Here is a 144,179-nt window from a genome sequence, read left to right on the forward strand (position 1 = left end):
CTGTGGTTGTAACTTTTCAGTAACAAAATTAATAATTATCTATTAGTTTTAATAACTAGATAGGTACGTACATCGATCATGAGTTGTATATATTTCTATAGGTATTGGCTATATGTATTTGTAGCTGAAAAATAGAGCTTACAAGTATTTTATATGAGTGATTGTTTGTAGGTAGTATTTTTTTCATTAATATCTACACGGGTAAATTCAAACGTTTCTATTGAATGGAAAATACTATAAAACGATCATACCTACTAGGACTGCACAAAATCCACATCACAATTCATTGTCATATACCTACCTACTTGACCACTGCACTAAACCAACCGCTAACATTGACTTAAAAAAATATTTTACCTGCCTCCAACAATACATACCTGCATACAATTCAAATAGTAAAAAAAATCATAAATAAATAAAGGTCATTGTACGTACGTGACAATACAGCGCTTCAAGGCTTTTGTTCAATAGTGGAGCGCTGTAAAAATTGTCAGATTTAATTATGAACTCATTTATGTAGTTATCTCACTGATGATGAAAATATAACAAACATGTTCCCAACGTACATGATCACATAGCCGCTGCAGCGCTGTTTCATGTACTGTACAATATAATAATAATAATTGATACGTACCATTGCGCATTGTGTGATAATTAAAACTAAGCCGCTACATCGCTGAGTTAGAAAAAAAATTATAAACAAATAAAGGTCATTGTACGTAAGTGTCAAGTCAGCGGCTTCAGCGCTGTAACACAAATCTCAGCTGAGTTGCAAGTCGGACACCTGACGTCGGCCCCCCGCCCCCCCGCAGCCATCAGCTGTTAATGTCACCCCACCCGCCTTTCCCCTTCGTTTGTGTAATGCGAGGAACTGCGGCAAGAATGGATATGACTACGTAATTTAATTATTTTTTGCATTTTTACTAGATTAAAATCCGAAAAAAATATTTTTTTTGTATCTTATGCTTTATAAATACGATCAGAAATGAATATTAACTTATTAATTAAGTTATTCAAACAATATAAACACGTTACACGTTCTTGGCGTGACCATGTAATGAGTGATTGCGTAACAATATTTTTATTATTTCCTTTTTTCATTATAATTTCATTTTATAAATAAACTCACTCTATGAACCATCAAGAATTCCTTGTTATATACTCACACCGTTTCATGTTGTTCTTATCATAAATGATGAAAGCTGATATAGCGAGTAACGATAGAAAATACCAACTTTTTAATAATATATGACACATTATGGCTGTCAAATGAATAATTTATTGCATTGTCGATCCGGGGCGTACATCCCCCAGGGGGAGGCGCGGCGGGGGAATTCGGCGCGGGGAACGGAGGCACGTCAGTCCGCGCTGGGCGGCCGAGCGAGCGCCATGTCTACGTGTGCGCCGCGCGCGTGCTGCCGGCCGCGCGCCCCGCCGACCCTACTCGACATCACCGCAAAGATAGTCGCCGCCGCGATCCCGTTCCAACGCATCGAGGAGCGCTACGAACGCATCCCCGAGCCGGTGCAGCGGCGCGTCGTCTACTGGTCGTTCCCCAGAGACGAGCGCGACATATGCATGTACTCGTCGCTGGCGCGAGCGCCGCCCGACGACCACAGGAACATCGCCTTCTGCCGCGGCCTCAAGCTGCTCGAAGCCGGCTGTGTTGAGAACGTCCTCCAAGTCGGTGAGTGTCCGCTGATCGCGCCTGCGCCTGTTTACTAATACGCGCCTCGCCCACCCCGCCGTATAAATAAAAACCTCGACGTGTGCGATCGATAGCTCTCGGAAATTATTCATGCGTCGAGAGATTAGGGCTTCAGAAAAGGCCCTCGAATCCAGTCATTCGGACAAACCAGCGAAACAACTTTAAAACTCGTTAGTGCGGTGAGGTCGATACGAGAAATCACGGCCGGTATCGGTAATTAATCCGCGTAGGTACATTTACATCAGTATAGCTCACGCTGCATTCTGCATCCACTTCCTCGGTTTATTGCGATCAGAATTACTACTTTCGAAACTACGTCGTGAAATTCGGCTGACATTACCATAACTGGATGTCCCGTTATATAGGGAATTACAACCGGATTTTAGTTTGCGGTTCACGTAGGCTCATGAGAGGCGAGCCGTGGCTTTTAATGTCCCTGTAGACGGATGCGAATAAAACATATTAATTGCCTGCTTTAAATCAAGGGGTCGGGCGAGTTGGCCGGTTAATATTTCGGTCGTGGGAGTGATATATTCATTTACGCTTATCTTGCATCGAGGCGTTACACATTGTGGTTGTGAGTCGGCTGGGCCGCGCTGGGTTATGCCCCGAAGGAATGATGATAATATTTATGGTGCATGCGACCTAAAATGTTGGAAGCCATTGTGATTTCGACACGACTGTTTCGACCTAAATTGGTAATCTATAATATGTCGATAAACACACGTTCCCCGGCGTATCTATTATTCCCACAATCCTATCTCTTTCGATCTAAGACGCGCCCACTTTATACCAAATGCTGAAACTTGAATGTATTCTTAGAAATAAGTAAATAACACTCGCCTACAACAAATATTAATAGTACGATAAGCGTAAAGTTAATTTGTGTTCTGAGAAATTGTAATGGATAAATAAAATATGTTATAATTACTTGAACATTAGAGAATTTTGAGGTTCTCCAGTTAGGTATGACTTGATATTTTGTTGTAGTTTTTATGGATATAGATAATACCTAATTGCTTGCAAAAAAGCTATGCTTCTAGTTCTGATGCTACATTTTCGCGTCTTAATTTAAAAGTCACACACTATATGTACTACATATTATTCTGTATTATTTAATAGTTGAATTATACAATTTTGTCACAAGCAGCCGCCCGCCCTAGCTTCGATCGGAATAAAAAACTAATTTTTTAGATACCTACCTACCTACATTAAATTTTTGAATACCTAGATAATGTACTTGTATACCTATATGTTTATGTGAAAATCGTGATTGAGTAAGAAGCATATAAACAAACAAACTATCACTTTTAAAAATGAACCTATTAGAATACATTTTATCTAAAATCCTAAAATAGAACTGTATGTTATGGCTGGTTCACACTTTGATTAGTGCGAGTGCAGGTGATGAGTAGTACTACGTGTGGACAGCGACTGTTTAGTGCGAGTGTTTAGTAGGCTGTGTAGTAAAGTGAATAGAAGCGTGTTCTATTTTTTTGCGAGTGGACTGCGAGTAGCCACGTCCCGCGCGCCCTCCCTTCCCCCTCACTCGCAGTGTGCCTGCCTAAACACGTCTGGACAGGAGTGTTTAGTGTTTAGCGTAGTGTGTAGCGTCGCGAATTTCACCATTGTCCTGCACTCGCACTAATCACCTGCACTCGCAGTTGAATTGGACACTACTCGCACTACACACCTGCACTCGCACTAATCACCTGCACTCGCACTAATCAAAGTGTGAACCAGCCATAAGTAACGAAAGATGTACATGCTTAATGCTTATGCAATAGATTATAGGTAGTATGACTATCTACCTATTGTGAAAAACCGGGCAAGTGCGAGTCGGACTCGCGCACGAAGGGTTCCGTACTATCATCTATAATAGAAAATCACGTTTATTATATCTAGATCTACCCCCCTTAATATATATTTTATTTTTAGTAGGTAGGTATTTGTTGTCATGCCGCAACGGAAATACCTACATCATTTGTGATGTCAAATTTCAGCTTTCTAGCTATCACGGTTAATGAGATACAGACTGGAGACAGATAGTCAGACAACGAAGTCTCAGTATAGGGTCCCGTTTTACCCTTTCGGCGTGGAACCCAAAACTTCGTAGGTAGGTATAGATATTTCAAAAATAGCGAAAGGGTAAATTAGCATTCATAAAGCTATAACATCGAAGCCACGAATACGCATGATTTCGGAACACAAGTATCTATAAGTACAAAGACATAACTTATCTTTATCAAACAAAACGAGAATAAACTAGTTAATAATAAATTGGCTCCTTTCGATACAAGCCCTGTTCGATACATCAGATAGATTTAAAACTTGCTGGCATCATTAGGAGACTGGTTACGGACACAGATTCTTGAATAAAAGAACAAATTCAATGCATATGTCATGCTTGCATGTATCATGCTCATGTATGCAACTATGTTACATTTGACCATCAACTAATGTAAAGAAGTTTAGATATTAAAATGCATTAATTGATTTCATGTGAAATCACACAATATCATATAAATTACAGTTGATACATTTCAATATTTTGAAAAATTATAGAATTGCTGAATTTGGAATAGGTCATAGGCTAGCTATTCGAGTTCGCTCGCGTGCAGGGCTTTGCCTTATCACTCGCTGTACCCTAACAAGTTTTCATTTCCTGTTGCATCCATCAAAAATTTTCTTTGCTACATAAAAGATAAAAGTGTCATTCTTAAATGTTTCATCTCTTTCTTATATTTAATTTAAACTCAGAAGGTAAAAAAATTCTATGAGCGATTGAGTTTTTCCAATGGAACATATGAACATACACATACAATACTAATATATTTTATTCTCTTCATTAGCTAGCATCTGTTACAAAAAAAACAAAAAACTTAAAAACCTTGTCAAACAAAGTGTCATGCTTGATGAACTTGTATATATTTTATATTTATATGCATGTGCATATTTGAAACGTTGTGATGCAAATTTCATCGAGAGAAATGCAGTCCATAATTTAAATGTATGCAAATTCATATTGTATGAACGAATCTATCGAAACCGGTTTAAATTGAGATTGTTATACTTCTGATATTATTTATTGCCAATGTTGGTACCTGCTTTATATTCAAAAGGATTATAGTCCCCATTGAATATCTATTTACTAAATAATTTGAATAACATGTCTGTATAATAATTTAATTTTTAGACGGAACCAATAGCCAATCATTATTATTTTTTATGGGAATGTATTGATTCTTCTCTATTTTTGATACGTATTTTGCCTTCTCAAAATAACCATAGTTCGCGGCAAATCAGACCGCTCTGAAGTAAGTCACAAGAAGAAGCAAATGCAATTTTGAATGCGATAGAGAAGGATAGAAAATCCAACTTCAGAGCGGAGTTTATATTCTGTCATGACACATGAAAAAACGGGTTTTCAAATATTCCAAAGCATAATCTATCTTTGTTCCATATTTCAGGAAATATATTCTTGCATGAAAGCAACAAAGATTTCCATCTTAACTTGTATGATCAATAGAATGGTATTAAATATATATGACCACAGGAACTACGTGTTCATAAACTTATGATACTAAATTATAAATACTATAAATGAATCATTAGCAATGCCATGCAGGCATGGACACGGGGAAACGTGTAGTTAAAAATGTAGGAGCCATTACAGTTGGCTAGTGAATAATCTACAGCTGATATTGTTAAATATTCTATGCTTATTATAATTGTATGGTTCTATTCCACTGCATGATGCCGTAGGGAGGATTACGGAAATATTGTGAAATAAAGGTATATAGAAAGGGACTGTTTTGTGCATGGTGGTAGAAGTAATGTTTCTTGTTTGTGCTTGAACTAATTAGAATTATTCTAGACTGAGTATCGTAACAAAATCAATACACATATCTATACATTCAACAACCATATTGCTTTTTGAGCACAGTCTTTGTGAAGAACTAAGAATAACAAAGACAGTGAATACGATTATCAGATGAAAACAGAACTATGAAAATGTAAAGGGCTAATAAGCACGTAGAGTGAGAGCTTGAAAAAATGATAACTTGTAATTCTCACAAACCGCGGTTCTGAGAAGGTTTGAGGTTTATTGCTCAAGCTGCCATGATTCATCCGATGATCTTTGATATCATTACGTTCCTGAGAACTTGGCTTTTTGTTGGCGTGTGCTTGGAATAGTTAAGCGTTTATTTTTGACTTATGTCTGCTATAAATGAGAATTTTTAAGGGATAAGAGAGAAATCATGTTTGTTACGAAAGATGAGATTAAAAGTGAAATCGTTGTTGAATTTCTTTGCAAGGATTTTCTTTCCAATCTTCCATTATTATTAGCGATGTGACTCATTTTTTGGTTTGTGACCAATTTGGTACGCCACGCCGATAGATTTAAGTGTATCACGACGAGCAATGATATTTTAAACTGACTAGCATCAAGTGGAAGTATATCGTCTATAATATGAGTCAACGATAAACTATACATATTTATCAACGCATAGCCAAGATCTCGGTAAGAAAAATGTCTAAACCCCAACAAATCTTATAATAGTTTAGACTCTAGTATATTTTGGACACAAACCTTATATGAAACTGGACATCAACAAAAGACAGCGCTTGGAGCAAAACCAGAAACGCAGTTATATAAAGCATGACGTCACAACTAGATGCTCTAACGCTCAAACAATATCTCCTTGACCCCCGATTACGATTCGCTCATGAATCACCAATTCACGACAATACTATTTGACAGACGAAATTATTAAAAATTACACTCAATAATTTTTCGTCACTGCTGTGCGTCATTCACAATTGAAAGGTCAAATTCTTACCTCCCGCAATCTATTCATTGTAACTATCCCTTATTTAGAAAAACTTAATGCAAGGAATGACGTATAAAGTGGCAATAATATAAACAATGAAAGAATATATGCCAATTTATAGTTCGCTCACGATAATATTATAAGAATTACAAATAAGTTGTATCAGAACGACTTTTATAGTAATGATGCTGGTTTTTCACGCAACCATTGTGGTTTCAATTTCATAAAATAATATAAAATTTGTAACGCTAGAAACGTTACAATCAAACCACGTAAGAGATCATCCTAATTTGGTTTTAATAGCTTTAAATACCGGTCAAGATAAGCCGGAATATCTATAGTTAAACTAGACTATTTATTATAAAACAATTACCACAGAACTCGTTTCGAATAATATCTGTCTGTACTATAAATTCGAATAATATCTGACTATACAATAAATACATTATGGAATTCTTACTATCTAAGCACAGCCTTGGAAGAAATTCCATAAGTCAATAGTCCTAAAACAACAAATGCAAAAGTGAAGAAGTTTGAATGGCCCTTTTTTCCTCAAATGAAAAAGATTGTAACAAATCAACATTGACAGTCATTCAGCCAACAGTGTGGTTATTCTACGGTACCGTGAAAAGCTACCATCTGTTAGCACAATCGCGATTCATAGCAACAAAGATGTACTAAGCAAACGGACATACGAACGTGTCCGCTGAAAGGAGCCTTGTCCACCAACAGTTTCACAGTGCCGGTACAAGAGCCGCTCTGTCGTGTGACCTCGTCCCGTAAACCAGCCTAACTTGACCTCTATATTTATTCCGACAACCCCATTCTTGTCTGACGCTCTATGCGATCCGCGGGGAGGAGAAGCTCTCCATTATTGGTCAGCTTACAAAGACACGTTGTAAGCACCTCCGCGCTCAACCAATTGGCAGTTCCACAAAGGACCCTTTGAAATGGGAATAGAGTACGATTTGGGTTATACGGTAGTTTTGTATAGCTTGAGTTGTTGAAGGCAAACGAGGTTCTGAAGAGGTAATCGCAGTCTATTCGATGGAACCATTGTTTGGGACGGTATATGGATTGTAAAACATAAATAGTACGGAGTTTAAACAGATGCGCAATAAGCATAAAGCCTTTGAAATCTATTTAACTGATATTTGCGTTTAAATTTTATGATTTGTGGGGAGCTCAATTGGAAATATTTTATTGCTCTTGCTTGTAGAAAGACTGATGTTCTTGACAAATTGCTTTAAAGTGTGTTGTCGCTTTACCTTAAAATTTTCTTTTTGTTCTCGAGCACCAAATAGCAATGAAAACAATGATTTCCACACATTTCCTACCAACAACTACTTTTTTGTTTTGTGTGTAAATATGCATCAAATGTCGAAAAACGTCCCTTCACTATAAATTCGTTTAACAGTGGTCAGCTAATTTGATTTATTTTATGACTGACAAAAATAACCGAAGCGAAGATATAAAAGTTACTAATTAAATAAGACCTCTGGTAGATCTGTAGTTTGCTGTATAAATTAGTAAGTGATGATTTGTCGTGGGAAGGAAAAACAAATGGTAAATGCTGACACATACATGTAGTATCTACAGCCCACTCATCCAATCTTAATGGTAAGGCATTTTTGTAACTATAGGTTTAATTTGTCGTCTTCAGGGTTTAAACTTCCGTGAAGCGATTATTTTAATATCGATTGCCAATCGACATGGTTTGTTTAAATTGCATGACGAGCATTGAGCCAAATTATTTGTCGAATGTGTACTTAAGATTTTGTTTGATGATTACGATGATTTTATTGATAGGTATGCCATATTGTAATGGCCTTATTTATGATATCATACTCAACATTCTTGTTTTAGCTATATAAAACCTATAATAAATCTCTTGAGAAGTTAATAAATTTTCTGTCAGCTTTAGTGGAACAAATATGGTATGTAATAAATTTCCTGGTTTATTTAATATTTAATAAGAAAATAGTTTCTGGTTTATGTTACGGACAATGTGCATAAAATAAAAGTAAGGAATTTTATGAATTGCCAAGAACTAAAAATAAAGTTTGGAAAATCCAAAAGTGCACGACTCATAATGCTCATTTAATTATGAAATATAAAAAAAAAACTTATTGTAGTTTTCGTTTTTTATTAATTGCAATTAGGTAAACGACACTGAATTAATTAATCATTCGCATTCAGTGACCTACAATCGTCGATTAGAATATTTAAAAAAAAATTTAACTCAAATGATGGATTTTTTCACATGTTATAGTGTTTTCAGGTTTCACACATGACGGACAGGAAAATTTTTTGATCTATTTCGGTGTTTTTTCCAATTCTATTGAAGTAAATCAATTTTTAAAAAGTATGGGATTAATCTCCATTAAATTATCTCGACAATAGTATGCAAAATATCTTGATTCCGTGAACTAACAAGGCTATAATAATAAGAATAGCTGCAAAAATGAGGCGAAAAAAATTTTTTGATCGTAAAGCACTCTCTGATGCTTCGCATCATGAGCCGTGCAATATGTATATTATTAAATTCACAGAAAGTGCTTCTTTAAACTTTATTATATATCAGACACATTTTTCAATCTTAGAGAGAAAACTATAGCTACCAGTTGATATATTATCTTTCGAAGTGAATATTTTTATCTAGCATAGTGTTTGGCTACGAATTGTTTGGAAATCGATAAAGTACAAAACTAAATAAATACACCACAGCATTATAAAACAAATGTTACATACCGTTCGTAACCTCTGTTCCTAGTTCCAACGTCACAATATTTCTTATAAATGAATTTCCATGAATATTTTTCCCACAATTTATCTATATTGTCTTGAACTGTGCTGAGAATATTAAAATTAAAATAGACACTGCAGCTTGGTAGTTAAAATTACTTAATTCGAATAGAGTCAAAGGTTCAACGAATGGAGCTATAAGTAGGAATAGCGAGGTTATCTTGGGTCAGGCATCAATTATTGGCGCAGAGGGTGAGGGGGTCAACAATTAGCACCAATCAGACACAGGAAGACAGAATTAACTCGTCACTATATTTGACACTGACCCTTGCATTGCTCTGTTTGTTAGATATTACGTAGACCAGATAGACATTAATATAGTCTGGACTCTGGAATAATCTAGAACATTTAGATGAATCAGACAGTTAGGAAATCGTTATCGTAATAAGTCTCGTTCCGCTTTTGATAGAAATTTCGATGATGATGCATATTAAAAACACTGCCAATACAACTGCGTTGAATAAACTCAAACATTATTTGATTTATGTAGCGCTTTTGTCGTTTAATCGTCGTGTTCTACTGTCATTTAACAATTAGGCAGTATGCACCACCGATTCGGGTTACACTTTGAGACAATTACTACTCGTAATTATTGCAATAGACATCAAAATCGATCTTGGATTATTGCCTTTGTTTAGATAAGTTTTCTCAAGTGATTTGTACGTACTACGTAGTATTAAACTATGTACTTCAGTGTTAATTTATACTTCGGCTTATAAGTATATCGCATCATCTTAATTAGTAAATGGAAATAAATGTCCCCCATTGTTTTAATACACCAAAGTTTATGTAAATTTATAAACAATAGGATTAGGATTTTGATGCGGTTTTTTTTAATAGATAGAGTGATTCAAGAGGAAGGTTTATATGTATAATAACATCCAGTAAATAGTGGAGAAGTACTGTTATTTTTGAGGTTTCTAATGTGATGTCGTAAAAAATTACATTTTTTCCGCTTACATTGCAAACGCAGGCTGAACCCTACGAGTTTTATCAAAATAATGTACTAAGTATTATACACATTGAAAAGGTCTACAGAAAAGTCCGCGATGGTATATGTCTATCTCTTATGGATAACCCACAATAACTTTTTTTTGTCATTTACTTTTTACGACAAATAATGGCTAATTTTCGATGCGATTTTAACCAATACAGCATTAATCCTTAACCAATTAAATACCTTGAATACATTGTTCATTTAATATAGATCTATATGGCCCTTTACACCGTATGATTTAAGTGAATATTTTCGAAGATATTACAGATTTAAAAATTGCGGGACGTAGCGTTTGCGGCGGTACCGGCCGGCCGCCCGGCTATCTATTTTATACCCGTGCGAAGCTGGAGCGGGCCGCTATGTTTTTATATACAACGTTCACAGTTTTTCTGTAGTGTATTTAGTATCAGCATTGCACCCGTGCGAAGCCGTGGCGGGTCGCTAGTAAATATTATAAAGCATTTGAATCCCATAAAACCAAAAATAACAAATTCAACACCAAGATTTGATGAAACACTGGTCAAAATTTTCTTCATAACCTTCTAGGTTCTAGCAAAAAGGTTTAAATTTGATTTTAGACGCATCAATTAAAACCTGAATCATTAACTCTAAATACATGTTACAATGGAAATGGATATCCATCACACCGAAGATGGAGCGGTTTTGTAATATAGATCCGTATCATTAGTTATTGTCATTTATAATGATAGTGCCGGTTTGACGGGCGGTCCATTGTCGACCATTTAGTTTGTACGCTTCACATCACTAGATGTGGGAATATTTAATTATTGATTGGAATATAACGAAAAAATTTGAATTCCATATCCCACGGCATCGGTAAAGAATCAAAGAAAAGAAATATACAATATTCATTTTTCTCAAGGATGAGTACCTTAATTACACAGTACTGATTGATGCAAAACTAGTTTTCCTAATGTAGTGGCACTCGAATATTCTTTAACATTCCATCTCCTATTTCTTCTTCTTCATGTTTTATTATTTGGTCAAAATTACTCCTAATTTAAATAACAGTAATATCTTTCCTTATGAACTACAATAATTGGCTATACGATGCTTGATTAGAAAACATTTTTTTAACTTTAAACTCTAAAGTAAATTACTTCTAATGAAATTGTGTCTAACGATAAATAGAAATAAAATCTATCTCTAGTTTATGTAAACGTGACATTCCCAACAACTTGACATTGAAAAACATGTCATATCGGCTTTGATTAATGGTGTATGGACATTCAGTGTTCTCTATCAATCAATGTGATATCTGATTCCATTGGTGTCCACTGTCCATATATGAATCATATTCGCGACGTTTTATAATTTTTCAATGCAAATGCTTCCCTTGCTTTATAAAGAGACATTAAACATGGTTGACATGGTCGTGTACTAGTAACAGAAACTAAAAGATCCCGCCCTTTTTAATTCAGATCAAATTATCTTCATCATAATCATCATGGCACTGAAATTGATGATGATGGTGATGATGAACAAATTTGTATTCGAAATAATAGAATAATTAAAGTTCGCTATATTGATATATATTTACACAATATATCGAGTAGTAGATAAAAAACGTCCAAATCCTAATGCTCCAAAATGAACAGTATTCCTAGAATTAATCTTCATTAAAAAGGATTTTTTTTAAAACACACGGGTACAATTGACACTAGCGTAACCTCTCCGCATTTGAAACCATCACGACCCTTCCCTGATCTTTGATTCTATGAAACAACAAATACACAGGACTAAATACGAGTATACAATGTATATTATTCTTCTAAATTCTGCTAGCATCTATATCACGATATTTTTTTCTTCCCAATAAATGCAAAGCTTTAGAAAATAACATCAGCTCATTCTTGCCTGACAGTAGAACAAATGGTTAAATACCATATTATGCTACATTGTATTAAATAGAACTTTCAAAACCATGTACCCGCTTCCCAGGACGAAATTATTGCCTTCGACACGTAATACGAACTTCCGTTTTCATACAAATAGGCGATTGCATCTATTTCTAAACCCTAATAATATGTGGTACGTTGTTTACTTTTGGAGGAATTTGGAATACTTCATAGTTCAAATAATCTATGGTTTAATCCACTATCATATAGCAACAGTCACGCTGACTATCAAAATTGTGTCGAGCCGAACTGGGCCGTGTCTATCAGTTTTGATAATGGTTATTTGCGTAACTTTAACGTTGTATATTTAAGTGCTGGGCTAAAGTAGTATTGTGTCGTCTTAATTCCATTAATCTTTTTGGCCTAGAAGTTCCTAACAACAGAGTTTTTGTAAGGTTCCTTACAATTTTGTCGCGGAAGAATTCTAACAAATACCCGCGGCTCCATCATTAAAGCGGCTCGACGGAACACAGTGGGGTTTTAGTCGGTAAGAATCTGACATAACCCACGGCTCCTTCCCCGGGGGCCGTGGGTATCTTTGGAAGATTTCCCCACTATAAAAAAAAAAAAAGGTTCCTTACAATTTTGGACAAAATACAAAACGCTGGGATAACTATGTAGGATGTTTTAGATGTGAAAAGATGGATTTTAAGAATCAATTTAAAAGACATTTTAAAACCTTCCATATTGTTGAATGCCATTTTTATTAAAGGTTCTCTGAAGGGTTCAATACAATCCAGTCCTCATCATTTTCATGACAATTCAATTTCGGATTGTGAGGATTATAAAATTCACATTAAATTATCTTTCGACGTTGTACTTCTAAATTATCATGATATTACACGAACAATACGTACTCAAAAATTTAAACAGTCACGTTTACCAACCACGTACATTCAAATTCTTAACCACGCAGAGCTTACCACAAAACGCACTCGTTGCATTACATTGCTCCATATATTAGGGCATTGGACTATAACATTCATACATAGCAGGTAATGTACGCTGTAACTGTGTAATTTCCACCGGATACAGAGCCTGTTAAGGTTTTAAATTGGTCATATTTCGTGTATTTTAAGACAATGGCCCATCTGGATGGTTGGGTCAGTGGTATCATTAAATTGATGGCTTTAAAGGAAGATACAAGGTCGGAATTGTGGATTTGCTTTATACAGTACTATATTATTATGTTTGACTAGCTTTCCGCCTTCGGTTTCCCTTCCATGTCCTTCATTTTATCGAGTTACTCATACAAAGTGTTGATTTAATGCGAAAAGACAATTTAGTCGTGGGTTTTAAATAATTGAAATTGTAAATTTATTTTGAGAATTGCGAATTAACTTCATTACGAAATAGGCTTTTGGTATCCTGGAATAATAATTTGCTAGATATCTTTAATAATGACGATTATTGTTAACGTTTTTAAATATTTAATTTATTTTATAAATTTTGGCCATTAATTTTCATTTATTATTCATATGCGATCGTTGAATCCAAGATAAATGTATACAATTTTATCTTACATCTTTATAAGGGGTATGATGTTTAGCAAGCAGGTACGTAAATTGCTAATTAAATTAAGTTCTTATTTAAATTGTGCACATACCAAATACATGTTTTGTTTAAAAGATTTTATGACAAAAACTTTTAACTAATTCATTTAATTATCTGTTTAGTATTTTTATAATACATTTTACCAAAATACTGCTGGGTTAGTAGAAAAATGTATTTATTTGTTAATTATTTAGTGCAGCCGCGATTTTGCTTATGTAATTTGTACTACCTACATTAGTATAATATCTGTAATCAAACATATTTTTTTATGTGTCAGTTCAGTATTTTTTATTTGAATATGCTCCTAGACATAATATGAATTATTTTGTTTGGATTCCATGTATTTTTCGCTGCCCAAAACTGTTTCTTTAATAAAGTGAAGCCTGTATGTCATTGTTCTCTAAATATTATATTGATTTGAAATATTTCATGTAATAAGCACTTAGGTACCATAGTCTATTTTAAAGTTTTAAAACTTTATAGGAATGATCAACTAAACTACAGTAGCAGTAATTAAGCCCGGTCGGAACGGCAGGAAGTGAATTGTTAACACCTACACTATTTTTGTGTTGTGCTAATTTGGGAACAGTAGTTTCGGAGTAATTGAAGTGCAAATTCGAGATCTACTGATATAAAGTTAATGTCCGTTAAATTAAGCGAAAAATAACAACCATAACGCGTTTTTGCTGTGAACCTTGTATTTTTTTGGATTACCCAAATGTACTGTCGGCAAAGTAAAACAAGAAAAATAATTTATGAGTTACTTTCTGATATTCCACAATGTAGTGATGTACTTTCCAATTAAAATTAAATAAAAAGAAACTTATGAAGCGGCATATCTTCTAGCATCGTTGAAATAATGAACAAAAAAGGTAAGACAAAAAAAATATATACACCTTTCACAACATAATATACAATAGTCATAAAATATAAGCGAATGATAATTCGATTGCAAGGAGAAGTTTACCCAAAGAATTATTAATTTTCGATACTATTCCCTCTATAAATAACCATCCGATAGCGCGATCAAATCGACCCAAAACACACCGCAACCATCAACTGTAATTTTGGGCAATAAATTGTACCAATAATCAAATAAATTGGCCCGTTACCTTCCCTTTGATGCCGACGCATTTTTCAATCAACGCTTCGCACTACGGATATAATCATAACTATACCCTGTACTAAGTACTAACTAGTCTACAGTAAAAACGCTATTTAGTTTATATACTGATAGGGTATTTAAAATGCTTCAGTAGGAATGAAGAAGCAGTCTTGTTTGAAAATAACAACAATGTTGCAAACAGACAGTATGGCTTCATGGCTTCCCATCAGCACTGCACTTATGAAGCCTTACGTCATCCACTGCTCTAATTCCGAAGATGACACGCTTTCATTCATGTAATCGTAGAATGAATCGAAAATGAAGTCCCTTCACCCTCACCCAAAACTCTCGAGCCTATAAACTATGAAATTTAAAGTCAAGCGTCTCGAATCGCGTTTCAACCGCAGCAAAGACCTGTAGACAATATTATGGTCGAATGAAAAACGATTTAGACCGTCCGCAGTGTACAATGACAGAGGTATTATGGACGGAGTTTTGCGGTTTTGTTCATAACGTTTTATTTATAAGACCACTTGTATAAGATCGTGTCGCAATTTGCAGGTATAAATAAAATACATAATGAGTTTAGTAAAAACTGGAATTGGTAAAGGAAATTTGATATGATAAAACTTTAAAAGTAGGTCACATTTGCTTTCCCACGAAATTGTGTATGACCTCTTCAAAATTCTTCAAATATTTAATTACAGACCAGTCGCATTTGAGACTAGTTTGACAGATTCGTACATCCTATGCGGTCTAAAATTAATATTCTCGAAACGAGACGTTAAAAATAAAAGAGCTGCATATTCTTAATCCGAACATATGTGAAAATCATTCAGCCTAATATTAACCATGACGCAGGTGGCGGCCCCCACCCCACGGAGCGGTGGGTTATCAAGAAACTTTATACGAGGGGGAAGATAAAACTTGATATTTAACCTGATTCCTTCAGTATTAGGCGTTGTTCCAATATTTTTTATACATAATTTGATGTCTTTGTTATTGGAACTGATGTTTTTGAGTAGGTGGATGAGAAACTTACCTACTGTGAATTTAAAATTATGCAGTATTCTTGATAGTTCTCTTTGGATTTATGAATTAATATGATGTCATTGCCAGAAGAACACCATATACGTACCTATAACCAAATAACGCGATATTACTTAAAGATCGTGAAGAAAGGACAAAACAACAAAGAGATTATCACATATACAATATTGGTATCGATTTTCACATTGATAATTTAGACATTCATATAATACGATATTAATTAAGAGAAAGGAGGGCCATTAAAAATTATAAATTACACCAGAACACAGCTCGTTCAACCGGCCAGAAACGTTTATCATAATAAAAATGATATTAGGTCACAGTGGCGCCGGTAACTTAATAACACTTGGCACTAGAGCTTGGCAAGAAAATTATAGGCTCTTAAATATGATATCAGTATTCCTTTGACGTCATCGGACTTCTTTTTCCCGTGTCTTCTTGGTCTTTGTGGGAATCTCATCGCTTGAGCGTTAACACTAAAACGTAGCATGCAAACTGCATAGTGGTGACATTTTCAATATTTTGTCCTTTTGGTTAATGAGACTTTTGGCCAGGGATCTCCAGTGTACCTATTTGGGAATCAAATCACAAATAGGGGATCTTGTAGTACAAAAACTCATTACAAATTCTGATAATTCTATTCTCTCCGAACGTTAAAATTCTACGAAAAAGAATTGGCAAGCTACATAGTTACTCTTAAACTCAGTTTTTCAATACCTTACTGAGCTGGTTCATCCCAAGGATTTTATACAAAGTGTTGGCTTCACACTCTCTGTTTAATCAACGTTAGCTCCGCTTCATTTTTTCTGCTCTGTATTAGCAGTTTAACGACCGTCAATTATTTAAATGACGTTACAATGTAAAAAAGATCATGCGAAACGTAAATTTATCATTGAACGTGATGGAAAAATTGAAGTCGTGGCAATAAAGCAATTGAAGTAAATTGAATTATTATCAGCACACTATGTAATATGTATATCTAATTATCTAATACATAGTCTAGGACTTCTCTTTAATGGATATTTCTGAAACACTACAATTTTATGAATAATATGTCATGACTGAGAATGTTTTGTATTGAAGTAATTAAAAGGAAACAATTATTACATCTAAATGAATTCTATTCTCCAATCATATCTCTTGCATTGATTATAAAGCTAGTTTTTGTAAATACACACCAATTATAATAGATTGCTTACGCCCTATCCGCTCTGTAATCATGACCTTACTAAATCTCAAATTTGTTGATTATGTTCCCGCCTCACCAAGATAATAAACTAAAACTAAAATTTTGAGTTCAAATTTGTGCCTCATTCTATTAAGAATTGGTAGAATATGGTATTTTGTAATTCATACAAACATTTTCGAACAAAACTTTGACCATAGACAACGATGCAACGGATTGAAGCGAAATCACTAATTAACTGCGACTAAAAAAAGAATCATAAAAACCCCTCACGTGTCATTAGACCCCACGGAGCTGTAGACCCACATTCCAATAGCACCCTTATGAATGGTGGAATAGGGTTGAAAAACACTTGCAGCTAACCGACCCCCATAGAGAAAGGATTTTTTGTATAGCTTTTTGTAAATCTACCTGCGAACAAAACGCCAGCGTGTTTACTCGTTCTAGGAACTTGCAAATGCGTTCGTGCGATGGATTTCGAAGCGTGGTTTTGATAATTACGATTTATTTGTGAATGTCATTGCAGTTTCAGAAAATTGAATTCTAAAGAGATCGTATACAATAAGCTAGAGGTAGCAAGCATTCCTTACAGATGTAAAAATTTGTATGTTTTAGGTACGATGTATTCTCATGGACTTGTGATTAATTACTATTTTGGTGTAGCTCAATAATGTTATAATTTCTTTAGATTCTCCTTGTTTTAATTTCTAGATCAATGTCTGATTGTATTAACATTGTTGCTATTCATTACAATGTACTTACAAGTTTTTCAACTTTCCAAGATGTCCTTTTTGTGACAAATGTACTAAACAAACATTTTTGTCCAAAACATAGGTCAGGACTCAAGAGCATTTCAATTAGTGTCCGGGTCGACCCGGATCCCGGATAGAAAGAACACAATGGGAACCGGTTGTAACATTACGGATGCAACAAACCGGTTATTTATATTGCCTTATTTACTGACCTCATAATGTTTTCACTATTATCTATCAATCTTTTTTTTTCTATTGTTTGATGTGATTGAATATTTTTGTTTTGTTTTACCCCTACAATTGTGACTACAATCTACTAGTTTAATTTGTTTATCAAATTAATACATCCTATACCACTGACATTCTATCTACGCGTTTATTTGAAAATCCTTTCAATCTAGAGGCCATAACCATCTACAAACCTACCTAAAGCCCAGACCTCCGGTACAGATCACGCCTGATAAGCCCGATCCTGAAGATTAAAGTATACACGACGTAGAATACGTGCTCAGTAAGGAACTATTCACTTACAGCTACATTAGCAGGACGAAACCGATATCGATCTGCATTTAATCCCCTAATCCCAGGCTTACAGAACCCAATTTTGAACGACTCACTGAATGGATTCAATTTGAATTCGGTGCTTCGTTTCTGGATAGTCATTGGGCACCAATCATGACTCATAAATTTGTTATATGTCCAATTAAAGTATTTGTTTTCGGGCGCTCGCAGTTATTAGAGTTTTTTAGTTTTTAAATTTCATTTTTATTTTCGTTACGATAAGATATACATAATTGGTATTACAAGTACATATAGGTAATATTTTCGTTTCGTAAAAAATACCCATCAATTTCAACAATCCAGGTGGGGAAAAGTTTGGTAAATTTAAGCTATAATATGAACAAATTATCTGTGTTTACACGATGGTGGTGTAATATTCCATATTTTTACCAGATAATATACCCAATTTAAGTCTCAATTTTGATATCATTATCTTGTATGTAGGAATAGGTGTAGCATTTGTAATAAATGTCTTGTACAATGTAAATGCTAATGTAATAAATGGCTTATTACCAGGATTCAAAATGGTATATAATACCTGAAAGATAAACTAGATATCCAGGTCTCTACGCTCAGTAGAGCCTAACACGTGTCGTTGAATGTCAAACAAGAACTCACCAAAGGAAACTAAGACTTCAAGACTATCAACCCTTATTCTAATCGTGTTAATTTATCTTAGAAACATGATTATAATACTATTCTAGGAGCACACGGTGTTAAAAAATTAAACCTTCTTAGGACTCATCTGCCTTCCACTAAACATATCGCAATGAACGATATCCTTATATTGTATTATTTATCTATCTGTATCGTAATAATCACCACAATACGTGATTGGAACAATTTTAAATACGAGTGCAAGACCTATCAAGAATATTTGTACACTGTATCTTTTTGTAAGGTTTACCTTTACCTGAACTAAAGCATCTCATTTTCATCATCTTATAAGTTTCCCGCTACTACAAGATGTACTTTCTACAAAAGTCGATTTGTACCAAGTATTCCGTTATCAGTACTGCTTTTATCTCATTCTCACACATCTGGTGAGATCAAACGCATCGGCCACACTTCACTTGAAGAGGAGGAAGTACTTGATGGTACTGATGTAGCTTCTTTGGGTATATATTGTTATGAAGTATGTACGTTTGTTAATTGATGTTGTTGATGAACGGAACTGCGATCAGTTATTCGATTCATAATGGTTAGAAATAGTTTAATTTTTAGTATGAAAATATACTGTAAAATAAAATTTAAGAATTTATAAGCATTTAGATTTAACACACAATTGTTAATTTTTATATTATATCTAATTGTTAATTTTATATTATAATATTATCTTGGACCTATATTAATCAACCAATTTATCCGCATTAGTGATTTTTTTTTCATTTCTCTTTCAAGTTGATTTTTGTCCATATTGTTTACTATGACTATGACTTCAATTAATTATTTTTTATTCTTCTTTCAGGTATGTCTCGTATGGTGCTTTAAAAACATTTACGGAGTAAGTTCATTCTTATCAATAAATCAAGTTGTTTTCAAAATAATTTAAATAAAATAAAAACACGCGTTAAAAAGGAAGGAATATAAATAGTGCACAAGGGAAAACGATATGACGTAAATCACGTTTATTTAAGGTGATGAATTAATTTTTCTAACATTTACGGCCCTTTTCAAACCTTCGTAATTTTTATATTATTAAAGTTGTCGTGATGAAAATTCTTGACAAGAAAGTTCAATAGTAACACAATACGTCTACCGTTTTAGAAACATGATTCCATGATATTTTCTCGATAGAAAAAAAATACAAAGTTCTCATTGTTATTTTTTTATAATCTCTGGCATCTTCAAAATAACAAACGTAAAGTTACGACTTTTTTGATATTAACTATAAAATATACAACCTATACGTCTACCGATTTAGAATTTTGAAATATGCGATGGTTTTGAAATAAACAAGAAATACTTGAAATTAGCGCGCGACCAGCCAATATAGCGAGAGCCGCCCTGTACCTTCCTACCCCGATCGCTGCACGAGTCATTCCCGCTACGGCCGTCACACGGGGAACTTGTGTCGCTCGCGCAATCGTAAAAAAGGGTGACAACACGATAAGACAAAATGAGACAAATGGGGACAATAAAGAAAACAAGAAGAAGAAACATAAAGGTTGGAGAAAAAAGAATGCTTACAATTGGAACAAATTAATGAAGAAGTTGGTTTTATTTTAAATTTGATGATAATTGTATTATAGACGATGTTTGATATGTACCCCTGTTTTAAGTACATAACGAATGTGTAAGATTTTTTTCATTTATAGCATAGATAATCTTTTCAGAAATCCGGAATCCAGAAGGAAAATAAACCCACTGATTGTTCACAATGTGAACCCACTCCTTCGTAAGTACCTTTATTCAGTCAAAAATGTATGTTATCAACGTTCTACTGGTTTTATCGCATGATTCCATTTTTAGCAAAAAGCAACAAAGTGCAAAGAAATAAAAAATCATGGTGAACTTAGTGGAAGTATGGCGGACGTGATATGGAACAGGAGCTCATTGGAGTAGTATTATATTTAAAAAAAATACGAAAAAAATTCAAGAATTACATTTCTTAGTAGGTGGTAGATAAGTATGTTGTATAAAGAATTTGATGTTGATATTTATTTCATTTATACTTACTACACCTGTGCGGGAAATTGCTTAGTACTAAAACAGGTTTATATTCATATTTACATAGTAATGTGAGTTTTAATTTCGAAAAATTTTGTGTAAGTATATTAAATTGAGTTCCTGGGTGATCTGGAAACACAATTGGGCCCGGAAGATGGCGCTGCAGTCACTCCTCCTAATCACATGAACCGATTTGGATGAATATTTGTGTGCACATTTCATTGTTGTGGGATGATTGGTTGATTCGTTTTCACATTAGCTAATATTATGTATTTTTGTTGTAAACTTAATTTAATGTTTATAATACATTATTATTGGTATAAATAAGCCAGTGTTCGTCTCACATTGCTGTACCTGCCTACCTACCCTACCAGGGCCTAACTTTGTTCTGGCTATTTTATTTTGATTACTTGTAATGAATAATTACAATTATAATAGAGTGCAAAAAATAAATACATGCGTCAATATATTTTGTGTTTTTTTTAAAACAATTTTTCTATTTAAAAAAATATCATTCCGACCGCGGCTTTGCCCGCTTGGAATTAGGTTATATCGTGAATCCTGTTTTATCCCACAGAAGTGTTCAGTTCGGATAAAAAGTATCCTATGTGTAAATCCAGGCAATTAGCTATATTTTATCAAAATTGGTAATGTAGTCTTGACGTGATTAAGTAACAACTAACAAAAAAATATACAAATTAACATCCAAAGTTTCGCATCAGTTTTACTGTATTAGCGATATCTTCCACTCTTGACTTTGACTGAGAAGAATTAGGGTTTATAACTTCTTTCAGAAATAGTACCTTTCATTTCTGGGCATGATGTAATATCTACGTCAGCATCAAATTCTATCTAAATCAATTCAGTAGTCCGCGTTATTGATTACCATTTCATTTTTTCAGAGTAACAATATTTTATGTTATTTTAAAGATTATTTATAACCTGTATTATTTTGTAATAAAGTAAACATTACGAAATAATAATAATTATTAATAATGTCTAAGTAGTTGTTGGAAAGAAGATTATTTGTTTATAAGCAAGAAAATAAAACCAATAAATCAACAATTGAATAAATGTATAACAATATTATAACTGTATGACGACTCCATACATGTTTGTCCCGAGTCGGCCAGCGGCAGCGCGGCGAGTTTGCAAGAATGACTTCGCGCACACCCGCGTTCGCGATAGCGAGCTATTAGACTCCGCCCGCCAAGCAGTGGATTTTATTTTGTGTATCGTCTTAAATATAACTGAGAATTATGTAATATGATAAATAAATATCTGTTTTGTAATACTTTATCAGCCGTACAAATAAAAACTTGCTTATTCAAACCTTATGCAATGCATAGATATGATAAGAATAAATAAAGAATAAGGATGTCATAATTTCTTACAAATAAATTTGGAATAACGTCGATGTATCTATGCTCACGCTATGCAATAGGCGCGAAGCGGCAACGTCGCAATTCATTCACAAAATTATGAAAAACATTGAAATTGTCTACGGTTAAGCCTTGGTGCTGTCATTTTGCTGACGTTTGACTTCGTCGAATTTGTTGTGAAGTTTCATCATACGATGTTCTGTTTATTTATTTTTTAAATATTTATTGGAAATAATTTAAATATATCATTAAATATGCAAGCAAATGATAGATAACGCGATCCGCTATACGAAGATAAACCCACCTTGAGATAGAGAGTTGCCAAATAACTGGTACTCAAAACATACAACTCCAGGCTTAGAAGATTTATATTTTCAACGAAAGTGTATATATTATTGTGATAAGTTTAGAAATAAGTTTTATGTATGTATGGTTTGGCGCATGTTGTAAATAAATAAATCATTATAAATATCAAAAGGGTTTTTCATAATTTCGTATATTTTGACATTTCATACAAAATTTTCCATTTCAATAGGTACGTAATGAAATTATTAATTTGCTCAACTTTTTCTACTTCTCGTATTACTCTCATTGCTATTATCTCAAATTTAGATTGAAAATTGCTTCTAAAACTTGTAAAACACAGCACAATGTACTAAAAGATATGTTATAACTCGGTTATGTCAGACTTATACTAGGGTGGTAGCCGTAATAAGGACGGAATAGCATTAGTATGAATACTTATTACGAAGTTATACTAGGTTACATTTATTTCGTGTTTATTTGTATGATTTTTCCTTATTCTTAGTTTATTCTTTGCATAAAATTTTATAACTCGTTTATTTGTACGGCTGTATGAGTTTACCTGTTATTGATCTCAATCATCTGATATGCAAGGTTAAAATGTAATTTCCTTATAGCGTTTTAGAGCATTTGATTCACATGCGAATGGGCTCGTTAAAAAAATGCTGTTTATAACTTGTATTTGTAAAAACTATAGGAATCTAGGCAAAAAGAGCGTGTGTGCCGAGCATACGTGTCAGGAGTGAAACTTGATACGATTCAAAGCTACCAAAATTGTCGCCTTACTCCATGACGTAACGGTATTCGCATGATGCGACTGAAATTTTACTCTCAACGCGCCTAAAGAAGTTTCACTTCAAATATATCTAAAAGGAAAATAATTTTGTTGAAATAATAGTTACTTGCATTCTTGGTGTTATACCTTGGACTAGCCTTTAAAAATGTCTGAGCATTATCTAAAAAATTGCTGTGTATATTTTACTAAATTGGCTTGAATTTCAAACGCATGGGTTTCTCTAAATTTAACTCAAATACTTTAAACCAATTCCTTACATTCTAGACACTTTTGAAGATTAATGGTGTCTTTGTCAGGATTCCGTCAGCCAATTTTTTGTTAGACGCACAAATAATTAGTGAGGTTCAAGTTAAAATGGACGTTGACTATGCTGGAATAGAACATATTTTGAGATGTGTTGTTAATTCGAAGTTTTATATAATTACGTAATATACGTTTGGTTCTTGTTCATATGGAATTTCTTCGGAGTGAAAAATAATAAATTAATTCATTAAAAATCTCATAAAGCACTTTGATAATGTTCAGATAACCCTTTATAAAATTAGTTTTGGTCCAAGTTCCTATAATTTATATGTAATTGCATATAAGTAGTTTAATTTTTTATCAAACTAAACTAAATTTAATAAACATAAAAAAGTGAAATATCGTTGGCACAACAAAAGGCAGCCGTCAATGTTGCACTTGCAAGCCCACCCCCCACGAAATTACACATTTAAATGTAAAAAGCACAGATGCGTTGCGCTCTGTCGTTACAAACGAGAGCGACCAATGTAAGCTGACCTCTTGGCACCTCCCCGTGTACTAAATCTGCAGTTATTGAGTAATACGCTTTAAATGGCAGAGGTCTGGGATATTGGACGAGGGGAGCTCACATTGGCGCGTTCTTGATATCGATCTTTGGTAGGGAGTCCCTTGAGTCTCGACTCCTTTGAATTGGAGCGAATTTATGTGGATGGACGGACTATGCATTTTGTATATTGCGACGGGCTAATGTTTTGGTCGGGCCTTAAGGAGATTAATCGGACCGGATTCTCAGCTCGATTAGAATTTTGCGATGTTTGCGCACGTTCACTGCGAAGTTGTTTGCAATGTTGCTGTAGGCTCTCTAAATTAAGTTCTCTACATTCAACTGTTTTAAGATGTAAATTGTGTAAATATGTTAATTAAAAAGTAATAATGCAATTTAAAATGTAGGCACTGGAACGTTGAAATACCACGACTTACAATGTAATTTTATAGCACTATCTGTTCTAACATAAAAAATACAATGTAACGAGTTATATCCATACAACATAGAAACAATCATAAAAAAAACCATCAAACCCAAGCGATTTAGACGCCACCCAGAGCAGACAATAGCAAGTTATCGCACCAAACAAGTTCTGAGTGGGGATGGCATTGCTTATCTGGCCATCCACGAGCATGCCTCAGGGCGGCCGGCACAGCGCTCCCCCTCGCCCCCCTCACCCGCTAATAAAACGGGCCATTGCGGGGAAATGGTGATACTAAACGAGGGCTCTACTTATACTGGCCGATAAAGCTTCACCCGATTACTCCGCTCGCGTGCGTTCTATTTTAAACGTGATAATGATAACTGGATTGTTGAACGCACCGTTCGATATTCGACCAGCTGTAACACGATTTTTATATATGGAAATTTTGCGCGTATTATAGCAGCGTTGGAAGAAATTTCTCTGATGCCATGCATATGTGATAGAATTACAAGCGGTTCTTAAAGCGCTAAAATTTTCATCAAAATAAAGCCTAAATCATGTTAAGTCTCCTCTGACGTCTTTATTCAGTCTGGATGCCGTCTTGCTTACAATTATACAAAAACTCAGTTTAAAACTTAAATTTGAATGTCCAAACGTGTTCAGAATGTTATATGAGCTGTTATTTCTTTAAAACTAAAACGAAATCCTGCAGAATGAAGAAGCTTAGAAAGCTAAAATCATGCCAATTTTTATGCATATCTTTATTTCGTATAAACACATTACATAAAAGCGCATTGTTGAAATCTGACCACATCAAATACATAAAAATAAAATAGTTCAGTAGACGCCAGAACATATCCGCAAATTGGTAGGCATGTTTCCTTTTATTCGAGAAACTAATAGCGTGGAAAATTCGAACCAATTCAGGCTAGTTCTATTTAGGTTTGGGGTAAAATTACATTGGCATTACAACGCTACAAGACGAGCCATATAGGATAGAGAACAATCGAATATAAAACCTATCATGAATATATAAGGTGCAATTTCGAAGTAAGTATAGTACATTGGGCCGACTATAGAGAACATCTGATGCGATACAAGATGAAGGAGTAGGTATGACATTTTCAAAAACTGTTATCATAGTCCCATGTAAAAAAATTTTTATACACTGGTTCTGAAGATTACAAAATCAAAGGAACTAAAACAAGCCTAAAAAGGATATTTAGTGTGCACATTTCCTTTTGACCCCAAGACACACGGAATCCTAATCCAGCCAACCCACAACCCTTGTTTGTGGTACAGATTAAGTAAGCGTGTACTTTGTATAATATGGAATATGGACACGTAATGTCATTTACTTTGCTTTAGGCACGTATGGCTTAAAAGTGCCCGTTTAGGAGAGTTACACAATGGACTGTGTGTGACTGTTTTCTAATTCTGTGAAGCAGATAAGGAATAACTCTTTTATATACTTTGACTAAATATTCAGTTTCTCTTTTATTACATGCTTTTTGAAGTCAGTAATATTAAACAGCTTGTTCCACTTCATTATCTGTCCTGTGTGTGGTATAATTTAGTATCATGTGAAAGAATGTGCTTAAATTGTTCCACTGCAATCAATTCAACCTGAAAAATATATAGATAAATAATATTTCTACCTATAGGTATGAGGCATTTAGTAACTATCACTTTGATCATAATCGAATGCTATTAAATAATCTAAAATGTACATCCAAAGTTATTCCTAATTAAGAATATTATTCTTCGGAATGCAATGGTGCCTTAACCCAGAAGAATCATAAAAATAAACTTATAGATCCTCTATCCCATTACAAACAGAACTATATAGATTAGTTCCATCGACCATTATCTTCCCCCCTTTACGCACAAGTCTCTCGAAATACGTTAGCAAAAGTCGTTACAGAGGTCACTTATCTTGCTGGGAATCGAACCAGGAAGCCTTATCAGCGACAGGTGATGAAACAGACGTGTTTAACATACGGTAGGGGTTTTGTTTAAAATTATTGTCATTATGTATTGTGAACCTTGGACTCTATAGATATGGATAAAGCAACGAAAACGAACGAACGAACAACAAGCAGATGTTAGCAAGGGCCATGGAGATAAAAAACGTGGAAATAGGAAAAGAGTATATTGATAAAGAAAATCTAATGTAAAGAGCATTATTGCACAATATTATTAAATTATAGAAAAGAAGAGGTAAGAATAATATATAAGGAATAAAAGGGCAGCACTTGCTCGCATCGAAAACATAGCAGACGAGTCGTGAAATGCATCTATTAACCCCACAAAGGCATACAGGATTATACAACTTCATATGTCGCTGAAAATGTTAAATATTTCCATATTTCCATATAAATTTTAACGAAACACTAACTCAATTTTCCACGTCCATGGGTGAAAAAATCTCATTTGAATCCATTATCCATTAATAAAGAATAATTATCTTATCCGGTGAGATCCATACGTTCTGATTAGGTTACGAGCGGCGCAAATGGCTTCCAACTAGTGCGTTACCATGGAAACTCGAAGGCAACTCGATGGTAAGTAACTGTGATCGAGTTTATTTCCCATCTAGTTTGAGTTTCTGTTTGCTGTACATAGCTGCATTAACGCTTACATTGTCAGCTTTGTTATGTAAAACCAGCCTAGTCAAAACTTAAATTAAATAATAGTATCAGTCCAAAAAAAGAATCCAATATTGGACCTTATTTTCAAGTATCTTTTGTTTTATTAATTTCCGATACAGAACTTTAAAAGAACACATATTCAAAAATATGTTAATTTCGTATCAACAGTATTAACTAGAAACCTATTTGCAGCTCATGACTTTTTGTTAAGGCCTTGCAATTTATCACAGGGGTAATTTATCATATCGGGAGCTTACTTTTTGCAAAGTGAGTTTCCATAGTAACGATGCATAGTTGCAAATCACCTAGCTCTTACGTATGATACATGACTTGCTTTTATTAATATACTTCTTCATAGAAAAATCTGAAGCATTTTCAAAGTTGGAAATTTGGACTTTGTTCTTTTAGTTTTCATAATGATCACAATTTACTACTATGTAGGCTAGCTATTTTCAATTTGATATTAAAACTATTTGAAGTACATACATAATTTGTTTCATGTTTCATGCATGAAATTAGTATTGTGCCTTTAAATATTAAAAAAAAAAATATTTTAACAGTAGCAGTTTTTTATAACTATCAAAGTTCAACATTGCGATTAAAAACGAAAAATAAACACTTCCTTTAGATTGCAACACACAAAAATTTGCTTATCAAATTTCTTAATAACGCAACCATGTTGCGACGCCATGTGCACCGCACACGCAGTTATAATTTAAAATAAACAGCGCGAAACGAATCGTCCTTAGTCCTTAGTCCTTACTACCCTCACCCCAAACGCGGATTTCAATGTTTTACAACGATCTCCCTGGAGCCCCCCGTGCTAACAAACTTGATGGGACGCGTGGAATGTCACAGCTCAACGTATAATGGTCGCCTCCCTGCGTATAAAACGCGTAATAGAATTTCAGTGATGACTCCCACCCAGGGTTGTTAGTTCTTCCGCTCTGCGAGCCTCACCTCGTGATGTCTATGGAATATTGAATGTCACATTTAATATTGGAAAAGCTGTCGAATATTGGTACTTTTTTACGGATTATAGTCTGTGCCTAAAATAATTAATCTGGCAAGCTTTCGATAATATTTTACTTTTCTAGTACATTAGTAAATGGGGGATAAAGGGGAATTTACTATAACTGCCCAGATTTCCCCAAAAATTAGGGTTGTCAGAGAGCGATGTCCCTTGTCGATCTTATTGATGGCAACCCTGCCACCCTTGGCGCCCATCTAATATTGTTAGTAGCACGCATGCGCAATGCCATCAACCTAAATGCGCCAAGTATCAAATCCCACAGAGCTTACTCCCCCCAGCGCTTTAGATACCATAAAAATGAAAATATGCACCGGCATAGTGCTATATACCACAGTATATACTAAACTCAGAACGTAAACTTTTATGAAATTGTACGTATTTCGGTATAATGGGAACGCTTAAAACGCAAATCGCTTTAATTTTATTACAAATCGATAGTAATGTTACCGATTGTAACGTTAAAAGTAATGTCGGTACAATATTTTTGCAATTAACCGGGTCGGCCATGGAAATAAATACACATAATTTGAAAGTTAATTTTAATAAAAGCATTTTATAATTTTGCGCTGTGTTAATTTAATGTTACTTCGGAAACTTAATTGTTATGATTTTGCCTATAGCTTTTGGGCAACTATAATTTTTTGAAACAATATATTACATTAAATTACCATTCACGATTACGTACCATTTTTCATCATCAATAGAAAAAACAATTGGTACGAATTCAAATATGGAATTGGTTTAACTGGCAATCACAGATAACAAAAAAAAAAAGAAAACAAAATTCAAATATCGTATTGACTCAGATAATCCTTGTACGTAGGGGAGGCGCCAGCGCTCATTGTTATCCAATTAGGGCCGCCCGCGATAATATGCCGCGAATTCAAATTATGCGCGGGGAGAGCGGTCAGTGACCCCGCTGATCAATCGCTGGACCGCACCCGAATACGTAACAAGCTTGTGTGGAGGAAATGTGTGCTTTCTTTTTGGGAACACAGAACGATAAGAGGCGTTCTTGAAACAAGTGGGGTTGCTAGAAATTAAGGTAGGTATGAAATACATAGTTAGGTAATTACTATAGTTGTACATGTTTAAATATGAAAAGTAAGCTATAATAAAAAAATAAAAAAAATGTGTGCGTGTACTAGAGTACACACGTAAGAAGTGAAACTTCTTTATGACCTTATTTTTCAAAAAATAATTTACTATCTACAGTAATATTATAAAGAGGAAAACTTTGTTTGTTTGTTTGTTTGATTGATTGTAATGAATAGGCTCATAAACTACTGGACCGATTTTAAAAATTCTTTCACCATTCGAAAGCTACATTATCCACGAGTAATATAGGCTATATATTATCACGCTAAGACCAACAGGAGCATAGCCACGCGGGTGAAACCGCGCGGCACAGCTTGTATACAATATTACAGAAATACGTTAGTCTAACACGCTCGTCGTTTCGCTCCTTGCTACCTATTTAAATATTTACACCAGCCGCTGCTGCAACTCGCTCGCTTCGCTCGCTCGGCTCGTGCGGTAGTTCAAAAATCAAAAGTTAACCTAAGATGCTCGTCGCTTTGCTCCTCGCTACCTATTTAAATATTTACACCGGCCGCTACTGCAACTCGCTCGCTTCGCTCGCTCGGCTCGTGCGGTAGTTCAAAAGTTAACCTAAGATGCTCGTCGCTTCGCTCCTCGCTACCTATTTGAATATTTACGCCGGCCACTGCCGCGACTCGCTCGCTTCGCTCGCTCAGCTCGTGCGGTAGTTCAAAAGACCAAGGGAGACGCCAAAAAATTCGAGTTATATAGAGTTTTCAACTTATAAAGGATTTCGACTTAGGCGGATTTTGATTGGACATAAAGAGTTTGAGGTTTATTCTTATAAATTATATTGAATTCACAAAATCATAATTGAACACCAATCAAGCAAACACGTGTTAACGTGAGTCATAGATTTATTATCGTATACTCCTAAAATGTTTTCTAAGAAACAATACTGTACTTACATTGTCGGCAAGTTCTTAAAGGCGGTAACTTATTTTTGTTCGAACAATAGAGGTAATAAATATAAATTCCTAATGTCGAAATCTCGAAACAGTCAGAAATTAATGACGCACATAGTATATACATATTATGACAGAGGTTAAGCTTAAATAACTTGAAAAATAAATAACATGATCTCGCCCACGTGTTGGTGTTTTAAAAAATTCAATCAAAAACTGAGGTTAACTTTAAATACAATTTTAGAAAAATAAATACCACAATCAACATTCAAGTATTAGAAAAAATTGATACCATAATTCCACCCACGTGTTAGTGTATTGAAAAATACAATCAAAAAGTGAGGTTAATCATAAATAACTTAGAAAAATAAATACCATTATTACACCTAAGTATTAGAAAAATAGATGTAATTACTTATTTACTTTTTTTAGAAATTCACTGGAATTAGAATTAAAACAAACCCTTTGATTTTGCTGATCACTTTAATATAACATGTATAATGTATATAGTCACGAGTACGGCGTAACGCAAAAATGTCACGAGTACGGCGTAACGCAAAAATGTCACGCGCGCGGCGTAACGCAAAAATGTTACACAAAATTTTTGTCCACCCCCGATAAAGAAGTTTCACTTCAAAAAAATCCTATAAAAGTAGGTATGTAATGCGAAAAATAAAGTACGCTTTTTAGCATAATGTTCGAAGAACCTGGCACACTGACATACAATAAAACTAAGCATTAAAAGATAAATTTATATTATCCTCTAGCGTGCCTAGTCTGATAATATTGTCATTATGTTTCGCGAAAATAGAGCCGCGATTTTATGGCACGGGTAATGTGAACACACCCTTAGCTTGATGGACACATCGCATGTTAGTTGGAAACGGAAATACAAAGTAATTTGTAGTCTTTCAAATCGGCCAATTGAGAATTTTTTATTAAAATTGTAAACTGTTTTATGCCGTTTTCCTGTGATTTGATTTATAAAGTGGTGAATTTTGAAATAAGGAAAGTAAGTTTTTTTTTGTCGTCACAGAATTTTGAGTTTAAATTATACGTATGCATCTTGATCATAAAAATAAATTGATTTATGATGAACCCTCTCGGTTTGCACATTTGACGCAGCCGCCATGACAACGACAGTACTTTACATCCGCTCCGCGTGACTGTTGTCCGCCGAGCACTGAACAAATACATTAGAACCAAGCACCGTCCGCCCGCGGACATCCGCGGCGCGGAGGAGCGGCGCGGAGCGATTTAGACCGCGCGCGGATAGCTCTCCGCGACGCGGACAGCTCCGCGTCGCTCTGAACGCGCTGTAAAGCTTTGGTCTGGTGATCATGACGCACAACGCTGAGGTAGGTATACGGTTTGCGACGCCGGACACTCAATCATATGAAAAACGTCGACAATGTTCTCTTGTTCCGTCGCAGTATGCGTCAGCGGCGAAGGGCAAGCGCGGTGAGTGGGGAGGTGTACTCCCGCACAGCGCGGCGTCATTCTCGATTGAACGCTGCGGTGTGCGGGTATGCGTTACGGCATATATGAATGCGACAATATGAATTTTTTCGAAGACAATTTAATAGAATTAGTTCGCAGCTATCCTTCTTTATATAAAAATAAAGACAAAAAACATAAAAGTTTGATAATTACAGCTAAATTGTTCATGTTCACGTCTACCTTGGTAGCTGCGGCAAAATTAACTGACCACCTCTCCGCAGGGAAGGTAAATGCTGCGTCGTGACGCTGCGTTGGGGCGCATACCTCAGCGTTGTGCGTCATGATCACCAGACCAAAGCTTTAGGTTTCATACATTTGACCGTCCGTCGCGGACGTCCGCGTAGGTCATCCGCGTCGCACTGAACAGGCCCTAAGTTTTTCTTTTTTGACACTAACCAGTTAATATTACTTCGGTATACTTCGAGGAAATATTTTGAGTTTTTAAATTATTTAAGCTTCTCCTATTTGGGCAATAGTGCCCATATAAAACCTCATTAAAGCGGACAAAGTCCCACGACTCGTTCTTAAACAACATGGAAGAATGTTAAACCTGTGTCAAAACAAAGAGCATTCGTATCAGTAAGTCAATGTTTACGAAGTGTTCGTGGAATACCGGTGTGTACCATAACGGTATTTGACTATTGATAAATCGTTGTATTCATAACGTGCTAAAGTTTATAATGAGGAAAGACATAAATGTTAAAAGTATGCGGGTATTTGGATGTTTGTGTCGAGAATTTTTAATCGCGGATCGCTCGCGATTCGTGGAACACGTCAGTCGAATTTGTACCGCCCAACGGGAAGCACGTCTTGTTGTAGAGAAAGTAAAGCGTGTCACACACGGTGAAGATACTATAATATTTTATGTTAAGATTCTCTAATATAAAATATTATAGTATCTTAAGGGATCCGGTATCAGCGTCCTGACCATCATTTTTCTTTTTATCATTGCGTACTAAGACCCCTGTAGAACCGCCATCCTGTTACAAATGACCCGAAATACTACAAAAAATTTGTATCTTATTTTCACTTAAGCCACCAATATCTAAATACTAAATAGTATACGTTTATATAAGCTTTCGGTTGGCGCAGTGGTAAAATAACTGCCTACTGAGCCGACGGTCCCGGGTTCGATCCCCGGTCAGGGCAAATATTTGTGTGTGATGAACTCAATTATTTGTTCTTGGGTCTGGGTGTTATTATCTATATATGTATTTATTAAATATTATATTTATCGTCGCCTAGTACCCACAACACAAGCCTTAATTGAGCTTACTGTGGGACTAGGTCGATTTGTGTAATAATGTCCTATAATAATATTTATTTATTTATTATTTATTTCGAGCTTTGCAGATTAAACATGATAATTGATAAGTAAATCTATAAGTGTGAACACAATACGATACGCACCATTTTTCACATCGGTTAAGACAAAAATAAAGTCATTGTGTTCGCACAATAGCTTCTCGTGGACTCAATTGGTTATTTTCTATACAAAAGATACAATCGATGATAAAAAGGACTTCAATCAGTATGTGCTAGATGTTCTACACTAGCTTGCACCCGCGACATCGTTTGTTTTATGTTAACATACTTATAGATCTAGAAATTTTAAAGTTAAGATAAAAGAATGAACTGAATAATTATCTGGTCGCTTTAGTTCTTAGATAATAATAATTTTAGTACTCGATTAAGTAGAAAATGGCCTATTAAAAGAGGTTTTAGAATTTAGGTACTATTAGTTATAACTTATAATGAAAATAATTATTAAGTAGTGTAGGTAGTGTATAGTATTATTAAAAGTACAATAAATAACTCCACAGACACTAAGGTATTAATTGAAATAAAAATAACGTTTTACATTCATTTTTTATGGTAATGGTTTTACATTCATTTAAATTAATCGCGTTTACATGTAAATATATTTTATTGTGTTTGTTCACTTGCCATTTGAAACCATCGGATCGACAGTAAAATTAAATATTCATCATTATATTTCATTTGTATCGTACAAAATAATGAAATATAATGATGTCAACAATCAACATGTAGTAATTAATTGATAGGAAATTTTAATTTATTTACTAGTACAGAACTGGCTGATATTTTTGTTTTAACTTTTAACACCATAAAAAAAGTATTTTTATGCGGGTTCACCCAAGGAAGTTCGTTAAAGTTAAATAACTATACACATATATAACAATAGTTTAAAAAATGTATGTCTACAGACTACAAATATTATAATGTGTTGAAAACACAATATTTTATGAACACAATGTCAAACAGAGTATAAAACAACGGTAATAACTTCTCTTTGTAAATTGTAATGTACGATCACTGAGCGGCACATTTGTATTTTTTAACTGGCAATTAAGGAAGTTAACGACATAATCAGCTTCAGACAATGGACGTTTTGAAACGTAACCGAATATATTAGCCTCCCATCTGTCCCGCATACATGTAAATGCACTCGGCTCGACTTCCAGCTACCTATGTACATTGTACATGCAAAGCAACGTCCGGATATTTAAATGTGGATGAGGGTTCGTTTACACCGTTCTTTTTCCCGCCATTTTGCATACCTGGCTGTACGTTGACAGCTGTCATAATAATGATACGGTATAGACTATAGACTATGGAGTAAAGACATTCCATTTTCAAATGTTTTCCGCTTTTTATAAGAAAACAAGTGTGCCAGAAACGTGAGAATTATAGAAATGAAAAAACTCATTGTATCAGTCCTGACTTGCGATATTTTATATGCCTTTAATTAAATATCTGCATATAAACGCAGTCATTCCTTTGCATAATAATTGAATTAATAAATTAAATTATGTAACTATGAAATAATGCTTATTCTATACAGACGTAATAAGTAATAACTTCCATAAAAGATAATGATTTTAAATTAATAAATACATACCTATATATCTACATTCAGTTTATAGTTTGCAATCTGTTCTTATAGTATTTCTTATTGAATATTTTGCGATGTCCTTGTATTCATGCATTTCTTATAAAAGAAAAAGATATTTCACCCTAAGGGTGGCAACACCGAGGGTCCAAGCGGGGGCCGGGGGCATATTTTGTAGTGTTAATAGATTTGAGACACCTGTGAAACTGGCAGGTGCGCTTTTCGTGTCATCACTATAAAATATAAATATAATGTAGGTACCTACTGTGTGTGATTATACTTTTACACTATGTTATATGTATGTATATTTAATATTTATGTATGATATCAAGGTTTTGCATATGGTTATAGCCTTTATTAAATTAATAGATAATTATCACTACATAGTATAAAACAAAGTCGCTTTCCCTGTCCCTATGTCCCTATGTCCCTATGTCCCTATGTCCCTTTGTACGCTTAAATCTTTGAAACTACGCAACGGATTTTGATGCGGTTTTTTTTAATAGATAGAGTGATTCAAGAGGAAGGTTTATATGTATAATAAGATCCATTAAGTAGTGGAGAAGTACTGTTATTTTTGAGGTTTCTAATGTGATGTCGTAAAAAATTACATTTATTCCGCTTACATTGCAAACGCAGGCTGAACCCTACGAGTTTTATCAAAATAATGTACTAAGTATTATACACATTGAAAAGGTCTACAGAAAAGTCCGCGATGGTATATGTCTATCTCTTATGGATAACCCACAATAACTTTTTTTTGTCATTTACTTTTTACGACAAATAATGGCTAATTTTCGAAGCGATTTTAACCAATACAGCATTAATCCTTAACCAATTAAATACCATGGATACATTGTTCATGTAATATAGATCTATATGGCCCTTTACACCGTATGATTTAAGTGAATATTTTCGAAGATATTACAGATTTAAAAATTGCAGGACGTAGCGTTTGCGGCCGCCCGGCTATGTAGGTATTTTATACCCGTGCGATGCCGGAGGCCGGAGCGGGCCGCTATATTTTTATACCTATACAACGTTCACAATTTTTCTGTAGTGTATTTAGTATCAGCATTGCACCCGTGCGAAGCCGGGGCGGGTCGCTAGTTAATATAATAAAGAAGGGATTAAATTTTTATCACTTTCTATTATAGCAAATCGAAGAACTTTAATGATTAAGAATTTAGATCTTTTATTACAATCTACTCATTGTCTCTAGACAATAAGCCTAGTCGATTTATTTGAATTTTGAATACCTACTTACTTGCATGTTAAAGCATAATGAGCGTGTAAAACCTAATTAAGTAATGTCACCTATAATAGGAACACGATAATAATTACGTAAAGGACAAGTCTTGCACTACGACGGTTAAGGTCACAAAAATGTAACATTGACTTGACGGGCTTCAACGCACACAGTCGCGGAGGTAAATCGCCCCGCGCACACCACGACACGCGTGACGAAACGCTCCGTGACGTCACGCCGCACGCGAACACACCTACACGCGCACGTGCGCGCGTGACGTACTCCCGCCCACACTCGCAGTGCCGTAACTACACAAGATTCCACGCACACTAGCCCCGATGTAAACAAAGTGACGTAAAGATATGACTCACACATCGATCACGGCGGTGCACACAGCGCCCGGTGATTAATGTAAACAAACCGGTTTGCCCGCGCTAGACCCACTCACACAGACGCGCTGCGAGCGTAACCCGAAAGTAGGACATCTGATTCGTACACTAGAATATATTAGATAGTAAATAATATCATGTGCTCGCATCTAATTCATTTTGCTTTCATGCTACGCGCTAATTTAGACTTCGTTTATTGAAACGAAATTATAAACGCGAAGCTCGCATTTAATCCCTTTAGGAATCACGTTAAATAAAAATTACAATGTAACCAGCTGGCAATCTCGAGCCTGTGTATGACAGACGCAATAAAATACCGCCATACGAGGCCAAAATCACCAATTTCTATAACAAAGAACAATAAAAACCGACAATACAGATAGCACAGCGAGGGAACGAAAAAATTAAAATTCACTATACAGTCGCGCACAAAAGTAATGTGACTTGATGCGAGTATAATCGTAAATAAAAAGCGAATAGCGCTTCAGCCCACGCCAACTGCTATTGCCTGCTGAATTTATGGCGTTTGCCCAAAAATTACTGGTTTAAAGCAGTTCTGGGACGTTGAATTTTGTAAGATTGTCTAATTAATGGGTGTGCAATATTTAACTGTAAGTATGCGTTCGCCTAAACTTTATGCTTAACTGTATTTTATAAAACTGACTTTGTAATGGGTTTACAACGATAATTAATTAAGTTTATTAATGATATCATTATGAATATTAAAGTGGTCAGACCATAACTAATTGCGTAAGTATGTTATTTGGATATTCCAAAGAAACAAGTACAAATATATTCATTTAATTAAATTAATATTATATGCAATATATTTACATGAAAATGACGATGAATTTATATTCGAAATTCGAATGAGCTTTTCTTTTTTTTTATAAATATCCAATCCTTAATACTGCTTAATACCCCCAAAAAAGCCTAATGAGATACTCTTACACTTATATTATTATCATTTCTAAAATAAAAATATTAGACGTTAATAACCTATACATTTATAAATAACCGTTTAGTGTGCGTCCACACTGAATGCGCGGTGGCGGCGGCCTAGGCGGGCGCGACGAGCGGGCGCTCGCGGTGGCCACACCGACGCGCGAGCTCAAGTAGCGGTTCGACGTTTTTCGGGTGTTGCAAACTTTGGACGATTTGCTATTTTTACTGGACAGTCCGATTTTGAGATGAGATCATTATAGAAGTTGTACACGAAATAAATAAAACAGAGGAATAACGGGTGAATCTTATATGAAGAATTGAGATTATACCCTACAAAATTACTGTGGTGTATATAAGTGTTTTAGATTGAATCGCACTTATAAATAAAGAAGTTTCACTTCAACAATTAAGTATTTTCCGCTATTTTACGAAAATCAATAATATAATATAAGAAGTCGAGCGACAAGACCGAACTGGTTTGATACCCCCGCCGTCCGCGCATTGGGTCGCTTGCTGACTAGGCCCGTAGTGTGGCCAGAACGCGCGGATAGGAGAGTTTGAAAACTACGCGCGCTGGCTCGCTCATTACCGTCGCACTAGGCTTCCGCCATAGTCATTTCAATGTGGACGCAATGGCGCGTTTCATACGTTTGATATTTCGCGCCCGCCGTCGCAACCGCGCTAGGCTCGCAGTGTGGACCTGCACTAAGCTTTAAAAATAACTTGGCCTTTTCCTTATTTGGATTCCGAAATATACATTCAGGCGTAGCGTATTTGGCCAATGAATTTCTCCAAACTAGCATTTAACAGTGAGATATGACAATATATTGACAGGTTTGAAAGCCGTCCTTATAAAATCGTTTGGACAACTTTCTAAAGACCCGAATGTACGAGTTAATTTTAATAAATTTCGTATTTATAGCTCTATTTTAAATGTCGTTAATTGGTCGAGTAATAACTTAACTTCCAGTTCGTGGCATTATTATACGGGATGTTTAATTATTTGGAAATATGGTAATTTCATCGTTTTATAGAGGCCTTCATTTATTTTGCTACAATCGTGAAAAGCTTGAATATCTTATTCAAGGAAGTTATTAAAAAGCTGCTAAGAATGTTGTCAATTACATACCTTAGTTGCGGAATTGAAACCCATTTTATGTTGTTTTTAACCCATTCAGCTCTTGTACAGTGTACTGTTATATTATTTTGTCCCAAAAGAAACAAGTCACAATCCTGGGAGATTAACCCACATACCCAAAAAAGAACGAGGTCTTCATTTGGTGCTTTAATATTTTTTTTGTTTGTTTTTCATGAATTTATATAAAATAGCTCCGCAGATATTCACTGTCATTTACATGCACATAAATTTATTTCGTAAATTGTTATAATCAGCTTCAATTTAATAGTTATAATACACCACTAACCTAAATTAATAAATGAATATTAGACCTAACCAGCCATACAATTAATAATTGAGTAATAACCTCAATTACGAATAATATTTGATCGTTATTAAAATATAATGACCATCTATTTATAACCTATTCATTGAGCCTATTCCAATTAAATAAAACACGATACCTCTTAATAAATTAATGAGGAATTAGACGATTGAGGCTACGGATATAGTTGAGAGAACTGATTAAGATTGTTCTTAAGATACATTTGAAGTAAAAGATGTACTTAAGAACATACAGGATAATGAAATTACAATCAAGTAAAAAAGAGCTGATGATACAACGGTTAAACAGTTTTTTTTACAGTAGATAGTGAAGCGCTTGACCACACGCCGCCTGATATAAAGCTACGATGTGGTCTAAGACGGTTCCCTAGTAGGTACCCGTTCACTCTACGCTTGAAGTAAGTTTTATAAGCAATTTTCGGAAGTTACAATCTCAAACAAATGCATTAACATCAATGTGTGAGACACCACCACACAAGATACACGGATATTTTAAAATATCTCTAAATATCAACGATGAAAAATAACAAATCCTAATTATGCCCAAAAGTCCACTCAATTCACAGATCTCTGTATTCCCATACAGTTACTATGTAAGAAACAAATGTAATTAAGGTATGTGTATAGTTTATACAATGCCGCCTTGACCTAGCCACTGACCTGAATAGTAAACAAGGTCGCTAGAAGAAAAACACGCTGCGCCAACGTTACGAAACATGTACAATTGTACAATATTATCTTAAACTTACTTGACAGCTGATCTATAGTTTTAATTGGGAAACGATTGATGATGTGGAACAACTGTCATCAGGGGAATGTTCCGATCGGATCTCATCAATGTGAACAATTTGCCGAGTTTGATTTTGACCAATTTAATCTTATTTCTGGTGTAGAAGAAATATTTAATTATCAAACAGTTTAATTTTGGGAAGGTAATGTAGAAGTAGAATGTTGAAAATATATTCTTCTTGTTCTCTTCTAGTTAACGACATTCAGGTAGAATCCAGTGATATCCACTTATTTCTATTTACAGTTCCTGTCTTACTTCTTTGATTCTCTATATTCTGATTTTTTGTTTATCTTTCCTTTTCTATTGCATTTATATTCTCATCTGTGCTTTTATATTTACTACAGAGCAGCAGAAAACTGCACTATTACCAATTTCTTCTGAAAACAACAGATCCTCTCATATTTCCCTCATATAAAAGCAGCTCAATCCTATATACATTGTATAAACTAAATTAATTAATAGTACGTACACTTCCTTATCAATCGCCAATAAAAATTCTGAACTATATCAAACTATACGAGTTGTTAAATTCCACATTTTGAAATTACCACGCTCACATTCACGTAACTATAAACAAAACATCTGATAAACCTTACAAAAAATTATCTCATCCCAGACATGCATAATATCAGTGAAATGATTTGTAAGCCGTACTTTACTTTTATGAATACGATGTAATTCATGTTGATTAGTTTAACAGAACGTGCTCTTCCAAGATGGCCGCTATATTCCTTCTCACGTACGCTTTAAGAGGACACGAAGCATAGAATTCTTTAAACGTAGCAATTAGTAGCTCGTTCATTTTTTGAAGATTATCATGATAAAATTTAAATGGTGCATGCCTGTATTTTGGTTATTATGCTTGATTGTTCCTAAGCATTAGAATATTCGTGAACAATCAATTTAATGTTCAATGAACAATCAAAGTAATTGATCGAGCTTTTTAGTTATCGTTAACATGGACTTATGCGTTCAACACATTATTAATGTTGGTAAAATAAAGGTAAATCCAGATCAAATTTCACGAACAATTTCGGCAAACAAAATTTAAATTGGAAACTTCAATTTCTACGTTTCACACGAAAACGCAGCTGTAAAAATAAGTAATTTCAATCAGAACCTTATCGAAGCGTACGTACCGATTACCGAACGTACCCCGTGGCGTCGGTGAAAATCAATATATTCCGTAATCCCCAGAGAATAGAGTTGAATTTGTGCCAACAGCATTTGTGTACTCAGCTGTATTGAACGGCTATACGATAACAAATCAACATTCGTCGCAACGCAATATTAAAGCAGCTGCACTATCGCCGCTATTTTTTACAACTTTTTCTTACAAACCTGCCTTTTTCTCAAGTACCAGTTTGCTTCCGTCTCGATTGCCAAATTTGTTTTTTATGTCGTGCAAAAATAGTCTTTATTACCTTTATTCCGATCAATAGATTCTTCAGCTCGATTTTGTTCGTTCACGATTTCACATCGATCAACTTATCGCTACGTAATTGAACGCGCAATGCGATATCGATTAAAAAACAGTCATAATTCGATTATTCCTTACATTATAAAGCAATAAATGTATATTTTGTTATCTAGAACAAAATATTTATAATTTTTAAACCGGACATATCTTTAAAAATACACAAAGATAATAAATTGCAATTCATTGATTAAATATATAAATAGAATGTACGTATAAATAATAAGGAATAAATTCAAGTAATGTAAACAGACTTGTGTTGAAAAAATAATACATAATGTAATTGTCATAATAAATTAATTTGTGGTTTTGAAATCAAAACAAGAACAGCCGGTATTCAAGAAACCATTATGGCTGATAGAGTTATCAATAAAATATCAATAACCAATTGACATAGCAATTGGTCAAGTTATTTAAGAGCTACTCCTAAAATATTCACACCTACCCTTTTATAAAAAGAAACGTTACTTGATCTAAATTAGTTTTATTAACGGATATTTATTAACATAATCTACGGAAATAGTTAACAGATTCCGCAAATTTCTAGTACGATTGACATAGTTACATTAACATGTATTAAATTGGTATAAAATAGATAAAATTGTCAAATCCGGTGCAAATAACTGAGAGACGCTGTTATTTTTATGTTCCACACATAAATTATATTGATTTAATTATAATTTCATCTATATTGGATTAATAGTTTGTGACTTTATAAGTATGAATATTAGAAGCATCTTATTCCACATCTAGTTAAATCTATAATCGTCTCGAAAACATTAAATACAATTATAGATTCAACCATTCAGAAGTTACCGATTCGGAAAAATATTTACAAATCAAGATTTTAGTGCTTATAGCAAAGCACAATATTTACAAGTCGATCGAAACAGGATGAAGTCATAAAACCGTATGCATCACAAAAATTTCAAACTATAGCTCATATTTTGTAAACTTTAACAATACTACAATGTAGCATGGAACTTATTTACTAAATATGCGTGTTAGTCGACGTAAAGTAAATACATAATTGACTGATAAATGTTTAAGTACTTATATTTGGTTGGTAAATAAGAAAATAAACTGGATTTCCGTTACCTGTGAAATTATAAAAAATTGGTGCCAATATAAATCAACCGTTTAATCTGGTTATTCAAATTCACTTTTTAAAGGTTATATAAAATCACTCTGTTGAAAATGTCAACCGAGAGAGCGGCGTTCTAATTTCTTTAAAAAAAGTCAACACAATGCGATTTTTGTACCGAAAATTCCTTTAAGTCAGCACCATAAATACGTGAAGTAATTACCACGTTTTGCCACGAAGGTAATGCTTCATTGCCTATTTGGGGCTACGGTAACAAAGGCGCCCTATCCTTGGGCAATGACTTGTTCAATCCAAATTATACAGCTGACATTTGGTTAAGAGCAATTATTCTTACACAAGAACACCGATCTGGGAACTGACTTAATCGTGAAAAGTGAAACTCTGACCTTTAAATTACACCGCTTGATATAATCTGTTCCAAATCCGGCCAAATATATTATCTAACAGAAAGTCGCATTTGTCGGATTTAGCAAGTTGAATTAGTTGGAAGGCCTTGCTATCCTATAAATTATTACTTTATCAACTAAACTATTATTACTAGCTTATGTAGCTTTACATTTTATTGATATTAACCCATTGAGCCTCGAACGGCCCGATCGGTCCACGACACAATAGATTTTCTATTGTGTCTGTGATTCCGGGGCCTGAGTTATTAACAGTGTTTACAACACTGTCATAAGAAAACACATAAAATGAATACACGCATAGACACAATCTAATAATTACAAATAACACATACGTACATTGTAAAAATTGTATACAAATATTGTAGTTGTTTAAATAAAGCATTTATTTAAACGTTAATATTTATTCTGAGGACATTATGTGTAAATAGGTAAAATAAAAGTACTCTCATAAACATTATAATTTTTGGGACCATATACACAGCCCTGAGGTACACCCATTTGTTTTAATTGGGACAAATGATCCACTCGCCAACTCTTTTGTTTACAGGTTTCCATTTAAGTGGGGTGGTGAGGGCGCCGGCTGCCGTGCCTCCCTGCTCGGAACCTGAAAGGCTATACAGGGTCACAGTTTCATTCGACAGGTATGTGTAACTTTCTCTATTGCTTTCATAAAAACAAAAACAGAAAGAATCGTACCTACACAATCGAGGTTAATTACAAGTTGTAATCTTTATTTTCAAAACTCATCTTACCGCGGTAATTGTTTTAAAAATAGTTGCTTTTTTACAATGGAGAATTTGCGATTCATTGATCGAACGTTTAATTGATTTTAATTAACATTTAACTAAAGTTCAAATATTTTTTACCAATTAAGAGTTAAACATACAATTACTATTACACATGCACGTACCTTATTTATTTTCACTTCACTTTCGTTTCTAAAGAATATATGTATAAAAATAAACGTTCAGCGTAATAAAATACACCAGAAGAAAGCACTAAGATATTTACACAAAAGCCTGGATCTATTGTTAGAACCAGGACGCTGGCTAAAAAACTTCTTTTATTATCACAAGGGATTGTACCAGAATAATATCTTTTGTCAGTAACCCGAAACTTTGTCACCTTGGAGATTGTAAATGCTTGTCCAATTTTATTGAACCCAGCCCCAAACAAAGAATACGGCATTATAGAAACTAATTTCATGCTTCTATAACACTGAAAGCTGTTTTCTACTGGTTGTTTTAAATAAACTAAACTGGTATCAAAACGTTACGACCTTGTCACATCTTTTTAAATCAGATGATATATTTAAATATGTATACGTTTTAGGGTACTAGTTTCCCTTTATTAAGAAGAATAATCTGTTTTGATTTTATACACCTTGTCAACATCGAAAAATTCCAAAACACTTTCTTTTTTTCTACTGTCTTGGCGCTTGACTCCTTACGAATTTGGAATTAGAATAAAATATCCCACCAAAAACATTTTCATGTAAAATGTTGCCAAGACGAGCCCATATGACTCGCACTGTCAAAAAGTTATCAGATCTCATGTAGAGCCAAGCTTCTAACACTACACGCCCTAACTCTACAAGGCCTAACTTCACAAACTCTACACCTTAGTCAAAATATGTGGCTTGGCCATTTCGCTACATTCACAACGGCGTAAGATGAAAAATTAATTCACTGTTCATTACTTTTGTGTTATACAATAGTTCTTGTAGTAACGAACGGCCAAGCCACATATTTTGACTAAGGTGTAGAGTTTGTGAAGTTAGGCCTTGTAGAGTTAGGGCGTGTAGTGTTAGAAGCTTGGCTCTACATGAGATCTGATAACTTTTTGACAGTGCGAGTCATATGGGCTCGTCTTGGCAACATTTTACATGAAAATGTTTTTGGTGGGATTTCATTTATTTTTGTAAGTTGTTTGTAACAATTTTTTTTTTAGCTACTGTGTGGAAGTAAGAGGCAGGAGACGTTCGCAACACTTCTATTCATTCATATTTATATGATCTGATCTGAAGTATATGTCTCAATATATGTCGATTAAATTTTTAATTTTTTTTTTAACAAGGAGTACCTATACATATATATATATCTAGGGGAACCAAGTTTTAGATTATTAGATTAGACCTCTAGCGTCATCAAAATTTAATTTAAAATTACAGGTCTCATACAAACTCCCATCCCCTAGTTTAAGAGGTTGGGGGATGAAAGTTACAAGTTTTATAATTTTTTTGTTGTTTGTGTGCTAATACTAGCTTACATACAAAATTTCAGCTTTCTAGGACATTAGGAAATACCTTAAGAATTTTGATGATCATCAGTGAGTCAGTGACGAAATTAGCGTTTTTTAGATATAAATAAAATCTGAAGTATAAAAGCTAATGTAATTAAAACTTAATATGTTCAATAAGTCCGCTATTGACAATATATCCCGAAAATTTTGTTGATCTAGCATAATCCAAACCCAAGTTATGAGGGTTCAAAAAAACGTCGAAGCGCTTCGAGAAAAGGTAGGTAGTGCCCGTGCGCGTAGTCGCTTGGCTCGTCTTGGCGGGGGCACTACCGTGCCCCCAGATATTTCAAACTATTTAAAAAAAATGTTATCTTCTTTGATAGGTAACAATATGTTGTGTTAACAATTACTTTTATCAACTGCTTCTCAGTTAATATGTTACGCATAGTATCGATTTAATCATTCGCTAAGCTATTTTCGACACGTGCTGATCATGGTCATGGATATGTTATTTAAAAGATAAATCATAAACTACGCAATCTTTAATAATAGCAGACAATTTATCAATTGTAAACTAGATAAAGGTAAAAATATCTAGTTGAATGTTTAATGATATTTTGCAATATACACTGAAGTCTGTTCAATGTAGAAACGAAACCAATTCTTACAATGTTACTAGAAAACAGTTCCTGCTAAACATAATTTAGGCAAAAATATTTTCGTATGTGTCCTGTTTATTCTGCAAACTAGCCAAAATCAATCACTCATTATCTACAAGTGCAACATTGTTGGTGCGACACGCAACATAAATTCTTCTTTTATTTTAACGTATGTATATTTTAGGTAAAGCCAGTATTTAGTTTGATAGATCAGTTAGTCTGAGTCATCTCCAATCCCCTTAGTATTCCTAAAACAAGTAATCTTGTCAATATACAGGATTACTCATGAAAGGCATCATAACTTCTTCTGTAATCTGAACAACGTGAACAACGTATACCATCAACTTTATGGTATGTGTATGTCTATCCTTTATGGCATAAAAGAAAGACATACAGCCACTTCTACAGCCACGTCTTTACTTTATTACGTTAGTTAGTCTACTCCACTTTTATTACCTACAGATACAATATCACTGCTGTGATATTCATCACTTGTCTTAAAGCAGTATTCCAGTGTGGAAAACGGTACAGGTCTTAATAATGATTTTATACCATCACTCATCTCTAAACCTTCATTTGCAGATGCAAAATCACCGGTGTAACATGCAGCTGCGAGGCGCGCGACATATTCTGGTGCCAACATGTCGTCGCCCTAGCGCTGTACCGCATCAGGAATGCGGATTCTGTAAGACTGCGGGTACCTATATCAGGTCAGTTTATGGCTTCATGAAGTAGCTTTATTAGAAAGCAAAAGATTTGACTTGAAGGATATCTATCGACTGTTAATAAAAGAGCCATGTAATCATAATAAACAAGGTACTAATGTATCCTAAGTGGTAATGGATCACAATGAAAGGAATTGCAAATAGTTCTAAATTTACCACAGAGCATAAAATATGACTTCAAGGATGAGATAATTGGCTATTTAAAAATGAGCCATGTGCTATAATAAACAAGGTACATGGATCATAAGAAAAGGAAGAGAAATATTGTTTAAGAGTAAAGATTCATTATTTGCAAGATCCTGAAATAATATAGAGACATATTGATTTAATTGTATCACTACCAGTTTTAAATATTATTGTTACATGTTTGTACATATTCTGAATGCATCGTTTGTACTAATAATATAACAGAACAAACAAACAAGATCTTAATGTAGATCAATAATATCAATACAGACCTGTTATAGATTCTTAAAGATACAAAGAAACAAACTATAGAAGCGTCATATAATGTTGTTGAGATAGCTATTAAATATAAAAGAAACCAACTTCCCAAGCAACGAATTTTGTTAACAAAAATTTCCCTTCCAGAAACCCTTCTCCAAATGGACAGGCAGCAGCTCCAAAAGTTCGTCCAGTATTTAATAGCGGAACACCACACAGAGGTTCTGCCGACAGCACAGCGGCTGGCTGACGAGGTGCTGCAGGCGAGGTCCGCGATCAACAGGATATGTGGAGCGCCGGACCCCACGGCGGGGCCGCCGCCCGACGCGCACCATGCGTGGCATTTGGATGAGCAACAGGTAAGCATTTATAACTAGCTTTCTGCCAATTTCTTTACCCACGTTGTCTAAAATTTAACAATTTATATGCTAAAACTGTTTTGATAATCACACTGTGTATTGTTCTCCGAGAACCACGTTATCAATTGTGAAAACAGAATGCAGAATGAAAAGTCGGTGCAGTAGTTATTAAATTAAGCGCAAACAGACAGGCTAAGAATTTGTCAATATGAATCGAGTCGCGTTTTAAGTTGTCAGACTCAAAACTGAAACATTTCCACACTTTGGTTTAATAATATTCAGAAATCTAACTGCAATTAAATAATTAATCTTCTTCATTGTAATAAATTGCAAGTAATAAAATTTTCACGTAGTTTTTGTTTTTGTTACAGGTTTGCGAACAAGTGCGAGCGTATTTATTACAGGGAACTTATTACAATGCAAATAAACAATTAAATTCACTATTTTCTAAGGTAAGTCATATTATATTAATACATGTTTTTTTTTTATCAAAATTATTATTTAAAACTTCTTTGGAGTATACTTATAATGTAATTTTCAGTAAAATATTTCTCCAAACATACTTTAATTTTAAAATTTTTAATTTCTTTTCTTTGATTTCAAATCCCTAAGTCCTGTTTTAATTAAAGTCACTTTCCAGGTACGAGAAATGCTAAGAGCCCAAGACTCAAACGGTCCCAGAATGCTCATGTTGATGACAGAACAGTTCCTATCAGACCCTCGGCTGCTTTTATGGAGGAACCAGAACACCCCCATGACGGAGAAGTGCAGACAACTGTGGGAACAATTAGGTGCCTTGTGGGTCAGCATTGTGCTGGACCCTGGAAGCAATAAGTGCCATAGGATGCAGTGGAGGCATCTGCTGGAAAAATGGTCTGCCGTGGAAGTCTGTCCGACAGAAGACCCGGATTATAGATCGTTTCCACTGGTAAGTTATTTGATTAGGTCACTTTTTGTTTTGTACTTGTGTTATACTTTCCCAAACAGAATTATTAAGACAGCTAGATTTCGTTAGATACGCTTTGAAATTGACAAAATACAGAAAAATTGTTACCTCTGGTACCTACGGAAAACAATTCCTACCAACAATGGACATTTGATTTGCCTTTGTATATGTAATGAAGATTCTTAATAAATAAATGTACAATAATTGTAATAAATGTAATTGTTTGTTTTTACTTCGTTGTAACATTTTCTGAACATAAATTGAATGTAAATGTTATATAAAGAATGGTAGATTAAATGTTAAACGTTAAACTAACTTTTATTTGCATCTATATAAATTTTTGATACCATATTAAAACCTTGAAATAATCTGGTGTAGGTTTTTAAATACATAAAGACATTTAAAGTTTGGAAAATCAGATGTTTTGCGCAAAGTGACAGTAGTACCCACCTCAACGCTTCGCTTATGAGGCGTGCAATACATACAAAGATTATATGTTACAAATATATTTTTTCCTTTTAATTATTTGTCCGTAATAATAATATAGATTAAAATTTTCAGTATGCGCGGGAAAGGGAAAGAAATGAAAGGGACCGCGACAGAGACCACCGTGACAGAGACAGAGAGCGGCATCGCGATAGGGAAGAGAGGGACAGAGAGAGGCTTAGGGAAAGGGAGGAAAGGGACAGGTATACATTGTTCTTCTATTTGTGAATTTTATGTTACACTAGCTGTTATCAGCTGTTGGTCTTAGCGAGATGATATATAACATATAGCCTTCCTCGATAAATGGGCTATCTAACACCGAAAGAATTTTTCAAATCGGACCAGTAGTTCCTGAGATTAGCGCGTACAAACAAACAAACTCTTTAGCTTTTCAAATTCAAATTGCCTTTATTTGCTAAATGTTGTCCAAATGTACAAAGCTGAGGTACTAATTTACAATATAGTATAGATTATAAATTTTAATTATTATTTTTAAATGAACTAAATAATATTTATAGAGCAAAATATTCATCTGCTGCCTAATAATTACACTAACATTTACTTTATAATAATATCTTACTAAATATTTATTTCTTATTCCAGGGAGAGGCATAGAGAACGCCAGAGAAGAGAGGTGCATTCTCATTCGGAAAGTTCGGATGAGGAATCTAGGCCTAATAAGTATGTATTATTATCATATTTTACAGCATTTGATGTTCGTAGATCGATAGTCTTAAATTATTAAGGCGATTAATGGGTCGTTGTGTTAGTTGTATATCATATTTATTAAGAACTAATAGTCTGTATAATATACTTAGATATAATACTTCACTAGAGTGATATTAGTTGTAAATTATAATGATGTCCCAGTCTGCATATTCTTGCAAACCTATAATGCCCCTTTGAATATAAAATTTGCTGTCAATGTGTGGATTGGTTTATTATTAAGTTCCTTTCTAAACAAAATTATTAATATTTCAGTTATGAACGTGAATATAGAAGAGCAAGTAAACGGTTAAGGCTTCATAATCAGAGGTCGGCGCCACAACTCACTCCTAGAACAGTATTTCACAAGTAAGTTTTTTAACCTAAATTTTTTAATTTAAATTAATACTAAATTTTGTTATAAAACAGTTTATTAATCTACAGAAGAATGCACGAAAGCTTTATATGGGCAATAGAAATAATGAAAACGCTTAAAAGTATCTAGAAAAATACATTGAAGAGTTGATAAAACAACTCAAAAGCGTTAAATTTCTTTGACGGCACTTATTCCTAATATTAAACCAAAAGCCTTTATTTATTTATATTAACCTAACTACCATTAAATTGAAACCGTAGCTTGTCTAGTAATGATCAAATATATGAATAAAAAATTAACCAACTTTTTACAGAGCATTAGACGCAGTGGACATATCGTGGGAGAATGAACACCTAAAGAACATCTTAGGGTCTGATGAATACTGTGACCCGGATAAATTGGACAAAGCTGGTGCTTCAGCTTGTTCCACTACATTACAGGCGTATCCGAAGTTCAATGATATTGGACAGCCTTTGTGGCATGGTTAGTATATTTTTCTTATTTGTGCATATCTTTAAAAATAATTTGGAAAATCCAAAAGTGCACGCCTCATAATTTTTTTTTAATAATTATTTATCAATTATTATTTTTGTTTATTTAATAACAATTAAACCACATCGAATCAGACCCTGAAAAATGAAAGGGTTCTATTCCTGAGCATACTCAAGCGTAAGAGAAAAAAAAAGACTCGATTAGTAAAGTATTTCGGTCGCTATCGTGTTAACAAGAAAAAGGATCCGCACATACAGACACACGGACGTCCAAGACAGAACTTTTTTAAACTGTTTTTTAACTAGTTTAAATAACAAAAATGCCATCAAAAATATCATGAATGTTAAAAATAGTGTTTTTTCTTAATATGTGTGTGTATGTATTATCTTACAAGTGCAATGTATGATACAAAAAGACATTTTAAGTTTGAAAAATCAGATGTTTTGCGCGAAGTGACAGTAGTACCCACCTCAACGCTTCGCTTATGAGGCGTGCAATACAAAGCACTGTGCTGCACCAATAAATTATTTTATTGATGTATAGATCTCATATAGATCCATAAAATAGTTTTTGAATTTGAATTGACTCATTTGAAAGTAAAATAATGGCATTTCTGTATAGCTGACGTTGATTGATACAAATTAAAAGTTTTATCTCTAGATATATAACAAAACAATTGTACAATTTTATTATTTTAACCATCTCTTTGACAAAACATACTATGAGCCACTACTAAACTAAGTTACCTATTACCACGCTATCACATCTAGATATCATCTTTTACTGTATGCGGAGCGACAATTTATACAATTATTTGTTTCTCTTTATCCATTTATTAATAAACTATATTTTTGTCCACTGAATCTCATATATAAATATTTATTCCAGATCCATGTAGTAAAAGTAAAACTAAATCTCATATAATTATTTTATTTCCAGAACATTTGCCAGTAGTAGGGGCGCGGATAGAAGCGTTGCGAGCGCACGGCCGCGCGCCCGCCGCACTACGGCTTGCGGTCGCGGCCGCTAGGGCTATGCGGCATCGACAGGTTAGATAATGTTAAAATAATTTGTATTCGAAAAATCTTTAATAGAGAAAGATTTCATATATCTATACTAATATGTTTACTAATATGTATACTAATATGTTTGTTTGAACGCGCTAATCTCATGAAATACTGGTCCGATTTGAAAATTCTTTCGGTGTTAGATAGCCCATTGATCGAGAAAGGCTATTAATAGGCTATATATCATTACGCTAAGACCAACAGGAGAGAAGTAATGCGGGAAAAACCGTGGTGCACACCTAGTCTTTAATAGAGGAAGACTTTTTGTATGGGTTCATAACTATAAATACAACTCGTTAACAATAAAATTGATTTAAAAAATATTTTGGATGACAGAATTTTTATAGACCCACATTAAAAGTGCTAAAACTAACACCACGCAAATTTCCAGGAAGTAGCGCAACAAAAGTGGCAAGAAGCGGGTGGCGGTGAAGCATCAAGCTCCACCAACTCAACCAACTCAACTCACTCAACCCACTCGAGCAACTCAACCCACTCGAGCTCGTGCGCGAGTGAGTCGTGCGGCGGGCAGTGCGACCGGGTGAAGCTGTCGCTGGTGTGCGCGCACATGGACGCGGGCTCGTGTCTGCAGAGCGCGAGCACGTGTGCGCTGAGCCATACCCACCGGTGTATTGGGAAAGGTTAGTGTTTCAACCAGCTCAACCCACTCAACCAACTCAACCCACTCGAGCAACTCGACTAACTCGAGCAACTCAAGCCACTTGAGTGACTTGACCAATTCAACCCACTCGACCTACTCAACCCACTCGAACTCGAGTCGCTTTCACTTCAAAAATATTTTTTTAGGTTAAGTTTTGTTTACTTTTTCAGATTACATGTTTTATTAACTGCAAACAGCAGAAGTATTGGCATGTATGATGATCAATTTAAACAAATTGTCTCACGCGCACACACAAACACATATCAATGTCTTTGCAGATTTTTAACAACTTTTAATTATACATGTTTGCGGGAAATCATGCCCTTTTATCAGAACAATCAAAAAGTAAACCTATAAAATAACATTTGCCCATATTATATGCCAAGCATTATATTGTGAACTACTTTTTCACTGCCAGTTCAAACTAACCCCATAATAACTTAAAATTTATTTAAATAAATAATTTCAGACAGCAGATGCTGGACAGGCTGGACGCTAGAAGCAATCTGGTGCGTGTACGAATGCCTGGCAGATGCGTGCCTCGCGCCAGACGACCAGCGAGCGTCTCCCAGATTGCACACTTATATAGACGAGGAGCCTAATACTGGTCTACCGCCTAGGTGAGAGAATAGGACATTTTCAATGTAACTATGAGATAAATGTTACTAATAATTGTATGGTTATTGGTAAATAATAATCTAGCCTTCGAAAGATCTGAGGTAACAAACGCAAACGCAAAAAATACAGTCGAACTGAGAACCTCCCCCTTTTTTTAAATCTGAAAATTAAACATTAATTTAATTACATTTTAAGAGTAGAAATTAATTGTTATGTGATTATACATATTATTGTTCTTTAAAATATCACTTATGGGCCTTTAAATTGTGGTTTCTTAACCACATTGACACCTTTTGATACCTTCCTAATTGTTACCCAAATATAAATTAATTGATGGAGTAATTAGGGAATTTCTCTTTCAATTAATTTATTATTGTCCTTTTAATTTCATTTAGGGCTAATTTTTCCATACTTAGTTAAAACTTATTCGTCGAATAACGTATAAAACTACCATTTCAAAATGTATTCTTATTGCCCGCAATTGACAGTTTATAGGTGACATTTTAATATTATCGTGTAATACTTTATTGGACGGATAAGTTTTAACTAGGGATTGAAAAATCGGCCCTTAATTAATTTATTATTTCATAGATACCAACATGTACCTGTAGCTGGCAGTAAAAACCCAGAAGAAACGTACTTAGCTTTAGCATTAGAAGCTGCCTTACTTGGCTTGGGCATGCAGAGGATGTTGCCGAGCGGCTTGTATGCGCAAGAGAGGTATTGCAAGCAGGTTGGTATTTAATTTAAATAATGGAAACATACTAAAAGATTAAAATAACATAGTAGACTTAATTTCTAGTTCAAGGAAACATTAAAATGCAAAATGTTTTCAATGAGTCAGATTTGTAGAAATGTCTAACAAAAAGTACCAGTTCCTATAGTTAACTATGAAACATGTGTAGAAGCTCATTGAATGTAGATTTATTGTTTATATTTTACTTTTTTTACATTTTTCACAACCTTTTTTTAAGACTTTCTAATTAGATATTATTTTTCTAAATTCAAATAAATCTTCCGGAAATAATCTTCAGTCTTCTCTCTAAAATATATGGATTCCATTATTACTTATTGAAGTGAAACTTCTTTATCGGGGTTGGAAAAAAATTTATTGTAACATTTTTTCGTTACGCATGACATTTTTCCGTTACGCGCCATCTTTTTCTTATCCCTTCCACGCGTGATTCGACGTATTTCTGTAAAGTTGCATATAGTAAATTATTTTTTGAAAAATAAGGTCATAAAGAAGTTTCACTTCTTACGTGTGTACTGTGTACACTAGTACACGCACACATTTTTTTTGTCCTTCTTGCTAAGTTGTTACCTTGAATAACTCGAAAAATGCCATTCCAGGAGGAACGGCTAATCAGCCAGCTCCAACGCGTAGAGGGCGAAGCCGCCGCGGGCGTGTGCGGGAGGGTAGCTAGGGCTCTCCTTGCGGGGGGCCCTTCCTCCTGTCTCGGTACCAAAGTGCACCCGAGGTCTGCGCCTGCGCATACATTCGCGAGGTTCCTGTTTCTGGCGCTGTTGCCAAGTGACCCGGATCTTGCGTATCGGGTCGGGTTGAGAGCTATGAGGTAATTTCAGATTATTGTTTAATTCAGTTTTTTTTACCGAACCTTATCATGATGTCTTAAATCAGTTATTTCCTTGACTAAAGATTACACTAGCTAGATAATACTACTTTATGACATATTTGGTCTCGTTAGTGACTCTGATCTCATATTATATTTGTTTGGATGAAAAAAAATATTCATCATTTTATGTATGTCACATCATTTTCATTTCTAGTCTTTACTTAGTTTAGTAAGTAATTAATACGTGCCGTGTACGTGTGCAACTCATAGCATAGCAAAGCAATATTTCAGCATATTTATATCCATCTTAGTTTTATTATATCAACAGCATCCGCAGGTGTACGAATCGTATACAAGTCTTTGTATCATTTGTTTATGCTATAAAATATAATTGTAACCAAAAGACTGCGATAAAAGCATTGAGATAATATTACTACGTATGGAGGAGACACCACGAACAAAATCTGTGCGCCATTTTTTGCTCTAACTAAGTTTTAAAAATTATTATCTAGTTAGGTACTTATCGATGAAAAGTTATGTCAGTCACTTTTTCGTATTATTTGTATTATTTGTGCAATATCGTAACACACACGAAGGCATATTTGGTGCGTTTCACTTTAAAACCAATAAAAAATGAGCGTGCAGTTAAGCCATATGGCTTATGTTGAGCGGAACATAAGTGATGTAGGCGGTGTCGTCTCCATGTGTATATCTCAATGGATAAAAGTGCTCACTATTTCTTCGTGTTACTAAAACTAACCTTGTTTCCAGACTGGCAATGGTGGAAGAAGCGTACGCGCTGGACGGGGGCGGGGCGGGCGCGGGCGGGGCGGGCGCCTGGCACACGCTGCAGCACGCCGAGCAGCAGCAGGCGGCACTCGCTAGTGCGCTGCTTGGTGAGTAATAACATATTATTAAGCTATTGCATAGCTTCATCGCGGGCCTTGAGCGCGGGGACCGAATCCAGAAATTCCGTAACGAAAAACCTCACGCTCCCCACTCCGACGGGCTCGGAGGTGTGGCTTGAAGGCATAGCATGCAATAGCTTTAGCGCGGCAGTCCCCGAGTGCCACACGTTTTTTATTTATTTATTTATTCCCACCAGGTGCAGCCCGCGGCACGCCCAGCCGGCTCCGCGCAGCCCTAGCAGCAGCCCAGCGGCACGTGCGCTCCGCGGCGCAGCTGTTCCGGCTCGCGCAGGACGCGCTGCGCCACGCGGCGCCGCCTGACGCCCCGCACCACCATCGGGACCTGCTCGCTGCGGCGTTTGAGCTGGGCCTGCAGGTAAGAGGGAGGGGGGGGATATCAGACAGGTTATTAGCACACCGAGTGACAGCGGCATGGGCACCTGCTAGCTGCGGCGTTTGAGTTGGGACTGCAGGTGATAAATAATAATAAACATATACATTTCCAAAGAATAGAAAAATTCGATCACGAGGCAAAATTCGAACCCGCATCCATCCCAGGTCCAGGTCAGGGTGGCTGAGTTGGTCGGGCATCTGACTGGCTCCGGATTAGCATGAAAGGATGCATTCGAATCCCACCTCGTGATCGAATTTCTTTGTATACTTTATAAATTTATAATATTTATGGCATTTTAGTGCCATAAAACCAAAAAATATCAAATTCAATAATAATTTCAGGACATATTATTTTCCACACACGACACGTTTTTTTTTTCATTACTAACGAATAGTTTTCCTTTACAGGTGTTACGGATGACACTATCAGCCGTAAACTGGAGAAGGCGGGAAATGGTCCGGTGGCTTGTCACGTGCGCTACAGAACTTGGGCTGGACGCGCTGTTATCCATCATGCAGAATTGGTAAGCTAACATAACTGAATTATGTTTGTTTCATTTCATAGCGTCCAAATCCAATATCACGAAATTTCATTTTTTTTTCTATATCTCAATAATTATTACTATCTACGTGAACACTGTTTCACAAAAATCAACATAAAAACTTAAAATATAGACGCATACTCTTTTTTACAAATCTCACATTTCCACTCATACAAATTTGACGCCTTATAACTATACATCCTCACACACATTTTAACTCCTATTCTATTTCTTCCAGGTATGAGCTATTCACACCAACAGAAGCGACCGGTCCTGTAGCGGCAGCAGCAATGTCGCACGCAACAGCATTACGACTCGGGCTTAGCTTCGAGCAACAAGAGAAACTTAGTGCGTGTGCGAGGACGCTTGCTTTGCAGTGTGCGGCTAAGGTATGTAATTTATGTGTTCATTTTTAGGGTGAATTTTATTATTCATCAATGTGACGATTCTTGAATCATTTACGAAATAAATAAAAACAATATCCCTAGATGAGATCCTTGTGGAACTCCCACAGTAATCGGAAATTTTAACAGAAATATTTTAAAAAATCTTAACAAATTGATTACAATTTTGTAAATACGACGCGCATTATCGATATACTAACGCTTATACCTATTTTAAACGTCTTTCTTGATAAAATTTGATGGTCTAATAAATCAAACGCTTTGCTAAAATCGTTTTGTATAGCTATCATCCTTTACACTAGTAACATCCGTTGTTTGTTATTATATTTTTTACTATATAATGTTTACGATTTTTTTGTCATATTCAACCATTTTTGTCTTCACAGGACCCGCCAGGCTGTGCGCTCAGTGCACTATCCGTGTGCGAGGGCTCAGCGGGCGCGTTCGAAGCAGCATGTGCAGCTGTGGGCGGCGCTGCTGCACGTGGAGCACTCGCCTCCAGCCAGCTGTTCGCTGTGGCCCGCTACATGGAGCAGCGCGGCCAGCCCGCGCGCGCCATGCGCCTGGCCACGCTGGCCATGCGCAACCTGCACCTGCACTACAACCAGGTGGGTGTCCAGCTGTTGCTGAGTTGCAGCAGTTTGCAGATCGGACTAGAGCGGTTGCAGGCGTGTCGCTGCCCGCCTGCTCCGCTAAGCTGCACTCCGCCTTGTCACTCTGCACCACCGTTTAAAAACTATAAATTACTAAATATTAATCATCACTATTTGAGTTTATACAGTTACGCTTATACAGTTTATTATAATTATAAATTTAGGCAAATCCATGCAAAATTAAAAATTCACTCGGTTCGTTGAAATATTCAATGCAGGTGTAATAAAAATAGCACATTTATCAGAACCTTCATTTGAAAAAGATGTATATTTTTTTTTTAATATGTAATTTTAATTTAATTTACACTTTACCTATAACAATCATGCCAACAGTAGAACTTTGCCCTAAATAAAAATCAATCAACCTAACCTTACAGGACAGCCACCCAGCAATAGCAGACATCCACTGGGCGGTAGCGCTCGCGCACTCGCTGGGCCGCGCGGAGCTGCAGGCGATGTTGCCGCTGTTAGTGAAGAACGTGCAGTGCGCGCCTGTGCTTGTTAGTATAACTTAGTTAGAAAGAGATTGAAGATGTTTGATATAGCTTATCACATCTCTTAAGATAGAAAGAGATAGAAGACGTTTCATTTTACCTACAACGAAAGGTACAGATGAAAGATGTTTAGTATGAATTACTGGGAGGGCTTATTTTTGGACATATCCATGCTTTATACGTAAATGGAAAGAACGAATATTTTCTTGGCCAAAATTATTGAACACGTTTTGAGTATGTTCAAAATCCTGCATTGTTATCCCATTAACTAAACGCTCTCAGGTTTCATGTAATTTTAATTACAGAAAAAAAAATGTTAATTAATAATTACATAAATTTTATTATAAATTTTCTTTATATCTAAATAAATATTTATCCCCACAGTCGGACGTCCTCCGCCGCTGCTGTGTAGCGGCCGCGGGTTGTTCCCGTTCCCGCCCCCCTCCCCCGCGCCCCCCCACCCCGCTCCGCCCGCTGCTGGAGGCCGCGCTGCGTGCGTACGCGTCCACGACTCACGCGCGACTGGCGCATATCTCGCCAAGACACTATGCGGACTTTGTTGATTTTCTTGGTGAGTTTGGAGGGTAGTTTTTGTTAGTGAATTGTTATGTATGATAGTAAATTATATAAGAAAGGTAATTGTTTCTTGTGGAAATAATGGAAAGAAATAAACTTTTAAAGGTTACAGGTACCATATATTTTTCTGTGGTAATACGAAAGAACCTTTCTGAAAGTTTCCTTCCTTTTTACGACTGGCAACTCTTAATTACATATGTTGAGGATTAGTAAATAAATAATTATCCGAAATATCATATATATAAATCTTATATATAAAAATGAATCGCAAAATGTGTTGGTAAGCGCATAACTCGAGAACGGCTGAACCGATTTCGATAATTCTTTTTTTATTATATTCCTTGAAGTACGAGGATGGTTCTAATGTAGAGAAAGCGTAAACATGTACCACGGGCGAAGCCGGGGTGGACCGCTAGTATCATATACAAATCAAAATTGTTTCGTTTTCTACAGAAGAGATTTGTGTCGCTCTGAAATCCATAATCTTATAAAAAAAAATAATAATAATTTATATGATCCTTCCAGGTAAAGCCCGCGACACATTCGCGCTAGCTCACGACGGTCCACACCAGTTCGCGGCACTCTTACAAGAAATCAAACTCAAATACAAAGGCAAGAAGAAACTAATGTTCCTCGTTAAAGAAAGATTCGGTTGAAATTAGGCCATAGCATCGTTATTTTTATAAGCATTGTGGTATATGTGCAATAGCGTGTATATACAGAGACGCTTGAGGCGTTCGTAATTTCGTAAAACGGTATGGACTTTGGCGGTACAAAAATTGAGTACGTATTTAAAAAAAAATTAAGTTGAAAAAAACGGCAATAATGTATATAAAGCTTTCAATGTTAGTAAAATTTAGCACAATGACATATGGTATAGTGTTGCCATTGTAACAATCTCGAATCTGCATACAAGTGCCGTCAATGATTCTGCCTACATCATTACCTCATGCTAGTTCGCGAGACGCACTCATTTGTACCAAACCAGTCTATTTCGAAGTATTATTTTATTTAACGTCTAGATTATATACCTCGTAGATATCACTTAAGTAGATAACGTTGTATGATCTCAATGATTCCATTTTGTATATAGATTAATAGCTTGTAAATATAATTAAGGTTAGGAATAGCTCGTTGGAAATGTTAGATATATTTTAAATAAGGAATTAGCACGAGCGCTAGGTTAGAAATGGCGCGAATCGTTCGGAAATTACTGTTTTGTTGTAACGGGGCTTGTAACATACGCGCCGAAATATAGCGTCCAATAACACAGTGGGATAATGACACAGCACCAAAGAGATATATATAAGTTACTTCCAAAATATTGAGATAAGCGATGCCACTATTCTTTCAGTATTTTTGAGTATTCGTATGTGTAGGCCACATTCAATGTTGAAATTGTATTTGCTGCTTTAACTTCATTTTGAATGGATGTTTTTTTTTGTTTTCGTTCTTTTGTTCCAAAATCAATTTCAGTTTCGTTTTTGTTTTTCATGGTTTTGTTTTATTCGATATCCGTGTTAAGAGTTATAGTTATAAATTTGTAACAAGAAGTGCATTTATATAAATAGAAACATTAATAATATTTAAAGCTAGGCGTGACGTTCGGATAGCGTGCAGACATTAGTAAAATGATTATGAATAGTATATAAGAATGAGGGACTTTTGTACTTTTTGTGGTGTGTAAGGGTTGTGCAAAATAATAGATTTTATTTTCCTAACTTGCCAATATCAAATTATGTTATTTGTTTTTCGCCAACCCTGTTCTGTGTCAAAATTATTTAAAACATTATAGGTAAATAAACATGCAAGATTGTTATTTGTTTATAAAACGACTTTATTTTATTACTGCCAGAGGTATAGTTAAATTTCAATAATAGCAAATGGTATTTGGAAATGTTGAGATTGTAGAGTTCCATAAAACTTATATTAATAACTAGATCAGACTGATTTTAAAGGATTTGCAAGAATATTAGGTATATTATCTGAATTTCTTAATCATCGTACGATTGCTAGCTGTAAAATTCTTTTCGATAATAAACAAAAAAGCAATAATTTGTAGCCTTCGCCGGTCTGTGTTTTAATTTTTTACAAAGTGTTAAAAATTCATACAAATTATTTTTAATGTACAACCTGTATTTATGTGAGGGTAATAATACTTTATGTCGTCAGTAAAGCTTGTGACTTGCCAGTAAAGAAAAAAAAGCAAACAAAACCTTAAGTGCCTTCAGGCGAGTCCACTCTTATCATAAACACAGGCCGGTATTGCCATTTTTATATAAGTTCTGTTCTTTTTTAATTTTGTACACACGATGTTTACACATTAATATTGTGTTTACGTGAAACGTAGACACTACACCGTTCAATGTTGATTTGAAAAAGGTGATAATAATTTCAATATATGATTAATTTAAAATATAAGCTTTGTTTTATTGATACTCCTCAAATTATGATTTTAACTAACATTCTGGAAAACCATAGCCATGGCAAATACAGGCCCAATAAACTGAGCCCTTTTAAAGTGACTATAATCACTACACTGTGCACTGCTACAATCCTTAATCACAGGGATGAGAGACACATGCTTCCAACAACCAAACAGGTAATTGAAGATAACTTAGGCAAACTGAAAACAAGATCATTATTCAAAGTCAAATTCTAGATATTCATAAAGCTTCTGTGTAAAGTACGCAAGCTAAATTGCTTCCATCCTTGCGTGCAATTTTTAGTGAAAAAATATAAATACGAATGAAAATGACATTTAATGTCATGTTGACAGTTGAAGTCAGAACTCAGATGCAATGCTCAGATGTCACTTGGATGTCACATACTTGACACTGGCAAATAGTCACATCTTCTTGCCATGAAAAGCAAAAAAAAAAACTCAGAAGTCCTATCAAAAACATAATAACAATTATTAACAAAACATTTAGGAATTACATCAAATTCATCAAAGTTGTGTTTAATTTATTAATTCATACAAACACCACTCCATTTACACAATGCTTCGACAGGTAACATATATAAATTACCATTAATGTTCTGAAATACAATAATTAGTCGCATATCTTTTAAAAATTAATTCACTTTAGTTGCATCGAACAGACTCGCAATTGGCTGTCTTCTCCAATTGGTACAGAATTACTTATAACTCTGATAGAAAATGGACGCAAAACAAATAATTACCTTCAGGTATACATGCTCAATTAGGGCATGCAGAACCGAGTCCGGTTCCAAGTTTCTGAAACCCGGTTCCAAATCGAGCTCAGAACCGGGTAGAACCGGGTTACCCGGTTCTTTTATAATACCTCGGAAAAAAATACGAAATAAAACAATTGTAACTGTAAAAGTACCTGATGGGCCTTTTATTTTACGCGGCTTGTGTCTTATTTTATTAAATTAATAAAGAAACATAATTTCAATACTTCTCTTTATTTATCAGTCATATAAAAGTACCTTGCTATCATAATATCACATATAAACTTAAACCTACATTAACTGCAAAATGTAAAGCAATAAACCGGCCAAGTGCGAGTCGGACTCGCGCTCCGAGGGCTCCGAACAAACCTATTTTTTATAATGTTGTAACTTTAAAATTTATGTTTCTAGCATTTTTTCCTTTCTCTGTGTTATAAGACGTTACTTTTACCAAATTTCAAGGCTCTGTGTTCATGAGAAGTACCCTGTAGGTTTTGAGTCCCATGCGAATGTCGAAATTTGCGAACATTTTCAGCATTTACGGCTGTATCTTTTGATGCGTTGGCTTGTGAGTTTGACTTTTCCACAGCATCAAGTAGACTTGAGTATTCGATATAAATTTCAGCTTGATACCAAAAACAAAAACATGACTGGATCATTATGTGAAACAGTAAAATCAACAGCTTTTCAAATTCACGACAAATCTAATAAAAATATTTCTGTAGCCTAATTTTTGTCTTTTCGAAGCCTCATTTTTTTTTTGGTAATACAACCGTAGGAAACTTATAGCATCTAAGGTGAGACAACCGCTGAACTTGCTCCTGTCTTGACACGCCTCTTTCGCCTTTCAATGACGACTGGAATAGTATCGAAATCATGGAAACTTGCCAACGTGCAGCCTGTGCCCAAAAAAGGCAGTAGTGCCGATCCCTCCAACTACAGGCCAATTTCAGTCACGTCCATACTCTGTAAGACTATGGAGCGTGTACTGAACAGCCGGCTCCTGGCACACCTAGAAGCGAACGACCTCCTCAGTGACCGACAATACGGGTTCCGCCGAAACTGGTCCACTGGGGATCTTCTAGCCTACTACATCTGGAGCGAGGCCATCGAGAATGCGACCAAGACCCAGGCGTGTCTATTCTCCACAAAACGGAGTCCATTCAACCTGACTCCGTCCTTCCAAGATGTATCCGTGCCGATAACTGACCAACTCGAGCTTCTTGGAATCACCTTAACGCCTACTCTTAATTTTGGTTCATACATTGAATCAAAAGCCCAGGTATCCTCGAAAAATCTTGGTATACTGGCGAAGGTGAGGCAGTATTTCAGTCCGGGACAGTTGCTCAATCTCTATCAAGCACAAGTCCGTTCGTGCATGGAATACTGCTCTCACCTCTGGGATGGATCTGCACGACCTAATGGATTTGCATTGCTGGAATTGCATTGATGGAATTGCACGACCTAATTCCACCATCCCCTTTTTTCCATCGTTCGTCGAGGCGCACAGATTCTAGGCATCGCCACATGGTTGACGTTCCATGTACCCGGACTTCGGATTCGAACCGCTAGGGACTGGAACATGCTTCCTGAATCTGTGTGAGAGCTCTCCATCTTAGGCCACGTCTCAGCTTACCAACAGGCGAGATAGTGGCCAAGCGCTCCCCTATTGCAGCATAAAAAAAAATCAATCAGAGCCACGCTTGAGGCGTGGCACGAAAATTCGCGATGCACGTGAGTCTGACGTTGCCAGATAGAATAAATTTGTTAAAATAATGCAGCAAAATATAAATAATACTTTATATTTTAATATTTTAGTCGGAACCGGGAGAACCGGGTTTCATATTATTCAGACCCGGTTCTCAAGATCATCAAAAAACCCGGGTTTACCCGGGTTTTTCGGAACCGGGTAAACCCGGGTGCATGCCCTATGCTCAATTAAACCTCTTAATATTTTTATTAAAAGTAACTTTATCTGCATCATATACTTCTCAACTTAAAATCTACAACTATTTATAGATAAGCAAAGTGCTAAAGGATATAAAAGGATATTATTCAAAAACAAAGGTTTTTCTGTCACCTGAACACAAGCTAGGGAGTTCTCATCATGTTGACATTGAAAAAGTTGATTTCAAAAACTCTGAGGCTAAGGAAAATATTTGTAAATGGGTAAGCATTTGTAAGTAATTTTATAGTTTAAAAGTTTAAAATCAAAAACTAAAAACAGAAAAATAGTGAATATAACATTATTATTTTATAGGTAAATGACGAAAGAAGCCTTAAAAGCTGGGATATTCAAAAATATATTTCAAGCACTACCAAATATGTATTGATAAATATAAGCAATTTACAGGTAAAGATATTATTTTGAGTATTATATTATTTTAATGAAGACTTTTATAAGAAGGCTAGAAATAAGACTGAAAATGATCATGAAGTACCTACGTACTCAATGGCTTAATTATTATATTTTCAGATGCCATGGTATGCCAGTAACATGTGTGGACCACTTATGACAATTTATAATACATTTAGTTACACTGAAGATATTAAATATGAAGCCAGGGTAAAATAATAGATTATTAAAAGATTTATTTAAGTGCAACTTCTTTAGGCGCAATGAGAGTAAAATTTGAAGGTCACGTCATCGCAATGCCTTCACGTCATGAAGTGAGGCGACGATTTTGGTGTCTTTGAATGTTGCTGAAGAAGTTTCACTTCTGACAAGTGTGCTCGGCACATACGCACTTTTTCTTAATTCTCTTTGTGTTTGAGTTATTTATGCTCATTTAAAATCCTTAATTAATAAGATTCTATTAGTCCATGTTAATATTCCAAATCTATTGTCAAAAATATTTTCTAAATGCTACAGCAGAGATTTTCTCACAGAAAACTAAACTTTATTACAATTTACAGATGCTAGAGTTGCCATTACAAAATAAATATTTTAAAGTTGTCATACTAGTACCGAATGAAATGGATCTTCTTTATAATTTATTCAATAAGTTGATAAAAGAAGGCTTTAATGCTGCTACAAGTTGTATACAGCCATGTTTTACAGCAGTGTCTGAATTAAAAGCACCAAAGATTGAATTTGAAGCTGTAAATCAACTCACTTTAGAGGTAAAACATTTTTTTAATATATATAACTAGCTGCTCCGCGCGGTTTCAACCCCGTGGCTCCACTCCTGTTGGTCGTAGCGTCTTCCTCGATAAATGAGCTATATAACACCGAAAGAATTTTTCAAATCGGACCAGTAGTTTCCGTTCAAATCAAACAAACAAACTCTTCAGCTTTATAATATTAAGTATAGATATAGTCACTATATTATAGTGTATAATATGTACTTAGTTGTTACATAACTTATGTTTAAAGAGTATATGAGAAAAACTATAAGTAATAATATTTAATTATCAAATAAACAAGAATATATTGTATTTCCTTGTCAATTTATGATTTTATGAGTTCTTATTTTTAATTTCAGGAAAACAATTGTGATATGATGCCCAGGAAAAGTATAAGTTTTGGAGATGTAAATATAAATAATAATGGTGTTTTTGTTAATTGTATAACATGTATGTATATTATTTAGTATGGTTCAATATGAGTAAAATAGTATATTGGTATACACCATTGAATAAGCATATAATAAAATGTAATACAAAATATTATGTAACACATGATAATTATTTTTTGAATAAGAAATTTAATGAAGAAGAAGAAATGTATTATTCTGTATTACTTTCAGGTATATTTTCGGAAGATTCTATTATACAGGCTCCTTCAATAACCAAACATAATACGAGGGACTCATGCACTATGAAACCGTTTTTATTCACAATAAATTATAGAGATAATCCAATATTTACGGGACAGTATGTGTGCCCTGGCCCCTGAGTAGTGATAAAAATATACAAACTAGAAATAAATAAGCAATACTTTTATAATTGTTTTATTTCTATCACTCTTTAGTGATATTGAATGCCCTATATTTGAGCGCAAACTATTTTTTAAAATTTATCTTGATTGTAATAGGTACACTGCCGTACACATATCATATAGTCAATGAACAAATCAGGGAAATGAGATAGAATTGAAATGCCATTTTTCCGATTAGCTAAAGTTAAAAATTCATTTATGGGTCAAGGTATACGCTTTTACAATAGAATTCCTCATAATATTAAAGAGTTTAGTAGTTCTAAATTTAAAACTTATATAAAAAATGTACTAGTTCAGAGAGCGTACTACAGTATTCAGGAATATATGGACGATAAAAACCCATGGAGGGTTGTCGCGAAAAAACCACAGGACAGTTCTTTGGCATGTTATTATAATATTTTATGATGTTACATATGTATTTTGTAAAATTGTAAAACTGACATGATTTAAAAGAGCAACTATGGAGTTTCTTGCCGGTTCTTCTCCGTAGATACTGCTTTCCGAATCGGTGGTAAATTTTAAAATATGTAATGACGTTTCAAAAGTGCTTCTATAAGAAGTCTAATTGAATGAATAAATGTTTGAGTTTGAGTTGAGTTTGAGAATTTCAAAGATTTCACGTAATCCTTGAATTAATCACGAACATAATATATTATTGTTTATTACGTGTTTTTACTATGAATGTTTAGTCATATTATATGTGTGTGACTTAGATCATTAAGTAATGGATAACACACGCAGGCGTTTCCCCTTTTGCCGAGGTATAAGATTATTCGAATCGAAAAATCTTATGCTTTCATAAAAACTACTTGCGTAATCGATTACGAACACTCTGCGTATTCGTAAAACATCGAAAGGACGTCTGCGAGTGCTCCGCTAAAAATGCCGTTTTGCACTGTCAAGTCTTGCAGAAGCAATTCAAACATGTCGAATATTAAAAAAGATGGAATAACCTTTCATTTGTGTATATTTTTTTATTTTTTTAACGTACATTTCTAATTAAATGCAATTTCTAATAATCGTCGATGTATCGTTTAGCGATATGATCAAGACAAATAATCGAGTCATGTGTGTACTCGATCATTGATGCGGCCTCACGAGACTATCATGGAAAGAAAATATACAAATTTAATCTTTATGAACTAAGCGATAAAGTTGAATTTAGAACGCGATATTGAACCGCACTCCCCACGAGACTATAAAGTGATGTAGCGAGACTATCTTGAAGAGAAAATATACAAATTTAATCTTTATGAACTAAGCGATAAAGTTGAATTTAGAACGCGATATTGAACCGCACTCCCCACGAGACTATAAAGTGATGTAGCGAGACTATCTTGAAGAGAAATTCAAATTTAATCTTTATGAACTTAGTGATAGAGTTGAATTTAAAAACTCGTCGCTTAAAAGGTCGTTAATTTTTACGACTTTCTTAGTGACGGACTGCTTTTAACTTGAACGTCGATAAAAAAATATTTTTCTAAGTATAATTTGAAATGAGATGAGAATTAATCTTTATTATATTAAAATTTTACACAACTGCATCAAAAGGAGTATAATGTTTATTTTGTAAGTCTTGTATATATTTATTAAAATTTACGCTCGGTTACTTTTAACTGGCAGAACATTTTAATGGTACGGAACCCTTCGTGCGCGAGTCCGACTCGCATTTAGCCGTTTTTTTTGTAATGTTAATCTTGTAACCTTTCTATTATGTAATCTATACTAATATTATAAAGCTGAAGAGTTTGTTTGTTTGTTTGTTTGTTTGTTTGAACGCGCTATTCTCGGGAACTACTGGTCCGATTTGAAAAATTCTTTCGGTGTTAGATAGCCCATTTATCGAGGAAGGTATATATCATCACGCTACGACCAACAGGAGTGGAGCCACGGGGGTGAAACCGCGCGGAGCAGCTACTTTATTTATATGTATGTACGAATATTGCGTATATTTCAGATTTACAAAAAATCCTGCTTTAAGGCTAAGGTGGATTGAATGCTGTGGGAGAAAATCAGAATGGACACCTCGGTACAGAAATAATAAAAATTTCTGGACCGATATTTATTTTATTGAATATAATATGTGATGTGTTGAATAAATACATATTCAAATACAAATAAAATGGCGTTTTAGGGTTTTTCATATGCATATAATAATGATGAAAACGTTACAAATGACCTGTGTAGTATTTTTTATGAATATAATATTAATGTTATTTCTAATTTCAACAAAATTATTATTTTTGTAATATCGATATGGTTACATCCCTTTAGAGCGATTGTATTATTACGTATATGTATAGAGATTTTTCTGTGTAATCGATGTATGTGTGCAAAAACATGCTAGTCTGTCCATTTTGTAATAGTTTGAGTTTGTAAAGACACAAATTATTTTTGTGAATGTGTGATTGTTTCAAAGTGTGAGTTACCCTCCCCGCACCAAAACCGGCAGAAAGTTTAGTTAGAACATTTGCCAGCGTGCTCCATCCATTACTTAATGATCTAAGGTGTGTGAAATGAACCAGTATCGTAGTACTCTGTGGTAGTACTAAAATCCCAGAATTTTCAAAATTCCTCCCATCATGTCCAATTTAAATGTCAGTGTCAACTTCATAAAACATGGCGTTTATCAGTTGTCACTAAAATGTCATAACAATAAACAAAGGATAACAAAGTATATAAATAATTTATTTTCTATTAAATTACGATAAATTAATTATCAGTAGAAAAATTATGCAATATATATATAATTATGAGTATTTTATTTCATAAGGATAACTTACGGTTTATTGATCATAGAGATTTCATTTCAAACATATATAAAAATGTGGATAGTGCAAATTTAAATAATAGCAGTGATAATTCATTTAGTATATCTCCAAAATTATTTTCTATAAAATGTGACAAAAAAGAATCAGATTCAAGAAAAAGAAAACACAATGATGCTCTTATTGAAGAGGTAATTAAGAAAATATATTTAAATATAAGAATATTAAAAATAAAAATAAACTATTAAAAATAAAGATATTTTTAATAGTTCTGATTAACCCTTTTATAACCCTTTGTCTTTAAAATTAAATTGAAGAACTGAACATACATGTGTTTTCATAATTGTTTTAAGAGTAATGTAACTGATCAAACACAACTTTTATATCATTTCATTAATAAATTACAAGTTTTTACAATTTTAGGCAAAAAAAATAAAAGCAATGTACAGCAACCTTGTTGACATACTACCAACAGACTTGAAGATGAAGTTAAAAAGTAAATATGATCTATTAGAAACTGCAGCTGTAAGAGATCTTTCACAGCAATTATTTCAATCAACAGCTATTGATTATCAAGGGATGTCGGGTGGAAATAATTCAGACAAACCATTGATATGTAAAATTAAAGATAATGACTATCTTATACCAGGGAAATGTAGGTATGAAGCTTTCATTATTAATTCATATTATATTTATTTAAAACTAGCTTCCGCCCACGACTTTGTACGTGCATCCTCGTTTTTCCCCGTTCCCGCAAGAATTTCGGGAAATCCTTTCTTAGCGGATGCCTTCGTCCTAACATCTACGTGCATGCCAAATTTCAGCCCAATACATCCAGTGGTTTGGGATTGATAGATCACTATATCAGTCACCTTTGAGTTTTATATATATAGATGAAGGGCACTTTAAATATATCCTTAATAATTAAGATACAATTTTAAGCACTTAACACATTAATTTCTCCTAAGCTTGTATAGTAGACATGTCTTCCTTCTTTACTTGACATGTCTTTTTCCTTTACTTTTCTAATTAAATATCTTTCTTGACTAACAATTTGAGATAAATATTTAATTTGGTGTCAACTTTCAGATTTCTCTGTGGCTGTGTAAAGGAACAGTGTAAGAAGTTGAGTGGTAACAAATATGATATTGTAATCGCAGACCCACCCTGGTGGAACAAGTATATAAGGAGATTGAAGACAGCAAATGATAAAATGGGGTAATTGTTTTCTACGTTTGCACCCATATAAATATAGTTTTATTATTTAAAAAAAATTTTTTGTTATCACTATCACTATCACTACATAGTATAAAACAAAGTCGCTTTCTCTGTCCCTATTTCCCTATGTCCCTTTGTATCCTTAAATCTTTAAAACTACGCAACGGATTTTGATGCGGTTTTTAACGTGATAACGTTTTTAAAATCGTTTTAGTCGGGTGACATGTTCAGAAACTTGTGTCACACCAAAACCTTACGAGCGCGATCGCAAGTATAACGAGAGAGAGACGGACCGATCTCCCGTCTCATCTCGAGCGCTGCCACTGCATTATATGTTATCACGTAAACATCTCGATCGTAAACCTACTTAACAAACAACCAATTTTTTTTAATAGATAGAGTGATTCAAGAGGAAGGTTTTAGTATATAATTTATTAGGTTTTAAACAAAGCGGTTGAAGCCGCGGGCGGTAAGCTAGTTGGAATATAAACGGTACTTATTCTAGTTAATGATAATGTTAATTTCTAAACAAATTATAATAATTATTAAACCTTTCCTAGAACACTGCAGTTCTTTTTAGCAAAACCTTTCCTTGAACCTGATATTCCATCAGCTTTGAAAAAATATGTACTTTAAATACATAATATAATGTGTGTGTAGGTACATATTTTTTCATACCTGATGGATCATGGAATAAAATTTTTATCAATCTTCAACTCATGTGACTATTTAAAGTTTGAAAAGCCCGCCAGTAAATAGTTTAAGGGGGTACCAACTAGATGGCGGATCAATCATCTTCGTTTCTTTTTTTTTTATGAAGTTGTCATTCTTCTCGCCGAAGCCCGAAGGTGGGTAGTATTAAGTATAGGCATTCTTTCATCTTTGGTTGAAATCGTGCCAGCTAGGCGGATCTGATTTAATTTTTTATAAAAAATATATAAATTAGGTCGTCTTACTGTGATTTTTCGAACTGTATGAATAAAACGACAACAAAGAATAATATCAGTTTTCTATACAAATATTATAAAGAGGAAAGGTTTGATTTTTTGTTTGTTTGTTTGTTTGTATGAATTGAATAGGCTCCGAAACTACTTGGCAGATTTGAAAAATTCTTTCACTGTTGGAAAGCTACATCATTTCTGAGTGACATAGGCTATATTTCATTTTCAAAAAAAATAGGCATCCTTACTAAAATTACGATAACGTAATCCAAGGTGTGAAAAAAATATCAAAAAACTACCTTACATCGCGTGCGCTGCGAAAACTATTGATGATAGAACAAAATGATATACTACATTTTTTTAGAACACACCATTATCTACAAAAAATCAGCGGCAGCATATCTCTAACTATTACAGTCATGTCACAATAAGCGTTTTTTTATTGAAAAAAAGAAATTAAAATACCACCGCTACAAAAAGCTCTTTATTTGTACCTTGGTATTAACCCTTATCAAAATAAACGATGTATTATTTAAGACTGCTTCAATATCTTTATATTACTTTTTGAATTATTCGATTCTGACAATCCATTCAAAAGATATCACGAGTTAAAAAAAATTAAAAAATAAACTGTATTCGGCTAGCTATGCGTTGTAGGCGTCACTCGGGCAGGGGTACGGGAGGGGGGTTAAGATCACGAAATAAACTTGCCGCGCGGCTTACTCGCGCGGTCGGCTCCCGTGATGGACGTGTGCGGAATTTACGCTTGATAATAATTCGTTTAGTAAGTAACTAAACCGATTTAAAAAATTCTTTTCAGAACTAAACCCATTTATATAAAACTAGCTTCCGCCCGCGACTCCGTCCGCGCGGATGTCGGTCTTCGCGTGGATGGTTTATTTCTCCATTTTGAGTAACTCTGACAATGACATCTTATAAATATCTATTGGACCCAAATACGGCTAGGCCTATAATAATACGGAACGTGTGTTCGCGGTTCTACACTCTACAGAACAACGTCTATGGATAAAACTGAAGAATTAAGATTAATTTTTTTTCTACGTATTTTTCCAGGATAAAAAGTATCCTATTTTACGCCCAGGATAATAAGGTATAATTATACCAAGTTTCATCGAAATCGAACCGTCAGTTTTCCCGTGATGCCTTCACATACAGACAGACAGACAGACAGACAGACATTTAATGCCCGTGCGAAGCCGGGACGGGCCGCTAGTCATAAATAAGTACACTAAAAGTATATTTTATGTATGGTTTTCTGTTTTCACGCATAAACTACTGGACCGATTCCAAAAAATTCTTTCACCATTAGAAAGCTGCATCTTCACTGAGCAACATAGGCTAGGTTTTATCCAGGAAATCCCATGGGAACGGGAACTATGCGGGTTTTTCTCTGAAAACGCGGGCGAAGCCGTAGGCGGAAAGCTAGTTAATAATCATAGTGAGTTTGAAAATCACCTATTTGATGGAATTCAAAATGTTTTTTGTTCTATATAAATTGTTATTGTAATATATAGATGAATTTAAGTCTTTCTAATAATTAAAAAGTACACGTCTTGAAAGAGAATCAATATTACTGTAATATTTCTGTAGCTAAAGACCACCTACATTCAAATAGATTGCCTATCCTATTCTCACTTCAATTTATTTCACAAACTTCTTATTAATAAGACAAAACTTTACAGCTATTCCATGATGTACAATGAAGACATAGCATCAATACCAGTCTCACAACTTTTATCAGACACTTCAATAATCGCCGTGTGGTGTACAAACGCACCAAGCAACATTATAGCTATAAAAGACATTATTTTCCCCAAATGGGGAGTTGAATATGTAACTACATGGTATTGGATGAAGGTATCTATAGATTTAGAACCGATTTGTGCGTTTGGTAGTGGATCTAAGAAACAGCCATATGAGAGAATTATTATTGGCAAAGTTGGTAATGTTAATGTGCCTGAGGATTTGTTGATAGCGAGCGTTCCGAGTGCTTTGCATTCTCATAAGCCTCCTTTGTTGGGTGAGTAACTTTTTCAGTGTGAAAACTATAGTTATAGTATTACTAAAGTAGTACATACTCTTTATAATAATATATGTATACAAAAATAATCAAATGCATTTGAAACTTTTATCCTACCTAATAACAATCATACATTCTCAATAACTTTTATGTGTATAAAAGTTTAATATTTTATATCGATATGTAAATATAAACACGCATACTCGAAATCAAATTGAGATGCGTGAAGCACCCTTGTCTGTTTTTTTTTTAATCTTGTATTCTATGATATAGGTACATATAATTTAGAAAAAAAATAAAAAATAAATAAAAAATGTTGTGTGGTTTTATGAAACCACGGTAAAAGTGAAACTGTTCGAACGGTTCCGAACACTGCTTTGTGTAGCGCATGTCGCGTGTCGGTCGGCTGCCGAGTAGGTATACCTACTCGGCAGCCGCGATACACGCGACATGCGCTACACAGACCAAACAGTTTGAGACGATGTAATAAAAGTTTCACTTTAATAAATTATTGTTTTCTTATAAATATAAATTTATAAAGCGCCATTCCGGCGCGAAGGATGCGGGTTCGAGTCCCGCCTCGTGATCGAATTTTTTCTATTCTTTATAAATTTATATTTATAACTAGCGGTCCGCCCCGGCTTCGCCCGTGGTACATGTTTACGTTTTCTCTACATAAGAACCATCCTCGTACTTCAAGGAATATAATAAAAAAAGAATTATCGAAATCGGTTCAGCCGTTCTCGAGTTATGCGCTTACCAACACATTTTGCGATTCATTTTTATATATAAGATATTTATAAAGCATTTGAATGCCATAAAACCAAAAATATAAATTCAACAAAAAAGGTCGTGTTCCATCGTTACAATATTGTATTCACTGAAAAGTGCTTCATATTGGTTGAAATGGTTGTTAATCATCTCAATAGATGGCGCACGGTGTGTCCCTTCAGACACATAAAACTGAAAGAATAGAATAAATTCGATTGCTCTGGCAGGTCACGAGTGGCTGAGTTGGTCAGGCATCCGCCCCGGAATGGCGCGAAGGATGCGGGTTCGAGTCCCGCCTCGTGATCGAATTTTTTCTATTCTTTATAAAGGACATTGCCAGTGTTCGGACCAAGTGCTGCCCAGGAATGAATGTAATTGCAATGGGATCCTAGCATTTATATACATAAAGAAAAAATATTAAAAAAAATATCCCCCCCTGGAAAACATATAAAAAAATCACGAATGTGTACCATATGTCGATGGCCCGTGGAGGTGGTAAATGGCAGATTGAAACGGGATTTCAAGTTATTTCGCCAGGAATACTGCAACATATCCTTGCCTCACTTTTTTTCCGATCTTAAAATCGCCGCTGAGCTCACTAATGCATTTCATGTGGATTTATTAGATAATCCTCATTGCCGTGATTTCATCAATATAGTTAGAGAGGGGATGGACTCTAATAATGATTTGGCTGATTACGTCTATTCCAAAAGGCTAAACCGAAACAGAGTCGCTTTTGATAACATTAATGTTGTTCAGAACAATGTATTTCCAGTTCTCACCGCTGAGGAATTGACTTTATTCGCAGTTGGTACATACCAAATAAAACTCGCTCCGAGTTACTATAGCGAGCATATACGAAATGTAGAAACATTTGTTATCCAACAATATAACGGAGATTTAAGCGATCTATCAACATTTAATATGCCGTCTGAAAATGTCCACCTCTTCAGATTTAACTTAAGAAGTAGACATACATCGTCTAAAGTCTACCATTCCTATATATTAGTCGATTCCAGCAATACCGGACTGGCAGCCATAAGGAACTATTGTTGCACATGTTTTACGGGTCGGAGGACTATCGGCTGTTGTGCGCACACCATGTGCTTAGTATGGTTTTTAGGGTGGGCTAGGCACTAGGACGTGATAAGGTGCCCTGCTTTATTCTTAGATAGAATTATTATCGATGACGACGACGATGATGATTAGTATAATTATTGTATTCTGTACCAATATGCAGTATTTTATATTTTGTATCGTATTCTGTACCACATTCTGTACCTCTGTTACACATAAAAAATGTGTATTTATTACATGTTTTTCTTAAAATCATTTTTTTTTAAATAAATAATTCAAAATCAAAATCAAAATCAAAATCAAAAATATTTATTCTGTAACAAATAGTATTACAATTTAACAGTCATTGAGACATCCTTTTAAGCAATAAATGCTTGTGTTAGGACATCTCGCTCTTCCGACAGTACATTATGCTTAAGTGTTACACGAATAACATTTTCTTATATAAAGAGAAATATGTAAAATTTATTTAGATATATGTATTATAGGGAACAGAACGAGTGTATATTTTGTGTGTGTGTGTGTGTGTGTGTGTGTGTGTGTGTGTGTGTGTGTGTGTGTGAGTGAATGTGTGAATGTGCGTGTGTGTTTGTGAGAGAGTGTGTGTGTAGTGTGTATATTATATAATATGTTGCTTTTTTTTTTTAATTTATTTTATTTAATTTTAATAAGTCTTCTATTTCCTCATAATTTTTATTTTTTAACCATTTAATTAGTTGCAATTTACACTCCTTCGCTGTTTTAGGGTATATATTTAAGGCTTTATTTATTAAGTTGTATAGGCAAGAAGATTGTTTAGCCTGTTGTCTTCGAGCATATGCGGTTTTAACAAGTACATTGGGAACCACACATGTTTTCCTCCTTCTATTATCAACTTTAGGATCATATTTTAAACTTTTGTGTTGTTTCAGAACAATATTTAATACGTAAAGCTTTCGAACTGTAAGAACATCACACACTGAATATAATTCTTGAGTCGGAAATCTATAAGGTTTAAAATGGATAACCTTAAGTAAAGATCTTTGTGCCCTCTCAAGATCTAGAAATTTTGTTTTGGTAGCCCCTCCCCATACCGTAATACAATATGTAAGCACCGATTGAACAAGTGACACATATACAATTTTCAGCAAATCTGTAGTTGCGACATGTCTTAGGGTCTTGAAGAACCATACAAACTTTCTAGTCCTTGTCATGAGGAGTTCTAGATGTAGATGCCACGACAAACGTTCGTCTATGATTACTCCGAGATATTTTGTGTTAGATACTTTAGTGATTTGTTGACATGAACAGTTTAATTTATCACGGTTAGGGCAAGAATGAATTTTTATATTAATATTAGGTTGATTTCTAATGTAATTAGCAAAGCAGATGTAGTTGGTTTTGGCTATATTAAGAGTCAAGAGATGCATTTCTAACCATTGTGCAATTTTAGCTAAACCAATTTCAGCACTATTTTGTACTTCTTCCCAATCTCTTCCACAAAATACAACAGCTGTATCGTCTGCATATGAAAACACATATCCATTTGTCAAAGACATATCACATAATGAATTAACGTAAAGCAAAAAGAGGGTTGGTCCCAATACACTCCCCTGCGGAACACCATAAAATACCTTAGAATCATCACTACAATGCTCTGTTATCTTGACCCTTTGTCTACGATCTGTGAGGTAACTCCGAAATAGGTTTAAAGAAGTACCTCGTATACCGATTTGCTCTAGCTTCTGCACAAGGATGGGGATAGAGACACTATCAAATGCTTTTTTTATGTCTAGAAATACAGTTATACATTTGTTTCCTACATCTACTTGATTAACGATTAAAGACGTCAGAGCTGTAACAGCGTCTTCAGTACTTAAACCATGTCTGAAACCAAATTGCGAGCAAGATAGTAAATTAAATTTATGTAGGTAAGAAGTTAAACGGTTATTTAATAATTTCTCTAGAATTTTCGCCATTACTGGGAGGACTGAGATGGGTCTGTAATTATTGGGATCGTCTTTATTCCCACCCTTGTGCACAGGCGTTATTAAGGCCAATTTCAGAGCGTCCGGAAAGACTCCTGTTGTAAAGCAGAGGTTTGTAAGATGAGTCATTATAGGTATAATTATATCCCCGGCCTGCTTTAAAAATTTAGTAGTAATATTATCGTATCCCGGTGCGCTATCTGTTTTAAGACTCATCAACACAGATTTAACCTCATCATCATCAGCCTCCAACAAAACAAAAGATGAACCATGGGAACTCGAAGTTAAATATGTGGCCGAGCTAGGACTATAACTTGGGCGGGATAGAATCTCTACAGCAAGTGATTTTCCAACATTGGCAAAGAAATCATTGACGAGGTTAACACTTTTATGAGGGGTTGACTGTATAGATAGTAGCTCAATATTTTTATCATGCAATGTCTTCCGTTGTGTAATATTATTGATGGTTCTCCAGAGCATCTTAGGGTTTCCGGCAGCATTCGCTATTTGTTCTTGTTCATATCTACGCTTTAGCTTTTTAATGAGACTAGTGCAATAATTCCTATAACGTCTGTATGTGATTTGCAATACATGATTTTGTGGGTCAGATCGAAGCTTTATTTGTAAATAATTTCTATTGCGAATACATCGTAATACCCCTTGAGTCATCCACGGTTTCAAAATACGTTGCACATTCGGAATAATTTTTACCAAAGTATTGTCAATTATATGTTTTTGTAATAAATTTATTAATTTTTGAGCCAAAATATTAGCATCAACACATAAAAATAAATCATTAATGTTAGAGTTTTGAAGGCTTTTTAATGCATTGTCATAATCCAAAAAACTTCTATAGGTATTTGTTTTTACATTTTATTTTATTAGATAATTTTTTTATTTTTAGAAAAATTGTATAATGATCCGAAGTACTTGTTTTTATCACCGCAATAGAAGCTTTATTTTTAGGATCAATTTTCAACATAAAATGATCGAGACAGTTCTTATCTCTCGTGGGTATTATGTGTCCCGGAAGTAAACCATGTGTTGATAACATATTTAAATATCTAAGTCTATTTGTTTTATCATGAAAACTTTCATTAACTTTGTGAATTAAATTAATATTTATGTCTCCAGTCAAAATAATTTGTTTGCAGTTTTTTATGGATTCTAAGTGAAGACTCAATGAATTAATAAAAATTTCAGCATTAATATTAGACGGTGACCGATAGATTCCGATCAAAATGAACTGATTTGTATACAAGATGCCTGTGAAATATTAATTTCTTTTACATTTACCGAATGGATATTTTTTACATATGCTGTTACACCATCACAGTGGTTTATGTGTTGACTCGTATTATATGAGGTATAGTTATTTAATATGGGTAAAGATTTGTTGCTGTCCAGCCAGCACTCACTAAGAATAATAAAGTCAGGCAAGATTTGTAGTTGTACAAGATTCAATTTAAAGTCTTCCAAATTTTTATAAATACTACGAATATTTTGACATACTATGGTAAGATCGGTTTTTTGTATTTTGTACAAAGTTATAAAATCGTGGGTAGTACATTCCTTAGATTCCGCAATATTTATATTATCTAATTCATGCAAAGTATTAAGTGAACTATCCATAGTCTATAATAAAATGTTTGAATTCATTTAAAGTATGCATTACATTTTTAAGTTTTATATAATTATTAGTATATTTTAATAGTGTAAGGAGTGCATTTTTAGTGTATGTATAAATTGAAGTTGAAAGTGTAATATAGTCCATTACAAATATATAGTGAGATAGTATGTTGACAATATATATGTTGAGTTTTTGTATTAGATTAAGTTGAGTACTAATGAAAATTGTTCTGTTCTCTTTACATGTAATAGTAGTAAAATAAAAATTGTTTAACGTTAATACTGACTTATAACAATAGTTTATACAATATAAATAGAAGTTAAATAAACAAAAAATATAGTATTTTGGCTTCTTATATAGTCATTTATCCTGCATGAGAGTTTGAATTTTGGATTCATTTTTTATAATTAATATAGGTGAATTATCAGTTTTTCTTACATATATTCTTCCAAATGCAGTCCAACAGAACTTATAATCCTTTGACTTACTTAGATCCCGCGCGAGAAAGTACAAGCGGGCAGCTTTAGCTGTCAATTGCTCACTGACGTATACCGGGGAGTATTCTTCAGTTCTAAATCCTAAGTGTTTTGCACATAGTTTTTCCTTATTTTTTATATTAAATTGTTTCACCATTCTTAAAAGTTCAGTTTTTTTAATGGTAGACGAAAGCTCAGCAACAACAGGGGTTTTATTTATGTCTCGTTTACTCTGAATTCTATATATATCCTTGATATCGTTCCTATCGATATTACAACCTATGTTCTTCGATAAGCATAAAACCATGTTCAATAAGTCTTCCTTAGTTTCTTTCATATTTTTAGGTACATTTTTAATTTCGATGTTCGTCTTACGTGTTTCTCGTTGCATATCCTCAATTTTGTCCTCTAGAATGGTAATATAATTTCTATCTTTTTTAGATTGCACTTCTAACTGTTCAATTTTTTGTTTTAACTCTTCATTCTGAGACGCTAGGAACGACATAGAACTTTCTATGTTAGAATTTGTAGTTTTAATTTCTACGAGAGTATTATGAATCTTACTAATTTCCGTTTGTTGCTGCACCAACATAGCCTTTATTTCGTTTCGAAAAGAGTCAAAATCGTGCTCGCAGTCAAGTTCTCTGCCCCGTTTATTACGTTGTGTAATAAAATAAGTCGGTGGAGTGCGCACAAGTTGATCGGGAATATTAGTTTCCGACAAAGATTTGTCTTGTTTATCCATATTAATTACTAGGCGCTAAGAATTTTATAGGAGGTTTTATTTTTAGCTCGACACGCCCACTTTGATGCTTCCAATAGCAATTATTCAGTGCAGACTGTTGGGTGCACTTTCATTTGATTTGATAAAGTTTAGACAAATGAGATTTACGGTACCTCTTGAGTGGCCAATTTTTTGCAAAAGTACCAGGGCAGCAGCCCTACTGAGGAGATTGCTATTTTTTCTTCAAAGGCGTACAACGAACCTCTTCAAAAGTTATGCACTCCTATTTTCGTACTTGAATTATATCACTTTTATAACAACAATTAATTAATTAAAACAACCGCGCAAACGTGTACATCTAACGACGGTCCGAGGGGAAGAGGAGTCAAGAGAAAAAAAACAAAACATTTTTTTTCTCTTGACTCCTGGGATAGATTTTGATGCGCTTTGGTTTACATGTTAGTATTGGCCTGAGGAACAAAATGTACCATGTCTTCATTCTGGGCAGCACTTGGTCCACCTCCCATACAAAAACTGTCAATGTCCTTTATATTTATAATATTTATAAAGCATTTGAATGCCATAAAACCAAAAATATAAATTCAACAAAAAAGGTCGTGTTCCATCGTTACAATATTGTATTCACTGAAAAGTGCTTCATATTGGTTGAAATGGTTGTTAATCATCTCAATAGATGGCGCACGGTGTGTCCCTTCAGACACATAAAACTGAAAGAATAGAATAAATTCGATTGCTCTGGCGGGTCACGAGTGGCTGAGTTGGTCAGGCATCCGCCCCGGAATGGCGCGAAGGATGCGGGTTCGAGTCCCGCCTCGTGATCGAATTTTTTCTATTCTTTATAAATTTATATTTATAATATTTATAAAGCATTTGAATGCCATAAAACCAAAAATATTGTTTTCTTACTAATATTTTGTATTTTACAGATCTCCTTTCTCCACACATACCAACTACAGAGCCAAAAGTTTTGGAATTATTTGCAAGATATTTACTACCAAATACTACCAGTGTTGGATATGAACCTCTGAAATGGCAACATTTATCATTGTATGATGTAACGTGATGTGAAATAAATATTTTTATTTTTAAATGGTTTTTTTATTTATTACCTCCTAAAATATATTATGTTCCTTCACAATTTTTCTTGAGAGATTGTGCGAAAATGATTAAAACTTAAAAGTGAATTCTCATAATAATTTAACTATACGCATAAAATCTGTAAAAATCGTCATGATTTATGATAGAATTTGATATTTTTGGTTTTATGGCATTCGTGAAAGGATGCGCGTTCTAATCCCGCCTCGTGATCGAATTTAAATTCTTTATGATCATCAAAAATCGTCGTCTTAACCATCTAAATATTTATTCAGCCACCTTTAAGTGGCTGTGCCATGAAAACTTAAAAACTACTTAACTATGTAACATGGGGGAAAACTATATAGGTATAAATAGATTAAAATAAAACAAATGGATTGAATATAAAATACTTATTTATTAATACATAACTATATAATGCGTGACACTAACTCTTTCCGTTCATCACTATGACACTGGCTTTGTTCTTCTTGGGGTAGCCGTCGGGATTCATTGTCTGCCATCGCCAGAAGTCGCTACCTGTAATATGGATTAACTAATTAAATTTTATAACTAATTCATTCATAATACTTACATAGTTAAGTAATTAATTCGAAAAAATTTGCCCCACTTTTTGTATTTTTGAAGAATACACTATAAATAGTAAATTAATTGCATAATTTTTTGTACAAATAAATAATAGTTTCATCTGAATAAATTCCAAAAGTAGCATTCGCTTTCTTTATTTTATTATCATACATATGAACGGCATTACCACGGCACCACTAAGTTGTTTTTGGTTCATCCCAAGTCCCCTTACATAAGTAATACATAAGTATTAACTTTACTCAAAAACCCCAATAAACAACTTGTACCTACTATCTTTCCATTATTACATAAAAACACCAATAAACATACACATCTCCTCAATACTCCTAGCACTGGTCCAACCAAGTTCCGTCTTAGCAAGCGTGGCGTCCGCCCACATAGCGGTAATGTCCCCCAACCGGCGGGACACGTACTTCACCGGGACTTTCGTTTGTGTGACCCGCTCGAAGACATCTACTAGCTCTTTGACGGACACGCCTCGGCCTGTGCCTAGGTTGTATACCTGAAAATATGTGGAATGTTGCGTAGAAGGGACTTTGCTATAGCCTATAGGAGTATATAGGCACTTGAATTTTTTAATAAAATAGTTTCCTTACTTCTAGATAGTTTTTAGTTTTAATTTCAGATAGCATGAAAAATATAAGGCAAAAAGTGTTAAGAGCGTTACTCCCGCTCAACGCGTACCGGCCACAGACATGCCACAGATCAAGTAATATACGTAGTACCGGCCGTTACTGAGCGTAAGCCTTCCAAAAGACCGTCCTTCTAGTCACTAGTGGAACCCGAGTATTATGGTGATGAGATACAAAATAATGCTAGAATTTTTAAAAACATACCTTTAATCTGATGTGATTGGTGCTCAATAAATTTAATGCAGCCACGTGGCCATTGGCAAGATCCATCACGTGAATGTAGTCTCGAATTCCTGAAGATAGATATGAATATTATTTATTGACTAGTTTAATAAATATACAACTTAATTAGTAAAGTTACCTAATAAATAAAAATTTAGAATCTACAAAATGTAGATATTATTCAGTTACGAGTAGCTAAAACTGCCTTAAACTTTTAGAAAATTAAGAAGCTTAAAATTAGATATTTGGGGCCCTTTTAAACAAAACCAAAATGTTTTTAACAAATACCCACCTGTTCCATCAGGCGTATTATAATCATTTCCAAAGATAGTTAACACAGGTTTCTTTCCCAGAGCTACTTGGGCCATGAACGGCATGAGGTTGGTGAACTCCTTCGTGGGGTCTTCACCAATGAGCCCTGATGGATGCGCTCCCACTGGGTTGAAGTATCGGAGCGATATTATGTTCCATTTCTGAAAATTATACCATTTTAATAAAATTTTATGGACAAGTGCAAAGAAAAGGGACATTATTTATCTCACGCAGTTTTTGACCTGTTTGCGATACCTATTTCTCATTTTCCCTTAAAGTGTAGGATATGGAAAATTATGGCTCTAATTTACGTACACAATTTAATAAAATGTCTACTGAAAAACGCTTCTTTTAAATCATGTCAATGCTCTACAAGTATTCTACATAAGTACTAATATCGGATCATTTTCCGAAATTAGAATATTTTTTTAGAAGTTTCTCTTCCAAAATAGAGCTGACCTATAGTAATGAGGTAACATACTAAAACTATACACATAGTTATGTGTTTAATAAATCAGGATAAATCATAAAACTATACTAAGAAAAAATTTTTCATCGACACAATTAAATTGCGGAACTAAGCAGTCCTTGAACTTATCATCTACGTTCATCACAGTGGGTGAAGGAAACCGGTTGTAAAGACATTTCTATTATATCATCAGAAAAACACGTGCTATCTATTTTACATCACAATAATTGTTGACTGCTTTCAGCGAAAATTCTGAGAAAATTGTTTATAAAGTAAACAATATTTTCTATATATAGCTGTAGGTAAATACTTAGGTACGTAAATTCATAGCTTCTTGTTCTATCATCGATTGTATTCAATTTTAAACTAGAAAGTAGAGCAAAATAAAACTGTTCCAATAATTTAATACCTACAATTAAATTGTCCAATCCAATAGATACAAGTAGCTATTTATTATAAAAATAATTGTAAAGCCTGTATTTACGGTAAAATAATTTATGATTATTCCTTTGCCATTCGTCTTAATTATTGCTCGCGTACAAACGTTATGGTACGTGATTGTATTAATGAGACCAGAGACCACTTTCACATGGTAGATACAAAAGTATTCCGTAATTATTCATTCATAAATACGAAAATAAATGTAATTCCACGGTAGTATAATGTTCATAATGAATAAACATTTATAAAATTACATAATACCTATGTACCTAACTTATTAAATGAGTATTAATAATAATACTTTCAAATCATGTCAGAACATTCACAATTACATAAATACGTTACAGAAATAGACACTAAACTAACCCCACTAAATTTAAGTAATAAAAACTTTCAGCCCAAATTATACAATAAACAACAGAAACTGAATTCGTGGTCACAGAAATCTCTACATGGGAGACATCATGCCGACCTTGGTCAACAACACGTGGATAGAGATGCATCGAACGAATGGCTGAAGCGTGGCGAACTGTTCCCGGAGACTGAAGCTTTCATGATCGCCATTCAGGATCAAGTCATAGATACCCGCAATTATCAAAAACATATCATCCGCATTCCTAACTTGCCAACTGATTTGTGCAGAAGATGTCATAGTAGCTCGGAAACTATCCAACATATCACCGGTGCTTGCAAATCCATAGTACAAACGGACTACAAACATAGACACGATCAGGTGGCAGCGATCATACATCAAAATCTGGCTCACAAACATTCCTTTGTTTCCAAAAAAATCGCCTACTACAAATATAAGCCTAACACAATCCTCGAAAATGACTCTATTAAAATTTACTGGGATAGAACAATCATTACAGATAAGACTATACATTTTAACAGGCCGGACATAACAATATTTGACAAAACTAAAAACACAGTATTACTAATTGATATAGCAGTATGTAACACACACAATCTTCTTAACACATACACTGAAAAAATGTCAAAATACATTGAGCTCGCTACTGAAATTAAACGACAATGGCAAGTACACACTGTTAACATCATCCCCATTGTAATATCTACAACCGGTGTCACCCCAAAGTCACTCATTTCAAATCTGAAAATACTCCAAATGCCGTTATCTACACTTTCACTTATACAAAAAGCAGTCATTCTTAACACCTGTCGTCTCACAAGAAAATTTCTTAACAATACACCCACATCTACTTAAGTATCATGTAAACCAATGCACTTGGCTCAGGCCCGTGTATTGGTTTTAATTTGACCCTCGAAAGAGGAGAAAAAATAAATATAAAGATAATAAATAAATAAATACACTTTATTCAGCACCAAGTAAATACACGTAAAAAAAAAGAAACAGACAATATGTTATAAAGCTTAAAAGGCGGCCTTATCGCTTCTAAGCGATTTCTACCAGGCAAACTATGGGTAGGATTTTTAATTATAAGAAAGAGGTGAAAACAATAGGTGGTGCAGCAATGATAATGAATTACAGTATATTTAAATTTTAAACCATATAACTACTTATATTATAAATACATAATAATATATTGTAATAAATATAATTTAAGAATACCTACTTATACATTATATACATATTAATATACACATAATATACAATACATACAATACATAACATTCTTTTATTTATATTAAACGAATACGCAATTTTAAGTTAACGACACCAATATTAATATATAATTATATAAAATTTTAAATCAATGTAATTAAAATAATTACATAGAATTAAAATTTTCCATAGAGATTGTGCTCTAGCCATTTTAATGGCTATAAGGCATAAGCAAACTATTTTAAAGAAGCAATGGCTTCTTCTGAAAGCTTCTTAAAATCTTCTAGGACAGAAAGTTACGTCTATTCTAAGCGAAAGTCACGCAAAATAACTAGTCACTAATTAACACAAGATAAATCATAATCTACCTCATCAGCAGCACTCAAATCCTTCAGCATTTCCTCAATGAAGTACTTAGTTCTTCCATAAACATTGGTTATGTTGCCAGTTGCGTGCGTCTCTGTAATTGGTAGATGTTCTGGCTCCCCGTATACAGTACAAGAAGAGGAAAATACCATTTGGTAGCAGTTGTGAGAACGCATTATCTGTGGAAAAGATATTACTAGATGTAGAAATATTTTAATGACTGGTCTATATTCTATACCAATATTAAGCTGAAGAGTTTGTTTCTTTGAACGCGCTAATCTCGGGAACTACTGGACCGATTTGAAAAATTCTTTCGGTATTAGATAGCCCATTTATCGATTATATATTATCACGCTTAAGACTAACAGGAACAGAGCACTGCGGGTAAAACCGTGGAACACAGCTAGTATGTTTATTAAAGTAGCAAGAAAGCGAATTGATGAACTGTCTGAGAGGTTATGGGGCCATATTAAAGGATAGTGCCTGTTTAAGCTCTCTCGACTCTCTTATGAAAAAGAATTTTTTATATTTTAAGAGTACTTTCCTGTAGTACTTTTCCATTCACTAACAACTTTTAAATCAAATAAAAATAGTATTCTACACGCTTTTGAAAGGTTTTATATATTATGTTAAGTTGTATTTGTCAAGTATAACTTACCTCCAATAGATTGAGCATGCCAAGTAGATTGTTTTGGTAGTACAGTAACGGTTGCTGCATAGATTCGCCCACAGCCTTTAGTGCAGCAAAATGGATCACGCAATCTATATTGTGCTGTAAGAAATGTTCATCATACTTTAAACTTTTATGGCTAAAATATTAAATTATATACCTATCCTTAAAAAAATATTGGCTCTTGATCCTTTTGAGTTCATTTAGGAAAACGAAAATAAATCAAAATTCAAAGAGAAAGAAGTGAGAACTTCATTGAACCCAACAATGATGTAGTCTAGTGATTCTTATTATGATCAAGGAAAAAGTTGAGGAAAATATGACGAATCGGAAATGCTGAGCTGCATCATTGTAAACAAAAAAAGAAACATTTCATTCTACAATAAATTATTATTTAAAGTTTAAATCAGGGCATCCGCTATCATTCACACGTTTACTAATTCTATATCATTTTTCAATTTTATCTATCCGACACGAAAGCAATACAATAACATAACCGATAGCGATCATTACCTTATCGAAGATATCATTTATTTGCGGTTTGTCCAGAAGGTCGGCTTTGTAAAACGTGATTTTCTTTCCTGTGATTTGTTCCGCGCGGTCCAACGCTGGGGAGCCTTCTTCGCCTTCAACTGCGTTTGCAAAGTTGTCTATGGCAACTACATCGTACCCAGCTTCGAGGAGGTCTACCACGCAGTGACTGCCGATGTACCCGGCTCCGCCTGTCACTAATACTGTGTGGAACTGTGGCATGGTGAAGCCGTTTAATCTGAAAGAAGAATATCTTTTAGTTGAGAGAAAAGCGTTACAAGAATTTGTAGCTATCTTATAGTAGTTACCTAATGGTTAGGGAGCCAGGTGCAAATTTGGTTAACTATTTCCTCTCAAGAGATAATTCGTCAGACGCATGAGAGTATAGTATTATAAAGCCTCGTGAACGTCAGCTGGCGCTCGGTTGGGGGGGTGAGCGGTTGAAGCCTCCCACGCACATAGGAAAAAAAATACATTCATTCATTCATTTCCTCTCAGCTAAAAATTTGTCAAATTGTAGCTAACCCAATATCTCAACGAAAAAAAATAGTCAGCTGGTTACAACATGGTGTATTATACGTCAGCTGGTGTCTCGAACATGAAAGTTAAATTTAAAGAAAAATTTATTTTCCGTTATTTCCTCTCAAACAAAAATTTACCTGATGATAGCTTATATGTAACTGTGGATAAATATATATGTCAGCTGGCTGTATCTTGGTGGAAAAACCGTCAGCTGATACGGGAGGCTACAACCGCTCTTCCCCCCAACCGAGCTCCAGCTGACGTTCACGAGGCTTCATAATACTATACTTTGATGCATTTTACTAATTACCGCTTGAGAGGAACTTGGTCACAAAATCTGCTGCTGGCTCCCGGACCATAACCATAATCAGAACTTACATAAAACTTTTTATTATAATATTTATTTTACCAATAAAATATTCAATTTTTCTAAAAAAATCCATGTTCTTTGACACACGACGATTACAAGCAAACATTTTAAGTTTTTTATTAGTTACAATGGTCGTATCATCTCTAAATCTTCTGCTGCTCTTAAAGAAAACCGAGAAATCGGAAATCCACTGAGCGGTGTTTCTCAACAGGAAATTAATAATTACATCTCACATACATATGGCTAAATAAAATTAAATGTATTCTGACATCAGCTTTATTACGCATTTCAACCAAACAATGTGCAATAAAAATCGTGTCTTGGATAGACTGCTGTTAACCGCAGTCACGTCTTCGATTGAGGAAATACCTATATCAATATTTGCTGATGGGATTCATTATTAGTAGGATGTTAGCACGTGATTATTCGGTTTAATCCTTGATTGTTTTATCGGAAGTAAAGCTCATATTATAATAGCCAGTGTTGAATAAGAATAATCCGTTTTGGGTAAAATGCTTTAGGGCAAGTCAGTTTTTAGCAATTTTATAGAAAAGTTTTATAAATATGGCTATTTCAAGAATGGTTTTTGTTAATACAACACAGAATTTTCAGAGTGATGTGTAAGTTTTAACGCATACTAAGTACGTCTCTACAATCTACATCATAGTGTTGAATAGTTATCAGTTATCACTTATCACTTATCAGTTAACTACACGAGCGCGCGGTTTAAAAAATAACGAAAGTTTTGCAGCTTTTTTTGCTTATTTGATACCCTATATTTAATATTGCTAATTATTATCGGTTTATGAAATCGTGATTACAATTTAAGCCTCGAAATTATATTTATAGAAATACCGTTCGCAAGGTAAGGTCACGCAGGAATACTTTTAATAAATATTTTTTTATGTTGTTTCAATGTATTGTTTGTAAAATTAGACAAATCGTACTAAAAGCTATCAAGGTGAAGCTAATACAGCTGAGTAGAGCTCTTTTGTGACGATGTTTTACCGTTTTGTCCCGAATCTTATAATGTCATTGAGGTCTTCAGAAATTTTACATCTGTGTTTGAAAGACTCAAGTTCAATAATTATTAAAAAAGTTGGATACAGGATTGACTAAATAAGTTTATTTATAAATTAAGATATAAATGATGAATCAATGTTAATTCAAAGCTATCATTAAATAGGTAGTTAGGTACATAAAAAATGATTTTTGGAAACATTATTAACTAATAAAATCTTAAATAAATTGGATGGATTGAAAGATAAATCTATTCTATATACATATAATAAATCTGTAGAAGGGTCAATTCTGTACATTGAAAATATTGAAAAAATAAATAGCAGGGGGTGTTACTGGATCGATACCAAACCCAAATATGTGATTAAAAATTTTTTTGTCTGTCTGTCTGTCTGTCTGTATGTGAAGACATCACGTGAAAACTAACGGTTCGATTTCGATGAAACTTGGTATAATTATACCTTATTATCCTGGGCGTAAAATAGGATACTTTTTATTCTGGAAAAATACGTAGCAAAAAAATTTTAATTTTTCAGTTTTATCCATAGACGTTGTTCTGTAGAACCGAGAACACACGTTGCGTATTATTATAGGCCTAGCCGTATTTGGGTCCAATAGATATTTATAAGATGTCATTGTCAGAGTTACTCAAAATGGAGACCATCCACGCGAAGACCGACATCCGCGCGGACGGAGTCGCGGGCGGAAGCTAGTTTTATACTTATAAATAAAAAACATACACTATATTTTATATGGAATGGAGAATATACAGATAAAAATATAAGTTAATAATGAATGAAGCGGTTTACCGACACGATTTAATAATTAAAACTCCAATGATATCATCTTACGATAATTGCTAATGCAGATGGTTAAGAGGAAGGAAAACACTAGTACCTACATAAACATAAAAGAAGCCTACGTAAAAGAATGCAGAGACTTCATTGAGTAGAAGTAAATTTCTTCACAAAATTGAGAAATGATGAAAAAATTGCTGTATGATGATCAAAGTGTTTTAATGCTATTTAATTTATAATGTAATTTTTCATAAATACATACTACGAGATAATCGTGTTTCAATGAGTACCTACCTAAGCATTTCACATGAATCCAATACCAGCATTATTTTAATGTACCTAGTACATAGGTACATACGTCATATAAAAGTAGAGATCTATATGTGATTGTTTCCGATTAATAAATACCATTTCTGAATAGTAATTATCTTATCAATTCATGTTAAATCACTAAATAAACGTGTAGGAAATGTTTGATGTTTTTAATTAGATTTTCTTGTAATGATACGCAGAAATTACAAAATTATTTTATCTGATCTTTATCTCTACGTAAGTAGAAATAATAAACCGCTATTTTCCATGCAGAGAAAAATATACTTGTTCTTGGAAATAATTATTACGAGATTTTCATATATTAGTAGCAGTGGTGGCCGATGAGGACCTCGGACTTCAAATCGAGAAGTCTAGGGATTCCACGCGAGCGCGAAGAAATAAATTGGTTTTTTAATTATTTATCTGCACGTGTTGTTAACATCACCACTACTCAAATGGTGAAGGTCAACATCGTGGGGATACCGTCTACCGACATGTCGAAGAATCAAAAGTTCGACGACGCGACGCGCGACGCGACATCTACCAACCCGCACTTGGTGATTGCCGATTGGTCAGCGTTAAAATTTCTTAAGTATTTATTTTAATTTATAATTATATAATCTGTATTATTTTTTTTATTATTGTAATAGTTATATTTTTATAAAATATTCCTTGTTAATTATTTATTGATGCTGAATTGACATTTACCATCGAGATTTATGTCTCAAAAACTGAATCAAGTTTTTAAGATATATGCATAATTATTTATTAATAGTATAATTAAGTATACTTTATTTTAATGAACACCTGACCTAAATAGATGTGTGCAGAAATTATTAAACCGATAGAATATTTGGTACAAAGCACCAAATATTATTTTAAAATTAATTTCGCGTTTGTGTTTCACCTTTCACTAGAACCTATCTTAATTATAGTAGATATTTATATAGGTAACTAAGTATAGTTTATTTTAATTTATGAAAACTATAAATGGAAGCTCATCATTTAAATATACAATATGAGCGATATTTCTGACATGTACCTAACTAGTTATGATGAAAAAATAAATGACAAAAATGTGGTATGTCTGGAACGAATAAGACGACTCCCGGTTATGTTATGATCTTTTTGCATCCTGTGAGCTTTGCGTTCAGTAACCCAAGAAATAAAGATGTCTGTTTAGAAGTCTTAACCGCAGGCCTTCTTAGAATAACACGCTTCAATGCGAATTACAAACGGAAACTGATTCATTCTTATTTCTTCGATATAAATTAAATCTTCATGCCTAGATTAATACTGACATTAGTGTTTAAAGAATTTATTGTTTTAATTATTTAAGCGTATAAAAAATATTTTATGAAATAAACGTGAGCTTTTTTGTGGTCTACTTAAATAAATTAGACTTTCCTTATTTCCTAAATGCTGTTTTTAAAGTGAGAGAAACAATAAAATCGAAACGAAACCAAACCGGTATCAAAGCAACCGTTATTGTCAACTGTTCACTCATAATACCGTTATATTGTTATATATTATGTACTTACGTGTATCGTATCCCATTAACTAATATTGCACTTATTTTGATCGGTTTTAGTGTTATTTCGCAAAAGGCGCGTCAACACGACGGGCAGCGCGCGCGCATCTGACTGGCTGATTATCGAGCGATGTCCGCAAGTCTGCAATGAACTGACTACGTCATCTGACTTAACATGGCAGACAATCACACTGAGCCGAACGGATGGCCGATAAATAAATAATTCAAGCTTATCTACACATCAATTATGTAGGGGAAACGGGGTTTTTTTACTTACTTTTGTATACGATAATAATCGGCAGATTTTTAACATTATTTGACCATTAGCAAGCTGTATATTTGCTAAATATCATCAGTTCAGCATCACCACATTAGAAACAAGACCACCATGGTTCTGGCAAATATAAATTAATTAACATCTTGGAGACTTCAAAAGCGCTCTTGAAAGAAGCTTTTTTAATTCCACATACACAACGAAGAACGAACACCGTAACACATTACTTTGGCTAGGTCATTCGTATCGGTGTGACATGCGGCCACATTTTGTCAGTGACCTCAACTTACCTTGTGAGTTGTGTGAACATAACCCTGCAGTCAGTCATTGCCTATATTACTTGCTCTGTGGTCATTGCTTTCGCGTCATATATTATGCACTTCGCTAATTATGTATATTGCATTATTCATTTTATTAAAAGCTTTAGCTTAAGCTTTTAATTCCATTTATTCTATAAAAGCTCAAGCTTTTATGAATTAAAGTTGATTTCTATAGAGCGACTAAAATAACAGTGACGTGTATAACAGCTGTTATTATAGCAGACTTATAGCATATGATTATAATTAAAGTTGCTGGCTGCAATTAATTAAGAATGTATACCCTTTTCTCTCTCTTTCCCTATTCTAAGCCCATAATATGAACTCGTCATTTTATTAGTAGTAAGTAGGTTCTATCCTCTCTTTAGCCGCTAGTGCCTAACTTTTGCTTCATTTTATTATTAAAACAAATAGACATTAGACTTTTTTTATTATTAAATCTTTTTTAAATATGTTTATTTTTAATAAACTTGCACGTAGAGTAGAACCAGCTTTGCTTACACGGGCTACACCACAGGCTTACACATTAGGTACTTACTTGTCTAACACAGTATTAAATTATCTGTGATCCAACATTAATAAAAAAAATGGAAAGAAAAGAAAATCAAACAAGATTCTAAGCCACCACAGATAAACAAACGAATCTCTCAAAACCGTCTAGCCCTCGATTCACCGTTGTCCGCCGATAGGTCAGTGGTACAAGATCGCCGGTCCCGTTACATTACTAGCCTTGAGACCATTGAGATGAATCTGTTACTTTATTGTTGAGATTCCATGTTCATTTCCCATCCTACTTATAGCTAATAGCACTATTTTTCTGTTCTAAATGGGTTGAAAATGCACTGTTAAGCTTTTTAAGTTTTATAAGCTTATTTATGTGCTTTAGCTCCAAGCAGCAACTGTATGTCTGTAATTTCGTACGTAACCGACTCCTACAAACTTGATTTTGATCGATAAACGATGACGAATGACAATACAAGAAATAAATGAGTTTTCTTAGCAAAGCGTGTTTTTGTAACTATATATTTTATTATTATAAGAGAAGGCGATACAACTGCGACTGGGACCAGAAAGAAAGCTATCGCTTTCAACACATTACATTTTTGGAGTGCTTTTTCTGGCTTCAGTTTTAATGGTTCAAGCACATAATATTTAACTTATAATTTTACAGATTATTTAGAATTTTTCAACGATTTAAAAAAAAAGAAAATAAAAGACGATGATTATTAAATAAAACATTTTATTGCTTCCTTTTTATGTCATATTATTGATTATTAAGTACAATTGCAAAAATGGCTTATAATTATATGAATTTAACGAAACATGTGATCCTCACCGCTTGCACCCCGCGATTTGGTCAGATGTTTCATTAAAAAATAATACTAATTATGTCTTAATACTTGAATCAAAATTATTGAGGTTGAATTAAAAATTAAATTGATTAATTATTTAGGTATCATTTAATTATTAAAAATAAAAAGGAAGTCGTATTGATCGCAATTCGTTTCGAAGTAAATTTAAAGTAATATAAATACAATGCTCATTGTTTTTTTTAATATAAAACAACACACAGATAATACTTGATGATGAGGAACTGGTAAAAAAGTAACTACTAGACTATTTGCGCGGCAAAACTTGTGCGTTGTCAAAATGGCGAAAAAATAGGAAGACACAAGATAATATGGTAACATTTTCTTTGTAAGTATATGATTTAACAACCAAACATCACAACATTCCTAAAATCAAACATCACAACACATAATTTTAACCAATTTCTTATGAATGCCAACACTAGTTGAAATTCAATCATGGAAACACTACTTACTAAAATTTACGCACAAATTAATTGTCAAAAAACATACTAACATAAACGTCTTACATTTCATAAAACTTATGACATTATAATGATTTATGACTAGTCAAACTTAAATATACTAAAATAAAACTTTGGTCGTTGTGCCATTTTTTTCAAGTTTAAGGGTTTTACAATTTTTTTTTATTTTTTTATTTTTTACGTAAAAACATGTCGCAAGAGGTCGGGCGTCGGTGTAGATGTTATGATACTTTGCGACCTGAAAATGAAAAAAAAAATTTAAGAGTTCACGATTACGTAAGGGTACCTACTTAGTTTATAGAAGATAATAATAAAAAAAAGACGGGTTGCACTCCGGGAGTGCCGGCAAAAGTGAAAACTTGATTATTAACGTTGAGCATGTTTGATATTTTGGAATGGTATCCGTCTTACGCTTTTTCGATCAGGTCACGTGTCCTGACGCGAGTTTAAGATTTTATACCCATTACAGAAAAAGTGCTCAACAGTCAACGCCGCTAAAGAAGTTTTCACTTCAAAAATATATTTGATCGATTTCTGAAAAAAAAAAATAAAAAGAACAGAACGTCGCGTCGACTCACGAAAAAAATTAAATCAGCCAGCCAATATATCTTCTTTTAAGAAAAAAAAAATAAAAAAATGCGTTCTAATTTCAAATACTCACAGGCTAATTAGTCTTTTTAGCGTCTTTCGTCTCTTCCTTAGGTTGTCCCTTACCCAGGAGCTTGGCGAGCGAGTCCCAGATACCACCGAGGAATAGTGCGCAGAATAAGTTCTCGAACGGCACGAAGGGATCGTGGATGCCCAGGAGGATGGATGATAGCTGGAAATTGTTGAAAAAACATTTATTTGTTAATTAGAATGTGTGAATATAACTATTTAAGCGTAGCTTTTATAATATAGATCAGCCTTTCCCAACCTTTTCTAAAGGCGGACCCTTAGCGCCACCTTATGATGATCCGCGGACCCCCAAAAAAACTTATTCACTTGAGTCAATCTTTTTATTAAAAAAAAAAAAGATTAATTTCTTGCAGTGATTTTGAATGAAATAGCTTAACCACCCATTACTTGACAGATTATTCCATCGTTAAACTGAAAAATACAAAGTCAGGCCGTCAGAATAGTCTAGTCACTAAAGGCTTTCGTTATTTTATTGACATGTCTGCGGACCCCAGGTTGGGAAACGCTGATTTAGATCAATGGTTAATAAGACTTACTCACACACTAAAAAACTAGTTTAGGTACTCTACTAATCTAATTAAATTTTTTTTTTCATATCGAGGATTTGCATTCGATGCAGGTACATATTATATCAATATTATTTTAAGGTATTAATTTCACTATATGTAATCCAAAATCTAACCAAATCTCTTCAAAGTGACTATAATATAGTATATGACGCTCATTTACTCTTTTACACATATTATGTGTACATGAGCATAAATCAAGAATTATTTTTTACTCTGGAACAATACCTATTTTATATTACTAAATCTAGAGTTTGGGAGAATTCTTATTTTTTTCCAATTTTTTCAAAGAATTTTATTGCTCTAAAATTGTAAATTAAAACCATAGGTACCTTAAAGTAAACAAAGAAGATGACAATGCCAAAGTACACGAGAGCGTGCGGCGCCGAGATGAGATCCGTCTTCTTGTCCAACACGAAGATAATGGAGGCTACCAAAGATGCCTTTGTGTAGCTGAAATAATTTATAAGCCGGTTAAAATATGTTTAAAGATTAAAGAGACGATATTGATAGTTATAAAAACAATAAATATGTCAAATATTTGTGAACATAGATGTGTTAATAAATTACCATTGAAAAAATTTCCAAAGATTATTTCTGTTCAGAGGGCGACACTATCGCTAATAGCAATATCAACCAATTATTTGAATAGTTTTGCGAATGAAGTGGTAAATTGTCAGAATATATTTTATTTCTATCTGTTTGTAAATGTTATAATTTTGACAAATATAAAAGATTTTTTTTATCGGAAAAGTATCTAGAACCAACAGATCTTCTGTACATAATATTAGTGGTTTTTATTATTTTTTTAATAAAATACGTCAACTTACAAGCTAGGCTGCATGGTTTCCATGGCAGTTGGGGTCCAGGCACCGCGAATGAGCCTTTCAACCAACTTCGTGAACCCAGCACCGTTTCCTTTCAGTGTACCTGAAAATTAAGAAATAGAGCATCAATTTTCAACATAAAATTAAAATTTTATACATAGAGTTGATTAATGAAATTTGCTTTATATTAGAAACCTTCAATCTGGATTTCTGATCATCTTAATCGGAAATGTGTATCAATATTCTTCTTGTATTAGCCCAATTTACTCAAAATAAATGAATTTTAATACTACTGTGCAATTTTTATAATGACTAGATTACGAAAAACATTTCTTCTATACGGTAGTTAATCGTCACTGACATATTATTCCATTTTAGAGTCGCTTTTAATATTTTTAAATATTGTGTTAGTTACTCCACTTATAACTCAAAACGGCTGAACCGATTTAGCTGAAAATTGGCAGGGAGGTAGTTTAGAGCCAGGAGAAGGATATAGGATACTAAATATGTACCACGGGCGAAGCCGGGGCGGACCACTAGTATTAAATAAAAATATATCTTACCAACAACAATCATAATAATATACGCGTTAGGGTATAATTTAGCAGCATGGCTGACACCGTCATACACTTTTTTAGCCCGGTATATTTCCTTCATAGCCGCTGCAGCCACCTTCACTGGGAGGAATTTGGCTACTTTGTAGCCGACGTCAAATGGTGTGTAGAATACTACATACCTGGAAAGAGAAATAAAAAAATATAGTACATATATATAGTACATATATCACACATATATATAATACTAGTAGTAATATGGCTTAATCTACTACTTACGTACTTACCACAGAGGCGATATTGGTATTTGGTACGTATAATCTCGGTTGTTAAACCGGCTTACGGCTACCTACTCAATTTTGAAATTGGACCCTTAATTGGCCCTTTAATTGTGATGTGTGTGTAAAGTCGTAGAACAAATGTTGTTACTTATGATGTTAGCTATCTTGTCCTGCGAGGTTGCTGGTGTTTTACAAGTAACCCTGTATAAGTGCATGTAAGTGAATTAAAAGGTAGGTATTATGTATAATAAAATGCGTTAATGAAAATGCAGTGAAAATTTAAGCTCGTCTCATGTGGCTCGTTGGTCTAGGGGTATGATTCTCGCTTCGGGTGCGAGAGGTCCCGGGTTCAAATCCCGGACGAGCCCTGTCGAAGCAGAATTAAGCTTCTATTTTTGAAGGCGAAACATTTTAACATATATTTTGCGATTTCATTTTATATATTTATTCTAACTTTGGATTACCAAAAGTTATCCTGCTTTATCGCATGTGTTTAAATAAAAAAATGTGTGTGAGTTCATCTCTATCTCTATGAGTTTATCCCACATACACATACATACGTAGGTATGCACATTTTACCTTAGCAGCATATTAAAAAACTAGCTGCGCTCCGCGGTTTCACCGCTGTGGCTCCGCTTGTTGGTCTTAGCGTGATGATATATAGCCTATAGCCTTCTTCGATGAATGGGCTATCTAACCGAAAGAATTTTTCAAATCGGGCCAGTAGTTCCTGTGATCAGCGCGTTCAAACAAACAAACAAACAAACTCTTCAGCTTTATAATATTAGTACCTATATTAAAAAATAATATGTACCTAGTATACAAATTGTATTTAATAATCCTATCCTATCCTATCCTGCTAATATTGTACGAAAGTTTGTGAGGATGGATGTATATATGTATGTATGTATGTATGTTTGTTACTCTTTTACGCAAATACTTATCAAACGATTACAATGAAATTTAGCACACATTTATAGAGGGTAACTTCGATTAAGACATAGGATAGGTTTTATCCCGGAAATCCCACGGGAACGGGAACTACGCGAAGCTGGTAATTTATATAGGTACCTACCAGAATCCTCTTCTAATTAGTTGATTAAAATATTAGTGACAATCAACGCAACGTTCATCCGAGCCCATTATCGATAAGTACTTGTAATCTAAAAATTAATTAGTAACATAAAAAGGAAATTGAGAATTTGAGTCGATCAGTGAAGTCCCCTTATCAATGACGTCAAGAGCTTAATTTGATATTTCCTGCTGAAATTGTATAGGTTATAGAAAAAACTTATTAAAGCTGTTTTGGCTCTTAGTTTTATCAAATTAATAAACATATTCCATACAGGTTAATTGTGAAAAGAATTTATGGAATATCTACCCAATAACTTTTTTTGTTTAACTACAATTTTCTATAGTTTTTATGACAATACGTTCTGTTCAAATCAACCAGTGGAACGGAAAATTGAGTTCATTGAAACAGATAAAAGGTGGCAGTTTACTGTTTACAGCTTACTAAGTTACCTCTGCATTAAAGGGTTATATAACTGATCGAGTCAAAATTAACTTTCAAAACAACCAGCGAAGCAGAAACGTTCAATAAAATACAAAGACAAAGAATGAATAAAATACATTCATCGTGACAATGTGACATAAAACTGGAAACTACTTAAATATTCGTATTCAAGGTAGAAATTTGCAGAGGATTGATCAACATTGTTGCTGAAAATATTGCTGCTCTGCGACAGTAACTTTTCAATGTGCATCATCAATTCTGCCACTCGTAGTACTGACAGAAACACGTTTACAGAAACTCTGCCACCAAGTCTGCAGCAACACGTTGATTCAACATTGATGCTAATCAATTGTTTACCCAAAATGTAGGACCTTCCAAAGATTCTCCATAGATACTGCTTTCCGAATCGGTGGTAAATGTTAAAAATATGACGATTCAAAAGTCTATAAGAAGTCTAATTCAATATTAATAAATGATTAAGTTTGAGATTAGTAAATAGTTTGGTAGTACATAATATATTTATATACTACCACTACAACTAGGTATTTACGCACTTACCAAGTAATAGTACCAATGACCAATTGTGGGGTGTTCTTCAATGGTGCCAGGATGGGTTCCCCCAGCAGGCCGTTCGCCACCATGCCGCCCGCGAATATCACCAGCATGGTGGACAGCCAGCAGGACAGCGGGTGCTTGCGAGAGAACGCTTGGGCACCTGGAATATCAAGTCAATAGTTATGTTTTTGACATAACTATTCATACAAATAAATCATTTCATTTCATTTGATGATAAGCTGGAATATGGAGTTTGTGCTTATTTGGTGCATTTATGGCTAATAAGATACCCATCTTTCGCCATAGCATAACAGAATATATAGGTACAGAAATCTAGGTAGAGTTGTCATTGTACAACTTGATCAAGGATGCGTAGTTTAGTTTTATTTACTAGAAAGTAAGATAGAAGAAAGTACTTAGAAACTTTATTCCTGCTATCATGCATTCATCCTTAGTGGATTGGAGAAGTTTTCCTTTGGAAGATTTGCTTATAAATATATTGTTGTAGGCATTACAAGGATTTTGTCTTTACATTTCGTCTTGTTTCTCTTGAAAACTCGTATTTATCTTCAAGGAACGCGTTCATTATCAATAATAGGATATTTTGTTTCTTTTAGCTTTTGTGTTTAAAATTTATATTGGCTGCCATTACCTTTATAATGCTGTAATGAATACCATTTCGTGCGCTAAATATAAATTAACTTTACATGTTCTCTGCATACTAATAAATACTAAATTTTTTAACAAGTTTAGGTACACTGTATAAAATCAACTGTAAATCAACTGTCAAAAGGCACGTTTGTACCTAATTTATAAATAATAAAAAAATTGAAGTCTTTTGATCACATTTAAATTACTTTGTATCTGTCGCAGGCAAATTGTATAATCTCGCCGTTTACAAATGCTCGGCATTATACAATTTGCCTGCGACATATCGTATTACCACAGGTATTACCTAAATAGAATTCAAAATTCTATACTAGGCAAGATTATAAAATGTAGAGTTTCTTACATTATTTAAACGAGCTTATCTCATAAACTTCTGGTTGGAAATGAAAATAAATATTTTAATGATTTATCCACCTTTGTTATTGGAAGGTATTGGAAGGTATGTATATTGGAAGGTATGTATATTGGAAGGTACCTAATAGGAGTGGCCGTCGCAGGCCTTATAATAATTTTTAAAGGTTTGAAATCACTATGTTAGAAATAAAACTTGAAGTGAATCAAATCATTGAAATAAAGTTAAAATCATGTTTGTAGTAGGACTATGTGGACAATAATTTGTTAAACTGCTGATAGAGTTTGGCCATTGTTGTATAATAAAATATTTTCATATCATACATAGTTACCTAGGTGCTCAATGTCTCAAAAATATTCGAAGCTTAGATATGCTAGCTGCTCCGCGCGGTTTCACCCTCGTTGCTCCTTTCCTGTTGGTCGTAGCGTGATGATATACCTATAGCCTTCCTCGATAAATGAGCTATCTAACACCGAAAGAATTTTTCAAATCGGATCAGTAGTTCCCAAGTTTAGCGCGTTCAAACAAACAAACAAACTCTTCAGCTTTATAATATTAGTATAGATTTACAATAATTATTATAAATTCGTAAATATCTGTCTAATGTCGACTTCATTAAATATCTAAAGAATTTGTAAAAGGTCATGAGCTACTTTATGTTGCGAAAACAAAACTTGTAGGGTGTGAAATAGAGGGTGAAAATGTAAAGTGCACGCGAACGAAGCCGCGGGTGGAAACAATTTATATTTTCCTAATTAATTGAATTATATGTATATATGTAGTTAGTGTGTTAATAGTTTTATTACAATTTATAGTTCTACTGTAAACTATTTGAAAATCTTCTTCCTTATTTCAATTTTTAAATGGTTAATAAGTTCAGTATTTGGTATATTATTATTTTTTAAAGTTTTAAATATCTTGCTAAACAGTATAAAGTTGGTGTAAAAATTAGTTTTCATTGGATAGTGTATTTCCACTGTATCGCAAAAACGATGACGTGGCACGCGGGTAAAGTTGTCGTTAATTTCGCAATTGGTAGACGTGGCTCGTTGGTCTAGGGGTATGATTCTCGCTTCGGGTGCGAGAGGTCCCGGGTTCAAATCCCGGACGAGCCCGTGAAATACCTTTTTATTATTTTATGTCTATTAGACCGATAAACAAACATAAATAAATATTCTATTACATAATCTCTACACTATATTCATATTTTTATATTTAAGTTTCGCGCCATCTGTTGCTTCTCTGTGACGTGTACTTCAGCAATTTGTCCTTTCAGCATATCAAGTATTCCGGCTCTTATCTCGCACATAACCTAATATTGAAAGTATTTTGCAAAGAAATGCATGAAATCTGTAATGTTTAATTAGGTGATAATACACTGAGCGCTAAATAATTCGTGGTTGATAATCTTAGATAAGTAAATATAATATTATGATAACCGGATAACAACGACTTAAAATTGCATCACAGTTATGATAAAAAAATGTATTGTTAATTCGCTTAAAGTTATATTTTAATAAATAAAAATTTATGAGGAACGCTCTATTGATCCCATTAATCCAACACGCGGTTCATTTTATAATACAGGGAACGAATCTATTTTTAACTTGTATAGGTGTATTTATTTTAGTACAACGTTGTGGTCGTTTTGGAATAGTAAATTGTTTGCATTTATTCAAATTTATAAAGAGCGAGATGCGGAAATGTATGCAATAATTGGCGGGAAAATATATAAAATATAATATACTTTACCAGACCCTAAATCCTCTCTCACAGCTAGAGCGCAAAGCAATGAATGCGCTATGTCGAAATATGGGTACATTTTCAGTTTAATGATCTGATTGGCCAGGTCTAAGAATGCTTCGGGATCCATGGTGATTGTTTTTAAGTAGCTTCGAGGTTAAAAAGCGGATTTCTGTACACTAAACACCGACGAGTGCGTGACACTATGTGTCCGCGACCAACCGCGGGCGACGTTGCCGCGAGACTGGCTAAAAGCTAAATATCTAGCCGAAGAAAGATAATTTTTTTGGATTATTTTGGTCAGCAGAACGCGGTCGCTTCGGCCCGAACATTCTGTCACGGTGGACATTTGGTACGTTTACAATTTATTCTTTTTTTATTAAGTCGATATTTAATCGAGTACTGTTTATGATTCAAAATTTCGGAACATTATGACAAGTTTCCGTAGTGTAGCGGTTATCACGTGTGCTTCACACGCACAAGGTCCCCGGTTCGATCCCGGGCGGAAACAGTGTCTCTTTTTTATTTTTCTTGTAAAAAAGAATTTATGAACAAATATTTTATACAAAAAAATAATTAAAGCGTTAAAATTCTACAATTATAAATGTGTATAGCAAATTCACCTGTGAAATTCACTATAGCTAAAAAAAATAATGTCGTTGAAGAATGGTTAACCTACCATGTATTATAATTTATAAATTATACAAGTAATTATTAGATAATAATAATATGTTTGCGAACAGGTTATAAATGCTACCTAAAAAGTAAAACTTGCAACGATTGTATTGTATTACCGAATTATAAACGTAGGTACTTAGTACAAGATTGACCAAATTATAAAATAATATGTAAAAATATTCATGTAAAGTTTTACACACTAACGAAGTTTTTTAAAACTATTTTGAACATTTATTCTTTGTAATAACGATACATTCGAATTTCGATATATTTTGGTAACCCATTGACCTTCCCTCATTTTAAAATTTATTCTGATCATAATAAATTACCTTCTTACAGAGTGTTTTTTTTTTTCAAATAATGAAAGGTATTACTTTTGCTTTTGGTGGTATGGATTTTATTAATTAAGAAAAAAGTTTGGAAATCTTAAATAACTAGTTTTTTTTATTTATGTGGGCGGTTAACTGTATTTTTTAGGGTTCCGTAGCCAAAATGGCAAAAACGGAACCCTTATAGTTTCGTCATGTCCGTCTGTCCGTCTGTCCGTCTGTCCGTCTGTCACAGCCGATTTACTCGGAAACTATAAGTACTACAGTGATGAAATTTGATGGGAATATGTGTTGTATGAACCGCTACAAAAATATGACACTAAATAGTAAAAAAAAGAATTGGGGGTGGGGCCCCCCATACATGTAACTGAGGGATGAAATTTTTTTTTTCGATGTACATACCCGTGTGGGGTATCAATGGAAAGGTCTTTTAAAATGATATAAAGTTTTCTAAAAAACATTTTTCTTAAAGTGAACGGTTTTTGAGATATCAGCTCTCAAAGTCGTAAAAAGTATGTCCCCCCCCCTCTATTTTTATAACTACGGGGTATAAAATTCTAAAAAAAATAGAGGTGATGCATGCTAATTAACTCTTTCAACGATTTTTGGTTTGATCAAAGTATCTCTTATAGTTTTTGAGATAGGTTGATTTAACTGTAATTTATTATATTTGCTGCTACGGAACCCTTTGTGCGCGAGCCCGACTCGCACTTGGCCGGTTTTATTATTGTTGATACCAGATTACAGTATCAAAAGTTACAATACCGATATTTTCTATATTCTAATCTTAAAACTAGCAAAAAAATAAAGAATAAAACACTCAATAATTTCATAATTTTATTACAAATAAATACAAACATTATCACTTACAAAAATAAATTATTTATATTATGATATTTCGAGAAAATCGTTAAAAATATGTTGCAGTTAATTTCTCGTCAGTCTTATAGATACGACACAGCCAAAGCTTTGGGAAAATAGCAAGCGAGTTTGTTCACATAAGTTATAATATACAGCACAACTGAACCGTTTTTATTAAGATTTCAACAACTGGGTAGGCAAATATTTTTTTTAAGAAAATGAATTTTTATTTAACAAGTATTTTCAGATGATAACAACATGTTTTAGCAATTGAAAGCGTTCACAAGGCACAACATTGAAAGGCTTCAAACTATAACTTCATTAATTTTAAAAAGCTATCTTAGTTACTTAATTTAATTTCAATTACAATATTGTGAATTGATTACTTTTATTACTTAAACTTGGAAATTAATAAAACTATGAAACCAAATTCAACCTTAGGTTACCAACATATCGAGTCGAATAAAATAAAACAAAATATTACATGCTCTTACTACTGAAATATTTTGAAAATTATAAATGGTCCGTGTCCTTTTCATGTTGGGTATGAACGTGGTATGAACTATGAACATATAGAATTACTTTTGAGGAAATTGTTAATTCAAAATTAACAATTATTAAAAAAAGTATAAGAAGAAACAGTCTAATTTAGTATTGATGATAATTTCAATTTTAATCTTTATTGATATGCTTATTACTCATCCTCCACATCAAATAGAAAAATATAAAGGAATGTTTTTATGAGAAGAAAATAGATTTACAAATGAAAATATTGTAAAATTGTCAGGAATTATTTAGTCAGTAATATAGTCATTTTAAATATACTTGAAATAAATACAATTTTGTAACAAACATTCGTTAGGTATTATATCATATTCCTGCAAGAAACAATTTTTTGATTAGTTATCAAATAACCATACGTATTGTTGTTTTCTTATAACTCTTAATCTGCGTGAAATTTGTTCCGCTCTATTTAACAATGACCGTAAAATACATAACAAATTAAAATTGTAAGCAATAAGTAAAGAATTGAGTTAAATATAAAATATAATTTTTAAAGAACCTTTTCTGTCACGTTCATAAGAATATTAAACCAACAGAAAATTAATTAAAAGTTTTAAAATTTAAAGATTATTTATATTGATATAACTAAATTTAATATAAAATATTACAGAATCGTTTTTCGTTATATATTACACTGATTTACATTAGTGTGCCTGCTTAGCCTTACCACTTTTGTAAGTAAATAAAATATGTAACTATTAAATTTATCAAAAAAAAAACATTAATATTCATAAATAATTTTTAGTAACAATAAATTTCAACAAACAATAGCTGCCTTTAGTTTAAATTACTATTTTTCTTTTATTTTTAAAAAGGACCCGCCTCTAACCTCTATGAAAAATAAATTTGCGTTAGTTATGACAATATTAAATTTAAATAAGACACATAAAAATATAACATTTTTGTAAAATTGACATAATAACGAGATTCATTATCATAATCTCGGAGCAATTAACAAGCCTGGAGAAGTAACAATTAATTGAACGTTTTTTATATAGTGGCTCTCTTTTATTCAATACCCTTATTAATGCGATAGAAAGAGACAACACACTGTTATCTGCTTGGCATTCAAATCCCCATGTAGCCACTTTTTGTTCTAAAAAGGTAGTGCTTGACACTTTATCGAATACTAAAATATCGATAAATAAAAAAATTAAGATATAAAATTGCTTGAAGATAATTTAAGATTCGTTTAATTTTGAATTATGGATAGGTAATTCCAAATTTTAAGATTCGTTTAATTTGAAATTATTCATTTACGATGCGTATTGACTGCCTTGCATTGTATGGTAGTGGTATTTATAAAAAATATTATTAGGTATTTCGGTTTAGGTTGTTTTTATGGTTTCGTAAAAAGGTACGTATTTTTTCCTGTTTTCATAGATTCATTCATAGAATTATACCTACGGAACCCTTCGTGCGCGAATCTGACTTCCACTTGGTTGATCTTTTTACAAATCAATAGTCGTATCCTACTAATATTATAAAAGCAAAAATATATAAGAACTAGAGGTCCGCCCCGGCTTCGCCCGTGGTACATATTTCGCAATAAAAGGTAGCCTATGTCCTTTCTCGGGTATCAAAATATCTCCATACCAAATTTCATGCAAATTGGTTCAGTAGTTTAGGCGTGATTGAGTAACAGACAGACAGACAGAGTTACTTTCGCATTTATAATATTAGTATGGATGGACATTTGATACTCTTTCACGTAAAAACTACTGAATGAGTTTTTATGGAACTTTGTATCTACAATTATATAGTTTAAACATCAGAATAACATATAGGCTACAATTTACCGCGGGAAAATAACTCATTCCCACAGGAAAAAATTGGTAAAAGTTTCAAATAAATTGCTTCAGATAAAACAAATAAACATTTATTTTTTTAACAACATTTTATTTCGATACTTAATTACCAAATTACAATATTTATTATTTAAAATAGATTCCACCTTAAACTTGTCGCACAGCATCTCTGCAAAGCACTTTACTTTTCTTCCCGTCTGATTAGAAATGATTTGAACAAGGCCGAGAATGTTTTGAAGGCTTCCAATTTTCTCTGTGCTTATAGCTTTAACCCAAACATCTTTTAATTGTTCTCAAGCCAGAAACCTGCAAATAACAATAAAATCCATACTTAAATAACTTTTTTCTCCTAACCTATTTGATTTAAAGCAGTCATTGTCAAAGTACCTTAGCAAAGTACGTATATTTCGTTTCTATTAAAGTATCGATAATTGCACAACACTATGGAAGTAATATTTTGCATTATCTCTCAAAAAAAAGCTAATTATGATTTCATTTCAATGATCAAGGGTAGATAAAACATAGATGATTTGGAAAATCACGTAAATTCACTGATTTATAATACAATTAGCCAAAAATTGATCAAAATCACTAACCTGTGATATGATAAATTCCTATCTTCATCCGATTTCCCACTACTATGGCTTTTACAGCCGTAAGCAACACAAGACATTTTATCTTTAGTCAATTTTCTTTTCATAAAATAACAAAATAAACTAAAACACTCGTTTTTCACTTCAAAAATAATAATTAAAATCACCATGCGTCAGTGACCAGACTGGTCACTGAAACAAATTGACATGGGCACATGTCATTTCAAACTGTCGAACTGACATATATCTGTCCTCTTTTTTCGCATGACATTTTGCCATAAGCCAAAAAGGCCAAACTAGTGCTATATTGTTCAATTAATTGTTACTTCTCCAGGCTTGTTAATTGCTCCGAGATCATAATAAAAAAATAATTCTAGCTACTAATTTTTGTTCAATGTATGATACAAATAAATGACTTAACTTTCTTCCATCATACAATACCATAATATTAAAAAAATTGTTTATGAGTAAAATTAATTATAGTAGAGCCATTTTAATAGGCAACATTTGACAGTTCAACAAAATTCTACAACGTAACCTAGTAACAACAACATAGAATAACATGATATTTCTTTCTGTTAGATCTGCACATTTGCTTAACTTTTTTCAATAAAGATTACTTTATTTATTCTGAATTGAAGAACTGACGTCGCTACAATTTTGTGTCAATAAACCTTTTTTCTTTTTAAATACCAGAGATGTTACTCTAAAAATCTAGATCTGACATCTAGAATCGAATGCATTGATTACTTGTGAACAAAAATCATCATCAAATTAATAAATTCGATTTACAAATGTTTCAAATCCGTATCGATTAATTCACTTTAATCGATGTTTTTAAGCAGGTTACCTCTCTTCGAAGATAAAATTGATAGACGTCAAATGTTGCCTATTAAATTGGCTCGACTATAGTTTTTTTTTTATAAATAGCAATTCTGTCATATGGTATTGTCTATGGAAACTTATCGTTTAGGAACCATAAATATAACTTAAAAATTAACACCTTAAATTAAAAATGATAAATATAGCTGTCTCTTTCTATTCTTTGAAAATGTAATAAGTTAGAGTGAAAAAGCATGAGCTGAAAATTAAAATAGTTTTCAATTTTATTGAGCGTTGCTTAAATGCGTCTAAAATGGAGTGTAAATAAGTTATAAAAACAGTAAAAAGTTAAAATTTATAGTATAGCTTATAGATTAGTTTTTTTAGATTTTAGTTTTCAATATATTAACTCCCCTTCTGGAATCCTGAAAAAAATAAACACAATATTTATAAATGGATGAAAATCTATCGAAAATCTTTATTATTTACTGTTATCAATAAAAAATTTGAATGTTCAAAGTTATATTTAATAACATATTTATTATAAGCAATACCTATCTATTTCAATTCAAATTTTTCTGAAAGGTGCAATCAATTGACTGAAAGAGGCGTTTAATTAAGAGCGTAGCCCGTTTATTAAAGGCGCCATTTAAATAACTGCCTGAAAGGTGTTAAGCTACATCGTGGAGAAAAACCGATGTTTTTTTTTATTATTGTAGAACTTTTGTATAAATTTATTCAGGGCAATACCTTTCTTTGGCCGGCAATGTATAACTTCCATTTGCTGAAAAGAAATTATATATTTAGTGATATTACACACACTGAGAATATATGCATTTCTGTTAAAATTGCACACACATTTCGTTTGCCTTCCATTTAATATAAATTAAAATAAATAATAAAGTTTGTTAGAGCGATTCCATCCTTATAATTTAGCCCAATGATCAATGTAATAAAAGTACAGGTTATAAATAAAATACATTAAAAAAAAAGACGGGTTGCACTCCGGGAGTGCCGGCAGAAGTGAAAACTTGATTATTAACGTTCAGCATGTTTGATATTTTGGAATGGTATCCGTCTTACGCTTTTTCGATCAGGTCACGTGTCCTGACGCGAGTTTAAGATTTTATACCCAACGCCGCTAAAGAAGTTTTCACTTCAAAAAATTCCCGGGTGTGGAAAGTTAATTTTCGGAAAATTTTAAACTTGAGTTCAAAGCTTCGCTTCGAGTTTGAGTTTTAAATTTGGTAAACTCACCAATTTTATGATTCTGTCCGTTCCGTTCGCTTTGTATAAAGTTCAATATTGTGTTCACTTCACTCCTCTTATCCTCCCTTATCTCCCTTTTATTTTCTCTCAACTCCCTTTTATCTTCCCTCAGCTCCCTTTTATCTTCCCTCAACTCCCTTTTCTCTTCCCGTAACTCCACTAACTCCCTTTCTGGCGTGGAAGTATGTAATGTTGAACTGTTATTTGATTCTCTGTAGAATTCTTGGTCAGATTCTGTGTATTCTGATTCGCTTTTGAGGCTCGCTGCGTTTGTTAACTGTAAACGATATATTTATTATATTCGTCACAAAATATAGTTACGTAAGTTATAGACAGATGTTTTTCATATCTGTAACACTGATGGATCTAAACCTTTTTAAGGAAAAAACTAAATTCATTTACTTTAGAAATATTTGCATATTCATAAAAGGAAGCCAACCGTTCCGATAATTTTAATGTGCACAAAAATCATTACAAATTAAAAATTGATAATTTTAATGTAGACAAAAATCATAAAAATGTTTAATTTTATGAAAATTAAAAATTAATATACCATTCTCTTAAATTACAGTTACATTAATCATAATTTTTTCTAGTTTTTATTCGTTAATACCCACCGTATAGCTGGAAGATTCATCGGAATCAGCATCCAAATCGACCATCATTTTCTCAATGAGTCGCTCCATGCTCGTCTCACTCGTGGACGCCATAGGACTGGCTGATTGACGACCGCGTTTTGTGCGTTTTACTACCTGTAAAATAGAGGAATAGTTGTTTTATTAGTTACACAGGAAATTGACAAAATAAAAACATATTCAAAAGTAAGTAAAACACTTTTTTTGTTGCAACTGTGGTGTGAAACTAGTGCAAATAGGTACTTCAAATATTTTTTTATTAAATGACCAATTTATAAAGGAATACTTGTTTAATCACACAAAATGAATTAAAACATAAAAAACACATCTTTTTGTAAGTGTGGTGCGATAAAGTGCAAATACTTCAAAATAAACATTTTAGAGAATAATGAAATGAACCAAAAAGTCAAATTAGTGACAATATCCTCAGTCTTTGAAAATTGGAATATTCATAGCCGGTTTCACCACTTGTTGAAAATGTATCTTTATTGACAAAAAAAAATTTTTTTACTCAAATGTTCATACATCATTTGTATACTTGTCATATAACCTGAACAAGAAACCAGAACATATTCGAATTTACGTCGTGGTTATCTTGCTTGCGTGGTGTTATTATTTTCTGGAACTTATCTATCGGATATGCTAACCAGCGCATATCAGCAACTTACCAGCACCTCATCATTATTGCTCGCTTGCGTGGTATTATTATTTGCATAATGATGTCTTCGGAAGCACATAGTAAACTGGAAGAGCGAATACAAGCTGCTCCTCCAGGATTCGGTCGTGTTCTCGCTTCGCGCGCGCATCATACGCGTGCCTTGGTACTTTAGCGTGCGTAGATAGCGACGCTTGCTTTGTATGAAGGATACCTTGAAAAAAAAATATCTCGTATTAATATGACTCAAGAATTTTAAATTTAGAAGCAAAAAATAAAATTTTCAAGATTTGCAGCTTTGTAAAACTGGAATTTTAAAACGAAATATGTATAACAACGAAATCTATGTTTTAGTGATAATTTTGGATGGTTTTATTGGGTATGTTCAAGGGGGAGTATTGTGTGAAAAAAAATAATTTGAAAGTCATTGTATGTTTTAGAAATTAAACAAATTTAACAGATTTTTAATGCGATGTATTCATTGTATTATATAACGGGGAGGCTTTAATCTTTGGACTCCCAGTAACAACATTAAAAAAAATACAGTAAAACTTCATTAAAAGCACTTACCATATCCGCAGACCTGAACGGTGGTTTCCCGAACGCCAGATTAATGAGGGATATTGACTCTCTGGTAACTCGAAGTAGTATAAGCAGCATCAGAAAGAACACCCACGGCAAGGGTCTGATCAATTGTGGTTGTTGCCTTTCATCTTGATCCACTGGAAAGAGCAATAACAGAATCAATTGCTGAATATTAGTAGCAGTAAAGTAGTTTGTCATTCTTAATCTAGTTATAATTTTCGAGACCCGACTTTAACGTTTTGTACTATCAAAATTGGAATCAAAATATACATCATTAGATAATAACCCAGTCTACATATTTTTTATGCCCGTTCTTGCATTTTATGCCAGTGTCTACTTAAGTACCTATTGAATAACTTTGACTTCTATAATACGAAATATGGCAAGTATGTGCCTAGTAAATACCTTTAACTATAACTTACATGGAGGTGGAATCGCCCATCGAGAGTACTTCTCGACGGTCCGAACAGCTTGTCGACGTACTTAAGGCAGGTCTGCCCCAGCCGGTAGCCCGCTGCGTGTTCCACTACCCGGCTCACCAGCTCTTTGACGAATGATAGTATTTCTTACTACCTATTGGAGAACATTTACATGGTGGTGGAACTGCCCATCGAGCACACTTCTCGACGGTCCACAGCAGCTTGTCGAAGTACTTGAGGCAGGTCTGCCCCAGCCGGTAGCTCGCCGCGTGTTCCACTACCCCGCTCACCAGCTCTTTGACGAACGATAGTATTTCTTACTACCTATTAGAGAACACTTACATGGTGGTGGAACTGCCCATCGAGCACACTTCTCGAAAGTCCACAGCAGCTTGTCGACATACTTGATGCAGGTCTGCCCCAGCCGGTAGCTCGCTGCATGTTCCACTGCCCCGCTCACCAGCTCTTTTACGAATGATAGTATTTCCATAACTGGAAAATGGTATTAAATGATAAGTAAAGTACAAAATATTATATGTTATTATGTAGTAGTATTAAGTTTCGTGCCCAAACAAAGCCAAATGGACTCTATTGAACCTATTTAATTGTGCGTGGGACTATAATTTATAACTATTCATTTTTTCAAACATTATTGATTACTCTCTATCTACTACTAATAATATGTAATTTGAAGAAGTACATCAAAACAAATTCCGAGTACCTGGCTCACGCCTACAATCTACATGCCGAAAAAGTAATCCAATATGATAAAGCTTTTATAACGTAATAAACAAATTATATAAAATATTGGCATCAATATTTATTTACATTATCTTTTTACGACCACAGCTTCCTTACATACATTTTATAAAATTCGTCACCGATATTTTATGCCTTCCTTCATATCAATAAAGATTCGAATAATCAATAATTTTAGTATTATCGACACAAATATCAAAATACGTAGTTAGATATTTAATATAATTTATAAACTAACCTGTGAAAAGATTACCCCAATTGCAAAAACTAATTGCGCATGTGGAAAAATGTTCGAATATATAAGAACCCTACAAACTATAACAAAAGTATTTTGTGTTTTAAATCAAGGTATCGGTATGGCATATTCTACTCAAACACCGACTGTTTGAAAATTGAAACTTTTTAACAAATTCAATCCAAAATCATAATTATTACGATTAAAACGATTCTAAAGTACCTACTTTTGAAAGAAGACAAATATTTGGTGTTGAATTATTTGTCTTCTTTCAAAAGTACTTTAGTACCTTTAAAGTATAAATCAATTCCGTATAAACCAACCTAGCCACTTACCACTAGTTTGTAAAGCAGTATCTACAGACTCTAACCGGCACACTACCATTCATACCAATTAGTAAAATAATAATAGTTTAAAAAAAACTAAAAAACACGCTTTTTATAGAAAACCGAACTAAAAAATAGAAATTTTTTATCAAATTAGTGTATTGTCATCGGTCCTCAATAAATCTACAAAGTTTGAACGAAATCTGGCCGTTTAAAGTGGGTCAAAATCGCGCCCAAAGAAGTCGGTTACAAACATACAGGTGAAGCTAATATAAAGCGTGTAATAATTATGATACGATTTAAACGTTATAACACAGCCGTCGTACTTTCTAGAAATTGTCAACCAACACGCATCATAGTAAACAGTTATCTAACGATAAAAATATTTAGAATGTTGTAACAAAGTTCAAAAGTTACACAGAGGGTAGAGATAAATATAACCGCGTGTTAATTAATGAAACATGTTTCCGATTGTGGCTAATTAGTTATTAGTCTAGCCTCGATATAAAGGTGAATAATATATGCTATTATGGGCAAATTACAATCGATAAATAATTGGTTCAGTATCTATACTTTAATACGCAGTGGGTCGTCTTCACTCTTCTCTTCCTTGAGTGTACGGTGTACCTTTTACGTATAAAAATCCTTCTAATATTACAAATGCAAAAGTTGAATGAATTGAACGGTGAAATTGAATGGTGATTAAATCACGATTCACGGGAAAACTACTCAATGTATTCAGTATTTTCATCATACTTAGCAGTGACGTAGGCTATAGCTGAAGTTCGTCAGCGGGTGCCACACGGCACAGCTAGTGCCTAGTAATATTATATCTTTGTTGTTATAATATTACAATGCTATCTGCATGCATGCATGTCGAATGTTTGTACTTCTATTGGTAAGCAGGTGGGCCGTTAGAATGTGGTCGAATTTCGACCACAGAAATCTTAGTCTTATTACAGCAATAATGAAGTTGTTAGGCGAAGAATCTCAATGTTCTGAGATAAGATTTAAAACACGATGGCGTGTGTCAAGAAATAATAAGTGTGTCATAAAAAGTACAATGTTCAAGTAGATAACGAATAACAAATAATGATGAGCAAGTGTGAAAATTCTCAACAAATGCTTTCATAATTATAAAAATGGAGTTTTAAATTTTTCTCCCTTATTAATGTTTACAATTGACCAATTTTTTTCAACAAACAACACAATCAATTGAGTCTAGAATTCTGAAATCTAATATTATTCATACTAACATGGCGATAATTATTCATACTAACATGCAAAAAAAGTTAAGGAACTCAAATCATTACCCTTTACAGTTTACACCAATTATTACCAAACGGTACTACCAAACACAAGTGTTACAAAACATCAGCGTATTATAAATTATAAACTTCAAACGACACTTATAAATTACTAGCTGCTCCGCGCGGTTTCACCCCCGTGGCTCCACTCCTGTTGCCCGTAGCATGATGAAATATAGCCTATAACCTTCCTCGATAAATGGGCTATCTAACACCGAAAGAATTTTTCAAATCGGACCAGTAGTTCCCGAGATTAGTGCGTTCAAACAAACAAACAAACAAACAAACTCTTCAGCTTTATAATATGTATTAGTATAGAAGTATAGATTTGTACATGCGCGTACTTACGCGTCTTAAAAAATCGTATATAGAATTACCATAATGACTTCAAATTATAGGCCCGGCAGCGTTTTTACATCCAAATAATTTCAATGCCAGAGCTTCATTCAATGCCAATTACTGACGTATAAAGTACTAGATGTGTTCTACGAATTTACATGTTATCTCATAGGCCACATAGTACCGCTTATACCCACATGCTCTTCATAATTAGGTATTCGGAATGTTATTTCTGAAATTATATTCGGTTCGATTGGTATTAACTACACAATAAAGACGGTTAAATATAACATAGTCTTCGGTATTTTCTAGATCTAGAGGTATTTATTTATCTCTGAGACTACCAATGTATAGCACAAACTATAAAGTATTATATAAATACCTATTAATTATAATAATAAGAAATAAGTACTATCATATTATTTCTTGAATTAATATTCGTATAAAGTAAGAAAATCGAAACATGTACAAAATTATTTGTATGATATAGAATAAATGAAATCAAAGAAAGAAAAAAAATCCCACGAATCTCCCTTTATGACCAAAAATTATAAATATTAGGAAACATAAATATTATCATACGATTGTGCGGAAACTAGGCATTTCAAATCATTGGAAAAGTGCAACACCATTTTCTGTTATTGTATGTATTTTTTTCTCTTTATTGCAATTTATATTATAAGTTTTTATTTGCTCACCGTCTTTATTAAATTACTTCCTCCTCAAAAAATGTGCAAAAAACTATAATTTTCAAATACTTACATTAATATTTTTTACAATATAAAATAGGTACCTACCAATCGAAATTACGTGTTTTAACACAAAAAAAATATATATTAAATTTAAAATGCAAGCACAATTCGTTAAGATAAAAGCGGGTCACCTTTCCAATATTCGTGGAACAACACAGAGGCCTATTTTATAATATTTTATCGAAAAATATTGGTCACAAGGCACAATTACGATAATATCGATTATTTTCACTGCAGCACGACGATAACGTGCGCGGGCGCAGCGCGGACGTAAACATATCATACGGGCTCCTTCATTGAGCATGAAAGTAAGGGGAGCTGTCTGTGTGTTTGTCAATACATACATTTATTATCAGTTAGGAACCCAGTTTTTTCTTGCGTAACAAATTTTATTATTAAAGTGAAACTTTTATTACATCGTCTCAAACTTTTTGTTCTGTGTAGCGCATGTCGCGTGACGGTCGGCTGCCGAGTAGGTATAAAGCAGTGTTCGGAACCATACGATAATTATCGTACAAATACGATAATTTTGTGCCTAAGTTTCACTTTTACCGTGGTTTCATAAAACCACACAACATTTTTTTTAATCGCGCAAGGAGAATATAATGGTATTCGATTTTCTATTCAATTAAAAGGATCAAATACAAATATTAAAGCCACTAAGTAGTTGTTTTCTACATGTAGTTAAACCACTTACCTTTTATTTTTTAACAGATATATTTTTTCTAACAGTTGTAAGAAGCAGTAGTTAGTAACTTCCACTGCTTCTAGTAATTCTCTTGGGCTCATGAATGAAAAATTAATATTGGATAGACTTACTTAATACAAAAAACCGAGAAAATATAACAAAATACTGATTTATTTTACAAAAATTTTAACGAAATAAATACATAGCTGCACTAACAAGAAACGCCGAGTGCTATCGCTAGTCAACAGCATTAATAAACACTACCAAATGTCAAAGGTTACTGCAATCAGGCTGATATGGAGACAGCCGAGACAAATATCTAAAAGTACATAATTAATATTAAGTAGCAATGTTCACATTTCACATGCATTTCGTTTAAAGTCTAATTTGAAATGGTTAATTAAAGCTAATTGCGACCTTATCGCTAGGCAACAATCTCTACCAGGCAACCCTTAAAGTATAGAAAAGAAAAAAAAATAAAACCTTAAGCCCCTTGACCACCGAGCCACAACACAATAGATTTTCTATTGTGTCTGTGATTCCGGGGGCTGAGGGATTGGTTTTATGATAAACAATAAAAGTTCAGGATACAATTACATTGGTATACAATACATGAAAAAAAAAGTACTGTATGTGTGTGTAAACTGTTTTTTTGTATTTGTTTGTATGATGGAAGATAATTAAGAAAATTAATTATGCAATGATAATGCCATACCTCACATATACATACAAACATGTTTATCAAATTTACATACATATCAACTATTAAGGCCTCCCCCACATTGGGCGTAGGCCGAGCGTACGCGTTTCCTGAGCGTGCTGCCGGCGTCGGCGCGGCGCGGACGTCGCGTCAGCGCGCCGTCTGTGGGGCGCGGGCTACGCGTTGTCCAGCGCCGCGCGGGCGCTGCGTGAACGCCGCGCAGACGCCGCGCTTACGTCGCGTTCCATGGGCGTTCGGCCGCCCGTGCCCCCCGCACACATTCCCCTCCCGCGCCCGCTAGCATCTCAGTCAGTCACAAGGCAATGAGTGCGAGGGGCACGGCGCGGGCGGCCGAGTGCTTTAGACGCGACGTCGCGTCGGCGCGGCGCTTGCGCAGCGCTTGCATAGCGTTCGATGGCGCGACGCCCGCGCCCCACAGACGGCGCGCTGACGCGACGTCCGCGCCGCGCCGACGCCGGCAGCACGCTCAGGAAACGCGTACGCTCGGCCTACGCCCAATGTGGGGGAGGCCTTACAGTTTTGAACTAACACAGGCTTTAATTTCCCCAAATTTTAACTGTATTATTTTAAAACTTTTTCAATAAATATTTTTGGACTTTGTTAAACATACATGTGTTTCACATTATCCTCTTTATTACTAACTAGCCGCGCCGCGCGGTTTCACCCGCGTGGCTCCCCTCCTGTTAGTCTTAGCGTGATGATATATAGGCCTATAGCCTTCCTCGATAAATGGGCTATCTAACATCAAAAGAATTTTTCAAATCAAACTAGTAGTTCCTGAGATTAGCATGTTCAAACAAACAAACAAACTCTTCAGCTTTATAATATTAGTATAGATTTATATATGTACTAACTACTAGTTGCTTAAAAAGTCTACCAATGTGTAACTACTGCATGGTGCTGCAGTTACATACTGGTACACTTTTTTACTTGTTTTTCATTTTTTTTAGTCGACATTATAAATTCGTAGTTGTAGTTCAGACGTTTACTAATGATAACGAATGATTTTCATTTAGGTAAATACATATATGTATGTACCAATGTACCGTACATTAGTTTATCTACTATATTTGTTTGAATTTAATAAATATCAAATATATAAAATGTGAGTAAAAAAATGAATAAATCTAATGACTGTGCAAATTTATGCTAATCGGTTTTGCAATTAACTTTTATACAAAAGTAATTTATCTTATTACAAAAACAAATTACCCATTTCATAGATATATATAAGAAATGGTCAATATAAAAAATATGAACATAAAAATATTAACATTGCTATTATTAAAATATTTTATTTAAAACATTGCTATTATTAAAATATTTTATTTAAAACATTGCTGCTAATATGAAATATTTCATGTTTTACTTTTTATATCTGTAAATTATTGGGAAAAAATCAAATATCGAAAATATTAAGGTCATTAAAAATTGATAGTTAATTTCATAAAAATGGGGGTAGTTGTCATACAGCGTTTTTAGCTGTTCTGTAATTCTATTCTATTAATTACAAATAAATGAAATATATAAACCTAATAAGAATTTCATAAGCTTTTATGCTCCTTCAAGATTGAAAAATATAAAAAATTATCATCTTTAGTCTTCGCAACTATTACAGATTGAAGATATTATCCATTTTAATACTAACTTCAATTACATACAGAAGCGTAGCGTGCCTTGGCGGGGCCCCGTATAAAAATTTGTTTGGGGGCCCTTAGGAAGGGTAAAGATTTCTAACAAAAGCGCACATTGGGGGCCCCCTTGGCGCGGGGGCCCCGTATAATTGATACGGCAGATACGGCGGTAGCTACGCCCCTGATTACATACATGGTCTCAGACACGATACTCTGAATTCAATATAGGTTAAATAGTGGATTCATAATATTACTGACTTACTTCAAATTTTCAATTGATAGATATTCTTTAAAGCTGGGTTCAAAAGAACATGTTCATCACTAGATAAGATTGAAGCAAACAAATTAAATAAATAGATTACATCCAAAATAAAAAAAGTTCAAAATTACTTACTGCAATAGCTTAGGCGTCAAGAAGAGACACAAAACTGCGTAGCGAATTAATTTGAAATTATAACTTCAACAGAACTCATTGAAGAATGCGTATCGTACAAACTTTATTAAACCGAAAGTAGGTACCTATAAATAATTTTAAAATCACGAATACTCTTATCACAAAAATGTATTAGACAAAAACCCCCGATAGCGTAATAATTTAATTCGCTAAAATAAATAAATAATCTGAGTTTAAAAGCGATTTCAATTAACTATTATTCATTGTAGAAACATAAATCGAATGAAAAGAAATATTTGCTTTAGTACCGCCAGTCGCTAGTAATAATTGATAATGACGTACCTACATGACATATTTTGACAATTCGACAGATGAAAGAAGACATCTGTTTTGTATCTTTTTTTGGTAAATTTTTATCTGGATACTTATCCTTTTGGGTATGATATTATTGAACACATGCGATTTCAAAAATTACACCAGAAATGAGACAAAAATGAAAAATATGCTGAAACAAGTAGCGGTCTTCGAACATGTACAATAACTTGCAATCTGAGTTCTGACACAGTTTGATCACTTACCAACTACTAGTGGTCTTCCTAGAGGTTTGTTCCAAACTTTGTACAAGTTAGGTCGTTGTGAATTATTTAAAGAAATTTTATTTGTTCTATCTGCTGTGGCCAGAAATTTCTAAATTATAATACGATCTCGAGCAGTGTGCCGCCCAGCCACATACATGGCACTGAGACATTTCGCGCCAAATTTAACTACAGAACATGTTTATGAACTTTTCCAAATAACATATATTATAAGATCTCATCACAGAACTAGTGGATCTCATAACATGGCTAATCCAATCCCACAGGCTAATCCGATTAATCTGTAACTTAGATTTTAGAAAATATTTAAAATATTTGTAAGAAATCCTTATCATTCAAGTTTCCGCAGTGGTCAGAAAAATTATGTTTTTTATCCAAAACAAAAAAATATATAAATTATCCTGAATCCCACGATATTGATCATATGTGTATTTGTGTGTGTATTATAATGGGATGACGATGATGATAAAATGAGTGTTTTAACAAAACCACATGTCATTTATTATGCATTCGCATAATAATATGCAAACTGTGTATGCAAATAATCAAACCAAAAAGTGTAGGACGATAGACGATAAAAAATGTTTATTGCACACATAAATTTTAAATTTGCATATAATATTATGTACCTACATTGTACATACCAAAACGCGAGATATTTTGTTTCCCTTTTTTTGCGTAGTCTCCCATATATTTTTGCGCACACGATTTCGAATATTATATTACTTTTTGATTGCAAAGTTATATAATCTAAGGTTGCTAATAGTATCAAAATAAGTTGAAGAAATAATATAAAGTTCGCATAAATACTAAGACTTTAGACCATTAAACCAACGTTCAAAGCATAAATACTATACATATTTCAATACGATAGATGAGTGTAAATATATAATATGCAATTAAATAATAAAAAACCCGAAACTCACACACTCATTTAAAAACCCAAGGTCAGCGGGTGAATTTATATAAATATACAAAACGAAATATTTGTTAAAGATAAGGATGAATGTAATCTTATTGACACAATTATCAACAAACAAACAGACAAGCAACCATTAGCAGCATCTATATTCCGTAAAACCTCGTATCCGAGATCGTTTTAGTTCAGTAAAAAAAGTTACCGTCGTTTGATAAAAAAAAAATAAAGATGTCGCCGCACAGTTAGGCGCCATGCATCTTTCCATATAAAAATAGTAAATACACATTATCATCCTAAACTAACGATAAACATAAGTGTATTTGTAAGTTTTCGTTTTAAAATGGCTCAAAGTTAAAAAATGTTTTTGTTCAGTTTGTATTTTGTCAACAATTGGATGTCTATATGACAATGTAGTAGTGGTGATGGAATCCTTTGAAGACTCAAATTGCCCTTCAATGAGTGATAGTTTTTCTCTATATGAACGTTATATGAGAAGTTTTAATGTTAGAGAACATTTTGACGATAGGCATAGTGAGCAATCTGCATCTTCGAGCAGTCGTGATTATGACAGTTCTAACAGTGGAGGGAACATTGACCTTTCTGTTGCAGTCCCAGCGAATTTAGATAAACATGGGGTGCAATTAATTGAACCAGTCAGTGATTCGCTTCATCAAATATATGACAATGTTGAAAAAGATATAAATAGTGATTCTTTGATAGAAAAATCGTCTAGTGTTTACTTGATAACATCATCTGTGGGGTCGTCGTCAGAACAATGCTTGACTGACAAGTCTGACCTCGGCGAGGTTCGGGTTTTTTCAGAAGAATCCAAATCCGGGGGTGAGAAACCTGTTTTCATAACATCTATGATGGAAAACAGCAATAACGCCGTGGACAGCGTGCCCATGTTTCGGGACGTTGTTCATGAAAATGTGTTCAAACTTCCAATTAGCGAGCTTTCGTTCAATGGCACGCTAAAGCATGTTCAGAAATTGAAGCCCATCGTGGATCCGTTGACAGCATTGAGCACAGCTAATGTTTTAAATAATGACGAAAATTCGGAATCGAGAGTCGATAGCGAAATTCAGACGAGCGAAAAAAGTATACAGGCATTTAATGTAGATGAAAGGAGTACCAGTGGTTCGAGGAATGGCAGGACGGAGAGTAGTGGGGACTCTCAATACCAGGATAAACTTGACAAGGACTCAACTGAGACAATGGATAGTTCAAAGTGGAATTTGGAGCAGAGCTACTCCTCATTAGAAGCCTCATTTGACAGTGGTGTTCGTTCACCAGACATGTTCTCGGACGGTGATGAAACTGATAATGATCCAGAACCTGAACCATTTTGGACGTTTTTGAAAGACGTTGAGATATATGAAAAGAAAAAAGTTAGGAGGATTCAGGTTTGTAGTACTGCTTTATTTGTGCATGCTCTCTTTTATTTATAAATCTATAAATAACATAAAAATGCATTATTATTAAGGTTAAGATATAGGTTATGTTTTGTGTGTTATCAATAAAAGCTAACCTAATTAACAAAGTGAACAACACTTATAAAACTAGGTTAGTTTTTGGCATCATTAACAATATTATCTAACTTCTCCTATCATTATCTATGTTGAAATGTATTGAATATGTAAACATTACCTGAGGAATGCACATGAAATATCTCAATTGTGTAAATAATTTAAATTATTACAATAATTACAGTTAATGATCACACTTCAATAAAATATTAAAAATATTAATGGATGCGCACTATTTCATTTTGGTGAAACTTATATTATACTATACTAGCAAACCGCGCGAACTCCGTTTCGCCACCAGAGACACCTTTTCTTTGCTATAAACCTCATGGAGCCCGAGACCTTTCCAGCGAATACAAAACCGTGGAAATTGGTTCGTGCATTCTGGAGTTATAGCGTCAGGAAGGAAAACCCGACTTATTTTTATATAGTAGATTAAGAAAGTGTAGCCTTCTGGACTAAATGTATGACTACAAGACTTAAACATATCCACTTTTTTAAGATTTTAAGATGCTTCTTTCCTTTATACTTAATCTCATATTACGATAAGTATGCACATGAGAAAGCTGTTCAAGTTAAATGTAGACAGCTGTTTCTGTTAGACAGAACAAGAATACAAATAAACATTGAGCTGTTAAAAAAAAAACAAATTCTTTGTAGACAACAATGTACAAGTTTTGTAACAACATTAAAATATTAACATTATTTTGATACATAAATTGGATAACATTTAATTATGATTATGTGATATTTTCCTATCTACACTAATGTGATAAAGAGGAAAACTTTGTTTGTTTGATTGTAATGAACAGGCTCATAAACTACTGGACCGATTTTAAAAATTCTTTCACTATTCGAAAGGTACATTATCCACAAGTAATATAGGTTATATATCATCGTGCTAAGGCCAACAGGAGCTGAGTAATGCGGGTGAAACCACGCGGCACAGCTAGTTTGTCATAAATTCATTGATAAGTTTATTTATTCTTTTATAGGAAACACTTCAAGGTATATTACCCCCACCCTCAGTGACCACACTAAAGACTGACGTAACTCAAATGCTCAAGAAATACTATGCCTTCCTCCCGACATTCAACGAAGAACAGACAATAAATATAGAGGAAAACTCTATGACACCCACGAAAAAGGTTTCATTCATCCAAATACCAGAGATATGCCATTCTATCCAAGAAACTGCGGAAAATGTATCAAAATCGACTGTGGAACTTGAGAAAATAAGTTGTTCTAGCAGAAATACTTCTAAGTGTGAAGATGGTAATTCAAGTATAAATGACAAAAGTATCGAATTGAAAATTAGTTCAGAAGCAGAAGCGAAGGAGAATGCATGGCCGGATTTATTGAAGTGTAGATATTATGATGTGTAGTGAGTATCATATTTTTAATCTATATCTAAATTAATATTATAAAGTCGAAGAGATTGTTTGAATGCGCTAATCTCAGGAACTACTGGTCTGATTTGAAAAATTCTTTCGGTGTTAGATAGCCTATTTATCGAGGAAAGCTATAGGCTATATAATATCATCACACTAAGACCAACAGGAGCGAAGCCACGCGGATGAAACCGCGGGCGCAACTAGTCTGATATATGAGTCAAGAAATCTGTGGTTTTTTAGGCCCCCAAAACTTATTTTCAATGCTTTTTTTAAACAATTTGCTATTTCTTATCTAAATGCTGAATAAAAAGATTAAATACTTAGTCAATCATATCAAAAAAACTTATTGTTAAACTTTTTATTCGATCCATAGTCTAGGGTTGTTGAGGATTCCTCTTCCGCTTCCTCATAATGCGGAAGTTCCGCAATATTTTGGATTCCTCTACCGTTACCGCATCCTCAAAAATAAAAATAAAAAATTCCTCTTCCGCTATCGCTTCCTCAAAATTTTGAGGAAATTTATGAGGATGCTGATCCGATCGGGCGGCGAACTTACAAAGCCTATTTAATTTAAACTATGTATTTGAGTTACGAGTCGGACTCTACTAACGAACAAGAGTAGAGTCTTACCGCCATATTTATATCTGCGCCTAACACTTATCTCTAAACATAATAATGTAACATTTTCTCTCATACTCGAAACATATTTTACCAAATAATGTTTGTTTTCATTTTAAATTAAAAAACAAACAAGTTGTTTAAGGCTGCAGTTTAGCAAAATTGCGTTTTCAACAAGTTATTTGACAATTTTTTCCCGGCTAATGAAATGATAAACTGAATTTTTTTTTCTTGTTTATCAATTAGTGTTATATACGCAATGCGCGTGAATTTTTTCACATTTATAAAGTTACTTTATGTTACCTTAATCAGGCCTTCAAGATAAGTCTCTTTCCCCCAAAGACATTTCGAGCTAAGTTTGTGCACTCACTACGTTGCAACCGATTACAATTTACACAATCTGATCAGCACATTATTATCCTTATATAGTCGTTATTAAAAACTGCTGAATACAATTGCCGAAAAACTTATGATTTTCTTAATTAGAACGTTATAAATTCATTAAATTTCCCATTTTTTGCCTTACAAAATCTATTGATAAATACTGCTAAAAGTTATTTTTTCCATTAATTTATTCGAGTTGGTTGAAGACCAATGAGTATTAATCCTTTAAAAAATTTTTTTTTGAATTTTGATAATTCTTTAAATATTAAAAAAAATATTTAAAATAATTAGGAAAAATCCTAGCGAATTTCTTTAGTCGCGCTCCTTGGGCCGGAGCGTTCTGACGTGTGCTCTACGCTCGATTTTCCTTCATACTGAAGTGAAAGTTGCTCTACTTCATTAAATTTAATATTTTTGTTAATTGATTATTTTTATCTTAGTTTTGTGCAAATATTCGTATTTTTAAACATTTGATTTCGATATGGAAAATAAACGAAAAAAATACGCGTGTAACTACTAGAAAAAAAATTATCTTCGAACATAAAGTTAATGAAACCAAATAGATTGCAAAGGTGATTGGCAACAATTTCTTTATTTTACGGGGTGTCAGTAAAGGGATGTATATTTCTTTAAAACTAAAGTAAGCTCATAAATTTTCTTATAATATAATTTTTTTGAAGTTCCAAAAATGTTTATTTTTCGTTTGAGGAATACGAAATATAATATAAACTTGTATTGAGAACTTGAACTTCCCAAGTTCATCCGGGGAAATCCCCATACGGGGAAAATGATTTGTTTACTCCAAAATTGATCCGAGGTGTTTTAATTTTTTCTTCTAGTCATTTTCAACGTAGCGGCATTTTGTTTGATTATTAATTTTGTAACTTAAATACAGGATGTTGGTTTTATATTCTGATCTTACAGACGCGCTGACAAATTTAGTCCGCCATTTCTAGTTTAGTCTACCAACTCTAAGTACCAATATTAAAACGAATGGATTATCAACACATCATCAAAACTCAGATGTAATGGAAGATCACAATAACATAGAAAATTCAGTGGGTGTTGAGAACTAAACAAACAGAAGTAACAAAGTCGCGAAGAATAAAAAAAGAGGACGAAAACGATAATTCGTTGATGCTTTCCCTTTTCGACGTATTGTTAGGGTACATCACCAATCTGCAAAAAACAAAACTGATGATTCCCAATTGCTGATTAAAAATGAAAAACAAATAATCGACAACAGTGGTGAAAATTTGCTGATCACAATGAAACATCCTTCAGTGGTAGCAGATTTACTCATTTAAAATGTATCGGTGAACAGCGTAAAGGAGAGGAGGACAGGAAAACATTATGAATGTGGATGGTGGATTGTATACAGGGTGTAATCGATAAGTATGTGCAGGCGATTATGACGTTATTATTGCAGGTATCAAAAAACTTAAAACTGATATCGAAATTACTTTACCTAATGAGCAAAATGACAATAATAACTTTTTAAAAGTATAACGAGAAATATCTAAAAAATTTACTTTATACACTCCCATATCAAAAAGGGAAAATGGGACTATAGTCCGTTCGCGTTAAGAAAATAGTGAGTCATCAGTGCAACTACAGGATGAGGGTGTATTCACAGTGGAGAAAAAGTACAAACATTTTTTTTAAACATTAAATTATTATTAATGGAAAAAAAATGTCTTAAAATTACTTAAATCACTATTCAGTATCGCTAGATTCTTCAGTTACATTTATTATGAAAGAATTTTTACCGCATGCACTTGCTGTTTTTACAATTTAAAGTACTTATAAACATTGTAAATTATGCGTCTCTCTCCGCTATGGATTATTGATCCACTTTTATTCTTTCGAATTGGTGAAGTATTCATTTTCAAAATTTATTGTTGAACGAGTCACGCAAAATACACAACCGTTTCGTTCGAAGGTCAGATTTCAACTGGTCACTGTGAACTCGACTTTCTAATTTGGGGCGTGGCCAGGCCGGCGGACAACGATGACTCACTATTTTCTTAACGCGAACGGACTATAGTAGAAGTTAAATGTCTAATTCCGGCAAAAGACATGAATGCGGAAGAAAACTGAACAACTTTCACTAAGAAACTTAGGTCGAAAAAAATGTATAGAGTTATGCATTTTGTATGGAAAGCTTATTTTTTTTTATATTTCGTTCAAAATTTCTTTGTAAAAGTTGATCAGTTATATAAACATGAACTTGAAGATATCAATAGAAAGTATTCGCAAATTTTGTGTACTGATAAAAAAAAATCACCCGGTGTAATTTTCACGAAAATTGTTTCAAATTGTCATTTTTGGTACTTATTACGAATATTAAATTATGCATACGAATTATTTAATTTTTAAAAATTAAGTGGAGCATCTTTCCCTTAGTACATTTGTATTATTTACATATAGGATGACAGGATGCATTTGTTTGCACTACTAGACCAAGCCCTTAAGCTTACATAATAATATCTACCAGTTAGTTTTTTTTTTTGTGGAAATCGCCTAATGTCGCTTCTGGCACTGATATAGATTCGGTTTTTTCGAGTAATATGTATAAACAAAAGCTCATCTGAGTCCGGCTCGTGACTCAAATAGTATAGTACTAACAGGCTTTGTAAATTCGCGATCGGGCGAGCTAACCTCCCCTAACCTTAAACATCAATATGTAGAGACAGGAGAATGGCTTTTGTTTTAATTTTTAATTTTAAAAGTTTTTTTTTTTTTTTTTTTGATTATAATTTCCTATCATCCTCATCCTCATCCGCTTCCTCTTCCGCTTCCTCATCCGCATCCTCTTCCTCAAAAAAATATCCTCTTCCTCATCCGCATCCCCTAAATTTGTGTGTGAAAATTCCTCTTCCTCCTCCTCTTCCTCATAATCACTTCCTCAACAACCCAAATCCATACTATAATTTCTTTACCCTTCCAGTTACAATCTAACAAGTCACACAGAGAAATATGAGATGTTAATGCAGAGATATGCTGAACGGTTTGTTGGTGCGGAAACAGATACCAGTGTTAATATATATTCTGGGGGCTTGCAGTCCCCCAGTAGCGCTAGTAAACGAAAAGCTCTGAGAATTAAGTAAGTTCTTTTTACTCATCCTATTTTTATACTCTTGACAGCATAATTGAACTAAATTGTTCCTTGGTTGATGTTTCAATAAACCAACGAATGCCTAGTTACTGTATCGGTCAATTAGGGAAAGCTGGCATGTTCACAGTACTCACACTTATGCAATTTCACTTACAGTATGTTCAAAAATAAATGCGACTCTAGAGTCTAGTTTCATTTTAGACTTGAATTGTAAAATGGGTGCGTTGTAGATATGTATATGCAAATATAATTACTTATGAAAGCTCTCATAATTTACCTGTAAAATTATAATTTAAAAGTAAATCAATTGATGAAGTTAATTATTTATTCTAATAATAATCAATTGGATAAAAGTATTAATAATCATTCAATTATCAAATAATAATTAAATTCCTGACTTTGGTCGAGTAAAGATATCTAAGAAATATTATATTTGTAGTAAGTACGTAATACCTACCAATACGCGCTAACAAATATGTGTTACATGTTTATTGTATAATTTTCACACTATTGGTTTTAAACTCAAACTCAAACATTTATACAATTAGACTTCTTCTAGAAGCACTTTTGAATCGTCATAACAGTTTAACAGTTTTAACATTTACCACCAATTCAGAAAGCAGTATCTATAGAGAAGAAGAAGAATCTATTTAATCATAATCGTAATCTTCTACTTCACTGTAACTTTCATCGCTCGAAGAACTCGATGTTTCGTTGTCGGAATTTCTTAATGTTATTATAAATGAGTCAGTGTAATTATCTACTTTTGGTTCCAATTGAATATATTTTTAACCGACTTCAAAAAAAAGGAGGAGGTTATCAATTCGGCCGGTATGTTTTTTTTTTTTTTTTTTTTTTTTTATGTATGTACACCGATTACTCCGTGGTTTCTGAACCGATTTACGTGATTCTTTTTTTGTTCGATGCGGGATGGTGTCGAATTGGTCCCATAAAAATTTTATTCGGATAGGCCCAGTAGTTTTTATTTTATGAGCATTTTTGTCTGTATTTGTAAATGTTGCAAGTGCAAGTTTGAAGTCGGTTGTTTTTAACGCAGTTATTGACTTGTTCCTCGTGTTCTCGCGTCTTTCTCCAAACGTCACTAAACATATCCAGACTAATAGCATTTGCTTCCTTTCTAAATAATTCTTATACAGTTTTCAAGTTAAAGTTCACATTTTGTGATGCTACTTTCCCTTTAATAATGCCCCATAGTAACTCTATTGGGTTGAGATCTTTGAGGATTGCATCAAGTAGGTAAAAATTGTGTATAGTTTGGCTTATTTTTTTAATAATGTGATAACTCTGATTATTAATTAGTTATTTGATTTTTGAAAAAAAAAATGCCGATTTTAGTCAAAATTTATATTTTTCTAACAAGATCCTTATCATCCAAACTTCCACCTTGGTGAGAAAAATTGACATTTCTAATGAAAATGAACAAAAAATTAAATGATTTTATTAAATACTGTAAAATAGTCTATAATTCTTCCATTTACTGTATCACAAAATTCTTCATAGATTTTTAGATATTCGTACTACACCAATTACATCACCCTGTATTTATAAACAATTGCAAAATATGACACATACATAGGCCGGGAGATACTGACACAAAATTTCAGGTCATTTGTAACAGAATGGCGGTTCTACAGAGGTCTTATTACGCAATGACTAAAAGAAAAATGATGGTCAGAACTCAGAACGCTGGTACCGGAGGACTAGTCGCGTGGGCGTTAGTCGAACTCGTCGGATAAATAGCGAAAGTCAAACGATTTACAAATCGTTTGAGTTTTCCGCGGTATGGCGACCATTTGGAATCTTCCGAAAAGTATGGCATGGCAATTTTAGTAAATGGCTGCACGACGATGGTTACCTGTGCAAAAGTGAGCTCGGTACAAATGGTTGAATTGTTTTTTTTTTAAATCAACGCATTCACGTCGGTATGGCGGACTGTAAGTCACATCGTAACTGTATGGCATGACACTACCGCCTACATCTTTTTTAAGGGATATCGGTAAATTCTAAAATTTTTGTGTTACAAATCGTTGGACTTTCGCTATTTATCCGACGAGTTCGACTAACGCCCACGCGACTAGTCCACCGGTACCAGCGTCCTGAGTTCTGACCATCATTTTTCTTTTAGTCATTGCGTACTAAGACCCCTCTAGACCGCCATCCTGTTACAAATGGCCCGAAATTTTGTGTCAGTATCTCCCGGCCTAACATGTGCAATGTGTAAATGTGTTGACGTTCCAGCTCTTCTTAATATACCTATACTTTGCAATATTTTGTGGAAATAGATAAATAACTCACATTTTCTGGTTGCTCTTTTTAAAATTATTAATAGTATAATTGACGCGTGAGCATAGATCCGTGGGGTCCTTGGTTCATTAGAACCAGAAAGAATTATCTTTCTGTTATTCTATCTAATTTCATTAAATTAAAAATAGAAAAATTTTATTACTAAATATTTCGCTTTTTCACCTTTCTCCCTGTGGTTACCTGGCAGAGATCACTGCTTAGTGATAAGGCTAGTTGTACTACATCTTTCTAGTATCATATTTTCTTTTTATTGTTTCTTGTTATTTAATGATTGTATTACAATAAAGTGTAATAAATAAATCTTAATACTATTATAAAGGCGAAAGTTTGTAAGTATGGATGTATGGATGTTTGTTACTCTTTCACGTAAAAACTACTGAACCGATTACAATGAAATTTAGCACACATATAGAGGGTAACTTGGATTAACACATAGGATAGGTTTTATCCCGGAAATCCCACGGGAACGGAAACTATGCGGGTTTTCCTTTGAAAACGCGGGCGAAGCCGCGGGCGGAAATCTAGTAAATAAAATAAATCCCGGTGGAGGTGTATCAATCAGTTACACAGATGTATGCATAACGCATCTGTAGGGGACATGGGACTTCACTTGAATAATATAATTAATTTTCCAGAATGGCACAAGCCAAATCACCCGGGCGTCGTCTATCACATTTAGCGCGGAGACGACAAGCATTCTGTAGTGCAGCTACAATTGGAGAGAAGGCGCAGACTTCAACTAGCAAAATGGTCCTCATTGATAAGAAGTAAGTATCATAAATTTGTAGAAATGTAAATAATAATCTTGTATTTCTTAGAGAGTGAAAGAGAGAACAATAATAGTTTTTGATAAGTGTAGTTAAAAATGTAACTAAGTTATTTTTGATAATTTACAGATTTACAGAATTTCTTTACAGTTTAGTACATCTACACATAAAATGAACCTATCATTAATCCATCAGTCCCCGGAATCACAGACACAATAGAAAATCTATTGTGTCGTGGCCCGATCGGGGCGCTCGGTGGTCAATGGCTTGTCTATTTCACACGTTCACTCAAATTATAACATCTTTTATTGCACCTTAACCTCAATATAAGCACTGCATTAACTGAACAATTATATTAATACTTTAATATTATAATTATTTCTTCTATACCGTCTATGGCTTATAACACTCATTGACTAATTCATTTTTCAAGTTACTTCCCGCACAGAAAGCTGATCAATTCCGCCGAACGAAAGAGCCCTAGAACTAAACGCACGCCAGGCAAGAAAACACCGTCACGCAAGACGCCAGGCAAGAAAACACCAGCGAAAACACCGAAAACTGGCGGTTCTAGTAAGAAAAAAGCCATGCGAAGGCTGGTTTTGGACGATAACTTGTGCAAATCACAGCCAAATAGAGAAACTTTGAAGCGAGCGTTATTCATTAGTCCGGAGAATAGAAAGCCGATGCCTAGTGTATCTAGTATGTCAGTGCCGAATCAAGCTATGAAATCGAGACGGGCTTTATTTGGTTCGCCAGTACGATCAGCTGAAACTAAAAGTATGGATGGGACGCAGAGTGATCATTTCCTAAAAAGGAAAAGAGACCCCTTTGATGATGATGTTGAGGCTAATAGGAGTAAGATAGCAAAGAGTCTGTCGTTTGGAGGCGATTTCGGTAGTGCTAAAGCAGTAGCGTTTAACAGACGAGCATCGGAAATGCTATCGACCAGGAATAGTGCAGAGTTGAATGAAACTCATAAGAAGGTAATTTGAATTTTTTTATGTTATTTGAAGTTTTTATTATGCTTTGACTTTTCTTGTTTATTTACAAAATTAACTCAACGATTACGTAATATTCCCCATTTAATAGCCTAAGAGCGTAAACGCACTATGCGGGTAGCCGCATTGCGGGTAGCCGTCCGGCTGACCGCAAGCACAATTATGTACGGAATATTCATTTCTATGCGCACTGCGATGCGGCTACCGCAGACCGCACAGTGCGCATAGAAATGAATATTACGTACATAATTGTGCTTGCGGTCAGCCGGACGGCTACCCGCATAGTGCGTATACGCTCTAATAGTTAAGATTTGAATTTTTTATATATATTACGGTAGGATTAATTTAAAGCTTTTTCAATGCATAACTGCCTAAAAAAGCAATTTTAAGGCATTTTTCTTACATAGCATAGTAATAAAATAAAAAATTGTATGGTCTAAGGACCATACAATTTTTTATTTTATTGTCATAAGTTTAGTATGCTAAGGCATACTAAACTTATGCCAAGATTGATAATTGACTTCAACTTTATTTTGATTTATTTCTAAAAATTAATTTAATTATTGTACAGAAACTCCTCTGGGCAGTATCAGAAGCTCTACGCCTCCACGGGTGGCGAATGTCGTCCCCGGGCTTCAAAGAGAAAGCATCGTCATTAGCCAAGCTAACTAGAAGATTGCTGACATTACCGCCTCATGCTGCTAAATTGGCAGCTCCTAAACTTTCCACGTCAGATACGCTTTTCAAGTGAGTTTGTTGTTTACTAAAAAAAAGGTATTTTTTTATAATATTATTTCGGGAAGTCCATACACATTATTGTTGACTTAGGTTAATTTTGATTGAATTTACTTCTAGTGTGAAATTTTAGAAATAAATTTGATGATTTGATTATTTTCTGTTACCCAACCTTTGAATGTCTACAGTTTATAGGTTTGTTGTTAAGTTATGATAATAAACCAATTTTAATGTGTATCACTTAATTGAATATTAATAATATTAATGTGAATGTCTTCTTTCAGGTTGGCAAGGCAGTACGTATTCGCCATAATCCAAGGTCGAACGGTCGAAGAGTGTTTCCAAGACGAACAAATAAAACTAGCGAACGAAACGAACAAAATATCAGGCTACATATCAGCGACAGCTTACCAGCAGTTGAAATCTAAACCCCACACATTAACCGCCCAAATTAAAGAGAACTGTACGAATAAAAACATAGTACAAGAACCGAAAAGTGCTTCTAAGAACATACTACAAGATAAATTGGTTAATATAGACTCGAATTCAAGTACGAGCATGTTTGATAAAGTACAGTTTAGATCGAACTCAATGCCGTCGTTCGAGGAAGCGGCCAAAATGAGAGCAAGACGGCAAATTAGCTTTGACAATGTGGAGTTTCCTAAACGATGAGTGTATCTAGTGATTTTTGGTAACTATTTATTTTGTATGTGATTTGTGAATTGGTGCAGTGTATTTGTGTACTGTGGCGAAAAGATAAAATTTCGTAAGGTACTTAAATTTGTGATCGTTAACATTTTGTGTTTGTTAAATGTAAGGTTGTTGAAGCCAAACTTTCTGTAGCAAGCAAGATATTTATCCATCCATGTCATTGTGAAAAATATTTCAATATTTTAGACATCTTGAGTGTGAAGTTTTTGCCGTATCCATCAACCTGTAAGTTATTTTTAGTTATTTCTGAATAATTTTAAATAACATAATATTAATTCAGTTAATACTCGGGCTAATAATATCGGTCAGGCAAAGGTAGAATGAATTAACGGTTATTGATAAAGTTCTCCAAGTAAATCGTAATTTTCAAATGGCATTTAATCCGTCAGTCCTCGGATCACAGACACAATAGAAAATCTATTGTGTCTCGGCCCGATCGGGCCGCTCGGTGGTCAATGGTTTAACACAAACTTTCTTATTCTTAGTAAGGAAGAAAACTTATCAAAATAATTTTACTGTTTTACATTTTTACATAGACATACACAAATACACTATGGCAAGACAAAAAACCAGTTATAGTCTAATTTTGGAAAATCAAAATATTTGGTCGAAAGTTGTAGACAGTTTAATTTTTATTAGGAAATTGACTTGCAAAAAGGTATTTTAAAAACGACATGACATCTGAAAAGTTAAGTTTGTGCTTTTCAAGATAGCTATAAAATTGCATATAAAAAAATAATTAAATAATTAATCTATATGTTCATATTTAGCATGTTTATAAATATTAGTGATTAAGACCTATCACAAAAACTGCACTATCATTGCCTTTATTTCGATAGGTAATATTTTTTTTTAGTAAAGTATTGAATTTGAAAACATACAATATTGTTGTTATTTTTTGCTTGCAATTTTGTTTCGTAAAAACATGTGCTTTTTGTGTTCAGTTGTTTGAATATATTATATTTATGAGGCATTGCTGATGATTTTGTTATAAGAATTTACATAATTATATTTCAAAATAGCTTAAAATAAGCCTTCAATAACGAAATAAATAATTATAACCAAGTTAAATCTATACCTAATAACTGACAAAATTGTAGTGGTTGTTTTTAAATGTGTTCTAGTAGTTTAAAAGTACACACTTAGTATACGTACACGTAGTACATACTTGTATGTAGTCTTTATTTAGTTTTTATATTAATTCTTGTAGCAGAATTAGCAACAATGTCCGTTTAATGTTCTTCCTTATCTTTTGAGTTATCCAATTTATTTTTTATGTTCTGTCGCAGGCCGAATTTTCTTTTGTCACTATTAGGTTTAGTCAAATATGATCATATTATGATCAGTTTACATTCGCCTATTGTTTAAGATTTCATTATAAATGCTTAATATATTTTTAGTATAAATTTTATTGGAATTCTCACAATTTTTTTCTTTAGGAAGTAGTTTTTAGTTTGTTGATGACGATGGAAGCATGAAAATTCAAGTGAATTAAATATAACATTTTTACTGATATTTGATAATTACTCGTAGTATTACTTCTTGTTTGATTACTTGACTCGTTAGTTTCTAAGAAACATTTACCGAATTCGTACTAAAGGAGGTAAGTAAACTTTGTAAATAAATTATATTGTCATGTGTCACGTTATTATTATATAGCTTGACCTGAACCGCTGTACCGCGCCCTAGGTATGTGCGGTGAGGCGGGGACCGGGTAAGAAAGAGCACGAGTTAAAAGTTAGAAAGAAACGGAACGGTCGGTACTCTCCCCCGCCTCGCCGCGCATATAATACATATTTGCCTCTGCGTATTTTATCACACGTTTTTGTGAATATTTCTTGCATAGTAATGTAAAATCACTTGAGTTTCTTTAGATATCCGTCTTTTGTAAATAATTTTACGTGTGTAATGCTAATGACTAAGCACTGAGTTGTGAAAGAGAAGGGTATAGTATCAATGTGTTGCCGTCTCACTTTATAGGACTAAATTATTTTTTCCATATAGAAAATCTTAGGATTTTAAGATTAATTTTAGCCAGCCACATTTGTTTTTGTATTTAAATTCGGATTTCATTTATTTTTGAAAAGAGATGGCACATGTTGAGGTTTTTCTATCCCGCTCTACTTGCGTATTTATGAACGTTGTACTGAGACCGATCTCAGATGTATTGAAGTATGTAATAAATTATTTTGAAAGATTTCGTGTTTTATTACATACTCTTGTCATAACCCTAAGTTCCTTCTAATACTAAACAAGATAAAAATTAAAAAAATTGTTAATTATGTGTCGAACTTGAGCTGTATTACAAATCCCAACTATTTATAGATATATGTTGAGTTTTCAACACATTAATAAAAAATGCCTTTAAAGTACAGTACGATTCACGAAAGATGACCACAAATGGCGGCCGTCTGCGCACGTACACTCATGAAGAAAAGACTTAAGACAAAATAATATTTTAATGTTGGTTAAATAATTTATTTTTTATTTATTTAAAATTAAATCCACCCGCACCTCACCTCGCACCTCCAAAGGGACCTAAAATATGCCTTCTGCGCCGTGGTCATCTTTCGTGAATCTTACTGTACGTAATTGGTATTTGTTCAAATACAAATACCATTTCCATATATTTTTATCACTATAATATGTATTGTACTGCGTCTAATCTAATAAAGTAATCGATAGATAAGATATTCAGTAATAATTACTTCGGAATGAATACAGACTTCAATCATAACAATGGGCTCTTCCCAAGTTAAACATTTGCTGACAGAAGATGTATTAGAAGATTATACGTCTTTAACGTATTTAAATAAAGGAGAAATATATCAGTGAGTATATTTTTAATTTAATGAATTCTTCACAAATTCTTAACAGTGCTTTGTTGTTTAATTTCCTATTTTTATGAATATTATTTCCAGCTTATTGAAGAAATTTCATTCCATTGATCCTGAAAAAGTAAACAACAACTTCGCGCATAGATTCACCAAACAGGAGATCGTAAATAAATTTGAAGTGCTGAAAGTAAGTAAGGGCATTTTATTCAGTCAACAAGCAGTTTTTAATAATTATAAAACGGAATTAACCAATCCAACTAATATTACGCGAACCTTTGTAAGTATGCATGGATGTATGTTTGTTAGTCTTTCATGTGAAAACCATTGAGCGGATTTTGATGATATTTGGCAGTAATTTACCTATACCAGAATAACTTACCATAATATACCCACGGTTGAAAAATTTGATTATAGAGACACATAACTACACACCAATAAAAACTATGAAAATATTATTTAAACCATATTAAATTTCCAGAACAATCCCTTCCAAGACCGGATCTTCCGCGTGTTTTCTTCACAAAATGATGACTGCTTCTCCTTCGAGGATATGCTGGATCTGTGCTCGGCTATGAGTTCCGAGTGCCCTTGCGAGGTCAAAGCAGCTTGGGCGTTTAGAATATATGGTATTTTGTGTTAATTTATTATCATACAATGACACAGTGATGAGTTCAAGCCTCGTAATCATGGTAAAGATTTGTAAACCAACAGAGTTGGCTCAAAATGTTGTGAAATACCTATATAATAATTATTCTTTTAGCTACATACTTATAGCCTAATTTTTACAGATATCGATGAGGACAATCAAATCACGGCTAAAGATATATGCCGTTTAATAGACAGATTGACTTGGGACGTCCACAACAGGAACCACTGTTTAGATAATGAGTCGAAGTTGAAAATTGCTAACATCGTAAGTAGAATAATAATAATCAACACATTAAAATTTCGCTAAAGGGCCTCTGCGTGTTGGACGTGTGTCCCCACGTAAGCCTTTCAAAGGACCGGGTATCTTCCTTATGGCGGTACCCGTGTATTATTGAGAGATAATAATAATTAGAGCAGTAAAATTGACATAAAATTATTAGACTAGAAAACAATTTAGTGTAATATGTACCTTGCTCAGGTATAAATTACCGTAGGTACCTTTATTCAAAAAACTAAATGAACAATTATTAGAATCGATTTTAAGGCTTTTTTTATACGTTATAATTATTAAAATTTGCATATCTCCTAAGTATATTAATTATTACTTATACAATTTTATTTTCCAGATATTAGAAGAAATAAAATTGGATCACTCTGGCGGCATCGGTCTTTCAGAGTTTCAATTTATCATATCAAGAATACCAGAATTTACGTCATCATTTTATTTCCGGCTTTAAAGATCGACAATTTAAAAAATCTTTTATCATCTCTATTTCCCAGAAATATACCCAAATAAATAATTCACTGAACACTAAATTAAATTAATTCACTGTACTGTAAAATTATAATTTTGATAAGATAATCAACAAGAAATACTACTACTACACACACTATGCAAATAATAGCCAATGATTGGACAAATAAACGACTGAAATTGTTGTTAATTTCTTTATTTTAAGTGTCTTTATTTGTTTATTACAGTTAAATTCATCGAGTTGGTAATTAATAATTATGCTTCCGGTGTGTTTATGATATTTTTTTCTATAAGTAAAAGCTCTGCCTCACTGACGCTTGGCTCCATCGCCGGCCAACCAAGCAGTTAATATGAAAATGTCCAAATTGGCGACGTTGCCAAACCGTCGCTATGTGAGTTAAGCCGCTTCACACGTTTTTTTGGCGTGAAAATCTACGGTAGATCCGGTGGTCTGTGTTGTATGGATAACTATGGGGATTGGGGGGCTGATGAAAGAAAGAAAATAAAAGAAAATGCATTTATTTGTAAGGATGACATACCACCATGTTTAAATACGGCGAACTAACCGGTGATTTTCACGCCAAGAAATATGTTTAGACAAGCGGCCTTAGGTACCATATTTGATATTATCAACATTAACTACTTGGACACTTAGCCGGTGACGTCTCTACGGCCGCGGCGTCTAATGAAGCTTTAAATCGTATTTATCTAACAAAAGCTTTGCAAGCTGCTTTATTGAAGCGTCCTGCGAGCGTTCTATCCGGCAATGATGGGATACCACTTGTACGCCCCGTCTCGCCTGGCAACACCACGGGTTGCTTATACTTCACGTGGTATGATGGAAACGATAGATAGACACTGAAATTAAAGTTTAGACAACATTTTAAAAGTTATAAACGAATTATAGAAGAAATCTCGCATGTGCTTGTTTTTAACCGACTTCCAAAAAACGAGGAGGTTATCAATTCGGCCGGTATAATTTTTTTTTTGGATGTATGTACACCGATTACTCCTAGGTTTCTTAACCGATTTACGTGATTCTTTTTTTGTTCGATGCGGAATGGTGTCGAATTGGTCCCATAAAAAATTTATTCGGATAAACCCAGTAGTTTTTATTTTATGAGCATTTTTGTCTGTACTCGATGACTTCATTGAAATGTAGCAGGTAACTTTGATTCACTTCCCGGTAACCGATTGAGCTGAAATTTTGTATACTTATGTAAATTGGATAGCGATGAAACATTATCATGACATAGAGCTGATTTGATGATGGAATCGGAAGGTGGCCTTAGGAACTCAGTAATATATTGACTCAATAATCAATTATATCGAGATTGGGCTCGTTTGATTCGTGTTGATAAATACACTAAAAAGTATTAAATAAAAATAACTGCGTTAAAAACAACCGACTTCATAAACAGAAAAGTAAAAAATAAAAAAGATTTGATATTATTAATTACTATATATTATTTAGATGTGCTATTTATTAAATAGGTTTGAAGTCGGTGCCAAACACTAGTATTAAGCCCGTGCACCGACATCAAACCTTTTTAGTAAATAGCACATCTAAATAAGATGTAGTAATTAATAATATCAAATCTTTTTTATTTTTTACTTTTCTGTTTATGAAGTCGGTTGTTTTTAACGCAGTTATTTTTATTCAATAGTAGGGAGATATAAGGCAAAGGCGTCAAAATTTGTAGTTCACAACTGTTCACAACGTCAATCTTAATATATGTATATAAATCTCGTGTCACAATGTTAGTCCTCAATGGACTCCTAAACCACTTAACCGATTATTATAATATCTTAATCTTAATATATATAAATCTCGTGTCACAATGTTTGTCCTCAATGGACAACCGATTATAATAAAATTCGCACACCATGTGCAGTTCGATCCAACTTGAGAGATAGGATAGTTTAAACATGTAGGTACCATGGGCGAAGCCGGGGGGCGGGGCGGACCGCTAGTTTTATAATAAAGCGAAGATATAGCTATATATTTAATTAAAATGATGTTAAAAATCTTTTCGTTTATTAAGTTGATGAATTTTTTTGTAGCAGTTTGTGTAGATCGATATAGTGAAAACCGTGTGAAAACCCAATAATATGAAAACTTACGGTGTCATTTCAGATGGACACTGGTACATGTATTCAGGATCTTTAAAGTATAGTAAGGGATGATTTGCCTTTGGATATCCTCTATAATAATCCCTATATCGCTGACAAGCCTAGAGTCAAAAAATACTAAGAAAATCTATATGAAACATTAAGTAAAAGTCTGTAACATATAATATAAGAACAGTTTGTTGGAGCCTACCTCATAAAATGTTTCAATTTCATCTAATCGTCCATTATCTACAAAATAAATATCCATCTTGGAGAATTTTAAATGCTACAAAAAATTTCGTTTACGTGTAAAACAAGAAAAATTGATTTAAAATTGGCGGCTAGAACTGTCATATTAAAAAAGGAATTTGTCAGCATTTGTCAGTCTTATCCACAGACTATAAAAAATAAATAAAATGCTTTCTCTTTATTGTTTTTGTAAGTCACAGATTGAAGTGAAAACTGTGAGTGAAAACTTCTGGCGCGTAGAGAGTAAAATGTATCTTGCCAAAGAAGTTTTACTTCTGGCACGTGTGCTGGGACACACACGCTCTTTTTTGAATTCCTACATTAGTTACATATATTATATTAATCGTCCATGCATGTATTAAATTACAATAATTACAATAGAAACATACAAGTTATAATAAATCATAATTATGTAGAGCGAACACGAATGGTGAAATATAAAATTTAAATAAATAAAGCTGCGTTCTCTCACTTAAAAAAACCAACGTAAACCATTCAAATGTTTTATTTATTGGTTTGTATGTAAAAAAACAATTATGATTATTATGAAGTCGAACAAGCTATCTTATAAATGCTTTACATGCTGGTTTATTAAATCGTCCAGCTAAAGAACGATCTGGCAATTGTGGAAAACCAGAGGTTCGACCAATCGTTGGTGGCAAAATAGCGGGTTGCTTATATTTCACATGATAAGGTGGAAAGCTCAAATAAGACCTGAAATTTAAATACCATTATTGCTAATAGGTACATTGCAATGTTATTCTACAGTCTGTATTATAAGCTTTAATGATTACTTACTCGGACATTTCAGATGGACATTGGAAAGCATATTCAGGTTCTTTAAAGTATTTAAGAGGATGGTAGCTTTTAGGATATCCTTTATAATATTCTCTGTGCATTTGACATGCCTGTAAAATATTCATACGTCTATATTTCGTAATTATTTTGTAGCAATAATAGTATGAAATCGTAGAAATAGTAGTAGCCACAGAGCAAGTAATATAGGTACTGCTACAGTAGGCTAAGGCCGGACTATCAAAGAGAATACAAATACTGCGTGTACTATGGCTAAACGGTCGTGGATGCAGACTGCATTTCTATTCAAAAGTGTAATAAACCTAACACTCATTAATACTTGTAAATAAGTATTAAGTATAATATGTATATTACTGAATTACTCAAGTCTTTGGGAAAAAAGCCTTAAGGCCAATGTATGGCCATAGCCTTTTAATAGCGTAGCTTTACATACTTGATAAAACTTTTCTATTTCCTCTTGCCTTATAACATCCATGAAAGCAATATATTTAACCATATTATCAATTAAAAAAAAAGATTTTAATATGAACAAATTTTGTATCTATTTTAAAAGCTTGTGCAAATAATATACGAGATTTTAAATGACAGATTGGATTTTTTTAACAGTATGGAAAAGACAAGGACAGATGACAGAATACTGACTGGCATGTTCTGTGGAGTATTTACTTTATTTACCTTAATAGAAGTACTATATTTTTGAAGTGAAACTTCTTTATCGGGGTTGGACAAAAATTTAGTGTAACATTTTTGCGTTACGCCGTACGCGTGACATTTTTGCGTTACGCCATACTCGTGGCATTTTTAAGGTCATAAAGAAGTTTCACTTCTTTACGTGTGTGCTCTAGTACACGCATACATTTTTTTTAATTACAATTTATGTTTATTTTTAGGTCCCTACAAAATCTCTTTTCTAATCTAACACTATATACTGGCAACACATTCACATATGTATTTCGTTTCGTTCAGCAAAATGAAACGTCAAATCGTCAAAACTCAAAACAATATTACTAATTTTGATTTTTGAAATACATGTGTTTTCGTTTGTATTCAGTGGATATAAAATAAATTATTAATTTTAATTTAATACCTTATATATTCACTAAAGTGTAAAAATCAATAATATTCGAAACTAGTTCACAGCATTGTTATTTTGGGTATACTATTTTTGTCCGCTCTACATTTAGTGCATTGATATAATTTTGACACCTAGGAAAAGAATGAGTTCCTGCAGGGTGAGTTGATTAATTCGTGGCTGTTTCTATACAATTAAACGTATATTTTACTGTACTATATGGATTCGTCACACACGACGCGGTCTGATGAAAATTTGCATTTTTATCACGCACCTGCACACTTTTCTAAACTTTATTACAAAATGCGTCAATATTTTTGTTATTATTTTTTAAAGTTTTAAAGTTGAAGGTTATGCCTATACGGAAGAGCTAAATAAGTATAAATTTAGTGAGCTAAAATTGATTATTTTCGTACTATTTCTTATATAAATTTCGAATAATTCTTTTTGTTTTCATATTAGATTCTAATAGGTCTGTTTAAGCTTAAAATATTATTGGTATTTCTTTAGAAATTTGCGGCACGAGTTAAGGGGGGGGAGGGGAGGGAAAGGGAGGGGGGAGGTAAGGGGAGACCCCCTATAAAGTGGGGGGGGTGAGGAAACCCCCCCTTCTATTTTTTTTTAATTTTTTTGAGATTATATTTATACTAGTTTACCGCCCGCGGCTTCGCCCGCTTTGACTTAAACCTAATAAATTATATACTAAAACCTTCCTCTTGAATCACTCTATCTATTAAAAAAAACCGCATCAAAATCCGTTGCGTAGTTTGAAAGATTTAAGCATACAAAGGGACATAAGGATAGAGAAAGTGACTTTGTTTTATTCTACGTAGTGATGTAGTTAGAAATATAACAAAGATTATGGGCTTTCTTGACTGCTCCGGCGCTGCAGAACGTGGCGCTTGCCCCCGTGTACCTCGTTGCAGGCAGGAATCTTCACTCGCCTTCGTAGCTTCGGCTTTTTGGTCGCCTTTGGCGACCAGCCTCAGCCACTCCGGCTCGCTTGACTCTGCCTGCTCCTCAGCACACGCGGGCGCCACGCTCCTCCGCGCCTCCGACTTTTTTAATACACTCTAGTGTATGACAGACAAGTACCACGTGGAATCGGGGTGGACAGATTTGTTTCTGTGATTAACAATTTGTGTGCAATATACATACAATAAAAACATTTTTTTTAAATAATTATTTATTCAAATCTTGTATACATGTTTGATACAATTTACAATGGCAATGAATGGATCCATTTTATTTTTTTCCACCCATCGTCTCCACATACTCTATATTATCACCGAAGTTTGCTGGGTGGTTATAGTTATCTTTTTTAAAAAATCTTTTTACAACATGCCACTGGGACTCAAATGGGTCAGAGGCAACAAATGGGTTGTCTGGGTCTGAGTGATTACCTTTTTTATGAACATACCCATATTGCCCCAAACAATCATACGCTCGCCAATAATCCGTATGAATTGTTGTCCCCTCAGCAACATGCTTTTGAATGAACTATGGTTTTTAATATGTACATTAAGACATTTGTTATCTCTTTCAAACACAATTCTTGTAGTTTTGTCAATGTAACTCAAACAATTTTGAACATAATCTCAAAAATTAAAAAAAAGATTTCTCTGTAATTACACGTTTCCGCACGAAAAGCCGCGAATGTATGTTTGGGGGCATCATTACCGATCGATAAAAATTAAAATCGCGCCGAAATTCGTGCCGCACGTTTCTAAAGTCAACCCATATTATTTTATAACGGCTTATTTCTCTGATATTATTCGTTACTTACTCATAATATGTTATCATAACTAAGTCTAGATATCAGAAACTGATAAGTGATACATTAAAGTACAATTATAAAGATAAAGTAACCACTTTCATTGGAAATTGGTTCTAATCAAAATTGGTTCAATAATTTCTTAATCTATTTATACATACATGCATTGAAAATTTATAACAGAAGTAACTAAATAGATACTAATGTATGATAAAAATATTTTATTTAAGTTTGGAAAAGAAAAATTAATAATATGAAATTTGTCATGATCGGAAGTTTGGCTAGTCTATGAATAGAAATTAGAAATTTCAGAATGTAACTACACATAACAATTACTAAGTCATCACAAAAACATGATTGTATTGTGTTTTGTCATTGAAAATCAATGGAGTGAGTCAGAGAGCATTGCACTTAATCAGCTGATAAGCCAGCCGTATCAAATACCAGTAAATATTTTTATTTAACTAATACAACTGATTGTTGTTTACAATATTCCGGAAATTTAGTGAAGAAGCTGATAATTTGTTTCTTGAATTTGTTTGCTTATTATTCTTATTTAAAATTGAAATTTTAAGTAATAAAAAGAAAATTTCACTTTAGTGAATAGTAGTAGGTACTTTGAATTAATTAATTTAAACAATAAGATAGCTAAAATAAATATACTTCTTTATACATATGATATTCGGGTGTGCAATTATAAAATAAAGAAATGAGTTCACAGGGTAAAATCTTTTATTCATTAGGTAAATTAAGATCATTGTACAATAATAATATGAGAGATGTACAACAATGGATAACTTTTTTAAATGTTTAATTTTTTAGCTGAAACTTTATTATTATACACATTATAATATAATTATATAATATTATAAAGAGGAAAGGTTTGTAATTATGTATGTATGGTTTTCATGCATAAACTACCGAACCGATTACAATGAAATTTAGCACACATATAGAGAGTAACTTGGATAGGATAGGTTTTATCCTGGAAATCCCACGGGAATGGGAACTATGTGGGTTTTCCTTTGAAAACGCGGGCGTAGCCACAGGCGGAAATCTAGTAATAATTAATATGATATTTTCACATACATGGTTTTCTATCTATTCTCTTTGCTTATTGAATTTCATTCAAGTATCCATTCATCATTCAATCCATTTCATGATTTTGTGACATCCCCTTTCATGTTGCTATTGGTTACGTTTTTTGTAGCCTCAACTCTGTTCTTTTTCATGTATTGTCACTCATGTATTCAAAATTAGATACATTTAAGTTGCGTGATTTGTTTTTTTGTCTATATTTGACAGGTTATACATAAAGGAAAAAAAAATTGTGTACTATTTAAGTCTATGATCTGTTGAATTAAATGCCTTTAATTTCTGCTTCTAAAGTACTTGCGTTAAACAACTATCTCACCTCCGGTGATATATTATAACTTTCAAGATTTAGAGATAAAAATATATTTCAGATTGAACCGCGCATGGTATTATTGTAATGGTGATAATGTCGTGTGCCGGCATGGGCGATGTTGGGTTGCGCGAGCGCTTGCCCGCCCTCTGGCGGCGGATAGAGGACGCGCACTATAGCTACTTGGAGACCGATGATAGTCCGGAGAAACTGCAGCAGAAGAAGAAGCTACAAGGTATGTGGTAGCAGAGTAATAGTTATTTTTATAAGAATTTTATTTGAAGTTTATGTTAGATTATTGGCAGTTTGTTTTATCATGAATTATTATATAAAAATTGCAAGTTGTGCAACTATTTCTGCAAAGTGCAGAATCTATTCAAGTTAACTGTGGTTCTATTAAAATAAGACTGTACTAGAATTTATCATGCACATTTTAAAGGAACTTTTCAATAACAGTTATTTCAAATTGTTACAACTTTTATTCCAGGTTATATAACAGAATACCTGTGTCTCGTGCCCCACGAGTGTAAATTTGGCCTATCTGAAACCGGCAAGGTGTTCCAACGTACGATCAACGAATTGCCTGATTATAGTGCGTATAGAGCTGGTATAGGATGGGCGGCTGTTGCTAGGTACGCTGGCAATCTACTCGCTCAACCCTGGAGGAAGGAGTATAAGGTTATACGGGTAAGCTGTTATCGTCATAACATAATATGAGTTTGTTGAAAATATTGTAGGCTAACGTTAACAATAATTATTTCACAGGTTTGCTTCTCTTTTTATTTCTATAATGTGCCTTGTAGACCCAGTAACATATTTGTTTGAAATATAAAATTCTTGTTTAGACACTCGCAGTTTAATCATCATTTCTTTGTACAATGTCACACTTACTATTACACGACCCTTAAACTTTAAGCTAGAATAGCTTTGTAGCCCATTTTAAATGTTTTTGTTTTATTTCCATCCAGTTATACTCCGGCTTCTACAAACACGAGGTGGAAGCTAATCTAACAGGTGCGGAAGTACTATTACACGCGCTGGGCTACCGAGCGGCGGGTGAAGGTCGGCTCGCACTGGACGGGCCCGCGTGCCCCGACATGGCGGCCGCGCTCTCACGGGACGCGCTTATCGCACAGTGCGAGTGCCAGGTGAGACATCCCAAATTCAAATATATTTATTTGCTCGTATATGGTCATTCAAACTCAAACTCAAACATTCATTTATTCAATTAGACTACTATTTAGTAGCACTTTCGAATCATTACATAAGTATTTTTAACATTTACCACCGATTCGGAAAGCAGTATTTATGGAGAAGAATCGGCAAGAAACTCCATAGTTGCTCTTTTAAAATCATGTCAATATTACATAATATGTAACTTATATCTAACTATAAGTTGAGGGTGTTATACAATATTATTTCTCGCATATGCGATCCACACGCGATCCCATATGTGTTCCCATATGACAATCCCATACATAAATTCCATCCATTTATTACATAATAGCAATCTTAAAGTAAAGTTTGGATACAAAAGTGCACGCCTC

At 33.8% G+C, this 144,179-nt stretch overlaps 12 protein-coding genes and 3 non-coding genes across 18 annotated transcripts in view; 9 read left to right on the forward strand and 6 right to left on the reverse strand.

Moving 5' to 3' along the window:
- Nucleotides 1-1,361: 1,361 nt before the first annotated feature.
- LOC149481465 (zinc finger SWIM domain-containing protein 4-like) lies at nt 1,362-60,512 on the forward strand. 2 transcript variants are annotated; one of them, XM_089704987.1, is made up of 24 exons: nt 1,362-1,687; nt 43,313-43,406; nt 46,248-46,375; nt 46,982-47,193; nt 47,565-47,645; nt 47,834-48,121; nt 48,701-48,828; nt 49,229-49,306; nt 49,607-49,699; nt 50,020-50,189; nt 51,138-51,247; nt 51,657-51,906; nt 52,396-52,546; nt 53,136-53,277; nt 53,898-54,121; nt 54,893-55,017; nt 55,227-55,372; nt 55,470-55,502; nt 55,831-55,946; nt 56,203-56,353; nt 56,755-56,976; nt 57,399-57,521; nt 57,900-58,086; nt 58,617-60,512. In XM_089704987.1, the coding sequence occupies exons 1-24, from the start codon at nt 1,390-1,392 to the stop codon at nt 58,745-58,747; spliced, it is 3,681 nt and encodes a 1,226-aa protein (XP_089561113.1). In that variant the 5' UTR covers nt 1,362-1,389; the 3' UTR covers nt 58,748-60,512. The 2 variants fall into 2 exon arrangements, with proteins under 2 accessions (XP_089561113.1, XP_089561112.1); XM_089704986.1 differs by lacking the exon at nt 55,470-55,502 and having other exon boundaries at nt 55,227-55,405.
- Nucleotides 60,513-60,661: 149 nt separating this feature from the next.
- Nucleotides 60,662-65,219, forward strand: LOC149481466 (antichymotrypsin-1-like). The gene is made up of 9 exons (XM_089705296.1): nt 60,662-60,693; nt 60,980-61,105; nt 61,184-61,283; nt 63,309-63,458; nt 63,550-63,642; nt 63,766-63,855; nt 64,206-64,412; nt 64,775-64,865; nt 65,039-65,219. The coding sequence occupies exons 1-9, from the start codon at nt 60,662-60,664 to the stop codon at nt 65,185-65,187; spliced, it is 1,038 nt and encodes a 345-aa protein (XP_089561422.1). The 3' UTR covers nt 65,188-65,219.
- Nucleotides 65,220-67,907: 2,688 nt separating this feature from the next.
- Nucleotides 67,908-79,947, forward strand: Mettl4 (Methyltransferase like 4). Its single transcript, XM_089705179.1, has 5 exons — nt 67,908-68,188; nt 68,421-68,656; nt 69,087-69,215; nt 71,860-72,197; nt 79,790-79,947. The coding sequence occupies exons 1-5, from the start codon at nt 67,982-67,984 to the stop codon at nt 79,924-79,926; spliced, it is 1,047 nt and encodes a 348-aa protein (XP_089561305.1). The 5' UTR covers nt 67,908-67,981; the 3' UTR covers nt 79,927-79,947.
- On the reverse strand, nt 77,267-79,220 carry LOC149481468 (uncharacterized). Its single transcript, XM_089705181.1, has one exon. It carries the CDS (start codon nt 78,861-78,863, stop codon nt 78,003-78,005), a length of 861 nt encoding a protein of 286 aa, XP_089561307.1. The 5' UTR covers nt 78,864-79,220; the 3' UTR covers nt 77,267-78,002.
- Nucleotides 79,948-80,337: 390 nt separating the features above from the next.
- Nucleotides 80,338-90,482, reverse strand: LOC149481469 (UDP-glucose 4-epimerase-like). The gene is made up of 8 exons (XM_089705097.1): nt 90,340-90,482; nt 85,760-86,015; nt 85,235-85,348; nt 84,579-84,755; nt 81,693-81,873; nt 81,383-81,471; nt 80,856-81,048; nt 80,338-80,477 (listed from the first exon to the last, which is right to left on the reverse strand). The coding sequence occupies exons 2-8, from the start codon at nt 85,997-85,999 to the stop codon at nt 80,386-80,388; spliced, it is 1,086 nt and encodes a 361-aa protein (XP_089561223.1). The 5' UTR covers nt 86,000-86,015; nt 90,340-90,482; the 3' UTR covers nt 80,338-80,385.
- A 1,661-nt stretch (nt 90,483-92,143) lies between these two features.
- LOC149481470 (trimeric intracellular cation channel type 1B.1) lies at nt 92,144-100,754 on the reverse strand. Its single transcript, XM_089704731.1, has 7 exons — nt 100,505-100,754; nt 97,735-97,891; nt 95,389-95,561; nt 94,829-94,928; nt 94,331-94,451; nt 93,416-93,574; nt 92,144-92,992 (listed from the first exon to the last, which is right to left on the reverse strand). Exons 1-6 carry the CDS (start codon nt 100,623-100,625, stop codon nt 93,419-93,421), a joined length of 828 nt encoding a protein of 275 aa, XP_089560857.1. The 5' UTR covers nt 100,626-100,754; the 3' UTR covers nt 92,144-92,992; nt 93,416-93,418.
- TRNAP-CGG (transfer RNA proline (anticodon CGG)) lies at nt 95,957-96,028 on the forward strand. Its single transcript has one exon. It is a non-coding gene; the product is annotated as a tRNA-Pro (tRNA).
- Nucleotides 99,796-99,867, forward strand: TRNAP-CGG (transfer RNA proline (anticodon CGG)). Its single transcript has one exon. It is a non-coding gene; the product is annotated as a tRNA-Pro (tRNA).
- Nucleotides 100,755-100,933: 179 nt separating the features above from the next.
- Nucleotides 100,934-101,006, forward strand: TRNAV-CAC (transfer RNA valine (anticodon CAC)). The gene has a single exon. It is a non-coding gene; the product is annotated as a tRNA-Val (tRNA).
- A 4,681-nt stretch (nt 101,007-105,687) lies between these two features.
- On the reverse strand, nt 105,688-117,183 carry Jabba (jabba). 2 transcript variants are annotated; one of them, XM_089704759.1, is made up of 8 exons: nt 116,869-117,183; nt 110,056-110,205; nt 109,280-109,431; nt 108,723-108,923; nt 108,037-108,171; nt 107,408-107,696; nt 106,901-106,934; nt 105,688-106,575 (listed from the first exon to the last, which is right to left on the reverse strand). In XM_089704759.1, exons 2-8 carry the CDS (start codon nt 110,201-110,203, stop codon nt 106,548-106,550), a joined length of 987 nt encoding a protein of 328 aa, XP_089560885.1. In that variant the 5' UTR covers nt 110,204-110,205; nt 116,869-117,183; the 3' UTR covers nt 105,688-106,547. The 2 variants fall into 2 exon arrangements, with proteins under 2 accessions (XP_089560885.1, XP_089560886.1); XM_089704760.1 differs by lacking the exon at nt 116,869-117,183 and adding an exon at nt 113,563-113,705.
- A 1,429-nt stretch (nt 117,184-118,612) lies between these two features.
- Nucleotides 118,613-131,341, forward strand: mi (cyclin E-interacting protein minus). Of its 2 annotated transcripts, none has more exons than XM_089705172.1 (7): nt 118,613-119,789; nt 120,908-121,296; nt 125,259-125,414; nt 128,387-128,518; nt 128,952-129,504; nt 130,091-130,266; nt 130,539-131,341. In XM_089705172.1, the coding sequence occupies exons 1-7, from the start codon at nt 118,806-118,808 to the stop codon at nt 130,924-130,926; spliced, it is 2,778 nt and encodes a 925-aa protein (XP_089561298.1). In that variant the 5' UTR covers nt 118,613-118,805; the 3' UTR covers nt 130,927-131,341. The 2 variants fall into 2 exon arrangements, with proteins under 2 accessions (XP_089561298.1, XP_089561299.1); XM_089705173.1 differs by having other exon boundaries at nt 128,967-129,504.
- A 2,321-nt stretch (nt 131,342-133,662) lies between these two features.
- Nucleotides 133,663-135,625, forward strand: LOC149481476 (calcium and integrin-binding protein 1-like). Its single transcript, XM_089704916.1, has 5 exons — nt 133,663-133,796; nt 133,887-133,989; nt 134,281-134,428; nt 134,591-134,715; nt 135,077-135,625. Exons 1-5 carry the CDS (start codon nt 133,705-133,707, stop codon nt 135,185-135,187), a joined length of 579 nt encoding a protein of 192 aa, XP_089561042.1. The 5' UTR covers nt 133,663-133,704; the 3' UTR covers nt 135,188-135,625.
- Nucleotides 135,626-135,835: 210 nt separating this feature from the next.
- Nucleotides 135,836-137,613, reverse strand: LOC149481477 (uncharacterized). The gene is made up of 3 exons (XM_089704918.1): nt 137,528-137,613; nt 137,329-137,438; nt 135,836-136,062 (listed from the first exon to the last, which is right to left on the reverse strand). Exons 1-3 carry the CDS (start codon nt 137,582-137,584, stop codon nt 135,909-135,911), a joined length of 321 nt encoding a protein of 106 aa, XP_089561044.1. The 5' UTR covers nt 137,585-137,613; the 3' UTR covers nt 135,836-135,908.
- Nucleotides 137,614-138,060: 447 nt separating this feature from the next.
- Nucleotides 138,061-138,913, reverse strand: LOC149481478 (uncharacterized). The gene is made up of 3 exons (XM_089705402.1): nt 138,815-138,913; nt 138,364-138,473; nt 138,061-138,279 (listed from the first exon to the last, which is right to left on the reverse strand). The coding sequence occupies exons 1-3, from the start codon at nt 138,875-138,877 to the stop codon at nt 138,126-138,128; spliced, it is 327 nt and encodes a 108-aa protein (XP_089561528.1). The 5' UTR covers nt 138,878-138,913; the 3' UTR covers nt 138,061-138,125.
- Nucleotides 138,914-139,352: 439 nt separating this feature from the next.
- The window catches only part of tamo (PUB and ZnF_RBZ domain-containing protein tamozhennic), an 8,779-nt gene continuing 3,952 nt past the window's right edge, over nt 139,353-144,179 (forward strand). Inside the window, exons 1-4 of the mRNA XM_089705332.1 lie at nt 139,353-139,613; nt 142,694-142,867; nt 143,120-143,319; nt 143,601-143,780. Coding sequence (XP_089561458.1) covers nt 142,720-142,867; nt 143,120-143,319; nt 143,601-143,780 — 528 coding nt within the window. The 5' untranslated portion in view covers nt 139,353-139,613; nt 142,694-142,719. The remainder of the gene's footprint in view (nt 139,614-142,693; nt 142,868-143,119; nt 143,320-143,600; nt 143,781-144,179) is intronic.

This window comes from Colias philodice, chromosome 16 (assembly GCF_061535455.1).
Source record: "Colias philodice isolate Cphi_HAF_F1 chromosome 16, ilColPhil1 Martin Lab GWU primary, whole genome shotgun sequence".
Taxonomy (NCBI): domain Eukaryota; kingdom Metazoa; phylum Arthropoda; class Insecta; order Lepidoptera; family Pieridae; genus Colias; species Colias philodice.

Bases quoted from the DNA above. Each gene is read 5' to 3' on its own strand.
- LOC149481469 (XM_089705097.1), bottom strand. From the start codon at position 85,999: ATGCCACAGTTCCACACAGTATTAGTGACAGGCGGAGCCGGGTACATC. The intron at 85,349-85,759 runs GTAATGATCGCT...CATTTCTTACAG, and splicing joins TAAATGATATCTTCGATAAG to CACAATATAGATTGCGTGAT. The intron at 81,049-81,382 runs GTATGTTTTTAA...ACATATTTTCAG, and splicing joins CCAATCACATCAGATTAAAG to GTATACAACCTAGGCACAGG.
- Jabba (XM_089704759.1), bottom strand. From the start codon at position 110,203: ATGGAAATACTATCATTCGTAAAAGAGCTGGTGAGCGGGGCAGTGGAA. The intron at 108,924-109,279 runs GTAAGTGCTTTT...TTTTTTTTCAAG, and splicing joins CGTTCAGGTCTGCGGATATG to GTATCCTTCATACAAAGCAA. The intron at 106,935-107,407 runs GTGAGTTTACCA...ATTTCTTTTCAG, and splicing joins CGGACAGAATCATAAAATTG to CAAATGGAAGTTATACATTG.
- LOC149481465 (XM_089704986.1), top strand. From the start codon at position 1,390: ATGTCTACGTGTGCGCCGCGCGCGTGCTGCCGGCCGCGCGCCCCGCCG. The intron at 49,307-49,606 runs GTATGTATTATT...TTAATATTTCAG, and splicing joins GAGGAATCTAGGCCTAATAA to TTATGAACGTGAATATAGAA. The intron at 54,122-54,892 runs GTAATTTCAGAT...CCTTGTTTCCAG, and splicing joins GTCGGGTTGAGAGCTATGAG to ACTGGCAATGGTGGAAGAAG.
- LOC149481476 (XM_089704916.1), top strand. From the start codon at position 133,705: ATGGGCTCTTCCCAAGTTAAACATTTGCTGACAGAAGATGTATTAGAA. The intron at 133,990-134,280 runs GTAAGTAAGGGC...TTAAATTTCCAG, and splicing joins ATAAATTTGAAGTGCTGAAA to AACAATCCCTTCCAAGACCG. The intron at 134,716-135,076 runs GTAAGTAGAATA...TTTATTTTCCAG, and splicing joins AGTTGAAAATTGCTAACATC to ATATTAGAAGAAATAAAATT.
- LOC149481468 (XM_089705181.1), bottom strand. From the start codon at position 78,863: ATGGATAAACAAGACAAATCTTTGTCGGAAACTAATATTCCCGATCAA.
- LOC149481470 (XM_089704731.1), bottom strand. From the start codon at position 100,625: ATGGATCCCGAAGCATTCTTAGACCTGGCCAATCAGATCATTAAACTG. The intron at 95,562-97,734 runs GTAAGTGCGTAA...TTCTCTTTCCAG, and splicing joins GTCATTGGTACTATTACTTG to GTATGTAGTATTCTACACAC. The intron at 93,575-94,330 runs GTACCTATGGTT...AACAATTTCCAG, and splicing joins TCTTCTTTGTTTACTTTAAG to CTATCATCCATCCTCCTGGG.
- LOC149481478 (XM_089705402.1), bottom strand. From the start codon at position 138,877: ATGGTTAAATATATTGCTTTCATGGATGTTATAAGGCAAGAGGAAATA. The intron at 138,474-138,814 runs GTATGTAAAGCT...AATATTTTACAG, and splicing joins AAATAGAAAAGTTTTATCAA to GCATGTCAAATGCACAGAGA. The intron at 138,280-138,363 runs GTAAGTAATCAT...TTTAAATTTCAG, and splicing joins TGTCCATCTGAAATGTCCGA to GTCTTATTTGAGCTTTCCAC.
- LOC149481477 (XM_089704918.1), bottom strand. From the start codon at position 137,584: ATGGATATTTATTTTGTAGATAATGGACGATTAGATGAAATTGAAACA. The intron at 137,439-137,527 runs GTAGGCTCCAAC...TTTTGACTCTAG, and splicing joins AAATTGAAACATTTTATGAG to GCTTGTCAGCGATATAGGGA. The intron at 136,063-137,328 runs GTAAGTTTTCAT...CTTTAATTTCAG, and splicing joins TGTCCATCTGAAATGACACC to TGTCTATCTATCGTTTCCAT.
- LOC149481466 (XM_089705296.1), top strand. From the start codon at position 60,662: ATGAGAGACACATGCTTCCAACAACCAAACAG. The intron at 63,643-63,765 runs GTAAAGATATTA...TTATATTTTCAG, and splicing joins TAAATATAAGCAATTTACAG to ATGCCATGGTATGCCAGTAA. The intron at 64,413-64,774 runs GTAAAACATTTT...TTTTAATTTCAG, and splicing joins TAAATCAACTCACTTTAGAG to GAAAACAATTGTGATATGAT.
- mi (XM_089705172.1), top strand. From the start codon at position 118,806: ATGGAATCCTTTGAAGACTCAAATTGCCCTTCAATGAGTGATAGTTTT. The intron at 121,297-125,258 runs GTGAGTATCATA...TTACCCTTCCAG, and splicing joins TGTAGATATTATGATGTGTA to TTACAATCTAACAAGTCACA. The intron at 125,415-128,386 runs GTAAGTTCTTTT...TTAATTTTCCAG, and splicing joins CGAAAAGCTCTGAGAATTAA to AATGGCACAAGCCAAATCAC.
- Mettl4 (XM_089705179.1), top strand. From the start codon at position 67,982: ATGAGTATTTTATTTCATAAGGATAACTTACGGTTTATTGATCATAGA. The intron at 68,657-69,086 runs GTATGAAGCTTT...GTCAACTTTCAG, and splicing joins CTTATACCAGGGAAATGTAG to ATTTCTCTGTGGCTGTGTAA. The intron at 69,216-71,859 runs GTAATTGTTTTC...AAAACTTTACAG, and splicing joins ACAGCAAATGATAAAATGGG to CTATTCCATGATGTACAATG.